General features: G+C 44.7%; 1 protein-coding gene and 1 non-coding gene across 2 annotated transcripts; both read right to left on the bottom strand.

Moving 5' to 3' along the window:
* Window positions 1-28,721: 28,721 nt before the first annotated feature.
* On the bottom strand, window positions 28,722-103,038 carry BARX2 (BARX homeobox 2). Its single transcript, XM_044258198.1, has 4 exons — window positions 102,772-103,038; window positions 43,367-43,667; window positions 38,702-38,786; window positions 28,722-29,464 (listed from the first exon to the last, which is right to left on the bottom strand). Exons 1-4 carry the CDS (start codon window positions 102,956-102,958, stop codon window positions 29,198-29,200), a joined length of 840 nt encoding a protein of 279 aa, XP_044114133.1. The 5' UTR covers window positions 102,959-103,038; the 3' UTR covers window positions 28,722-29,197.
* Window positions 33,359-33,465, bottom strand: LOC122914763. Its single transcript, XR_006385844.1, has one exon. It is a non-coding gene; the product is annotated as a U6 spliceosomal RNA (small nuclear RNA).
* Window positions 103,039-144,179: the final 41,141 nt, after the last annotated feature.

The raw sequence follows: 144,179 nt of genomic DNA, 5'->3' as shown, positions 1-144,179 counted from the left end.
CCTGAGACTTAGGGAATTGTGATGATTCAAACTTCCCCATACCAACTCTTCCTGCCTTACTCTTCCCCAGTCAGTGTTCTGACTTCCACGTAAGAATCTTCTTAAAGCAATGAATTCAACCTATTTTAGACATTGGTGTTCCACTATGAATTTTATTTTCAGTTACTTCAGCCCTGTGACTTTAAGAGATAGCATAGAAGCTACTTGATTACAAGATAGTCTCATGTGCTACAAATTCTAACTTTTGACTTAACATTTTCTTTCTTTAAAAATTTCTTTCTTTAGGGGCCCCTGGGTGGCTCAGTGGGTTAAAGCCTCTGCCTTCAGCTCAGGTCATGATCCCAGGGTCTTGGGATTGAGCCCCGCATCGGGCTCTCTGCTCAACAGGGAGCCTGCTTCCCTCCTCTTTCTGCCTGTCTCTCTGCCTACTTCTGATCTCTGTCTGTCGAATAAATAACTAAAATCTTTAAAAAAAATTTTTTTTCTTTCTTTAACTTTCAGCAAAGTTAAAAGCACCAAGCTCAGCCCATAGTACTTGCATTCCTCAGGCCCTCCAACCTGAAAGCCACCAAAGCCTTGGGTTGTAGGTAGGTCATAGGTTGTATGGTAATTTGTGTAACTGTTTCCTCACTGTCCCTGAGGGGCTACCTGTTTGAGGAAACACCAGCTAAACAATCATTCCTTGCCATCAAATCCAACCACTTCAGACAACCAACCATTAGGTTCCCATTTCCTTGAACATTTATCCCTGGTAACCATTCCAACTACCGATCAGTGCATCTGGCAGGGTCTTTATTCTTTATTCTGGCACTTTAAGCTAAAAAAAATTTTTTTAAGACTGTTAGAGAACTCATCAAATCTCCTGGAGGCCAAGAGACTGAGACTCTGAAGGTAAGCAGTCAAAACCATGTCCATCCATGCAGTCCACAGCAGTTCACAACCAGAAAGTCCACCACTCCCAAAGCTCTGGAGACTTCTGCTACTATGCCTGCTTGAGGATTGATCACTCATGTGTGGCTCTCTCCTCATATTTCTGACTTCTGAATCCAAGCCTCAAGAGGGTGTGTCTGATTTCCAGAACCTAGATCATAGTGATGAAGTCCCAGAACCTAGGTCGGGTTCGGTGGGGGGAGGTTCGGAGCCGATGGCTAAAGAAAGAATTCTTAAGACGTCTCTGGTGCAAAAAGGTGGTTTATTAGAGCACGGGGACAGGACCCATGGGCAGCAGAGATGCGGCTGCCCCTGGTTGTGAGGGATGGCAGGTTCTGTACCCTGCAGTTGGGGGAAGGTGAGGGGAAGGGAGGTTTCAACGGAGTTTTGCTAAAGAGGGCCTGCAAGGTGCCAAGATGTCGGAGGCCTACTTTTTTGTGGCTTAATCGATGTTGTCTTTAGACCAGTCATTAAGATTAAGATAGTTGGGAGACTTTTTGGTGGGATGTCACAATCCTGCTATCAATCGCCTTTGTTAGTGAGATTTAGGACATTTGTAAGCCAAGGGAGACTCCTGTCTAGCAGGATTGTGAGCTCTGCAAGTTAACTATTTGCTTATTGTTCATGGCAGTCAGGGCTGCCTGAGGGATGCTACACATATGACAGAGGGGGAGCGGATGGAGAGGGGGGTGCAAGGCCCCAGCTTTTGTTTTGTCTTCAGCCAGCCCCGTGCTCCCTCATCAATATGACTGCACCATAGTTGGGTGAGGTCTGTAGTTGTGAATTTTCTGGCTTCTACCTTGGGAAGAAGGGCTTCATAATATGGTAACTTACCAAAACACAAGACAGAATTGAGAGCTGCAGGATGGCCACAAGCAATTAATGTCCTTTTTATAATATTTTAATTTATAATCATTGGTGCCCATAGTGAACAATTATGAGTTAATATACACAGATATGCAATTTTAGTTGCCCAAAGATCTCTGAGATTTAGGGATCAGTCAAAGCCTCAATCTAGATTGTGTATCCATGAACTACATTCCTCCACTAAAATGGAAGTGTGGGTGATACAGAAAGCAGCCAAATCAGCCCACAGTGCAGTCTTGCTTAAGACAAGCAGTCTAACTCCTGGAAATCCCATCCCTCTATCACCATGCAATATGCTTCAGTGACCCTTGCTGCAATCTTGCACATGAGTTCCTCTATTTATAAAGCAGGATTTCTGGGTAGAAGAGCCTTGGCGAACATCAGGTTGCCTCTGTGCCAAGATGGGATTAGGGTTCTCTGCATCTTGGTCACACCAATGGCTCCCAGAAGACACATAGGCAGGCTGTAGCTAAAATTAAGTGTGCAGCCCCACCTGACCCCCAGTAGCCAGCCCATCATGCCCACTTTTGGAACAGCTAATGATCCCTGTCTCTTCTGGGGATCAGGTGGCTGGGGGACGGCGGCCAGGGCTCTTCTGTATGGTGATGCGGACTCCAAGGTTTCCCACCGAGGCAGTATCACCTGGGATTAAAGGATTGCTGCCTCTTTAAATCTGATCTCTCTCAGGATTATTTGTAGGCTGCTCTTTAGACCTATTTCTCTAACAGCATTCATTTGGGACAATAATTGGATCCAGAGAAAGAGATCTCTGGGTTCAGGGGGATCTTTTCAAGCCAGACGGCTGTGTGGGAAGATCACCATTAAGTAGACACATTCATCAAAAACCTGATTTCCAGCTGCTCTCTTGGACTCTGCAGAAAAAGAAGAGGAACATCCCCTGCTTCGGGGGGCATGAAACTCAGCACAGATATGGGGGCTCAGACAGCTCTGTAAAGGACACATGACAAAAAAGAGCAGGGAGCCTCTGACTCATAGCCAGACCACAAACTATGGGGCTGACGTCAGAACCACGGCTGTTCACCTCCGTGCAGCTCCTCAGGACCTCAGCCCGGAGCTCTGTGAGCAGCCTCCTCACTGGCTCCTCTCGGTCCAACAGCTCCCTTCCTCCACCCACTCTGAGCTCCAGGAAGTCTTCTCAGAAGCCTCCGGGGGTGCCCCCTGCTCCCACAAGCCCTTCTCAATCATTTTGCCAAAGAAATTTACAGCTTTCCTCATCCTGGAAGTTGTACCATACGATCTGCTGAAAATAGCCCAAAGCCACTTCCCATTCGGGAAGTCTTTCATATTAAGTTATAGTTTATCAGCCCAAACAACATCTCACTTGCTTCTCCACGTCTTCACCTTTGCTCATGCTTTTCTTGTTCTGAAGGCTGTTTCCTACCCCTCTCCCTCCACCATCATCTGCTCAAACTGTCTCAATTGTGTGAGGCATGATTTGAATGCCACCCACTATGAGAATCATCTGCATGTCTTTTTTTTAAAAACATGGATTCCCCAAGGCCCTCGTTTTCTATTTCCTTACTTCTGGGACAAAGCCCAGGGTTCTATTTTTTATTTCTCCAAATGATTTTTACATCCCCCACATTTAGGAACCACCTACTAGGGCCATGGATCCTAAACTTTTGGATTTCACAGAACAACAAGATTTACACATGCATGTGCACACGCATGCACAAATGCAATCGAAGGACTCAAGGTAGGCTGCCAACTTTGTATTTTGTTCAATAAGGATATTACAAAACATCAGGAGAAAAGCCCATTGTTTTTTATGTCTCCTGAATAAAACCATCAGCTCAGAAGCATTAGTTGGTGGGACCTGAGCATGGGCTCAGCCCTAGTCCCAGGTACTGGAGGGTTGGGGACACTGGAGGATGGTCCCTGCCTGAGGGGCCTACAACCTGGGAGGTGTGGTGGGCACAGAATAAGAATAATCAACTGAAGAACGATTCTGGTCCATCTCAATCAGTACTAGAGAAGGTGGGAGGGGGAGCTGACTCCCTGGGGCCAGGACCATCGGAGAGGTCCTGTGGGGGAGGGAGGGTAGAATGCAGCCAAAGTCCCATGAATGGGAACCCAAGGAAGGGGAGAGGTGGATTGCGATGGTGAGGGGGCAGACTTCGTGAGAATTACCATCTGAAAAGAACTTTGTTTCCTCAAGACAGGACTTCAGGAGCCCTGTCCCAAAAAAGAACTTAACCCAATGAGGAGGGAAATAGAGGCAAATATCACTGTTATCAGCTGAGCTTTAAAATCGGGCTCTACAACTCTGCTAGGTCTCTATAATTTAGCAACCTGTGTATGGATTGTAGAAGTGTAATGGAGCAGAAAGGGTAGGGAGCTTGGATTCAACTCCCAACTCGGCTTGGAAGACAAGTCATGTGACTACACCAAGCCTCAGCGTCTTCATCTGAATGGTGGAAATAACATATGCCTGCCTGGGATGTTGTCATTAAGTAAGAGGAGTGATGCGTCTCAACTATTATGCTTTCTGTGAAACTTCTCTCTTCTCAGCCTCCTGATCCCATAGTTGGAAACAATCACTTTGTGTTTTATGCCCTATTGTGCTTTATAGAGATTTCCAACACATCTTCCTCCATGCTTATATCCTTCTGCCAGACTAAGAGTTCCTGGAGAAAAGAACTATATCTTACTCAAGTTAAGTTCCAGTGCCTTATGCATTCTTAATACAACTAAAAACTCAATCAATATCCATTTGATGACAGACAAAAATGAATGTGTTTTATAACATAAACAGATATTTTTAAAAAGTGTATATATATATATATATATATATATATATATATATATATAGTGTAAAACACTATAAAAATGGTAGTAACTCCTTCCATTCCTTTTAGGAACTTCCTACATTTTCTTGTGCTTGTAATGGCCAAGTTTTCATATGACAAAGGTAGTTAGCTAAAAGAGAATTCAGCTTTAAGAACTGTAACAATAAGGACTTCCTGTAAAGAAAACAGCCCCCCTGAATTCTTGGAGTGGTGAATGATCATCTTTTTATGAGACCCCTGACATTTTGTCACTATGGGTCAAAGACTGCTATATTAAGGCAGCTCCCACTCATGGCGTGTTGTTAACATCATGGCTAAGGGTTCAACAGAGACTGATAATTAGTAATGTATTCACTGTGCTTTTGTGTATATTTCCATTCCCAGAGGCAATTGTTAAGTAAATATTTTGACCTGATTATAGATAAAAATAAACCAAAGGGCACTCACATTTCCTCAAGTATGTCTGAAATTCACAGGTCTATCCAGGATCACTAGACATTTGTTATCACCTCTAATCACATTAAGAACCTTATGTAAACAGCTAATTGGCCTTCAGAATAGAAGGGCAAATGGGACTGTGATTTTTGAAGATATTTTGAAGATATTAATTTATCTTTTTTGTTGTTGTTGCTATTAGTTGACTTTGAGTCTTCCTCTCTGATCATGAAGCTGGTAGACACCTCGAAGATCATCTGGTCCAACTTGCTCCAAACATATAATTGCCTCTCCTCTACTGCAAAGATGGTTATCTGCCCCAAGAACTTTTAGTGACAATGTGCTCTCATTTTTAGATATTTGTAATAATTATGAAAATTGTTCTTGATTTGGCAGATTCTGGCTAAATGCTCAGCAACCAATTTCCTCTTCTTCCTAGGAACACAGCAAGACTGTATCTCCTGGGTTTCCTTCAGTGAGATGTGGCATGTGACTGAGTTCCAGCTACTCTTGGCGGAAGCACATATCCCCACCTCTGGCCTGGGCCACTGAAACCTCTACTGTGTTGCCTGCCACTCACCCACCAGCTGGAGGCAGAGGATTCAGAGAGGCATTAAGAGAGGGAGGGCCCCAAGGGACAGGAGCAGACAGTTCTCCAAAGAAAACATCCAGAGGACCAAAAGACACAGGGAAAGGTGCTCAACATCATTCATCACCAGGGAAATGCAAATCAAACCTACAAGGAGATGTCGGCTCATACCTGTCAGAATGGCTAAAATCAACAATACAAGAAACAACAGGTGTTGGTGAGGATGTGGGGGGGGAAAGGAGCCCTCCTGTGCTGTTGGAGACAATGCAAACTGGAGCAGCCACTCTGGAAAACAGTGTGAAGATTTCTCAAGAAGTTAAAGATAGAATGCCTGGTGATGCAGTAATCACACTACTGGGTATTACCCCAAAATACATAAAAACACTAATTCAAAGGGATACAGGCACAGTTGCATCTGTTTATTGCAACATTATTTACAACAGCCAAGCTAGAGAAGCTGCCCAAGTGTCTGTCGACAGACGAAAGAATAAAGAAGATACGGTGTGTATATATATGAAGGAATATTACTCGGCCATCAAAAAGAATGAAATCTTGCCATTTGCAATGACATGCATGGAGCCAGAGAGTATAATGTTAAATGAAACGAGTTAGTCAGAGAAAGACAAACATCATATGATCTCACTCACGTGAAATTTAAGAAACAAAACAAAGAAGCAAATGGAGGCACCTGGGTGGCTCAGTCAGTTAGGTGTCTGTCTTCGGCTGAGGTCATGATCCCAGGGTCCTGGGATCGAGCCCTGCATCTGGCTCCTTGTTCAGCAGAAAGCAAGCTTCTCCCTCTCCCTTTGCTGCTCCCCATACTTATGCTCTCTCTCTCTCTCTCTGTCAAATAATTAAATAAATAAATAAATCTTCAAACGACAACAACAACAAAGGAGCAAAGGCAAAAAGACAAACCAAGGGGCGCCTGGGTGGCTCAGTGGGTTAAGCCGCTGCCTTCGGCTCGGGTCATGGTCTCAGGGTCCTGGGATCGAGTCCCGCATCGGGCTCTCTGCTCAGCAGGGAGCCTGCTTCCCCCTCTCTCTCTGCCTGCCTCTCTGCCTACTTGTGATCTCTCTCTGTCAAATAAATAAATAAAATCTTTAAAAAAAAAAAAAAAAGACAAACCAAGAAACAGACTATTACCTTAGAGAACAAACTGATGGCTACCAGAGTGGAGGTAGATGGGGGGATGGGTGAAATAGCTGATAGGGGTTAAAGAGTACACTTACTATGATGAAAAAAAAATTTTTTTTTTTTTTGATGAAAAAAAATTTTTTTAATCGACTCAAATAAGACAGTAAAACCATGGGAAAGATCAAAAGAGAGAGAGAGATGGTTGAGCCCCTAGAGTGAGGTCTTGATGCTCAGTTTGGAAGAACGCCATGCAGGAGGAGCATGGGACTGGGAATATACTCATTGGACCGAGGCAGGAACAAGTGAATTTCCTTGTGCTATGTGATAGAAACTGGGGACTGTCTTATAAAGCAATTAGCATACCTTGACTTTCACAACCTTTGTACCTTGAAATAGAGCCATTTCAGAACCCACAAAAGGGCTCCTGGGTGGCTGAGTCATTGGACGTCTGCCTTTGGCTCAGGTCATGATCCTGGGAGCCCCCCGGTCGGCCTTCCCTGCTCAGCGGGGAGCCTGCTTCTCCCACTTTTACTACCTCTTCTTGTGTTCCCTCTCTCTCTCCTTCTCTGTCAAATGAATAGATAAAATCTTAAAAAATAAAAAAATACCCCCCCCAAACCCCAAGATGATATGACATTGGCTTAGCAGCGTGATGACAAGAGAACTGGTAATGAGGACTGGGAAAGGTTTATATAATGGCAAACTCTTTGGTACTAATTTGCCTGCGCTAACTCAGAAGGCAGCCCCATGGGTACCAAGTGTACAGCTCCAGGGGTGATGGCTGGAAAGAACCCAAGCGTTAGCGTGTGTCGGTTACTATGGGCTGCCTTCAACAAATACTCCAAGAAAGAGATACGCTAAGAAAAGAAATTGACTTTTAGTAAAGATGAGATTAAGTGTTGTGGCCTCTTCACCTAAGCCAATGAACACAGCTAGCTTCAAAGGAACAAATAAAGTTGGTGAAGAAGCAAAGTAACTAATTAAGGTTGAGAATTATGCTCAGGGAAGAAATTTAGTATAGTTACTGGCACAGGGCGCTGACTAGAAGCACACAGAATGGAAACCCTGTGAACTTTTAAGGATATTATATTACCAAAGAAGCCACAAAACCATACTAAAAAATCCTTCACTGTTCCAACTCAAAACTATCCTTGGGTCTCAGAACTTTTACAGGCATGAATGCGGTACCAAGGCGGTATAGGGAGTGACGTCACAATTTCTTTGTCACTTGAGTAAAAGGAATTATTTGCCTTCCACTCATCTCCTTTGCTTATATACAAAATTTGTGTTCTGTAAAGTATCCCCCCCTTTCCTGTGGGGGATGTATTTCAAGACCTCCAGTGGATTCCTGAAACCACAGATGGAGCCAAATCATCTATATATATTGTGTTTTTTCTCAGACATTCATACCTACCTATGGTAAAATTCAATTTGTAAATTAGGCACTGTAAGAGATTAAACCACAATAAATAGGAAAAATAGTAATTATAACAATGCTATAATAAAATTATATAAATGCGGTTTCTTTCTTTCCCTCAAACTCTTATTACTTTGTTGTTATTTTTAAACCCCATCGACTCAAACACCGCCTGAGAGAGATAGCAAAATTAACCTCAGTAATGGGTCAGAATAATTATCTAATAGGAAATGGTAGTTTGCCACAAAGTGCTAGGATAGAGGCAATATATGAAATACAGAGCATGACAGGGTAGAAAGGGTGAAGAATACTTTCTGGGTTTCTGACCTGTCTAACCAGATGGGTGATGATGCCGTTCAAAGGGACACAGCATAATATACTTTTGCTGCCTTTGATTTTCAAGAAGGAAGGAAGACCAAGTTTGGAAGGATATCATGAGTTCAATTTTCATACGTTGAGTTTACATTTTTTTTAGCAGCTAAGTGTAGATGTTGAGTAGGCAACTAAATTATATTTGAAGTTGTGGATTGTTATGAGATGGACTGTAGCCAGGTGCAGGAGAGCCAGAATACCTGGTTCCGGGGTCCCAGACACAGCAGGTTCCGCCACTCCCTGCTGACAAAATCCACAGGCAGAGAAATGAGCAGTGGTGAAACAAGAAAGGGATTTATTTTGGTGAGTCCTACGCGGGGAAAGACTGCTGATTAGTATTTCAAAGACTGTCTCCAAAGTGCCCCCCAATACTTTCCGGTTTCCATAAGGAAAATGTGGGGCAAAGGTGGGTGGGTACACACAGGTGGGCAGGAAAGGTCAAGTCAACCATTGTCTTAGAGTCAGTCACACAGGGTATTGTGTCTTGCTGGCTCAGGTCTGTCCTTATCGCTTGAGGGGTATTATCGGTTCCCATCAAGGGATGCTTTTCCTGAAGGGTCATCTGCCAGAGCCAAGAGAACTGCTGGAAAGAAGAACCCATCTAAAAAGTTTAAGGTCCAAATGGAGATTGCCAAAGTCTTCTTTAAAGACAAGGGAGGTAATATAGATTATAGAGAAAATAGGGGCTCTCTGTAGAAACTAGAGAGATGCAAGGATTTATTGGCCTTAATAGATGAGGATAAGCCTACAAAAGAGATATCAAAAGACAGACAGTGAAAGAGCACGGTGTCATCAAATCCAGACTGAGAGGATCCAAGAATGAGGGATTGGTCAAACACGAGGACCTTCAGTGAGGGGAGAGCAGAAGCTAGATTGGAGTCAATGGAACAAAGACATGGAATATAGACAATTCTTCCAGAAAAAAGTGGCTGGAGGCAGAAAAAGGTCAGTACCTGAAGATTAAGATATATTTTTAAATGCTGGTTGTTTTTTAAAATGGGAGAGTTGATATTTAAATATGTATGAGATAGATTTCTGTTTCTGCCCAGGATGGAGTCTCAGTGACCAGATCCACCCTCTGCCTGAAACAACAGCAACCAGTTAAAGTATACAAAACAAATGATAGGAAATAAGGACAGTGCTTGCCCTGAGAGAAGGGGAAACAATGAAGCAACCCATAAGATTGCCTCAGTTTACTTCCTTGAGAGAGTTACCAGGCTGTGGTTCATGGATGGGAAATTCAGGCAACATCTGGTAGACCCCTATCTCCCTTTAAACAGGCAAAGCCAAGGGTTTGGGGATACCAAGGGAGCTAGAGCTGGCAGGCCAGAGTACCAAAAAAGGAGAACACGGCCCACAGGGAGAAACCTGGAAAGCTGAAGATTGTTCCCTTGAGTGTTTAGCAGAAAGCTGACTATTTACAAAAATATCAGATTATAAAATACTTAGGGATAAAATTCGATAACAATAGGACAGACTTGCACAACCAAAATGACAAAACCTTGCTGAAAGAAATGAAAGAAGTCCTAAACAAATGGACAGGTATGCCTTAGTCATGGGTGGGGAGATTAAATATTGTTAAACTGGCGATTCTACCCAAGTTAAATACATTTCCAATCAAAATCTCAGCAGGCTTTTCTGTAGAAATTAACAAGGTGATTCTAACAGTCATATGGAAATGCAAGGAACCTAAAACAGCAAAATGAATTTTTCTAAGGAAGAAAAAACTTGGAGGGTGAATGCTAGCTGATTTCCAGAGTTATTATAAAGCCGCTGTAGTTAATATAGTCTGGTATTGGTTTAAAGATAGAAAATAGATCAGTGAAACAGAATAGTGAGTTCAGACTTACATGAATGAGTCTAGATATGTATAGACAAATTTTTTTGAGAAAAAAATATAAAGCAGAAATCTACATCACTTATAATTTTCTCAATATAGCTATGAAAATATTGGCTGTCCATATGCAAAGTGAGAGAAAGAAAGATTAAAGTAATGACAAAGAACTTTGATCCATTCTTCACATTTTTCACAAAAAATGACCTAACATGGATCATAAACTTCAAGACAAAAATCTAAAATGAGGGGCACCTGGGTGGCTCAGTCAATTAAGCCTCTATCTGACTTTGGTACAGGTCATGATCCCGGAGTCCTGGGATCGAGTCCCACATTGGGCTCCTTGCTTAGCAGAGAGCCTGGTTCTCTCTCTGCCTCTTCTCTTTCTCTCTCTGACAAATAAATAAAATCTTAAAAAAAACAAAAACAAAAAACAAGTATGCTGAATGAATACCAGGCAAAAGCATGTGAGTTGATACCATCAGTATGAGTTGATACAAGATGATACCATCTATCTAAATCTTCAGAAGACACTTAGTAATGTTCAGCGACAGAAGGCATGTCAGTGTTTGCCTGGGGATGAGGGGCAGGAGCAGATTAGCAAGGGGCATGTGGCAATCTTCTTGGTGGTGGACATGGTTACTATCTTGATTGTGATAATGGTTTTACATGTATATTCAAACGTTAAACTTGTCAAATGACACACTTTATGTGAAGTGTATTGCATGCCAATTGTGCCTCAATAAAATTATTTAAAATTTTATTTATGTGATATAGAGATTGAAGAGTTGAGAAATGAGAAGGTATAACCGATGTGATAAAGTACCAAAAGTTGGAGGTGGTCATCCAATACACAGGTCAGAGATGTAATTGTGCATAAATGTAGGAACACTTCTTCAGTAGCAAGAGGCAGGAAAGAGAGATTGGGGACGGAACTATAGGTTTATGGCTTAGGTAGCAGGGTGTTGAGGGAGTTCCATCTACTAGCTGCTTTTTTTATTGGGAAGTTGGAGGCATCATTGCAGATACAACATAGCGTGTCTTGTAAAAAGAAGAATGGGGGACACCTGGCTGGAGTGCCTGTGTCATGATTTCAGCTCAGGTCATGAGTTCAGGGTCACGAGATTGATCCCTGCATCTGGCTCTGTGTTAAGCCAAGGAGCTGTTTCAGATTTTCTCCCCCAGGCCCTCCCAATCATGCTCTCTCTCTCTAAAATAATACATAAATACATCTGTAAGAAAGAAGGTTAGTCGGCATTTGAGAATAGTTGTAGGGGAAAAGGCTGAACTAGGAATGGGAAACATTGAAAGTCATGATCAGGAAGCAGAGAGTAAAACGTTTCAATTAGTCATTTTCCAGGTAGGTTAAGTGTGGGGTGGTGACAGGGTTCACAGTGTGACTGTTGAGGTAGGACATTGAGGGTGACCTGGTGAGGGACATTAAGAAAGCCCACTTGAATGCATTATTGGGGAAATCATCTGGATTTTGCTGATTGAATGTTTCACTAAAACATCGTTTAACATTTCCCCGTCCATTTTTTTTTTCCTATAAAATTGGGATCTTCAGGTAGGAACTCAATCAGGTTCAGATCCAACTTGTTTTTTCCTTTGCAGGATTCCCTCATAGGTAGTGGTGCGTACTTTAATCAGGATACAGAAAATGTCTGCTTGTGGCTCTTTCTGTAATACTAGCATGCATCAGTGATCTTCATCCAGATTCATTCTTTCCATGAGGTTCTGAATTGTGACATTCGAAATCAGTCATTCCTTGTTCACTTAACTGTTTTTTCTAAAGAGAAACTTCCCTCAATTATTTCACTACCTGGGGGCATAGTTCATGTAGGGTAAATGCTTGATGCTTTCCCTCTTATTCACCAGTTTTCAAAATCATAAATGGGTTTTCTAGAATCCCTTCAAAGGTAATGAATTCATTTTATTTTTTAAATTCTGGACACATGAATCTATACATATTTGATATACTTCAATCCACTGCAATTATTCTTACTGACATTCGCACTGGCCCCTCTTATAGTCTGGTAAAGCTTGTTCAAGTTATCCCCTATGGCCCTTCTATCCTTTTGACATGACCCAGCTATGTTTGATAGCTTCACTGCCTTCTAGAACAAGACATTCCAAACCAACCTAATGCTGTTTCTGCCCTAGACCTGGAATGAGTCATTTCCAAGGAGTCCCTGTTCCTTTTAGTGGAAAATAAGATTTTGAGATTATCATCTAGTTGACAGACATTTCCACTGCCACTGGGCTAACCGTGGTTTCTGGTCTTTTCCTAAGGTAGAACTAGAAAACACTTTAAAAAAAATAGAAAGTAAAGATACTATACTACAGGAGTTCATACTGATGGCAATATCTTTAAAATTCATGGAAACAATATGTCCAATTAGGCAATAAATTGGAGGTGAGGAAAAAAGAAAAGGGGAACCTATAGACAAGAAAAAAAAGAGACTTAGGGACCCACCAGCTCTTAAGCTCAGACTCCTGTTTATACCCTAAAAAGGTGAACTGGGCATTTCCCTTCCTAGTCCCATTCACCAAAAGAGAGTCAGATTCTTATAGCTACAAGATGACCCCAAAGACCTTTAAACTAGAACCTTCCTTCAGCATATGTAAAATATATAAAAATGGAAAAGATCCATTATGCACATGTACTTATAAATGTTGTAAGATGTGAAACTATGAGGTGAATTGAACACTGGAGACGCAGGTGAGCTAAAGTCACGAAAGTTCTTACAGTATTTCCATAAATACTTTTTTCTCAACTGTTAGGAATTAAAACTAGCTGCTTCAGGAGCACATTCTGTATCAACCAGTGTTTGAAATAGTTAGAACCTGACTAAAAAAATCAGTCTAAAACCAGTCTGATTCTGGAAAGTCTTGTACAGCTGCCTGTGTGCCTTTCTCCCCCAGGAATAAACACTCATTGAATTGTCATGCCCCCCCACATGTGTTCCAGGGTCCAAATAGGCACAATGGTCTTGATTATTTAATAAAAGCCAATGTTTGCCATCCTTAGAAAGCACCACAAAACAACCAGCTCCAACATATCCCCAGCTTTGGTATGTGTGAATGAACTCCGCTTCTTGCTTCATGTTTGCATGTTGAATATCTGCTTTGATTGTACATTGTATCTGGTTAACTATGCTGTGATTCAGAGGGACTTTCTCACATGGAAATTTCTTTGCATAGTGCACAAACTTCAACTAAAAAAAAACAAAAACAAAAACTGGCTGAAAGGGAAGCCAAGAAGGAGAGGGCAATGGCAAGGAACAGGAAAAGGAAGACTGGCTCTAGGGTCCCTGAGGGACAGAAGCATGAAGAGGTGGGTCCAGAGCCAGGGCTCTAAGGCTGGCTTTGACCTCAGAGGTCACTGCGAGAGCTCCTGGGAAAGAGCAGCATCTGCGATCCGAGCTAGAACAGAGGATGCAGCATTCTCAGACGCTTCTACCCAGCATTCTCAAGCTTCTATGGAGGCCGCTCCCCTTCTGGGATGGAAGGCAACATCCTCTAGCAGTGCTTGCCTTTCCGAAGTGAGGATGCTGTCCTCAGATTATGTTCCTTCCTGGGGCCAGCATTCCCTTCCAAAGTCACTACAAAGGACAACACCATACAAGGACTATTCCCAAGCCCTTGGATCCACAATAGTTGGGAGGGGCCTGGACTGCTTGCTGACTAGAGTGGGTAGAGGGAGGGGCAGACGGAGGACTAGGGTCTGCAGGCCAAACAGAAGGTGGTGCTGTGAAAGATGCCCTGGGCTACAACAGCATAAGAATGGGGGGCAGAGCCCCCTGCAGGGGAAGCTGAGGGACAAAGGGGTCTACCTACCTCCCTGCCTTGCCCTGAGATCTGCCTCAGTCTGAAAGACTAGCCCAGTTCGGGGAGGAGCAGGCCCCCTAGCTGTGTTGGGCAAATTTTGTGTGGTGACTTAGGTCATCACATGTTGTCTCAGCTTCCCTCTGTCTGAAGTGGGGCTGGTGACGGCGCCTACTTCACAGGGCTGCTGAGGAGGCAGTGTGATGATGTGATGAGCTCTTGCGACCAGGCCGCATGCACTGTCAGGGTGAGTGAAGACAGCACCCGAGTCTGGTAGCTTCCAGCAGAGGTGTGTAGGGGTGTGTGTGTGTGTGTGGTGAGGTGCATGGGAAGAAATGCCACCTGAGGAAGGGAACCCCTGGCAGAACCAGGAAGGCCCTCAGATCAAGGACGTTATCTACGGATCCCAGAACAGCAGGGATTCAGCCTGACATGCCTGCTGGTTCTTGGCAACCTTTTTGAGCAGGTGCACTGCTGCTTCTCAGCCCTGCCCCAAGCCGTGTCCTCTCAGGCAGCTGAGACAAAGGAATGAACTCTATACCCCAAAGTCCTGCGGGAGAGATGACACACGTCTTGACGGGCAGGGTGAAGTAAAGGCAACTTGGGGAGCCCGGGTGCGTTCTTCAGCTGCATGAGAGGCCGTGGTTTAGGTTTCGGTTGTTCTTGGCCTCCCCGCTGACCTGGGGCACTACTTCCTCCTCCTCTCCCCCATGCCTCCCCACCTGCTTTTTAAAAAATGTTTAAAGGGTTTTGTCAGTGAATGATCTTATTCATAAAGTAGGCGCGATGACAGTTTGCAGAGCTAAATGGGCACTTAACTGCGTGTCTAATAAATCTGTAACAAAAATAAACAGAAGGGAAGCGGCTTTGGGGAAGAAAGGAGGTCAGGTATGAAAGAAGCCTGTCACAGTGATTTACCACCCGCCCCCTCAGCAGACTGTGTCCGCCCTGTCCCTGCCTGGCCACTGTCGACCTGGAGATCCGAGAGGCTGACGATAGGCAGCCCCAGGTGGAGGCCTCTCCAGAGCACGGCGGGTGGACAGGGCCTGGGCATGGGGTGGGAGAGGACACAGACAAGGCCACTGCAGCTGCTGCCCATTGGTGGGCGAGCGCAGAACGCATGGAACCAAACGTGGGCTGGAGTCAAACCTCCCTCCTTCAGGCTTCCAAGCCCAGGTCACAGATGGTACGATCAGCATCTTTCTGCCTGCCCCAACCCACCCAGGAAATGGGTGACAATCTCTGGGATTAGAGGCATATATATTCAGGTGAAACTAGCAAACACCTGTTGTTCCAGTGTTAATTGCCCGGTGAACAAGGGGCCTTCTTAAAGCATTAACCCTTCCCTAGTGGGACTAGCCTGGTGAATGACAAGCACAGGGACGTATTGTCCATAAATCACCTTCCTGGCTCTAAAAGAACCATCTCGCAGGGGAAGGGCAGGTGTAAATACCTCACAGACTAGATGGAATCTGTGCCGCTCCTCCAAACTCACTCAAGTAGCAGTTTCTCCGATGAGATGCCATCAGAGGGTGGGGCTGTATTGCATTCACCCCTCCTCCCCCCAGCCTTTCCCACCCCCATGCTAGCACAGTGCTAGGCACAAGGGTTTGAACAGTGGCTAATGCTGCTTCTGGGGGTAGAAGCCCGGAGCACTCAGCTTCCTGAGGGCTGGCTGGGGGCCCTGTCTCCGTTTCCCCTCTCTGGGTGGAAAGGACGTCTCTGGCTCCTGCTCACCCCAAGGTTTTAGACTTGGCCCCATTCCTCAAAGCTGAGCCCTGGGGTCCACTGTGACCTTCGGGCCATAGTCTCCCAGCCATCCTTGAGGATGAGTTCACCTCCCTCCAGCCCTTTTATATCACCTTGTGAATCAGGCAAAACAAATTCACCAACCCACCACAAGCTACCGACCAGGGTTCGGGTATAGACAGGATGTTAATTTTCGTTTTAGACAGAGGTCTCAGGAGGCATCGTCTTCCTCCCAGCCTGCCCCTGGCAGCGCTGCCTGTGATCTCCTTGAGGAGAAATCATCTGAGGGCATCTTTTTCAGAGCCCTGTCAGCAGTTTTTCCAAAAGGAATTAGCAAAATGCAGGGGGTGGAATGGGGAAGATTGGTCCTTGGCCATGAGGGTCTTCAAGTCTGGCCTCCTCATCCTCCTTGGCCTTCTTTGGCCCTGGGGAAATGGGCCCAGCATTGCTTCCCTTGGGTGACGGGAATGTTTCCACAGACAACCAAGATCCTTTGCTCTGCCTTCCCTCTTATCTCTGAAAAGTGCTGGCAGCCCCAAGCCCTGTAGCCATTGAGTGTGGCTCTGACAATGGCCAATGCCCAGGAGAGTTGCTTCATGATTTGGGGCCTCAAGGCTTCTTGACAGTGGGCTGTACCCACCATACTGCTGAGAACTCAAAACCTCTGGGCCTCCAAGAAAGATGTCAGCAGGAGACCAGGAGCATCCAGGTCCTCTCATCGTTACCCACCCGTGGGCCTTAGAGCTCTGAGCACCGGAAAAGGACATCAGAACCCGTGAACTGAAAAACAGCCTCAAGGAATTTAGGCTCTATTTAATAGGGAAACAAAACGAATCCATCTCCTCTTCGGAAAGATGGCAGGCCCACGGTGCTAAGGACAAAAGGTGCATTAAGAGGAAGAGGTGGAGAGGAATTAACAGGTTAGACTGGAGAGGAGGTGCGGTGAATAAGGAACAGGAAGACGTGGCTGAGAAGGGTAAACGGGAGGGGAGCCAAGGCAGGTAGGAGAGTGGACGTGGTCTCTGCCGCACAGAGCAGGCTGGGGGGCAGCCCTTCGGAGCGTGATTGGAAGAGAGGATCTCTCGTGGAAAGCGTGATGCAAGGCAACACAGTGGAGAAGAGAGTAATGAAGGGGCTGAGGCGGTGCCTGTCCACACAAGGAGCCACGGCAGCTCCTCAGAGCTTTAGGCAAACATAAGCAACTCAGTGCACAGAAATCCTGAGAAACAAGTTTGCCTTTCTTTTTTTTTTTTCCTACAAGACTCATTTCAACCCTCTAACCCAATACTTCCTGCCCTTCAAAGATCTCTCAGACTTTCAGACACAGTCAAGGGCAAGATTGAGGCGGCAGCTACAGAAAATGGCCAGAGGATCAGGCAGTGACCTAGTGGCTGACCCAGGCTGGGGAGAGATGGGGAAGCACCCCTTGGGACTCGCTTTAATCTGGTCCTGCGGAGTCCCGGCTCCTTTTCTGGTGAGTGGACACCACGTGACCAGGGTGACAAAGCACAGCCTACTGAGGAAAGCGCTTCTTCTCCAGCAGCAGACCTGCAGCCCAGCGCAGCCCAGCGCAGCCCAGCGCAGCCCAGCGCAGCCCAGCGCAGCCCAGCCCAGCCCAGGGTGTGGGACGGGTGGCGTCAAGTTGAAAGGTCGCGAGGAGGACAGGGAACTCGAAGCACCTGGGGAAGGGAAGAGGGGCTCACAGAGGTCCCCACAACCCCTTCTCTAAGGCAGCATTACAACTGACTCACCTCTGAGAAAAACCTGGAAGCAGCCTAGTGAGGGTTGGGGTCTGATGGATCTGTTCAGACTGGTTTGAAGACTCCAGGCTCCCAGCAGGAGACCCATTTGGTTATTGTTTTGAGTCCAGCTTGGGCTGAGCGCTGGGTCTCAACCAGCCCTCATAGACTTTGGAGAAGCAAATCTGGGTACAGTGACCGAGAACACAGACCCGTTGTTAAGACACTTGGATGCTTACTGAGGGTCTAGAACTTGTTCCAGGAATCCTTGTGAACATAGAAGGTGCAGGGGGTGACCTGAGGGGGCCTGTGTTTGTCTTGGGGGCAGGGATGGGCGCCAGGGGGGCTCAGTTGGTTAAGTGGCTGCCTGCAGTTCAGGTCATGACCCTGGGGTCCTGGGATAGAGACCCGCATTGGGCTCTCTCCTCTGCGGGGAGCTTACTTCTCCCTCTCTTTGCCGCTCCCCCTGCTTGTGCTCTGTCAAATAAATAAATAAAATCTTAAAATAGATAGATGGATGGTAGATAGAAGATTCAAGGGGTGGGAACACAGGCGGTGCTACTGTAGCCTGGAAAGCCCCCATCCCCTCCTAATCCTGGCCTAGGACAGAGCACTCATGCTCTCGGGGCAGACCGTTGCTGAAAGCCCCCTATGTCCCCATCCCCCTGCAGCCTTGGGAGGGACAGCAGGCTAGCACTCACCTTGAAGGTCCCCACAGGGAACCTGCCCGGGGCTCGGTTCTCAGCATGGCTCCTGACCTGGGGAAAGCCTAATTAACCTCTCCCTGGTTAATAGGCTTCCTATAAAACTGGAAGAAATAGCCCATTTCAGAGCCTGACGGGGCAGCATCGGCTTCCTGTGTGGGCAGTTGGCTTTGGCTTGCTCCCTTCCTCTGGAAAACATCAGAAAGCATCAAGTGACCAGACCCGACAGTAAGACCCTGAACCCTCATGGGGTCACTATCCTGGATGTCAGACAAGGGAGGGAATGCTTTTGTTTAGTGAGGCTCACAAAGGTGGGTGAAGGCCCAGAGAGAGGCCTCCTAGAAAGCAGCTGAGAAAGCGAGCAGACTGGGCTTGGTGTAGGGGAAACCCTGGGGTCAGGGGTCCCTGAATGGGTCCGCTCCAGACTGCGCTGAACGCCACCTCCTAGTCACAGCTCAGAGACACCCTGTGGAGCTGGGTTTCTGGGTGCCATCACATGTCTCGGGAAGTAGAGGGCAAATGGGAAGACTGGAGGAAAAAGGGAAGGTGAAGGATGAGCAGAGCTTGGTGTGGAATCGATGTCCACTCACATGCCCGCAGCCTAGCCCTGACCCGTCTTGCAGTTTCAGAGCAAGGCTACACAGAGCTGAGGCCCCAGGTCAAGCCCAAGGCTCCCAAGCGTAGTTGACCTTGAGCTCGGGGCTTCCAGAATGGCAGGAAAGATCAGGGGAGATCGGAGACCAGGCACTGAAATACCTCCAATCCCTGGAAACACTATAGATGACAGGCCACGGACAGGGTCACAAGTCAGAAACAGTGCCCGGAAGTCTAGCTCAGGATTAATTGTGTGCAACAACAGTCAGTGTCAGACCCCTCAGAAGGGGACGTTGTTGAGAGCCCACGACAAGAAACCGAAAACCACCACAGGAAAACAGCACCCTAATGCAAAGTCTTTCCAGGTTGGGGCTGGACAGGACAGAGCAGTTCCTTAGGACTGAGCCCCGAATGACACAGACCCACCTGCTTAGTGTAGCCAGGGGTACACGCCAGGTCACTGGGTCGCCCCCTTGGCAAGCAGATCGTAAACCTGTCCTGGGGGGGAGTGGGCTCGAGGTGCGGGAGGCAGCGTCCCACGTGCACAGCCCCAGAAACCTCCAGAAACCTCACCTGTATCTGGGTGTGGTCTGCACAAACTGGTTCTCGGAGGCCAAATCCTCAACCTCTTTGTTCACAAGAGGCAGGCAAATGACTGGCTTTCTTTTTGCTGATCTCGAGAGCAAAGGGAAAGGAGGCGCTGCCTAGCCAAGTCATCACAGTCACTGTGATTGGCGGTGTTAACGGGGGGAAGTCTGCGGCCTGATGGTTGAAAACAAGCAGATCATCCCCATGTGACTTTCCAAAAAATGACAGGAGTTGTTTTACAGCAGCAGGTTCTGCTCCCTAGTTGCAGCCATTACGAAAGCGGGTAGATGTTTCCTGAGCCCACAACTGGGCAGTTACCACGTGATCAAGAATTGCTAGTTGGGGGGCTCCTGGGTGGCTCAGTGGGTTAAGCCTTTGCCTTCGGCTCGGGTCATGATCTCAGGGTTCTGGGATCGAGTCCTGCATCGGGTTCTGCTTGGCGGGGAGCCTGCTTCCTCCTCTCTCTCTCTCTCTGCCTGCTTGTGATCTCTGTGAAATGAATAAATAAAAATCTTAAAAAAAAAAAAAAAAGAATTGCTAGTCGGTGAGCTTGGCGCTCTGCCCCTCAGGCCATCTATGGGCTCAGCCCCCCCCCCACAACAATCACATAAGAAAGGGTCAGAGTTTTCCACCTTCAGCGAGTCTGGGGCCTCCCTCTTTCCTGGTCGTCCTGAAAGTGGGACATCGTTTTAAATTTAAAATCGCAGAGCACCTCTAGCCAAGAAGCTCTCAAATCTTCTTGAAGTCCCAGAACCTAGGTCGGGCTCGGTGGGGGGAGGTTCAGAGCTGACGGCTATAGAAAGAATTCTTAAGACGTCTCTGGTGCAAACAGGTGGTTTATTAGAGCACGGGGACAGGACCCACCCATGGGCAGGCAGAGAGGCAGGTTCTGTACCCTGCAGTTGGGGGAAGGTGAGGGGAAGGGAGGTTTCAACGAGGTTTTCATATGCTAAAGAGGGCCTACAGGGTACCAGGATGTCAGAGGCCTACCTTGCCCTTGCCCTATTGGCTTGATCACTGTTGTCTTTAGACCAGCTATTAACATTAAAATAGTTGGGAGACTTTTTGGTGGGATGTCATAATCCTGCTATCAATTGCCTTTGTTAGTGAGATTTAGGACATTTGTAAGCCAAGGAGACTCCAGTCTAGCAGGATTGTGATCTCTGCAATGTAACCATTTGTTCTTCTTTCAGGGCAGTCAGGGGTGCCTGAGGAATGTCACACATATTACTAAGGGGAGTGGGTGGAGAGGGGGTTCAAGGCGCCAGCGTCCTGCTCCCTCATCATTCCCCCCTGAACAATTTTGACCTTAAATCTTTAAGGTGGTTGAAGGTGGAAGGTCTCATCTTCAGTAACTTCTTCCTGCTGAATAGGGGCGTAGAGCTGTCCCTACCTACTCGGGTCAACGTTGATCAGTGGAGGAATGTATAGAGGAGTTACAAAAGGCGGAGGCAGCTGAATCCAGCGTTTACAGTGAAGAAGTATCTTTGCGCGTGGTAAGGATCATCTGCCGTGGTGAAGTCATTGCAGCAATGGAGTCTCGGCACCAAGTAGAGAAACACTGAACAAAGCAACATATTAAGGTTAATAAGGCGATAAGAATGAGAAGCCCAAAAAGTAGATTTGTCCATAGCCCTCTTTCAAACCAGGAACTTAACAATTCACTGAGAGAGAGAGAGAAGGATCTTGAAGAGCATCTTATCTTTTATTAGTCCTGTGACATTTTTGTGATAGTCTGGGATATACACACAACATTCTGCTTTGATAATTGCACATGTGCCACCCTGGGCTGCTGTCAGGACATCTAAGGCCATCCTATTTTGTAGGACTGCCTTGCGTATTTGTGAGACTTCGGTATTAAGGAGGGAGAGGCTATTTAGTGAATCACGGAGTGCCTTTGTAGTGTATTTACTAAGGGCTTCTACATGCCACATGACAACCTCTAGTCCCGCAGATGGAACAAAAATGGATGCTAAGTGATCATACCATTTAAAAACAGATCATGCCCATCTTTGCTTTAAATTGGGGAGATTAACTGGAGTGGTAATGGTTTTAGTAATGTGCCCATGAATCCAGGCAAATCCTCAAGTACAGTGACCTATCCACCCTGGAGGAAGCCAGGGCCACAGGTTGGTTCCACATATCCAGTGGTTTCTGTTTGGAGCTGACCATCTAATGCTAGGTCGCCTTGCCCAGTCAGTAGCAAACCAGTCAGTAGCCTGGAGTACTATTACTTGGGAACACATTTCTAGTGATAGCCATCCCAGATATCGTGTGTTATTTGCCCAAGTATCTTATGTAGGATTCTTTTGTTCCCAGCATAGGAAGGCAGTTTTGACGGAGCCGTCCAGTCGTGGGTGTAAGCCACAGATATGCATCCCAGTATAGTGATATATCTTCAGTATATCGATAAGGAGGGTTTGTAACTTAGGCCCATATTTTATTGGGGAGTTATGGCTTGATAGCAATCCCCTTTCCTTCCAAATAGCTCCATGGGCATGTTTAATAGCTCCAGGAAGGCATATTTAGAGTCAGTATAAGTGTTAATTCTTAGGCTCTGGCAATTGCAATGTGCTACTGAGCACTATGGCATACCTAGCTTTTCTTATTCTTTTTTTATGAAAACTACTGTCATCAGAAAACCAACTGTCATTCGTGTTTTTAACAGGGGCATCTTAAATCTGGCCATATAGAGTAAGCAAGATCAATAACCTCTGAACACTTTTGCTCTATAGAGAAAGAAGTACAGTGGTCAGGTTCAGGCATACAGGTAACTAGGCTTAAACTTTGACAAGTTTTAAGTATTATTTCTGGCATATCTGTAAGTATAGCCCAGTATTTAATAAGTCAGCCTCCAGGGCGCCTGGGTGGCTCAGTGGGTTAAGCCGCTGCCTTCGGCTCAGGTCATGATCTCAGGGTCCTGGGATCGAGTCCCGCATCGGGCTCTCTGCTCAGCAGGGAGCCTGCTTCCCTCTCTCTCTCTGCCTGCCTCTCCGTCTACTTGTGATTTCTCTGTCAAATAAATAAATAAAATCTTTAAAAAAAAATAAAACAAAATAAGTCTGCCTCCATCATCCATTGGTGGCCTTTGGCTTCTAAGACAAATCTGGGCCTGATGTTAAGTCATTACAGTCAGGGACCGTCCCACAGTGAGCTTTGACGCTATTTTAGGAGGGCTGTTCTAGGTTTCACTAAAGCATCTATTTGCAATTGTACCTCAACAGAGGTGGCCTCTAGGATAAATAGGACTAAGGGATGAAACCAGTAAGAATAACTTTGAGTGGTCCAGGCTTAGCAATATCCTGACTACAGAGGATCACTGGCAAGTGAGAAAACTTGTCAAGAGATAAGGGGAGCCCCCCATGCATCATTCAATCCACTCAAAGAGTGGGGTCATCCACTGCCTCCACAAGTCCATAGTTAATCCTATGGAGTGTGGTATGCTGGCTTTTAGGCAATTTCATTATCCCAGCCACACATAAGGGGTTAGTTAAGTTATACAATTGTAGGGGAATCAATCCCATTTTCCAGTTGTTTAATCATGGGCCGTGGGGTCTTGCTAATATCCCCACAAAATAAGATCGACTAAAGAAGCTATTGTGTACCTTCTCTGAAGTTTACCTCAAATTTGTTTAGCTTAGGTAAACATTTAAAGACCATCAAATCTAGAATTTAACATCCATAAAGGTGTGTTACTAAAACAGAATTTCTCTCTAAAATAACCCTCATTTCCAGAGATAGCCAAATCAGTACTAATTCACTTGTGAAACAAGTCCAGTTTTAACAAACTTGGCCTAATTATTTACATAAGCTCAGCAAGAACAGTGAGTGTGATCAATAGATCTTTTCGAGTCTGCTTTGCTGGAACTTTATATAAGGAATCTCTAGGTTGAACTTTTAGTAGCCTCTCCAGGCCAGAAGCCAAGCCCTGTACTTGCCATCAGGCGTGCTTGCAATACCTTTGGGCGAATTCCTCTTCCTGAGACCGCACCTACCGAGGAGTGACCTTCTTTACTCACCTGGTGAGCCTGCTGGAACTCTGTAAGCAAGGTAGGAGGCCAACAGTCCCAAGGGGCTTTATGGCTCCAGGTTTCATAAAGTCAACCTTAGCTCCTTTAAACTGTCTGATCATATCTGAGTCTTTTCAAATAGGACATCCCAGTCAAAGCCTTGGTAAAATAACCAGTGTTTTCAACGCCGTCCTGTTACAAGGAGAACAGATTCTTATTGAACTTATGCAAATGACTGATTTTCATGGAAGAAAGAATACTTACTGAGACCTTTTGGTTTCAGAGGGTTCAGATAGAAAAGTTGAATGCTTTGAGCATTTTTACATCTCTCTAAGTTACAGATAACTAAGAGGAAGGATCCCTAGTCTGGAAGAGCAAACATTAGAGAGAACCAGCAATGTTTAAAGTAGGACAAAACAGAGACCCAACACTATAATCTTTTAGTTCATTTAGTCCCATGTTACTAATTCTGGTGAATGCACCTTTAGTTAGTTTTGGAAATTCTTACCCATTTCAGTTTTACGATTTTCAAGTATATCAAATATCTGTATTTGTCCTGAAAGTCCTTTATAGGAATCTCCTTGAAGATAAAACTCATTTTACAAGAGAATTAAAACAATTATAAATGACAAAAACTCAGAGTGGATATGGTTAGAGCTAAAGAGACACGGGAGTTTACAATTTAGCTGCAAGGAAATCAGGTTACTTCTGTGACACATAACATTTCCATAATTACAATATCAAGTGATGATCTCTTACAACACCCCGTGCTTTAATAAACCACCATTTTGCACCAAAAAAAAAAAAACTTTAGGAAGTGCATAGAATCTCTAGAATAGTTATAGCATTTTCCCAAATGTAACCCAAGGTTTGTCACTGGTTCAGTAGTACTTCATGAGCAACTTCGCATATCGAGGAAAAGCCAGAGTTAAAGAGATTTACAACATTTGTTAAAATCTTATAAAGTTTTAAAGCACATGCCTAAATATAATTAGGGATGTTAAGCACCTAATAAAACAAAACACAGAAACTGAACTTTCTGGGCAGGCAAAGAGAAAACCATTTACATTTTCTTAACAGCAGATAAATTAATCTAAGAAAACTTTGTCCTTTTGAACAGAGACAGTTTCAGTCTTGTACCAATGTACCTTTAAAAGCCATTCATTTCAATCTTAGTCCATCTTGACCATAGCTAAAATTCCTTTTCTGAAAATTTCCCTTCACAAACCTTTCCTCTGCATTCAGGTTTTTTTTTCCCCAAGCCATTTCCTTCCAAACAACCATCTCATTTAGGACCCAATTACCTTTTATCTTTAATAAAATGCATTTCCCTTCTTTAAATCTTTCTTATATATCATCTACTTTCCTACAGAGTTTCCCTTATTTCCATCAGTCTTAGTTACACTAAGCAGAATTTGATACTCTTAGAAACCCCTTAATCTCTAGTGAAGACTAAGTATTAACCAATAACTGTTACAACAGAATTCTTCAGATGTCAAATTTATCAAACAGTTAAGTGCAAAACACGTTTACCAACAGATGTAAATACTCTTAGTTTCTTTGCAGTTAAGAAGTCAAAAGCACAAACCTACATCCAGTAATTAATGACTCAGCATTTTATCCTTTAAGACCTAGATGTCCACAATTTAATTCCATTGGTCACCCAAGCAAAACTTTAAAACTTTCAGGTTACAAAAGACTTGGAAAGCTACTTCAGCAATTACCCATTAAAACTTTGAGACAGACAATTAAACATCAGTTTAGTCATCTCTTTGCTAACAAATTTTAATAAATAACACAAGCTTATTTGACCTTCAATCAACTTTGGTAGAATAAAAGCTTCCCATTTACTGCTGTAACTTCAAAGACGCATCTTATCTTAATTAAACCAACAAACTTAACTTAGTTCCAATAGTGATTCATGTTCCACCTGGGCCCACTCCACTTTGAATGTTTACCTGAGACACAAGTGGGAAGATCTGGAGTGGGGTGCGTTAGGTCCAGGGGCTGCTCTTCTTGCTCCTTGACAGTGGAGAGAGAAGGAACCGTGGTGCATGATCTAGAGGCTAGTCATGCAAGCTGCACGCACATTGGTACAGAAACACGATAAGGGGAAACAGGAAACAAAGTGCTGCCAGGAGGCAGAGAAAAGATTCCCGGTTTTATTTTTTTTTTTTTTAAGATTTTATTTATTTATTTGACAGAGAGATCACAAGTAGGCAGAGAGACAGGCAGAGAGAGGGGAAGGGAAGAAGGCTCCCCGCTGAGCAGAGAGCCCGACGTGGGACTCGATCCCAGGACCCCGAGATCACGACCCGAGCCGAAGGCAGCGGCCTAACCCACTGAGCCACCCAGGCGCCCAGATTCCGGGTTTTAGAGCTCATAAATCCCAACAAAGGAGCAGATGCCAAGCTTGCCCACCAGCAAGGGGGAGGGGTTAAGCAGTCCAAGTCAGGCCAGAGAACACAGGGAAACTTCCCCGAAACAAAGAGTTTCGGCAGCTGCTTGGGAATATTCCTTATGGTCTCTGTCTCGAGTTAGACTAAACCCAGTTGGCAGCCATTAACACGGGAAGTGAAGGAGGGAGAAGCCCCCACATCTATTCGGAGAAACAGAGAGACAGTCAGAGTCCCCTTTTGCTAAGGATGCCCAACAACCTGGGTTTACTAACTGACTCATCTGGACAAACACATTTCCGCAAAAGCCCCTTAGTCTGGGGTCCTGGTGCAGAGCAATTAAGGCCTAGGTATGAGCGGTGAAGGTATCCTAGGTCCATTTGCCCTGTTTCCTGCAGAGGAGATCTAACGGATAGATCCCACGGAGGCCATGCAGTGTTACAGGAGCTCAGTCCTTTCCTAAATTTTGCAATCCAAATTATTTCCAGTGGGTTAAAAGGCACCCCAAAGCCTACTGAGGCCATGCTTCCAGAAAAGTAATGAAGGTCCATTACCAAATCCCCACGCAGGAAATGTCAGAGGTTCCCGTGTGTCAAAAGCGACCAGAGGTGTCCCTCAAGATATCGCTATTGATCACCATCCTGCCTTAAAAGGACCTGGAGGGGTGCCGGCGTCCCTCCACTTCCCCATCGCATCCTAGGCTACAGATGGGTGCCTAGTGAATGGACTAGGAAACTGTGCTGTGCCATGCCATTGTCTGTCCTGAAGACTGCATACTGTTTTGCCATATTAACCCATGGAAATAATAGAAAAGTTTGGCAAGGGGAAATTACCCAATTTCATAGCTATAAGTAGTCTGTAGAAGACATTGACAAGAAACAGTAAAGACTGAAATCCATCATGGTCTATGCGACATTCCAACACATGTGGTCCTTGCAGCCAACTTCCCTAGGAAACGGTCCCCGGTTGCGTTTTAATTCAATCGGGTACTGGTTTCGGCCGGCTCCCAGTGGAGGTCTCGCGGCCAGAAGGGACTAGACCAGGGATGTGGAGGGGATCACATTAGATCAATCAGGAGGAAACCTCACACGGGAGTCTTAAGATTGGCAGCCGTCCTGGTGACTTAGGTGGCTGTCCTATGCCCAAGAGAGACAACGCTCTATAAGAACAGGAATAAAGAGAGGCCATCAAGTTTCTGGGTCTTATTGCCATTCCGGCCAGGGTACTAACTTACAGCCAAAAGGCAGACGCTCTCCTCCCCGTAGAGTAGCCACGGGCTAGAGGATTACAGCCTGAGCAATTGACGTGCAAGTGTTCCAATTAGACCATACTCCTTGAAAAGCCCTGAAATGAGAATAAAGGAGAAGGAGAGAAAGTACTCACCAATTTTGCACCGAAGCTCAGAGTCCAAATGTAAAGACTCACAAATCTCCTGGCTGGCTCGCCAAAATGATGAAGTCCCAGAACCTAGGTCGGGTTCGGTGGGGGGAGGTTCGGAGCCGACGGCTAAAGAAAGAATTCTTAAGACGTCTCTGGTGCAAACAGGTGGTTTATTAGAGCACGGGCATGGGCAGGCAGAGACGCGGCTGCCCTGGCTAGTGAGGGATGGCAGGTTGTGTACCCTGTAGTTGGGGGAAGGTGAGGGGAAGGGAGGTTTCAACGGAGTTTTCATATGCTAAAGAGGGCCTACAGGGTACCAGGATGTCAGAGGCCTACCCGAGGCCTTGCCCTTGCCCTTGTGGCTTGATCACTGTTGTCTTTAGACCAGCTATTAACATTAAAATAGTTGGGAGACTTTTTGGTGGGATGTCACAATCCTGCTATCAATCGCCTTTGTTAGTGAGATTTAGGACATTTGTAAGCCAAAGGAGACTCCAGTCTAAGCAGGATTGTGATCTCTGCAATGTAACCATTTGTTCTTCTTTCAGGGCAGTCAGGGGTGCCTGAGGAATGTCACACATATTACTAAGGGGAGTGGGTGGAGAGGGGGTTCAAGGCGCCAGCCCCTGCTCCCTCCTCAGCCAGCTTCCTACTCCCTCATCATTCTTTTGCTAAAATCTGCCGAGCCCATCACCCAAATGGATACTTAATAAAGATAAACAAGAAACCCATAAAAATGGTTACCCGTGCAGGATGGGGGGGAAGGGGGTATGGGAGTTGGGGGCGGGGAGAAGCAAGACTTCTTTTTATTTGACTTTGGAAGCACGTACATTTATTATGTGTTCTTCAAAAAAGTGAAGCCGTTTTTAAAGCTGGAAGCCCACGGTGGAAAGTGGCTGACGGCAGAGCGGCTCTGGCAGAAGGCGGTGGGAGGGGTGATGGGCAGAGACCCATCTTCTATTTTATAGTGGGCAAAATGAAAGCCTGCAGAGCTGGGCTATCTCTCCGGGTCTTTCCACAAGCCGTATCCAGACAGGACTAAATATACTCCCCAGAAGACACAAAACACCCGATCCTTTTGAAAGATTTATTTTTAATTAAAAAATAGAAGTTATCTTAACAGAATCTGCTTGGCAGCTTCAGGGAGGGCAACTCAATAAAGCGAGAAAACCAGGGCTTCTCCGCTCTTGGGTCACCTGACTTAGAATGGGTACAAAGGCACACGGGTCTTCACACGAACTTTATTCAGAAACAATTCTAATAACTCAGAACTTGCTTCCCCCACCCTTTTTTGCCCACCCTCACCAGCCCGGCCCCACCCCCCTGCCCCCACCCCCAAAAAACAACCAAAAACATTAAATTCTCTTTTAAAACGACAGAAATAAGTGCTGAGTTAGGAAGGAGGCCAGGCTTGCGGCCTGGGCTCCACCATGATCTCTCTGCTTTGATGACGGGCTGTGCAGGGGCTGGAGGAAGAGAGCCCGGGGCAGCCCCCCGCCGTGTCAGCCCTGGGGTGGGTTCTGGTACCCAGCCCCGCAGCCCTCCCCCCAGCAGGGGCAGGCAGTTTCAAGGCACTGTCTCCCTTCATCAAGGGCATCCCGTGGCTAAAACAGCCTTTCAGGAAGAGAAAGGCCTAAGGCAAGCAGGTCTTCATCAAATGCTTTTGATGAAAACCACTGAGACCCGTGGGGGCTGGGAGACGTGGATCTCTTCTCGCCAAGTTTACCAGGCTTTGGGGAGCGTATCTCTCTCTATTCTCCCTGACTTCCCTCTTTCCATTCCTCCCAATCTTCCCATTCCCCCAGTTGAGTTTTTATTTTAGCTTGATGGTGGGGGTTCCGAAGAGGCTACTGGCAACTCCTGGGGCTGGCCAGGGGGCTCTGCCACCTCTACGGAGACGTCGCATGCTTCCGATTCCTGGGGGTCACAGAGCTCCTCCTGTCCCTGGGAGGGTGCAAGGCGCTCCTGGCTCTGGGCCTGGCTGTGCATTTTCTCTTCAGCTTCAATCTCTTCTGATGTGGGGATGGAGTTCTTCTTGGGACGACCTTTGGGTTTTGTAGGTGCTTCCTGTCCACCTTTAAGAACCTTTGTGGGAGAAAAAAAACAGTCATTAAATCTAATAAATAACTCCCTCCCTCCACTTTCCCACTCAAGAGGGTCTATAGGGTTCCTTCCCAGCAGCGATGGCCTGGCAAAGATATTTTCAACCCATCACCTGTAGAGTATAAAGACATCTTCATTCTTTTTATTATTGTCATTATTATTATTTTAGAGTGACATTTTAAAAAGGATTTTTTAAAAAAGATTTTATTTATTTATTTGACAGAGGGAGAAAGAGCACAAGTAGGCAGAGGGAAAAGGGGAAGCAGGCTCCCCATTGAGCAGGGAGCCTGATGCAGGACTCGGTCCCAGGACCCTGGGATCATGACCTAAGCTGAAGGCAGTCGCTTAACCAACTGAGCCACCCAGGCACCCCTTTTAAAAAGGATTTTATTTACTTATTTGAAAGAGAGAGAGAACACGTGCTAGCAGGAGTGGGTGGTTAGCAGAGGGACTCCCCCCTGATCAGTGAGCCCGACATGGGGCTTGACCCCAGGACCCCAAGATCATGACCAAAGGAATACACTTAACTGACTGAGCCACCCAGGCGCCCCAAGATATGTTCATTCTTTAAATGTTCAATGTACTTTCAGTGAGTATCGCATATTTTGGCTTTAAATAAAATGATCACAAACACATTAAATAATCCAACTTCAACAGTAAGGAAAGAAATAACAATTAAAATATTAAAGCAGTACCTATCAAGTTGACAAGGTAAAAAGCCAATATTTATAGCAAGCAGGAAAATAAATACTCCAGTGTGGAAGTGTCACTGGTACAACCTTCTCAAAAGGGAAACTGAGAATTCAAATCAAGTCTTAAGATGTGTATACTCGGACAAGAAATTTCACTTCTAAGTAAGTCATCAAAGACTGAGATGAAGACTGATCTGTAGAAACGTTCATCAAAAAGTTGGTTGTAACAGCAAAAATTGGGGGGGGAATACTCTAAAGTTTAGTTATATGATTGAGTAGATAATTATAGCATATCCCAGAGAGAGAATACATGATAAACATTACAATCATTTGTGTAGAATGTTTAATGACATGGGAAATATCATTAACGTACTTTTATGGAAAACAGGTTATAAACCAGCATAACCCAATCTGGAGGACGGATGACCTGTTTTCAGTGTCAGGATCATGAAGAATTTTTAATTTTTCTTTCTTTCTTTCTTTCTTTCTTTCTCTCTCTCTCTCTCTCCTTTTTTTTTTTTTTTTTTTTTTTTTTTGGTAGTCTCTATTTTTTTGGTACAATGATCTTGTGTAAGTGTTTCTGTAAGAAAAAATGTTACAGGAGGTATACAACTGAATGGCTCAAAGATGGAGTAGAGAATAATAGTAAGTTCCAGCCAGTTTCGAAAGTTGAATCACAACGGTAGTTGAATTCTTACTCTGCTCCTTAACAGCTGCGTCTTTGGGAGAGTTCCTGAAAGACTGAGCCTCAGCTTCCTAGTCTACAAAACCGAGATGATACCACCTCCTCTCACAGGGGGATGGCCAGGGTGACCAACCGATACAACGTATATACAAGTGAGCAAGAACTCTTCCTGCTCAGCAGAACCCAACTCCCCACTCTCCTCCCCTGAGGAACTCAGCTTGGAGGGTGCTCCTGTAGGGAGCCTTCTCTGACCTCCCAGGTCCACTCCAGAGGCCCTCCACCAGGGGCAAGATGAGCTCTTCCCCTTCCTCCGTTAGAGCACTTTTCACAAACCACTGTCCCTGCACATTTACTTGCCTGCTCCTCCCACTCTGTAGCTGCAGGGAGCAGGCGTTCAACAGCTGGAGGGGAAGAAAGATACAGAGCAAGAAATGTAACAGCGCGCCAAATAGCCTTGGCTGATCGCAATGGACTTGCACATTTATTGTCCCAATGTGTGATGTCGAGAATACCGTAACTTACAAAGGCAGAACTTTAAAAACACGTGTATGTTACTTAAGAATATCACAGACAGTCCCTGAGCTCTGACTTGGTGTCCTTGCAGCTTTCCTGGGCAGCTAGTGCCACGCGCTTCAGGAGGACCTGGATTAGCACGGATAATTAGGAGTGAAAAGTATTGTGCTACTTACATAACGCACTTAATCTTATCTTCTGTAGTTGAACAGAGGTTCCTTGAAGGTAAATCCTGCAACTTTCCCTTGCTTCCTGCTCCAGACAAATCACTTTCAACTAACTCTACACAGTTACTAAATACTTATCAATCAATTACACCTCTTTCTTTCAAGAGAAGCACAGGACCTCCGGGTGCTGAACTGTAGGAACGAAGGCAGTAACTCAATAAGCCAGAAATTGTTGTTTTAAACAGCTTTATTGAGAAAAATTCACATACCATACACTTCCTAGTGACAATTAAGTGATCTTTTGTACAGTCGGAATTGTACGACTATCACCAGAATCCAATTTTATTTTATTATTTTTTAAAGATTTTATTTATTTATTTATTTGACAGAGAGATCACAAGTAGGCAGAGAGGCAGGCAGAGAGAGAGGGAGGAGGAAGCAGGCTCCCTGCCAAGCAGAGAACCCAATGTGGGACTCGATCCCAGGACCCTAAGATCATGACCTGAGCCGAAGGCAAAGGCTTAACCCACTGAGCCACCCAGGCACCCCAGAATCCAATTTTAGAACATTCTTAGCACCCCACAAAAGAAACCCCATACCCATTAACAGTCACCTGTATTTTGTCCCCGGCCTTGCCCCGCCCCAACCCTAGGCAACCACTCATCTGCCTTTTGTCTCTACAGAGTTGCCTGTTCTTGCTATTTCATATGAATTGAGTTACACAATATGTCATCCTTTGCCACTGGCTTCTTTTCACTCAGCATGAGATGCTTTCAAGGGTCATCCATGCTATAGCCTAGATCAATACTTCAATTCCTTTTTATGGCCAACTAATAGCCATTGTGGGAACAAATCATATTCCACTTCCCATTCATCCCTGGAGAGACGCGCAGGTTGCTACTACTTTTTGGCTGTTGTGAACAGTGCTGCTGTGAAGAGGGTACAGAAACATCTGTTCACTTCTTTTGGGTGTATCCGTACAACTGGGATTGCTGCGTCATATGGTAACTCTGTTTTTTTGTTTTTTGTTTTTTGGACATTCCGGACTATTTGCCAAAGCAATTGCACCATGTTCCAAACAGCAGTCTATGAGGGATCCAATTCTCCATATCCTCACCAGTACGTGATGGTATGTCTTTCTGATTCCAGCCACACCAGAGGGAAGGCCGTGGTACCCCATACTTGTGAGTTACATTTCCCTGAGGACTGATGAAGAGGAGCATCTTTTCCTGTGCTTATGGGCCAGCCATATGTTTTCTTGAGACAGAGGTCTATCCAAATCCTTCACCCATGTGAAGTTTGGTCACCTTCTTATTATTATTGAGGTGTAAGGGTTCTTTTTTTTTTTTTTTTTAAGATTTTATTTATTTATTTGACAGAGATCACACGCATGTGGAGAGGCAGGCAGAGAGAAAGGAAGCAGGGCCCTTGCTGAGCAGAGATCCCGACTCGGGGCTCGATCCCAGGACTCTGGGATCATGAACAGAGCCAAAGGCAGAGGCTTTAACCCACTGAGCCACCCACGCGCCCCGAGGTGTAAGGGTTTTTTATACACTTTCAGGATACAAGTCCATCATCAGATACAAGATTTGCAAAGATGCTCTCCCGTTCTGTGTGTTGTCTCTTCCCTCTCTTGGCGATGTCCTTCACAGCATACAGGCTTTTAGTTCTGATGAGGTCTGATTTATTTTCTCTTTCGTTGCTTGGGCTTTGGTGTGCTCAGGCGATTTTGCCAAATCCAAGGCAGTGAATATTTACTCTTAAATTTTCTTTTTTCAACATTCCTCTGGCTATTCGAGGTCTTTTCTGGTTCCATAAAAAAAATATGGAGCGCTTCACAAATTAGCGCGTCATCCTTACGCAGGGGCCATGCTAATCTTCTCTGTATCGTTCCAATTTTACTATATGTGCAGCAGAAGCGAGCACTACTCTTAAATTTTCTTCTAAGAGTTTTACAGTTTTAGGTTTTACCTTTAGGTCTACAGTTCACTTTGAGTTGTTTTTGTATAAGGTGTGAGGAAACCCAGAGACTCTCAATGAACACCTCTTTTTAGCTGGGGATCTGCTCAGCCACTGCACTTTCCACGCGAACAGCAAACACACAAATAGGAAGGGGACCTCTAACAAGGTAGAGACGCTGACAGAATGCACCTCTGGGGAGAAGGCGTCCCTATACTCCTTTTCACATAAGTCAGCATCTGATTTTTATTTCAGTCTGAGTGCAGGCTGTTGAAAGTGCCCAGATGTGCCAAGATGGAATTTATGTGTTGAAAGCAGCTCCACTTGGTATGAAAGAGGTTATACAAAATTAAGTTGCCCCATATAGTAATCAAGTTATAAAAGGGCAGGTCTAAGGAAGCCACCTAATTGGCAAAAGAAAGTCCAGCCCAGCAATTAGAGAACACCACCCACACAGCTTGGATAGACCCCACCTGGCTGTTTTCCTACTGCACAGAGGAAAAAAAAAAAATCAAAACAATCAAGCCATTTTCTAAATGGGATAAAACATTCCAGCGCAAGCAATAATTAGGAGATAACTACCCTCTTGGCTGCTTCCCGCACTCGACCTCTGGCCCCTTGCCTCCCAGCACACCTGAGACAAGCAATTATCTCATAACCGGCCCATGCCAGGAGCTGTGCGTTCTCATGCACCCCGTGGCCCTCCTCCCCAGGGTCCCTTCTGCCCAATTATTCCTAAAGCCAGTTTCGTCCCCTTAGTCGGGGGAGTCCAGACAACACACCACACCCGAGGCCACATGCCTCTTTGAGAAGCGGCTAGACACCATCTACTTCCATCAGTCGTGTTTGCTGCTAGCCGCAGCTCCCCTCACCCCTCAAAACCCTTCAAGGAGATATTCAAATATGCTATGGCTGAAGATGTCAGGACAGGCCTGTTTCCTTTCCAAGGCACTTGGGTGGGAGACACGCAGTTAGATGGCAGAGCACGGACCGTGAGCGCAGGGAGGGGCCCTCTACCTCCCCCATTACTCAGACAGGAAACTGAGCAGGCACAGGTAATCTGCCTTGGGCCAAGAGCAAGCCAAGGGCAGGGCTGGGATTTGAACACACAGCCCTGCCCACTTGACTCTAACGCTCTTACCAATATCTCATTGTGCATAATGAGCGAGGGATGTGTCAAATGTGCCTCTGTGATTTCTGATTCTAACACCGCTCTGCAGTTCCCCAGTCTCCCGGCAGACCCTGGGTCGCAGGCGCCTTCCCCAGGAGTGCTTTCTGCACCTTTTTCTGTCTTCATCTGCAGCTCTCTCGAGCAGGGAGAGTCGGATCAACTGATGACTATTTCCATGAAGCTGAGAAGTTGGGATTCCCTAGCACAGATCTTTTTCCTGCACCCTGCTCAACAGCCTTTCCCTGCCGGAAGACGCCATGCTCCACATGCTAGAGCACTGAGCCGGAGCAGGCCCGGCGAGAAAGGACAGCCGGGATGGTTCTCATCCAGAAGACAGTTTTGGGGCCCCAGAAACCTGTAGAATTCAGTTTCTGCGTATATGTTCTCTGGCCTCCCAAACTGGATTCTCTGAAGATGTGAATTACATGGCTAAGTAAATAATAATAATAATAATAATAATAAAGGAAGAGGAGGATGGTGGTTAATACTTCTCAGCTGTGTTCTATGCAGGAAGCACTGCTCATTTAGCACCACAGCCCTATAAGGTATTTATGTATGAGGAATTTTATTAATGGGAAGACAGGACCCCAGAGGTTAAGTAACCTGCTCAAGATCACATAGAGAGCAGCCATTTCATGGAATTGTTGACTATCTGGAGATCTGCAGCATCCCAAGATGAGGACGGCGCCTGCTCTGTGGCCCACCCAATCCTGTGACCAGGGCAGGAGGCTGGTGTCCATTCGGATCCTCTCACTGAACTGGGTTTTAGAGCTGAGAGAGATCCCTGAATGATAAGGCACTTTCGACCCGTTGCAAAACTTCTGGGTCCTCCTGGAACTCAACCAAACAGAAATGGAAGAGAGGGTGAGCGTCCCATCTCGTGTGCAAGATGAAATTTACCCAACCCGCTAGAAGTTACCAATGCTGACCGGTAGGAACTAGTCGGAGATGCTATCTGGCCTCTGGCAGCGCTCTCCTTGGCCGCCCTGTGAGTAACTCTTGAGAACCAAGTGCTAATCTTTTTCCAGTTCCAATTAGGTGACTAGCCTTGAGACATCTTTATTACCCAATTAGCTTTTTCTTTTCCTCCCAGTACTTGAAGAGATAGCCTTGAAAGAGTTCTACCAGGAAAACATATGAGGCAATCTGGATCCCAACAATGCCTTGCTGTTGAGGGGGAGTCAGAATTCAGACCCGCAATGGAACTACCACCCTCCCATTTGTAGCTCTGGCCTTTCTGAAGTCGTTCAAAGAGGCCCGGGTGCTCTGGCTCCTTCCTTGTGACTGTGACACCCTCCCCACCTTTGCCTGGCCCTCTTCTATTTGTCTGCTGAAACCATTTTAGACACCTCTTCCCTGATGCCCTCCCTTTCTCTATCCTGATTCCAAACCCAGTAAAGTCCACTGTGGTCGTAATCCCTCTGAATAATTACTAGTTTCACAGGTCGGTCCCCTCCCACCTGACGGGGTACTCTTTTCTCATTTTATTTTGTAATGGACATGTTCGTGACTTATCTTGGCATCTCCGTTGCCCCGGTGCTCCATTCCTACGCTCAACATTCAACCGCTAGAGCGGACACAGCGCTTGGCACTCTCGCCTCTCCTGAAGGGACCTGGATTCGGCTGGCCCGTGGAATGCTCTCTGAGGTTAAATCTGCTGAGTGACTTTCATTTTGCTTTTGGTCACGGGGCTGACCCTCCCTAACCAGCTCGCACTTGTGCCGGCAGCCCAGTAGCTGGTGAACTACAGGTGACGTCAGAGGCAAAGGCACACGCTCGTCCCATGGGCAGCGGGAGGAGCTGGCGGGGATGGCAGGCTGTCAATCCCTTAACCGTCTGACTCAGGAAGAGATCGCTGATAACTGATTTCAACAATGCCTCTGCCACTCGGGAGACATTGATTTCGATGATGATGATTGACGAGGAAGGAGGTGGGTGGCGGACTTGCCCGAAATCAGCCGGGGAGGGACAGGCATGGGAACTCGGCCCAGAGTTTCTAACTCCCAGATCTGGTTCTTTCCGAGATCAGTTCCCCCGGAGGTTACCGTCATTATTTTCTTCTTTCTTTCTTTTTTATCCCCCTAGATTTTATTTATTTATTTGTCAGAGAGAGAGGGGGAGAGAGAGCAAGAGTGTACACGCGCGAGTGCGCACACAAGCAGGCAGAGAGGCAGGCAGAAGAGAAGCAGGCTCCCCGCTGAGAAAAGAGCCCCATGCAGGGCTCAACCCCAGGACCCCAAGATCACGACCTTAGTGGAAGGCAGACGCTTGACCCGCTGAGCCACCCAGGTGCCCCTCAGCCATCTTCTTCATGTACCGTAGCAATCTGGAGGTTTTGGAATGGCATATTTCACCAAATCCCATTTATCCTTCAACTTTTCCTTACACCCTTCTCAAATACCCAACCCCTGAACACTTCTGGTTCATATACCTACAAGAATTGTAATTCACCATCACACGCTCCCTGGCTGCTTTCTGGACATTGACTCTCCAATGGGGTCACAAATGCCATGAAGGCAGGCTTACATCTTATTTCATTACTTCCTATCGTGCCTAGGATAAGGCACAGTTCACAAGAGATGTGAAGTCCCACGAGTGGAGTTATTCAGGATATGTGTGTTTGTACTGACATCTTGGCCTCTCTTTGCAAGCTCTCTGGGGGCCGTGCCGCCTCCCCCTGAACATCCTTCCCTGGCAGGCTCAGGTCCCCCCAGAGGAAATGATGAGATTTGCCCAGGAATTCCCTTCGAGGAATATAATAAATGCTGCCTGGCTGGCTTTTTTTCCTGTTAAGAATTAATTTACAATGTATTTCTTTTTCTCAGATGACAGCAAGGACTAATGTTTTCAGAAAAATTATTAGACAAAAGCACAAAATTGAGAAAATGTCTCTGTATCTAGTAGCTATTAAAAATATCTATTGACTCACCTGTTTTCCTGAAAACTAGGGGCCAGAGAAGGACCTCAGTTTTAGTAACTGTAAAAAAACCCATCATATTCTAGCTCTTGAACACCAGGAAAGATGGCTTGTGGCCAGATGGGTTAGTAAATTAGAGTGTCGTCCAAGCAGGTCTGGACTACCTGGTTTGCACCAGAGGAGAAAGGGCCAGAAAATTTCAGTGAGGGTGTGAGGAAGACCCAGGTCACAGGCCATGGTTGTACCTGGTTTCGCCAGAAAACAGGCTGCTTCCCACCCTCTCGTCCCAGCTCACCTCTTGTCTCTGGGCTTTGACCTTTTCCTTGTGGTTTACAGAACTGGCAATGAAACATGCAACCACTTTGGAAAATCCAGATTTAACAGATTTTTCATAGTTGCTCTTTTTTAAGAAAAAGTGAACTATGATGAAGCTGAATCCTTCAAAATATGGAGATGTCTATTTGGTGTTTTCGCTTGTCTGTTTTTTAGCAAGGGGTGTTTATGCTAATAGGTCCATTTAGAAACCAAAGATGGACTGCGTGATTAGCAAGGTAATAAAACAACGTTAGGGAAACCACCAGGGGAACCTGGGAGCTTGCGATCATGTGAATCCCCAGCCCTGTCACAGACCTCTGCACTCAGGATGCGGGGAGAGCCTCGACTTCTGCATTTGTACCTGCAATCCAGGTTCCTCTGATCCCCACTGAAGTCTGACAATGCCTACATTCTAGCCCATGTAGCCCAGGAACAAATGTGCCCTATATGTCATCATAAACAGAGTCCTGACTTCTAATCTTAGCTCCTGGTGGGAGGGGGAAGGAAGTTCTTTGAAAAGGCCAGCAGGTGGGGTGAAAACTAGCAACTGAGAAGCTTGTGAGCTTTCTTTTATTTCTAAGGAAACTGTGGAAAAGAATATCCTTCTGGTCAGGAAATCCAGGTCCGGAGGAATGGCTTATCTGACCGTGCCAATGGCCTCCCTCCCAGCCAGCATCATAAATGCCTTCCACTCTCCGACACCCAAACCACCAGTGGTCCCTCCTGTCTTCTTCCCAGCCCTGTGGTAAGAATTTTCCCCATCATGGTGGGCACGCGGTGAGACTCCCTCTCTTCCTTACCATTTTCTTCCACTTCATTCTGCGGTTCTGATACCAAGTCTTCACCTGCAGTTGAGTGAGTCCCAGAGACTGGGCCAAGTCCAACCTGGAAGGCATGAGATGCAAAGGAAGGATGAGGAAGGAGGAAAGGGGCAGAAGGGATGGAGTCCCGCGGACTAGATCCAGGCACTGATATCAGAGTGCAGATGTCCCCCATTGAAGCAGTTCTTCCCCAAAGAGCTTTACTTTCCTTCCAAGTATCTCATGGATGAAACTCTGGGAACCTGAGAAATGGATGCCTACAACCCAAGGGCACCTGGGGCCATCATCCTGGAAACATCCACTGTCTGCTCTGGACCCGAAAAGGATTTCTCAGCCTTGATTATAAAGTTCTCTTTCTGACCTGACAGAGTCTTTACATGGATCCCATATAAAATGAGGACGCTGTCCCCAAATCCAGACTGGAAAGGAAAAGTAAAGACCTGTCATCCTTGTCAAAATCCTCATCAACCCAGATGCAGCACAAGCCCCCCTCCTGCAGGGGGGCCTTCCCACCCCCACGACACCTCCCACAGCTTTTGCCCTCTGGACCTTCCCACCAGTCAGCTATCACCTGGGGGGCTCCCCGTTGTCCAGGGTTCCCTGTTTCCCACAAGTACTTTCTGCCTCCCCGATTTAACAGCAAGGGCCTCTTTTCTGTCCACAGATGTGCCTATCAGGTTCTCAGTCCAGACCAAGGGCTCAAAAATACTTTCTGATAGACAGATTCATTCATCGTAACTGCCCTGAACTGTTAAAATTTCGGTTCCAGAAGAAACATTCAATCTGTAACCCCTCCTGCTTCCCATTCAACCGATAACCATGATTCTGCATTTCTCTGTAGCCTTCTGTGAAGCCCTGAATGTTAAAGCCATTCCTGGGAAGTGTGAAGTTGGGAGCTATTTCCAAAGATCCAGCAACCCTTTCCAGGGAACCGCGGTGGGATCCCAGCCTCTAGCTCAGACCCCAACAACCCATGCTGTCTTATTTATTCCTTTCTACGATGCTGTGAAGTAGGTATAATTATTCCCATTTTACGGATGAGAGATCTGAAATTTGGAAAGATTAGAATCTCTCGGTAACCACGGTCAAATCCTGTCTGCTGCCTGTTTTTGTAAATCAAGTTTTTATTGGCATATGGACACCCATTTGTCTGCCTACGTCCATGGCTGCTTTCCTGGTCCAGGCTTGGAGGCCAGTGGCTGTGACAGAGACTGAAATGACTTTCTTTCTGGTCCCATACAAGAAAAATTTTGCTGAGCCCTGGGCGATGATCCTAGAGTGAGAGGTGCAGCTAGGACATGAACCTACTTACGACTGGCTTGTCTGCCTCCTCCTGTATGGGGCTCCCCTCCACCCACCATATTTTTACACAAGTTCGATTTGTCCAAGGGAAGCTCCTGCTCAAAGCTTTTGAAGAGAAAATGCAAACAACACAACTGGAGTATATCAAATGCGAAAGAGAGCCAGGCTTCCAAACTCAATCCTCAAGACTACAACTATGGACCAATGTTGAAAAGAACCCCGGGTCTACTACCTGAGCACCAACAGGAAGGACCCCTCCTTGAGCCAACATGAGCGGTCTCCCTGGGACCTCTAGAGTGACAGCCTGGGCCAAGCACCCTTGCTATAGGGAGCGATGGTCACCACTTTCAAAGTCCAAGGTTTCTGAAGATTACGGTCTGTGGCTCTGAGGTTCCTCCTGTCACACAAACCTTCCCACCCACAAGCCTGAGCCACGGGGATGCCCGAGAACGTGTTCTCGGCCACACTTTCTCTCCCCAACGTCTGACCGTGAGCAAGACCAGCAGGTATTGGCAATGAAGGTTCCAGGTGCTACTTGCTGCACTGCAGCTGCCCAGCTCCCCTGCTTTGACCAGAGGGCACTATTGCAATCTCCAATAATAAAAACAGTCTTCCTTCCCCCAAAACCTCAGAAACTGTCTCACATCGGCAATTCACATATCTCCAGTTGTCCCAGGGAAAGACGACTGGAAGCTAACAGTTTTATTGAAAGTGATGAACAGACTGAAGCTAGTAAATTCCCCGCGCTGAGAGCACTCAGCCCTCCCCATTAATGAAGCATTGCTTCCCAAGCAGCCGTTCATTAGGAACCAAAACTCCAGGGGGCTGTCCCACAGGCTTCTGGTCTCCCAGACTCCCACCGAGCCTGGCAGCCCAGTTCACCTGAGGCCATCAGGTGCATGAGTCAATGGCAGGCTCAGTTCACGGCTCTGCATTAGCACGTGGTGTTAGCTCACTTGGGAAAAATGCACCCCTGACTCACTCTGGCTACAGAAAGGCGCTTCACTGTCATCGGCTTTCTCTCATTACCTGCCACCGTTACAAATTCTCACTTCCCTGCGTATTCGCTTAAATGGGGTCACCTAGGAAACTGGAGAAACAAACAAAAGGGAAGAGGGAGAAAGCTGTGGGAGGAGGGAGTGCTCATGGCCCTGGTCACGTAGGGAGGTGAGGAACACAGGAGAGGGCGGGTGAAGGCGGCAGCTCCCATGCCAGCCAGATGGTGTCCTTCTCCCCAGGCAAGTGAATCAGTCCTGCGTAGGTCACCTGAGAGGTGCCTGGGCAGGTATCAGGAAGTCCCAGGAGCTTGATGAGGAACGAACAGTTCTGTTAAAACATTCTCTTACTTCCAGAAAATAAGCCTAACATTTTACCCATGCTTGTTGAAGCCCTTCGGGTGTTACTACCATACAAGTCATAAACAATGGTGCCCACCTCCACTGGATGCCCAGCTCCCTGAGGCCCTCCTTTACCTTCTGGGGCCACCAAAACACCTGCTGATAACTGGGCATCCTTTCTGTCACTCCCCGATTCACAGCCGCGTCTCCACTGTCTGGCCAAAGCCTCCCTCAGAGGCTCATATCCCAACAGGACTCCCACTTTCCCCCACCAAACCCACTTTGTCCTCTGCCTTGCAACTTCGGTTGTGGTATCCCTGTCTATGCAGTGACCCAAACCAGGAGGCACAGGCTTCCCAGCTCTCTCTTCCTTTCCTCATGCCGGTGTCCAGCCTGTCCATGCCACCTTCAAAACTGTTCTTCAGTCTATTCCCCTTCCTCGGTGCCCACTGTCACCACCTTAATTCAGGTCTTCAGGGACTATCCCTGGGCTTCCTCCCACTCCCCTGCTCCATCGCTTCCATCTCAGATCAGACACTGAGGGTGCCACCAGGGCGAGGAGTCTAAAAGGTAAATGTAGCCACATCCCTCCCCACTCTTAGAGGCTGCCAATGAAAATGAAGTCCGCATTCTTTGGCCAGGCACATGAGTCTTCCCACCTCCGGCCTCCTCTCCTGCCGCACTCCCATTTGCACTGTCGGGAACCTGCAGTTCCCTCAGCGTGCCCAGTGAGCCGTACCTCAGTGCCCCTGTGGGCCATTCCCTCTGGGACATAAGAGTCAAAGCTCTTCTGAAATGTTGCCTCCTCTGAGATGCCTTCCTGAACCCCATCTCACACATATTCAACAATGTCTCTGGGCTCCTCCAGCCCTTGGTAACATACTGGCACCAGGACCCGTGTCTTGGGTTGTGGGTACTTGTTGTCCTGCCCTCCCCTAGCATCTCCTGCACGGCAGAACTCTTTTCTCCTACTTTCTAGATGCACAGGCTCGGACACCATGCCCGGCCCCCAGCAAACGCCCAGCACCTAGCTGATAAGGGCTGGATCAAGTGAAATCAGTAGCCAGATGCTCTTTAGTGAGGGATTTGTACACGCCTTTTTCACTTAAATTTGCGTCAAACAGCTACTAACTAGCTTAAGAGATGCATGAAAGTTTCCTTCCCTTTCTCTTCAATAGGACTAGGATCAAACCTAATACAGACAAGGAAATGAGCAAAAGAACAGAAAAAGGACCTGGAAAATCCTCCCAGTAAACAGGATCACATATTAGGTCAGCCCTCTCCAGAGCCCCAGAGTGAGTTTGAAAGAATAAGTTAAGACATACATTCTTGCCTATTCTGCAGTTAAGATACTAAAATTAAAGAAAGGAGGTGAGATATGAAGGTCTTTGAGTAAATCAGGGGTCACAGTCCCCTCAACCTGGATTTCAAAAGGGTTTAAAGAAAGAACCCACATCTGGGTCCTGCTCGTCTCTTAGCCAAGTGGTTCTGACTTAATATCCACCAAATCTACCCCAACATCTAGCAGCTCCTGAACCAAATCCATCCAGGCCTTCCCAGTCAAGGGCCAGGCCTGCAGCCTGAGTCAGCTGGGGAACTACAGAAGCCGGAGAAGGTCCCGGGTCCCCATCCCACAGCTAACCCGTCACTGCGGCTAAGCCTACGTGTAAGCGGCTTTAAAAACCAAACCTGTTTGCCAGCTCAGAGCCTGGGCAACCTATTCACTAAACTTGACTTTGATTCTCACACTGGAGTAGTTAAGTTAAATATGGGGATACAGCTGGGGCTTAAGGAAGATGAGCACCGGTGGGCTGGGTGCTGTCGAACAGGCTGCGACATGCACCAAGGGTGAGACTCCTGCCATCATGTAGAACCTCTCTCTAAAACGGTCCTTGCCCATCTCTCTAAATGAGTCCCTGTGGCTCTCCATCCCGGCGGGAGGGCAAAAGGTGTCACCCCTTCCCGAAGGCCTTCCCTGTGGACAGTCCCTTCCCCGGGTTCTCACCTGTCCGGGGTGGACAAGTACTTCTGCTTCTGGAACTTCTTCTCCAGGCCCATGAGCTGCAGCTCGGTGAAGATGGTACGGCTCCGGCGGGGCTTCTTCTGCCTCGGCGTGGGCTGCTCCGTCTCTGACTCGCTACTGCCAAGAGCCTCACCCCCTGGGGCCTCGCTGGACGAGGCTTCGGAGACCGGGTGGCAGGACAAGGCCTGGGCAGCTCCCGGGGGGGCGGGGACCAGGTGGGAGATGACCGCGGGCTGCCGGGTGATCACTGAGAGGAGAGGGTATGCCCGAAGGGAAGCGGGGCCTGGAAGACAAACAGGGCGCCAGGTCATGAAAGGAGCCGGAGTAGAAGAGAGCCAGGGCCCCTCAGAGGACCACTCGCCCACGTTCGTCTGACGGGTGGGGCCTCCTGAGCATAAGGAGGTAGAATGGAAGAAAGGGAAGAGGACCTAGAACCGCTTGGGGGGAGGCAGGTGAGCGTTGCTCAGTCTGGGGTGTGAGAACATTCAAGTTCCTCGCGGCTAAGAGGAGATTCCTGCAATTCACCTGGTTTTGAGCGGGCATGTCCCCGCCTCCTCTCCTTGAAAGCCCTAAATTCTGGTTTCAGAGATATGGGTCAATGGTCTGAGCAGATGAAATAAAAAAAGCTCAAAAAGTCATCAGAAAAAGATACAAACATGTAAGGAAGGATACAGAATAGCTTTGTAATATACAAACTGCCTTTATAAAAATACATAGTTGAAACCATGAATTCCTCCTGAGAGGTCTCTAGACATTGAATCATGACATTTTTCAGAGCTGGAAGGAAGCTTAAAGGTGATTTAATTCAACTTTTTCATTTCAGAGACAAGACTGAGTGAAAGGCTAAGTGACTTGCCCAAGATCACAGAGCCAGGAGCAAGAAAATCCAGCAGTCAAACCACGTTCTTCTGGCTTCCTGTCCAGAGGTCTTATCACATCAGGAATCACAGGGATACACCAATCACCAGAGGGGAGGTGCAAACAGAAACAGACTTTAACTCACATGAAAACTTAGATCCATTCTGACCTGCTGCCTCCAGCACTGTGTGAAGGGGGACTGTCGGGTTGGGTGAGGGCTTGGTTGAGGAAAGAGAGCTGGGGCTGACTGCCGACATCTGCTGTGGGCATTTGCGGGGGTGTATGGTGGCATGGAGGCCAGTTATGTGCCACTCCTGCCTTAGGAATTTCTAGGCAGAAGTACCATTCCACCAAGAATCTGGTACGTCTTTAAAGTTCAAGTAAAAGAGCTCTTCTTTTTCATTATTCGATAGGATCGTGCTTAAAACATGATGATCCTTACCCATCTAAGTCATTTTATCTTACTGGGCCTCAGTCTTGCCATCCAAATAGCGAGTAAAAGCAGGTAATTTTAAGGAATTCTTCAAGCCCTAATACACTGATGCCATAAAAGTGCCTCTCATCCCAAGCCCATCTTGACACCTGATAAAAGATAGAGAAGACTCAGGGGTTGCCATTTGGGACTCATCCCAGCCAGGCAGCTCACTACCAGGGCAAAGGCAAGCCTGGGAGCTAACCAACGATCCCACTAGCTCTGGATTAAAACCAACCCAAGTCACAGAAACACCCGGTGCTACTTGGGCTGTACTTCCCTCCCCTGGGTTGGCATCTGTCTTCATAGCCATGCCTGTGCTTCTGCTTCCGGCCCCAGTCATAGTTATTAAAATAGATAACTTCTCTTGTTCTTTGAGTCTTTCTCTTAAGGCCCAGAACAAACCACAGACTTGTTAAATAGTAAATCACCAGTGGCTATGTCTTCCATTAACTCTCCAGCCAATGCCAACATTTGAGGTTGTGTGTTGTGCATTCTTTCTCAGGGGGAAAAAAATCATCCAGGAATGAGTTACAGCAAGAAAATGAGGATCCCTGGGCCTGTGGTTTTGGATCTCCCAGGACACATTATGAAATATGTCTTCTCGTGTAAACAGTATCTGAAAGTTTCTTTACAGGTACAACATAGTTCTCATCTTGAATCACTTTATTCCTTTAATTCTGACATTTCTTTTTAAAAGGAACTATCTTTATGAAACAGGCTAACTTAGAATCCAGAAGTTTAGGAGCTTACCAGTGTAGGAAGTGGCTGGTTATCTACCGGCCTGTAAGATTTTCAATCACCAGAGTTTAGGCTTTCTCTTTTGTAAGAGTAAAACTTTTTCCCCCCAACATTAAAAAATATTTGGGATGTGGGGTAATACCTGGTGTTGGCCAGGATATGGGGAAATGGGCCCTCATATATTGTTGGCGAGATTGTAAACCAGTATAGTGTTTTAGAAGGACAAACGTAGCAATACCTCTCAAGTACTGATCCAGGCAGTTCTATAATTTGAGACCTATTTTCCCATATGCACAAAGATTTAAGGACAAGCATATTCACTGCAGCCTTGATTATAATAAGGAAACAGGGAAAACAACCCACATATCAACAGGAAAATGATTAAATAAATTATATATCTATAGTATGAACTACAATGTAAGCACTAAAAAGACCTATATAAATACATAGATTACATGAAAAAAATAAACTAAAATGGAAAAAATTCTAAAGTAAATTACTGAGTGAAAATAAAGGTATGGAACAGTTTGCATTTCATTAAAAAAAAAAAAAACCTGGATGTGTGTCTGCAGTCATAAATGCATTGTTTTTAAGCCCAGGAAGTTAGTCACCAAGCTATTAACAGTGATTAGCTCCAGAGAAGGCGTGGGAGTGAAGCAGGGCGAAAAGTAGTGCACATGTATGACTCTAATCCTGTATTTAATCCTGCCATAAATGTTTACTGAGCATCTACTATGGGCTGTACTCTGTTCTAGAAGTTGGGGATAGAGCTGTGACCCACAGCAAGTCCCACCTTCAGGAAGCTTACATTTCAGTCGGGAAGGTAGACAGCAAACAAACAAATATATGATGCCAGGTGGTGATAAATTCTCTGAAGAAAAACACAGCAGACTGTGAAGATGGGGGAGGGAGGGAGGGGGCAGGTATTTCCGAGAGGGGAGGCAAGGCAAGGAACAGATAACAGTTCTGGCAAATGGGTGACTCAGGGGAGAGGAGAACATTGGGAAGGGCACCCTGGGGGCAGAGAACCAGCTCAAGCAAAGCCCTAAAGTGGGAATGGGCTTGTGTTCAAAGAGTAGCAAAAAGGCAGAGTGAACCGTGTGGGGGCGGGGGAAGGGGGAAATAAAGGTTCCAGGAAATAAAAATTTGGAGAAATAGGCTGTAGCCAGATCACATACGGTCTTGAAGGCCAGGGCAAAGATTTTCTTCAGAATGTGATAAAAGCATTAGCGAGATCTGAGCTGGAGAAGGACATGATGTGCCTTCTGTCCTGAAGAGCCCCATGGCTGCTGTGTGGAGGCCTGACTGCAGCAGTGAGTGTGGAAGCAGAGAAGTAAGCTGCGAGGCAAGGCCACCTTCTAGGCCAGGCATCACTGTGGCGGGAGCCAGACAGGGAGCAGCTGCATCATGAGAGGGGGGTCCGCTCAGCGTGTGCTTTACAGTGAGGGGTGGAAGAGCCTACGGATGCTGAGTGTCCTGTCCAAGCTACTGAGAGCTGCCATCTCAGGTCTGGGTTTCTGGCCTTGGCATATACAGGAATGACGGTGCCATTTGCTAAGGAGGGAAAGACGGGGCAAAGAAGAGACCAAGATTTCTGTTTTATTTTTTAGTTTTTAAGGATTTTACTTATTTATTTGGAGAGAGAGTTCAAGAGAGCACAAGTAGAGGGAGGGGCAGAGGAAGAGGGAGAAGGAGGCTCCCCGCTGAGCAAGGAGCCCAACATGGGACTTGATTCCAGGACCCTGGGATCGTGACCTGAGCCAAAGGCAGATGCTTGACCAACTGAGACACCCAGGGGCCCCAAGATTTCTGTGTCAGACAAGCTGTTGTTACACACGGTAGATGTTCTGAAGAGGGAGCTATCCGTACTGGTCTGGAGTTTGGAGAACAGCTTAGGCTGGAGACACAGCCTTGACTCTTGGGAGCACATGTGGTGCGGAGAACCACAGGATTAAACGACATCACCTAGAGAGCTAGTAAAATAAAGAAATAAAGAGATCCAAAGATGGAGCCCTGGGGTACGCCAACATCTGAGGTCATAAAAAGGGAGAGAAGCCCATCAAAAGGACCAAGGAAAGGGAACCAAAAAGCAATAGGAAACCATTCTGCCATGTACCCCAATTTCTAGATGATTCTTCTGTCTTACAGCTGACCTTTGAGTAATGGGAGGTTAGGGCACTGACACAGCAGTTGAAAATCCATGTATAAATTCTGACTCTCCAAAAACGTAACTGCTAATAGCTTTCCAGTGATCAGGGGCCTTACCAATAAACAGTGAACACATATTTTTTATGATATTGTATTTCAGTATACTGTATTCTTACAGTGAAGTAAGCTAGAGAAAAGAAATATTATTAAGAAAACTGTAAGAAAAAGGAAATACATTTGCAGTATTATACTCTATTTATTGAAAAAAAATCTGTAGCTAAGTGGACCATGCAGTTGAAATTCATATTATTCAAGGGTCACCTGTATTTAGATTTTACGTTAAGCACGTATTATTTTTCTAATTCAAAAAAGGAAAAGTTAGACTAAACAAACTTCAGTTTTGTTCTCATTGTTAAGTTTTAGTATACATCCAATTTGTCAAAAAAAGAATTTTCGTGCTCATAAATGGTTAAAATTTCTTCTAAAATCTCGGCCAAACAAACAAAAACCCTCAACAACCTAGAAATCCCAGCAATGGAGTATAAATTATGTTTGGTTTTATGACACTGTTAGTAAAACAAATATTGTGTGTTCTGAGCAAAGGGGACTCTCTCTCAGCCACCCCTGAGCCAGTGGGTCTAAGGAATTTTCTCCTTTCATGATAGATGATGTTTGAGTTCTCATGCTAGACAGAATCACATTCTTTCTTTTAAAATAAAAACTGTATAATACCGAGAAATGATGGTCTTTAACAAGTGGTCCTGGAATGACTAGATATCCATATGCAAAAAAAAAAAGTAACCTAGAACTCATAACTTACTTTAAAAACTGAAAATGGGGGGCGCCTGGGTGGCTCAGTGGGTTAAGCCGCTGCCTTCGGCTCAGGTCATGATCTCAGGGTTCTGGGATCAAGTCCCACATCGGGCTCTCTGCTCAGCAGGGAGCCTGCTTCCCTCTCTCTCTCTCTGCCTGCCTCTCTGTCTACTTGTAATCTCTCTCTGTCAAATAAATAAATAAAATCTTTAAAAAAAAAAAAAACTGAAAATGGATCATAGATCCAAGTAAATATGAACTTATAAAACTTTTAGAAGAAAACATAGGAGAAAAATCTTTGTGACTTTGGGTTAGGCAGGGAGTTCTTAGCTGTATCACCCAAAGAATGTCACAGTAAGGAAAAAGGTCAAATGCTGGTCTCCATCAAAAATAACAATTTTTACTTGGCAGAAGATACTACCAAGAAAACAGAAATATAAGCTACAGACTGGGAGAAAATATTTGTAAATCATACACCTGACAAATGATTTGTATCCAGAATATACTAAAAAAAAAAAAAAAACTTCTCAAAGTTTAGCAATTTAAAAAATCACTCCATAAGAAAATGAACACTTTTTTTTTAAAAAAAGATTCTATTTATTTATTTATTTGTCAGAAAGAGAAAGGGAAAGCATAAGCAGGAGGAACAGCAGGCTCTCCACCAAGCAAGGAGCCCAGTGTGGGACTCAATCCCAGGATCTTGGGATCATGACCTGAGCCAAAGGCAGATGCTGAACTGACTGAGCCACCCAGGCTTCCCTGAACAAAGATTTTAAGCAGATACTTCACCAAAGTGGATACACAGACAGTATATAAGTACATGGAAAGCTGCTTAGCATGATTAGCCATTAAGGAAATGTATATTAAAGCTACGACAAAGGGCAACTGGGTGACTCAGTTGGTTAAGCGGCTGGCTCTTGATGTGAGCTCAGGTCATGAACTCGGAGTCCTGGGACCAAGCCCCGGCTGGGGCTCCACACTCAGTGTGGAGTCTGCTTGGGATTCTCTCTCTCTCCCTCTGCCCCTCCCCTCACATAAAAGCCCAGTTCCAAATGTTTATAGTGGCATTATTAGTCATTATCAGAAACAAAACAGTCCAACAGCCCACCACTGGGATGGAGGGACAAACTGTGGGACATCCATCCAATAGAATCATGGAATACTATTCAGGAATAATAAGGGAAGAAAGCGTTGATACACACAGCATCAAGGATGAATTTCAAATGCATTACGCTAAGTGAAGGAAGCCAAGACTCCAAAGCTATGGAAGTTCATTTACAAGACATTCTGGAGAAGGCAAAACTCGAGATGGAGAAGACACCTAGAAATCAGTGGCTTCCAGAGAATAAGGGCAGAGGAAGACTTTGACTATAAGGAGGCAATATAAGACAACTGGGAGTGACAAGCAATATCATTATTATTGAAGTGCAGTTAACATACAATGTGACATCAGTTTCAGGTGTACAACAGAGTGATTGGGCTACTTTTCACCTTACACTATGCTCACCACAAGTGTAGTTACCATCCGGTGACAAGGCTGGTTTGTATCTTGACTGTGGCTCTGGGTTAGACGATTTGATGCATTTGTCAGAACGTGTAACTGTATACTAAAATAGTGAACTTTGACTGAATATAGGGTAAAAAAATTTTTAACCCCCCAAAAGGTAAATACGCACTTTGATTGCTATTTTGTTTTGGGGTGCTTTTTAAAAATATTATTTATTTATTTGACAGACAGAGATCACAAGTAGGTGGAGAGGCAGGCAGAGAGAGGAAGGGAAGCAGGGTCCCTGCTGAGCAGAGAGCCCGATGCGGGGCTCGATCCCAGGACCCTGAGATCATGACCTGAGCCGAAGGCAGCGGCTTAACCCACTGAGCCACCCAGGCGCCCAGACACATTTTTTTTTTTAATTTGAGCATAGTTGAAACACTGTTACATGAGTTTCAGGCGTACAACATGGTGATTCAAAATACATTATGCTAGCTTGTAGTGTTGTCACCGTGCAATGCTATGACAGTTCCATGGACTGTATTCCCTATGCTGTGCCTTTTATTCCCATGACTTATTCCTTCCATAACTAAAAGCCTGTACCTCCCACACTCTCCCCTCTGGCAGCCAAAGGTTTGTTCTCTGTATTTATAGATCTGATTCTGCAATTTGTTTGTTTGCACATTTGCTTTAAGGTTTTTCTTTCTTTCTTTTTTTGGTTCAACATATAAGTGCAACTACATGGTATTTGTCTTTCTCATTCTGACTTATTTCACTTAGAGTAATACCCTCTAGGTCCATCTATGCTGTCTCGAATAGCAAGATCCCACTCTTTTTTTTTTTTTTAAAGATTTTTATTTATTTATTTGACAGACAGAGATCTCAAGTAGGCAGAGAGGGAGGCAGAGAGAGAGGGGAGGAAGCAGGCTCCCCACTGAGCAGAGAGCTCAATGCAGGGCTCAATCCCAGGATCCTGAGATCATGACCTGAGCTGAAGGCAGAGTTTTGGGTTTTTTTTTGTTTTTTTTTTGTTTTTTTAAGATTTTATTTATTTATTTGACAGAGAGAGATCACAAGCAGGCAGAGAGAGAGAAGGAAGCAGGCTCCCGGCCGAGCAGAGAGCACAATGCGGGGCTCGATCCCAGGACCCTGCAATCATGACCTGAGCCGAAGGCAGCGGCTCAACCCACTGAGCCACCCAGGCGCCCCTGAAGGCAGAGGTTTTAACGCACTGAGCCACCCAGGCGCCCCAATCCCACTCTTTTTTAAGGCTGAGTAATACTCCATTGCGTGTGTGTCTGTCTGTCTGCATCTGTGTATATATATATGCCACAACTTCTTTCAACAGGGAAATGCTAGAATCAAAAAGACAAGAAATAACAAATGGTGGCAATGATGTGGGAAAAGGGAACCCTTGTGCACTACTGCTGGAGGTGTCAACCCATACAGCCACTGTGGAAAACAGGATGGAGGGTCCCCCCCAAAATTAAAAATAGAACTACCCATGTATGACCCAATAATTCCATTACCGGGCATTTACCCAAAGAAAATGAAAATGCTCTTTCATTTTAATTATAAAAGTAACACAATCTGTTATAAAAGAAATTTAAAACAATTCGGAACTATATAAAGTCGAAGGCTCCTCTCACCACTGTCAACCCTGGGCCTTAGAGCTAAACTTTGTCACTATCCCCTTGTATTAGCAGAAACATACAGATGCTCCAAATCTAATCTCTTGAGACCTGTAGTTCCCAAGTGTTCATTTGGGGAAGTGTAAATGCGTCACTTTTTTTCTCTAAAGGAGCAGCCAACAATGTCAACACTACCTACTGACCAGTCTAGTGACTTCAATGCTACCTTTAAGATTCACTAAGTTCCCAAAGAAATGAGACTGGGAATTTTTGTTCATTCTGGGAATTCTTGGGAGTCTGCTAGGGACTTCTAGTCACTAGAGTTCTGAGACTCTCCTGCTCTCTCGAAAAGCAGCACTACCCTTCCCCCAAGGGCTGCCTTCTGGGGAGGTGATCGCCCACTGCTATATGAAGGTGGTGGGTGTGATGGGACGATGGGAGACGGGGAGACAAGGGTTAGGAAATCAGAGAAAGGGGTACATTTCTAGAGACTGCTGTGAGTCTGCAACTTTGGGGAGAGGAATGGCTATTAGAGAAGATCTCTGAAAACCATTTAGGGTGTATACTTTGTATAATCCATGAATATACCCTTTTAGAAGATCTAAAGAACGTCATGCTCCAGGCTTCGGTAGTCAGATTTTTATTGTCTTTGAATAGGATTCTGAATATACACTGGGTCATATGGGGCCCTAAAAATAATTAGGTTAGGTACTGGATTCTTCTAACCTACTGAACTAATATACAAGCTGACCACTCCACTTTAATTATCGTGGTTTTTAAAGGGAGTTTTGTTATCTGGGAGAACAAGTCCCCTTCTCTATTCTTTTTTACAGAATTTTCTTGGCTATTGTCACTACTTTATTTTTCTAGCTGAATTTTAGCACCAACTTGTTAGTCTCGAAAAAAACCAAATCCCACGAAAGTTTTGGTTCAAATGACCTAACCTTATAGATTGATTCACAGAAAAGTGTTTTTGAGGATCCTACCCTCTGGTAGGTTGGAATCAATTGCTGTTATTTAAAAATGGCTTTTGGAGGAACACTCATACACCACCGATGGGAATGCAAATTGGCACAGCCATTATAAAAGTAGTATGGAGGCTCCTCCAAAAATTAAAAATAGAAATACCATATGATCTAGTAATTCCACTATTAAGTACAAAATACCAATTCAAAAAGATACATACCACCCTATATTTACTGTAGCATTATTTAAAACAGCCAACATATGGAAGCAACCTAAGTGTCCATCAATAAATGAATGGATAAGGAAGATATGGGCTATATAAAAACATATCCATAATGGAATATTATGCAGCCATTAAAAAGGATGAGATCATGCTTTTTGAGACAATACAGATAAACCTAGAGAGGATTATGTTAAGTGAAATAAATCAGACTGAGGAAAAAAAAAACCCACATGACTACATTCACGAGTTAAAAAAATTAATAAAAAAATTATTTTTTATAATAAAAAAATTTTAATAAAAAGCAGAATCAGACCTAGAAATAGAACAAACCAAGGGTGGCCAAAGGGGTGGGAGATTGCGGAATGGACAGAATGGGTTCAGGAGAATGGGAGGTAGAGACTTCTAGTTATGGAATGAATAAGTCATGGGATCAAAGGCACAGCATAGGGAAGAGAGTCAATGATATTGTAATAGCTATGTATGGGGACAGAGGGTGGTTCTCCTTGTGGTGAACACAGTATAATGTGCAACCTTGTCAAATCACAATGTTGTACACCTGAAACTAACATAACATTGTGTGTTGACTACATTCAGACAACAGATAAATGGCTTTTGGACATTTACGCAATTTGGTTCTGATGCTTAGACCCAGCAAAAAACCTTCATCAAAAACAAAGGAAACAAGGGCACCTGGGGGGCTCAGTCAGTAGAGCACATGACTCTTGATCTCGCGGTCATGAATTCAAGCCCCATGTTGGGCGTGGAGCTTACCTAAAGAAGAAAAACACAAAGTTCTAAGGAATGACAGTGATGTAAGACACCGTCCTTTACAGAAACCTATAGTTGCAGGCATCCTGACCTGACCTCTGAGGCAAGTTCAAGGACAAAGCTGCACTCTACTCCCTGGCTGGGAGCACCGCATGATGTTGGAGGTGCACACAGGGCCGCTGGGATGAGCATACATGTTTGGGGGTTTCAGGAGGACCTCCCTTGTTAGTAAGTATAGGACCGCAGTGGAGCAATGTGTTGAGTTATGCGTCCTTGGAAGGAAGGAGCTTGGCTGCACCAGAAGTCAGGGTAGGAAATGTGCATGCTTTGGAGCACTGAGTCTCCCAAAAGGCAAACCCAAGGGGAGCAGAAAAGTGAGATAAAATACATTTCAGCCAGCTGTTTGCTGTCTTTTCTTTTATTAAATGCTGTCTTTTCTTTTTATTAAATGACCCGATTACCAACAAAACAACACCAACCCCGAGCTTTAGTGTCCTGAAGCACTGGCAACTCCCATTTCATATTCCCCCAAAAGTACTATGTGATTGTCCAGCCACATTTTAATATTTTGGCTAAAAACCCAATGTAGGTTTTAAAAATAGTAGGGAAAAGCTTGCAATTAACACATTCGTAGGGGGCACTGCAGTAGCTGAGAAGGGGGACGGTGTATAGTGCTGTGTATTAAGTAGGTCTTTCCCTTTCCCTGAGAATCATCACTATGTGAAAATGTTGACTGACGACAGCTGCCCTGCTCGGCTAGATCATTTACATACACTTGTGAAATTCAAGCACGGTATCTGCCACCGAGGAATGACTGCCCTAAACCAAGGACATTGTTTAAACAAACACATTTTTTAGTTGACAAACGGAGGGTAAACATAACCACAATGAATGCGTTTTCTAATCATTGTTTTCCTTCAAGCAGTCCCCCTCACCAATGCTTTGCTGCAGGACGGATATCACATTAACTGTGTGTATTGTGTACCTACGAGTGGTTCCCTGCCACTTGACTGGCTGTTTTGAGAATCGAGTTTTGGATTCGAAAATCTGAGCGCATCAGCAGTCGGTGTGCCCTGGGACAACCCAGGGTATATGGGATGATACAGAACATTCGGCAGGCTCAACAGAACGTTTTCCAGCTGTGCTGATTCTGGAAACTATAACCTCGTGCGTGTGACTGTGCCTGGGCCAAGGGGAGGCACAGTCCAGGCATATCTCCTCTGTATAAATCCTCCTTCGTGGCAGAAGCCTGTCCCTTCCAACTACAGCTTGACTTGAACTTCAGGGCAGAATCTCCAAAGAACAGTGTCTGTTCCTATGCATCTCCTGTGGGCTTCTCTTCCATTCTTCCAACATACCAGTCCCCAAATTGACTCTCCACACCCACATTTCCTGTGGACACGGGTGAGGGCCAAAGGTCTGAGTGGATAAGAATCTCTAAGCTGCTTGCTTGACTGATTTATGTTCCAGGAATGTGTGACCTATATATCTGCTGAGAGCTTCAAAGGGTCGAATGCAACACATACAAAGACATGGAGCAGAAGTACTCAGATAACCTGGCAGACTCCACGGGACAACTGGGTGGTTTTAGCTGAGTTTCCTGGGAAAAATCGTAAAAGCACCCATGCCCAGCGATTTCCATAGGCTCACATTCCTGCCACTTGGCTGGTAATCTGGGGTAGGGGAAAGAAGAGGCTCTCTACCATTGACTTGTGGAGTGATCTCGAACAGGTTCCCAACACTTTCCTCGTTTCAATTTCCTCTTCCATGAAGTGGGGTTAGTAAGAGTTCACCCCTGAAGATTTCTGTGAGGATGAAGTGCGTTACCATTTGTGGAATGCCCAGCGGGCTTTCATTGCTGTTTCCTCCCTTTCCTTTCCTGCCTTCACTGGAGTTGCCTGATGCTCTCTGAGTAAGCCAAAGGAAAGCAGGTAACATTTTCTTAGGGAGAAAGCAGAATGTACCGGCACGTACTCAGGAGCTAGGCACATGGGTCTCCTCATCCTCTGGGCCTTCATATGCAAAGCAAGACCATCCCATCAGAGTCCGCCAGTTTCTCCTCACCACATGGTGGGGGGAGGGAAGGTCTTCAAATGCCCTTACAGCTGTGTAGTGAGACTGACAGCAGCAAGGGGTCTAAAGGAAATTGGTGGAAAGGCTGACCTGGTGGGACATGTAACATCCCCTAAAATTATCAAGACTCTAGAAACCATGTGCAGGTTTTGCAGGCCTGTAAAAAAAGACTTCATAGAAACACTTAAGAGGCCCGAAGCTCAGCTCTTCCCAAGGGGAAGAAGGATGGAGGCAAAGATGGCTGCAGCTGGGACAGACCAGAGTCAATTTCTGACAACTGTGGAGAAAGGAGATGCGAGGGTTAGAACTCATTTGCCCTGTCTAATGCTGAAAGAGGGAGGAGGTGAGCCGAGGGTGAGTGGTCAGCAGACATGACGATTCGGTCACCGTGTGTCTAGATGGATAATCTGTAAGCATGAGACAGAAGGGGAAGAGGAGTGAATGCAATCATAAAGACGCTCCAAGGGGCCTTTTAACTTTGGCACACGCCAAGTTTCTAGAATGGTTTCGCACAACTAACGAAAAGAGAAAATGTTTAAAGAGGCCAACTCAAAAGCTGACAAAAATGCCTTAGCCAGGGGTGCCTGGGTGGCTCAGTGGGTTAAAGCCTCTGCCTTCAGCTCAGATCATGATCCCAGGGTCCTGGGACCTAGCCCCGCATCTGGCTCTCCTCTCTGCGGAGAACCTGTTTCCTCCTCCTCTCTCTCTCTCTCTGCCTGCCTCTCTGCCTACTTGTAATCTCTGTCTGTCAAATAAATAAATAAAATCTTTTTAAAAAATGCCTTAGCCATTAACTACTTCACTAAAAAGGGGGGGGGCATTTTGATGGGTTACGCGTAAATGAGTTAAAAACACACAGAATAAACCTATTCCAAAATCCACACAAGACTGTCCTACTGTCGACTCTGGAATAAGCATCAGCTAAATAAAAATTTAAGAAGGTTCACAAAGGTTGAAAAGTAAAGGAGGTAGGGAGAACACATTTGGGGGGAGTATTTAGAAAATCGTAGGAAGTTCAAAAAATAAGCAGAGGATACTGGAGCAAGGCTGGCGGGCTGACGGCATGGCGCCGTCTTTCCGGATTCTTGAGCTTTGCACAGAGACAAGCTCAGTGTTCTCACAGTCAGCCTGCAATGTCGTCAAAGCTGCAGCTGCCCACAGGAATACTAAGCTACACCAAGAGCTCGATGAAATCAATTAAGCCAGTTGGGACAGAAAGGTTTAGGACCTTCCCCTCCTGCCTAGAACGTTGAACTACCCAAAAGTGGTCACCATCCACCCTCCGCCTTTGCCACTCCCCGGCTCCTGCTGCCAAGGAACATACTGGAGATGGCACTGTCTCTCTCCTCCCCGCCATTCTGTTTTCTACAGACGCCCACACCTGCTTCCATCCACACCTCATAACCACTCACTGACGGAAAGCTTCCCAGAGCAGCTGTTGCTCAGCACAAAGACTGAATTAATCACTCCTACCTTCATGAGCCCACACCACTGTGTTTGTGTCCTTATTCACCCTTAACTTAATTCAGACCTTGGAGTTAATTTGTTTACTCCTCTACTTCTCACGAAAATGCAAACTTCTTTAGGACAGGAGCGGGAAGTACATCTTCCTGGCATTTAACTCAGTGTCCTTACTTGAGCTGATTTTTACCTGGAACCAGAAGATCAGGACTGGAGATGTGCTTCTGCCACCTTTGGGATCTATGGCCTCAGGTCAAACCAGATTCCCAAGTTTCTGTTTTCTCTCCTATAAAAAGGCAATACGGTATGTCTCCACAGCTTGCTGAAGGTTCACATGAGATAATGAGCAGGAAAAAAAAAATTCCAACAATGAAGAACAGTACCAAAGGAGGCACTGATTTTTTTTTCCCCCAATGCTCAAAAGGAACTCATGTTCCATATTTTGGAGTTGCCTCTATTCATTGGAAGTCACAACACCGCTCTCTTGGGCTAACTTAATCCCCCCTCTGCTTCATATCTTGTGCTTTGCCACTTCTAGTTAAGTCCTGGTGTCCCATGGGTGCAGTCTACACAAAGCTGACCAAGAGGAGTCCTCTGATTCACCGTCACTGTCATCAGTGAACTTGACCCACAGCGACACAGCTCTCTATGCCACCTGCTAGAGACAGGAAGACAAACCATTCCTCATCTCTGCCCTCAAGAAGCTAATTACTCATTGGGAAAATGAGACATTAAAATTTAAAAAACCAAACAAACAGGAAAACGAAGAAGAATGTGGCAATGCTGGGCACTATGAGAACCCTTGGAATTCAGGACAGATGGCTGGATTCTACAGAGTACAGGGCCTTGGCGCAAAAAGAGGAGCTGGGTTGTGGGGAGAAAGGAGGGAATGGATGCCAGAGCCACTGTCAAGGAAAAACCAATGGGACCTGGAAAACCACGAGGCTGGGGTAGGAGGTAGGTGCAGACACAGGCAAGGCACAGGGAGACTCAAAGACTCGAGTGGTCTGTGATGGAAATGTGGCACCCCTGCCAGGTGAGAATGTCCTGGTAGAAAAGAGAAGGCTTACAGAGACTTATTTGTTTGTGGTGACAATTAGATACCCAAGTGATGATACCTAACAGGCGGGGACAGGAACAGATGGTTCTGCCCAGAAACACTCGGAGATGGATATGGAGATTGTCCCGAGAACCAGAGTTGAAGGGCTGAAAGTCAAATCCATCTCCTAGAAAGAAATACTTAAAAACAACAGAGGATCAAGGACTGGGTCCTGGCGTACGACTTTGTTGATGGGCCTGGAAAAGGAAAAAGCAACAACGGGCAAGACACACTTGCCTAAGGAGGAAGTGGCACCGGGGGAACGAGTACAGGCTCAATGAAAATGGCCAGAGAATGACAAACTTCTAGTAAGTTTACTCACTCGGAAATCTTCTGCCTTAAGTTCTGAAACTTTCCCCCCTTCTCTGCTATGTCCAGACCAATCTTCATAGTATCTCTACCAGGCAAGCTGGGAAAATGGGCCTCATGCCTCATGCCAGGGCACTGGGCAAAGTTTCTAGAAAAAGCCACAGGAGGTTACTTTTCTGCAAATGGCCCCATGGGTCCACAGGCAAGCTCCTGATTAACCAGAAGGAAAATCATTTGCCAAACTTAGAACCTATCTCATGCCAAAATGTAATTTTCCAAATTCAAGTCCATTTCCTCCTTCTCCCTGTGCATTCTAATCCTGGTTTAAATGTATTCTCTCTAGCTTGCCTTTGGTTGCAAAGAATAGAAACAAAGTGGGATAAAAGAGAATAAAATTCAATTTAAGTTAACAAATTATGGAATACCTCGCGTAGACACCGTGCCAAGAACTGGGGATAAAACAGTACGCAAGACAGACCAGGTCCTTGCCCAGCTTATGTTCTGGCCAGATGGCAGACACTTAAGAAAGCAGTAATTCAGGGTGCTATAAAGAGCATTCAGTAAGAGGATTTAACCAAATATAGGTGGTCAGGAGGCCCCCACAAGAGTGTCATTTAAATGGAGACATGAAGGATGAGATTAGTGGAGATTCTAACCAGAGAGTAATAGGGAATAAAAAGAAACAGGTAAAAGTTTACAAAGTTGCCAAATACGGACTGTAAAAAAAAAATTTTTTTTTTTTTTTTTTTTTTTTTTTTTTTTTTTTTGGGAGAAAAACAAGAAACCCAGGATGGAATGGCACTTGGGCCTTATCAGAGAACACCTGAAGAGCTTCTAAGGTGGAAGCTGGGTCTGCTGAGGGGGGCCAGTGGGAAGAGTTCGCTGTTGGAACACGAAGGCAAGTTGCTAGACCGGACTGCTCTGCTCTCAAACAAACCAGGGTCTGGTACGGCCCCCCCAGGTATAGGCAGGGATTGGAAGATTTCCCTTTGCCATAACGACCGGCAACATACGGGCATTTTCTAAGAGCCGCCTCCATGTCAGGCACTCATACCGTTTCTGCGTAATCCCCTTGTTTTCTGATGAAAGTTCCTCCTTAAAGGTTATACAGCGAATGAGCTCAGGGAACACAGAACCACGTGGCAGAAAGGGCTCAAACTCTGGGGAGATGCACCCCTTGAAAGAGAGGAGGAAAGAGCAGCTCCATGCTGGGCAGAAGGCTCTTGTTGGATGGAATGGACGAGTTCCTCTCCTTTTCTCTTCTCCACAAGCCAGTAAGGTCAAGTGGGAGACAAAGAGCAGTCAGACAATTGTACAGCAGGAATATCAGTATGTACTCATGCTTGAGTCTTGCTCTTGTAGGTTGTAAAGGCAAGAGTAATGAAGCATCATAGTAGGAATAACGGTAATAAGATTCTGCAAAACAGTGAATGTGAATCATGGGGACCACAGTTACCCAACTGGCCAAGGGGCACCAAGGATAGTTGCTCCCTACAGCAAGAAGGCTTTCCCCTTCCCTGCGCGGAGCAGCAGCTCTCCCCTCAACAGTGCCATCATTAAGCTTATGGGGGTCGCCTTTAGTCCATGATGAGATCTTTGTCGGAAACTTCCTCATCTGTACACGGGGGAGTTAGAGGGTTTTAAGGTCCCTTTTGGTACCGAGATGCAATGATTTTATGAGCAATCATCACACTCAGAGCCAATGTGTCTCCCTTCCATTTCTCAACCCGACTGTACAGTCTTCCTTAGCTTTCTATTTCCCATGCTATACCTCCCGTGCTTTGCCAGGACACCCACCGAATACATTATTAGCTGGATGAAGCAAGCGTGCTGAGAATGAGAATGCTACAGCGTGCAGGTGAACTTCTCCAGCACGACTATGTTTCTGTTCACAAGGAAGTGATGAATTGTGTACTCATCCAATATCTCCACAAGGGATCCAGATCATAACTACTCAAGGCCAAAGACTATCTTTGCATCCAATCTAACCATGTACAATTAAGACTTTGAGGCTATGTGATTTATAGCTAATGACACAGTGAGTAACACGACACAGACATTACTTTTTCTAGCCCGGCCTTTGATGTATGAGGCAGATGGTATTTGACAGACACAGAAAGTCGATGTCTGAACTAGGACCAGAGCTCAAACCCCTAGAGGGAAGAACAAAGGTTCTGTTTATGTCACGTATTGCCTTTCTAGGTGGGAATGACCAAAATGCTGAGTAGTGGCTGGCCCCAGACATTTCTTTTCTTCCTTAGCGTGGTGTGTTGTGTTTTCTTTTTTTTTTTTTTAATCATTAACTGATTCTGCAACCCAGTGTTACAGACACTGTGATTTTAATAATGAGAGGCCATGGTAAATACCACTTTGGAAGTTTCTGGGCCTTTGCAATTTCCTTTCCAACACCGCCCCCCTGCCCCTAGCTATACTGAAGCATAATTGAGAAATAAAAATTATATATACATATAAAGTATACAACGTGATGATTTGATATAGATACACATTGTGAAATGATTATCACAATCAATTTAATTAAAATAGCTATCAGCTCACATAATTGCCTTTTTTGTGTGTGGCAAGAACACACTTGGCAAATTTCAAGGATACGATACATTATTATTAACTATGGTCACCGCCTGCTGTGCTTTAGGTCTCCAGAACATATCTGTCCCATAAATGGATGTTTGTCCTCTCTGACCAACAATTTCCCAATTTCTCCAACCACCAGCTCTCTGTAACTCTTTTCCTTTTTTTTTTTTTTTTAATGTATTTATTTGACAGAGAGAAATCACAAGTAGATGGAGAGGCAGGCAGAGAGAGAGAGGGAAGCAGGCTCCCTGCTGAGCAGAGAGCCTGATGTGGGACTCGATCCCAGGACCCTCAGACCATGACCTGAGCCGAAGGCAGTGGCCCAACCCACTGAGCCACCCAGGCGCCCCTCTGTAACTCTTTTCTTCTCTGTTTCTAGAAGTTTCTAGACTGCACACATGAGTGAGACCATGTAGTATTTCTCTATGTCTTATTTCACTCCACATAATGTCCTTCAGGTTCATCTATGTTGTCACAGATGGCACGATTTTTTTCAGGCTGAATAATACTCCATTATATGTATACGCTACATTTTCTTTTTCCATTCATCTGCCAATGGACACTTGGTTTTTTCCATGTCACAGCTAGTGTGAATAATGGTGCAATAAACATAATAATGCAGAAATATCTTTGCAAAAATGATTTTATTTCCTCTAGAAGTAAACCCAGAAGTGGGACTGCTGGATTCTAGGGCAGTCCTATTTTTCATTTCTTGAGGTACCCTCCGTACTGTTTTCTACAGTGGCTGTAATCCTGTGGCCCATTTTTAAGTTTCCTTAGCTTAAGTGTTTTGGAGATGAACAGCTAACAATCTGATATGTCACAAACCATTGAAAGACTTCTGATTAGAATTTTCTCCTAAATCAGGCAAATACACATTTAGGAAGAGTGGAGGAATGCAAGGGCAGAGCTCTGATTTATGTATTACAACTTGATGGCCTACAGCGTTGGCATTGGTTTGCTCACTTAAAAAAAAAAAAAAATGATAATAATAATTCACCCTGTGTTAAGGACAGTAGGAAGGGTCAATCTCTAAAAGAAGAGAGGCTCCCTCGACAAAACACCGCATTAGTCTCATGCCTCTTAAATTCTACCCATATCCGAAGGCAATGGGCAGACAGAGGTGACAAAAGAGGGAAAGCTTATCGAGCACGATCCTGGGCTAGATTCTGTGTGTATCTATCTCTAAGTCTGAGCAAAAATTACCAGTGATGTGGGCACATATCTGGAATCTGAACAGATATCTGTCTGATTCATGGCCATGCTCTTTTAATTATACCACACTACCTTCCAAAATTCTAAAATACAATTTACCAGAGAATTTCCCTTCTGATATTTCTAGTGTTTCCAGGTAATCAGTGTACGTGCATACATAGCTAAAGACTTCTGCTTCTTCCAGCGGTTGCTTATGAGTTATGCACTGGTGTTGGCTCATATTGCCTGTCCATCCTTATCTCAAGGCCTCCATAACTTTCATGACGCGGTGCCCAACTCCCAAAAGAAAAAAGCAGGCAAGGAGATATTTTGAATTCTTCTTAAATCACATTAATTCTTTCCCAGTAGAAGCAACATGTTTCAATGTATAAAATTTAAATCTACAGAAATATAGACACCAAAAAAAGTATATTCCCACATACAGAAAAACCAGTGAAGTTCACAGATTTCTGCAAGATAAAGGGGTTCCTATTTGGAGACGCTCTGCTTGGAAGAAAGATGGCACCACAGTTTTAGCCCAGGCCAGAAAAGAGAACAAACAGTCGTGTTTCCTGGGGAGCAGCCTGGGTTGAAACAACATATGACATTCTAAAATCCATCTAACACAGAAATAATGGCCCTATTACCAAGACGTAAGAAGTGAGCCAACCCATACACATGGGCAAAGAATTCAGATCTGTAGCCAGATGCCCAGGTACTTTCTCATTTTCCATGAGCCTTTTCCCCATTGACCCTGTGAGAGGTAGAGAGGCATTTTTTATAGAACTTGCAACCATTATTCACAGAGATATGTATCAACATTGCTTTGGGTTTCCCTTAATTACTCAAATACATTTCCCCTCCACTAATAACAAGTTAGCAAATGCTGGAGAAAAGTAAGGGGAAAAACAAATGCTCCCCTTCTTCATTAGATTCTGAGCTCAGAATTATAAGCTCGGGCACCTGGGTGGCTCAGTGGGTAAGCCTCTGCCTTCAGCTCAGGTCATGACCCCAGGGTACTGGGATCGAGCCCCATATCGGGCTCTCTGCTCAGCAGGGAGCCTGCTTCCTCCTCTCTCTCTGCCTGCCTCTCTGCCTACTTGTGATCTCTGTCTGCCAAATAAATAAATAAAATCTTTTTTTTAAAAAGGATTATAGGCTCAAAATGGTCATTCTGTCAACAGAAAAAAAATAAGGTCAATAAACTGCAGTGTAGAATTGTGCCAAGATTTACGTCAAAGGGATGGATTTTTAAAATAAGTACATGTTGTTAAATTTTAGGATGTCTTGGGTCAACTGAATAAGATGGATGTTAGGACAAGGTTTTGAAATGTAATCAGAAATGTTAATGCCGGGGCGCCTGGGTGGCTCAGTGGGTTAAGCCGCTGCCTTCTGCTCAGGTCATGATCTCAGGGTCCTGGGATCGAGTCCCGCATCGGGCTCTCTGCTCAGCAGGGAGCCTGCTTCCTCCTCTCTCTCTCTCTCTGCCTGCCTCTCCATCTGCTTGTGATTTCTCTCTGTCAAATAAATAAATAAAATCTTAAAAAAAAAAAAAAAAAAGAAATGTTAATGCCATGGTCAGCATATTTCACTTTCTAGGTACTATTCTCAGCCGAAAGGGGTAATACAAACGTGAGCTATACTTATCTTATGACAGGAACTTCTGGGCTAGCACAGTCTTTCCTAGAATATCTCCCTTCTTGTTGTCAACACTACAGAACCCACTTCCCACACCAAGTATAACCACTAATGCAGATATGACTTGGTTCTGCCACAGGCCCTGGTCCCCCTCACACCTGTGATGTATATTCCTCTCCGCTCTTCAGATGCAGCACAAAAAAGAGGATTTTTGACAAGAGCAACTCACAGGCCCCCAAATGTGCCCTACTGGCTTATGCTCCTTGAATTGGGCCATGACTGTCTTCCCTGACCCAACTCCACTGGCTTTCCGTCCAGCTGCCCATTCAGACCTTTTCGGGCCAGACCCTGCCTTCCCTCTGCCATCACACAGCTGACAGCATGAGATGAGAGCTACTCTGGGACCAGTGCCTTCCCTGCCCTGGGCGGTGGGGCAGAGAGTGAGTCGGAACACCAGGGTGTTCCTCTCTGATCCAGCTATATCCACATTACGACCCCACCACTCGGAGAAGGACTGGCAGAAGGCAGGAGTGCCACATACAAATAAAACCATTGGACAGACAGACTCCCAGGACACTCCAAAAGTCTCCAAAAGTAGCCTCAGGCAGCAACCAAATTATACCATACCAACATCTGAATAGAAATCAGCCATTCGCAGAGGAGAGGAAGAAACCATAGTTGATCTTTTACATTTTTAGGCCTATAATGAAGTTATGAGAGTCAGGTTCAAGTTATCGCTTTTTTAATGCAGTAATTAAATGCAAACTAGTGCTGACAACTTGTTAACCCACTCACCTACTGATGAAGACTTCCGGCTGGTCAGAGTTCAAGGGGGAAATGATTGGTCCCGATATACCAACTCCGAGTACAGCTGGTGGACTCTGCAGTTTCTGCTTGTTCTTAACTAGCAAGGCTCTGCATGACCCTTAGCTTCACGTCTTTGCACATTATTCGAAGACAATCAGTCAGAAACTCTGAGCCAACTCCCTTCCCCTAAGCAGTCTCTGAGAAAGTTTCTGTAGGAAAGAATGTCCTGCCGGACGTCTCTATTCCCTGGCATTGCTCCTCCTCCTTTTCAACACACTAACATTTGCTGGTCTTTCTTTTTCTTTTCTTTTTTTTTTTAAGATTTTATTTATTTATTTGACAGAAAGAGAGATCACAAGCAAGCAGAGAGGCAGGCAGAGAGAAAGGGGGAAGCAGGCTCCCTACCGAGCAGAGAGCCCGATGCGGGACTCAATCCCACGACCCTGAGATCATGACCCGAGCTGAAGGCAGAGGTTTAACCCACTGAGCCCCTCAGGTACCCCTTGCTAGTCTTTTTTAACCAACATGCCCTCCTCCATCTCTAGCCACACGCTGCTATCTCCACAGCAACCACTGAGCATCAGCCAGCGTCAAGGCTCGGGAAACAATCTAGGACCAAGACCCGGGTCTGATTCCCAAACACTGAGAAATGAAGCAGCAGAACTCACAGGGACACAGAGTGAGATTTAAAAATAAAAAGCGGGCGCCTGGGTGGCTCAGTGGGTTAAGCCGCTGCCTTCGGCTCAGGTCGTGATCTCAGGGTCCTGGGATCGAGTCCCGCATCGGGCTCTCTGCTCAGCAGGGAGCCTGCTTCCCTCTCTCTCTCTCTGCCTGCCTCTCTGCCTACTTGTGATTTCTCTATGTCAAATAAATAAATAAAATCTTTACAAAATAAAAAAAATAAAAATAAAAAGCACATTCAACCTCATCTTCTGTACCAGCCCCTGGCCCCGGATACACCTGCAGACCACGAGAAGGCCCACAGAGAGAAGAGCCAGCCCGTCTAATTCAATCTTACGAGAGGCAGATAAAGCGAAGGGCAGGAGAGTCTTAAGAAATCCACAGCTCTGAAACCGGATGGGTCTTTCTGGAGACAGATTCTGAAAAGGGAACTAAAAGCCCAGGTGACACCTGCCCCCCAAAAAAGAAGTCTCAAGAAACAGTATCATGGGAGATCCAGGGACATAGGGGGGATGTTTATGTTAGGCCATCTGTTCACTTCAAAAACATGTAGGGACACTACATTTTTTTTTTCCGGAGGAGGGGTAGAAGGGAAAGTTGGGGTAGGAAGAGAGGAGTTTGTTATACAAAATCTTGATAAATGTTTTAACACATCCTGTGCAATGGATTCTCTCATTCTTCAGCTTATGAGTCTTTGAGAGATTTAGTCCTAAGAAAGAGTCAAAAGGTCCCAGGTCAAAGAAAGTCAAGAGCTCAGCTGTCCAAACTTTGGGGCACCTGCGTACCTTCAGCTCAGGTCATGGTCTCAGGGTCCAGGGATCGAGTCCCGCATTGGACTCCCGATGCCTGCTTCTCTCTCCCTCTGCCCCTCCGCATCGCTTGTTTTTTCTCTCTCTCTTAATAAAAAAATAAAATCTTTAAAAAAGGAAAAAGAGGTTCCAAGATCGAATGCTCCATGATCTGGGAAATGATTTGTAAACATGTGGTCGTCTCTGAGCAAAACGGAAAGGTGCTGAAGGTGACGGCTGATGCGTTTAATATTACATATAATACATACATATTGTAATAAGTGGGTTCAGCAGGGCAACTGCTGTTGCTTAGCCAAAATCTCTGGACTGAAGTAGGAAGAAAAGCTTGCTGTGTGCAATAGTTATGTGAAAGCATTTCCCACGATATCCTGCAGGCTTTGTTTAAAAAAATTTAAAAATAAATAAATAAATAAATAAAATAATAGGTAATAATAATAATAATAATGAAGTGAAAGTCTTCTCCTGATGCTTCTGGACCTAAAAGGAGAAAGAAAAGGGCCATGAGGAAAACTGGCCGGCCTAGCCCCACATAATGATGTCATGGAAAACATCTCAGAGCCTTGCAGTAAAAGGCAACACCAGCACACTTAAAACTCATCATTGTCATGATTAATACCATCAAAACACTTATTAAGAGCCTAATTATGAGGCCTATTATAGGGAGTGAACTGAGATCACCAAAGCCACACTTGCTCATAGGTTTATAATGGGGTTGAGGTGAGGGGAATCATCTTATTTTTAAATTAAGATTGGATATTAAATCATAAATAAAAGTAAAATCAATTAACATTAAACTGGCCATTTTAAACAAAGGTATAAATGAATTGTACGACTTACCATGACTTGAAATGAAATACTTAATGCCCTGGAGCCAAGAAGAACAATGAGTCCATTCATTAATTGCTATCTCATTATTTGGGAGCTCTGCTGACAGCTCTATTGCTCACCCTAATTATTTTTGGCCTAAACTCTCTAGCCCTTACGATAATCATTAGTAAGGATGCATCTGAATTTCTCACACCTAGCTCAGGTAGTATTTTCACATACCTAGGATATGTGCAGCTGAGGCCCTGGGTCTTTCTTAAGCCAATGCATGACAAAGATCACAAGAGAGCTACAAACTGACTCCAATTCACTCCCGTCTTCCTAGCGCTGGCATTCCCACGGAGAGCTAACATAGGATTTGAGCATACAGGTATCAAGAGAGCATTATGGAGGCCTACGAGAAGGATCTCTGGAAGCTTCCCATCCACAGCTCTGGCTAGAGATCTCATTCAGTGGAGAAAGGTCTCTGGTCATTAAAGACCAACCAGTCCCTAGTAGCTGTAATTAATATTCAAGAGAAGACAGCAGGGGAATGAGAAAGGAGGTTGATGGGCGAGCTGAGAAATACTGCCAGAGCCCTCCATTAGAATCAAAGATGGTACTCCTTGTAATTCCCTTGTCTCAGAACCTCTTCGAGAAGCCAGATAAAGTAGCTTAGTCACGAGGCCTAAATTAAATAACAGCCAGAACTGGACTGGGTCAAAGGTCATACTATCCTCACAATCCTAGCACTCTCAGAGCTTAATTTCAGAAAAAAATCACTCCTTCCTTTCTCTTAATATTCACACCAAAAAGTACACTTTTTACTCCAAAATCTCTCTACCTTACTCATGTAAGGAAATTCAAACTAACACCACCCCGAAATTACCCCTGACGAAATTCTTGTCCTATCCCACATGCCCCGCCATCTCTGGACAGAAGGGCGGGCCATCCTTCTCCAAAGTGCCCCACACTGTTCCCACCCTTTCCCATCCCACTGACTGACTCTGTCTAGGCTTCCTGCAGTGAACACTGACACATCTTTTTAATTGGTGTTCCTGTCTTCAGGCTTGAAGCTTTTCCCGAAAACAACTTTTCATCACTACACCCCTTCCCCCAAAAACCTTCAAGGAGCCTCCAGCGTGCAGAAGATAAAGGTAAATTCCACGAAATGGCAGTCAAAACCCGTGACGAATGGAACTGGTCTCCAAGTTGCCTTGGCAATAATCACACAGTTACCCAACCTAACCCGCTACTTAGTCAATGCACAAAAAATCCACGTTGCTCACTCTGGCCTCCCTCCTCCGCTCACGCTGGTCCTACAGATGGTGGTCACAAGCTCAGCTCAGGAGCCAACACCACTTAATAACTTGTGTGACCTTGGACACATTTCTTTGGCCTCCATAAGCCTTGGCCTCCCCACCTGCAGCACAGAGAACGAAGGCCGGCAGCTCCGAAGCACTCTTCAAGAACTTGATCCGTGCACGGTGCTCCGTGGGGTGCATGTCATCATTGTCTGCTTTATAAATTATAAAATTAAATGAGTCCTTTGCAACTCTTGAAGGTGACGCCCAAAGTTCACCTGCAACAATAGAAACTTTTCCCAAATATATCCGAGGCTGCCTCTGGGAATTCTTAGTGTGCTTAAATTTCCAGGCATAACATAGCAGCAAACAACCCCGGTTTTCTTCGGGTTTGTTGGGGTTTTGTGCTCCTCTACCCAAAATAGAAGTTTCTTGTGTGTTTGTTTCCTGTGTGTCTCCAGCAGAACTTCCTTCAGGGCCCAGCGCAGAACCGGCACTTAGTCCCCCGGCTATCCCCTAAACAAAACTAATCTCCCTATTCCAAACTCACCTCCGCCCATTTTATCCATTACTTCTTTGGCACACCTTACATTATCACTTTAAGTTTTCAGCATTAAATTTCAAGCTCCAATCAAGCACCTGAAGGACAGGAGCCTGATTTTATACCTGATTATCTTCCGAAGAAACTCTTTCCTAGCAGTGTCAATTTCAACTGCAACTTAAAATGACCTTGGGAGCTTGAGGGGGTGGGGAGTAGTAATTCCCAGTCCCCATCCCCAGGTGTTCTGATCTAATTGGTCTTTGGCCAGGCCTGGGGATTCTACCGTGCAGCCATGGTTAAGAGTAACTCGCAACCAAATACAAACTACAAGTCAACAGATTGTTGCTGACTTACTGATCAGCAGGCCGCTGGACTCTAAGGAAGCCTCGCAGTCTTCCTGTCCTCCAAGTTAACCAACCCATTTTCTGTGTTCTTTGCACTACATGAGCCTCATCCCAGTTCCCGCTATTCTCCTGATTCCACCCAGCCTGTTAACCTAAAATTCAGTTACGGAATTTCCATCTGAGCCCAGTTCCCTGAAGATTTAAAGGGCTACTGACAGAGCATAACTTTGTTGTGTCCCTAATATTCTCATTAATATCCACTCTTTGCCTTACTTTATAGACTTTCAGCTTCAGTGGAGGGTTACCAGTGCACAACCAGAGAAACCATGAAATCCGCTGTATTACAGACCTATTTCAAGCCTGTCCAAGAATGTCTTGGAAGGAATCCTGTTACAGTGCAGGCTTGTCTAATACAGCCATTACTTTGGATTCTGGGTAGTGTATTAGACTCCCCTTTAATTAGCTAAGGGCAGCAAAGGTCACTGCCCGTCTCTTAGGGTTCGAGGTCAATCATACTCAAGTAGTATTCCCATAGAAACTTCTCTTTTAAGAGCGCCTAAATATTTCCTGAGCTCCCGCAGTAGACAAAATAGATAGGGTCTCCCTCCTTGGAGAGCTTACAGTTTAGAGAGAGAGTGGGCATAAATAATAATACAATACACAAGTAAACAAAGAGATAACCCTAACTCATGACAAGTGCTATGAAAGAGAGAAACAGGTTGAGTGACGTAGCATGGCTGGGTATGGCTTGGGGGACTGAGGAGATGGAGATCTTTTAGAAGATATCTCAAGGTTAAGAACCAGCTGCAGAAAATGTTCCAGGTAGTGGAACAGCATATGCAAGGGACCAGAAATAGAGAAGAGCTTAGTGTATTCCAGGAACAGTGTAGAAGATGTAGATGAAGCACAGCAGGGCCAGGCCGGGCAGGTTGATGTGGGCTTTGCTAGGCCTGTGGACTCTCTGCTGACCTGTCCTGTTCAGTGCTCACAGCTCCCTTCCAAGGCAGGTTGAGGTGCTCAGTCCTTCTTTTATTATCCCTTTTCGGTGCTTTTATCCAAAATTTGTCTGGAAGCAGACAAGGTGTGCTTATCAAATCCTCTCATGTCACAAAAAAGTAATATGTTGCATGAAATAACCAGGATTTTTAGTGCTTGGTATGGACTAAGTTCAACAGGAGTGAACCCATCCTTCAGTGGCTTTCAGGACAGAACCCAATCTCTTCGGCCAGCCGTGCGAAGCCCTGCCCACCCCTGCCGCCCTCATCAGGGAGCCCGTTGTTCAGCCAGTCCTGCAAGTACCCTCGGGCCTTTTCATGCCCCTTGGTCTTGCAAAGTTTACTCTGTCTGCCTGGTTCTCCTCCACCTCCTTAACTTCTATTTGTCTTCGAAGAGGTGACAGAGATACCAGATCCTCCCAGGAACCTTCTCTGGCCCTCTCCCCACACTCTTTCATTCCAACAGGGTTAGACAGCCCTCCTTTGTGACCGCCTAGCACCCTGCATACACTCCTATTGGAGCGCTTGGCCCATACTGGGAATTTCCACTTAATTATGTATCTTTCCTACAAAACTGAACTTGGTGCCAGTACTGCACGGTGGTTCGGAACTGCATCTGAGAAACAGTATCCAGTAGAGCCCCAAAAGGTACTCAAAGTTTACTGAATGAATGAGTAAATGAATGAAATACAGGCTGGAAAGCACCCGACTTAACAGTTGTTTGTGGAGTGCAGATGGGTGGAAGGTGGGATTCGAGTTGATCACAGTTCCAAGAGCCCAGCCAAGCCTTCACTAGTAGAAGTACAAAGCACAGACTGTGCGAAGGGCATTGGGTCCAATTGCTGAAACCGTCCTTTAAATGCAACTTTGCTTTCCAGAATAAGGTGATGCAAACAATACCATGTCTGGATTTCTAGATGAACCAGACAACGAGCTCCTAGAGGGGGGAAAAGCTTTGTCTTAGCATCTTTGTGTCCCTAGCAAGGAGCATTACACACAGAGTAAGGGCTCCATGTAATATACGCCCACTGCATATATCAAATGAAGGTGGAGGGAGTTTAGTCCAACATGACTTAGCAGGACTAGAAGAGCCTTTGGATATCTGAGGGTCCCGCACCCGGACAATTAGATTCCTACCGCGTGGCTCCAGAGTCTGAAATGAAGACTGTGAGTAGGTGGGTTTTACTTCATGAACACCCACAAAGGAATGGGCTGCCTAGCACAGCAGCGGGTGCCTCCTTCCCCACCGGACGTGCAGACAGAGGCTTGGACAACCTGGGGGTTCTGCGGAGGAAGTGCCCTCCGGCACGTGGGAGGAGAACCAGGTGGCCTCTCGGGTCCCGTCCAACGGGCTCTAAGACTTGGAGACTCCACACTTGAACATGAAAAAGGTGTGTCTGCTTCAAACATCCTTTTGGTAGGCCATGGTCAGCGTTTCTCATCAGATACCCACTCAGTCCTCCCTGGGTTCTCCTCCAGCGTGGATTTTTTAAAACAACAGAAAATCACAGTGGCTTTTTTTTTAAAACTGATTTTCAAAGGTTTTGGTTTTGATTTGTTTTACAAACGTGTGTTTTATTTTTTTATTGAAGTTTTCGGTGTACGACATACGGCTTCAACATTTGTATGTGAAGTGATATAGCCTGAGCCACCATTTGTCACCATACAAAGTTGTTACATATTAGTAACTGTATTCCCTGTGCTGTACATTGTATCCCCACATCTTCTTTATCTTATGACTGCAGATCTGTACTTTTTAATCCCTTTCTCCTATTTTTGCCCATTTACCTGCTCTCTAAAACAAATTCCTGTGGTCTCTCCAGTAGTCTCTCTCTTCATCTATTTTATGCGCTTTATTTATTTTTAAAATTTTATCCATTTTATAGGCTTAACTATTACTTCAGAAGCCATAAAAATCCAAAAACTTGAAGGTAAATTCACTGTTTACCAGAAAATGCATGCTGAGCTGAACGGAAACCCTAAGGAACAGAGAAACCCTTAAGCCTTGTTGAGTCTGGTTCGTCCAGCACAGAGAAAAACCGTATGTCCTTGCTCCTCACAGGGCCCTCAAAGACACAGTCCACTGCTTCTTGTGACATGCCCTGACCATTGTCCCTCTCACCCCGTCCCTACAGTGCCTGACCACAGGCGCCTCTCCTCTGGCAGCCTGCACCTTCGTCTCCCCACCAGCCTGCCAGCTCCTGGCCAGCAACTGTGCATTACATACCATGTCTTGACACAGGACATCTGAGGGACAACATGGCCCCGAAATGTAAATGCAAGTTTGGGGAGTCAGACCTTAATTTGAGTCCAGACAAATTGTGGGGGTCCTGACAGAATTATTCATCTCTCTGAGCTCCATTTTTCTAAACTGTGAAACGGGGACAAAAGTAATAATTATGCCATAGGATTATTGTGGGAATTAAATGACACTTTTATGAGTTTTATTAATGAGGAGTTCCTTAAACACTTGCTTCAAATACTCGACACAAAGGCAGAGAAAGACAAATACTGGCTGGTGTCTCATACATGGGGTCTAAAAGAAAGTCTGACTCATAGGAACAGAGTAAGAAAGTGGTTGCTAGGGGCTAGAAGATGGGGGGAAACAGGACAGGTTGGTAAAAGGGTACCAGATGAGTAAGTCCTGAAGATCTAATGGATAACACCATGTTGTACAATTAAAATTTGCTACAGGAGTAGAACTTAAAAATGCTCTCTCACACAAAGAGAAAGAAAGAAAGAAAGAAAAGAGGGAGGAAGGAAGGAAGGGGAACGGGAAAAGGAAAAGAAAAGGAAAGGAAAAAAATAAAGGAGGGAGGGAGGGAGGAAAAAGGAAAGTATGTGAGGTGATGGGTATGTTAATTAACTCCATGGAGAAAAATCCTTTCACAGTGGACACATATACAAAATTATCATATGTACTTGAAAAATCTTAAAATTGTATTTATCAATCATACCTCAATAAAGCTGGAAACAGAGAAAGGGCACTAGAGATATTAGGTGAATGTGTAGTTATCATGATTTAAGAAGGTCCATTTATGTTTTAAAGAATTTATTTAGGAGTTAACCTTATGCAATGGGCTACGCTTTGCTCTGTAGAAACAAATCCATGTAAGGAAAAAAAAGAAGCCATTTTTCCAGGAATTCATAATCTAGTACAGCAATAGATAAGTAATACACATAGATATTCATAAAGCAAGGCGTTCCATTACATACAGAATAAAAAATCGAAGGTCTGTAGAAATTAGGAAGAGGGAGTGAAAACTTCTGCCCACCACGTTCGGGGAAGGGAATGGCAGTGAGCTGCGCTCAGAGTAATGGGATTTTGATCAACAGAAGGAACAAAGACAAGCACTGTAGGCAGAGGAACATCATGACCAAGATAAAAAGACAAAAACATGCAAGACAGGCTAGGGAGAAAGAGTCACAGAAGAGAACCAGAAGACCAGCGCTCGGATGTGAAACAGAGTTTCTGTACTTTGAACCTCTCTTGTCCATTAAAGTCGCTGTTTCTTCCAAGTTCTCCTGGCAGCCAACGCGGTATGGCTCAGCTTCTCCTTCCACCATATGGATTACTAAAATGATTTTAATTTATCTTTAAATGTAAGGGCATGTTATCAGTGAGGAAGCTGTTACATTAGTCCAGGTAATAATGGCCTGAACTATGAGTATCAGTGATGAGAGAGGCATAAAAGAAAAACTCCACACTTTCTGGAGGAGGATCAGAGGTGGGGGTAACAGAGAAATCAGAACACTCATCCTTGAGCTTGCTGCCTGGGACCAGGCAAATGGTGATCCCATTAAATAACAGATGGATGTCAAAAGCAAGACCTCCTTGGAAGGAAGGGGCACAGGAAGAAAGATGAATTTATCAGACTTGCAGACTCTATTGTATGAGGGTAAATTGGTCACCTCCATGAGACAGTCCACTCGAATTACCTACCCTCTGGAGGGTGAGTGGCACAGAAAATTCCCTCAGTTTTATGATACTATTGTTGGAATGTCTCAGAACTGTCATGTCCAGAGGAAAGAAATGCTTCTGCCCAAATGCTCGGAGGCCTTCAACCCCTCAGAGCATTAAGGGGCTGGATTTCACTGCATCCGATGGAAATCTCTCTCAGATCATGCCATGGTCACAAGGAAGCAAAACACGGATCAAGAGGATATATGCATGAATGTATATATAACCCACATATTTTTTGCATACTTCCAAATTGCATTGTTTATGCAGCTGTTCACAAACTCAGCTTCTCTGTTTATTTTTGTCCTTAGAGGAAACAGAGCAGAGGGTTCTGCCTATTAGGCGAAGGGAGATCAAAGAGTCCCCTTCCCGGCCGGAGAGGGTATTCTGCTAAAGCCTTCCATCTGAGTGGAGATCAAAACAAGCCTGCTGCCCTCCGAATGGCTCCTCCGCCGGCAAGCTTACAATGGCACCTGTTCGAAGCCTCCTTTCACTGCTCCCACCAAAGGGACAGGCTTTGGGCTTTCCTGGGAATGAAATGTGAAATAACAGCCAGGCTCTCCAAAGAGAAAAGCACTTCCCACCAGGTTTATTCAGACAACATTCCTCTACCAGAGCAGGTAGCGTGGTGGTTGTCCCATGAACCAAGGAGGGACAAGAGCCCAGAAAGGTCAACCGGCAATGGAAAGGTATCCAGGCGTTAGTACATGGACTTGGGAAGCAGGCAGACACTTGCTTTCTCTCTTGGGCCAATGGCAGGGGTGTGTGTGTGTGTGTGTAATCAACGCCCTCTGTGTTTTCTCTTCCCGTCTCTACAATGTGTCACCCTCTTAATTGGTTCTAATCACCTGAAGCAAGACGACAGAGTGACATCTCTTCCCGGCACCATTTTGGTTGGCACATGAGACAGGCCTACCCTTGTAACCTGTGAATAGAGCATTGTTCACCATGTCAGCCTGTGGCCTCCCGTGAAGCCCTCTCCAATCTGACTGAGGTTTACTTCAGGATGTGCCAATTCCCGTCAGAACTGCAATGTGGCTAGCTGGGTGGCAGGGTGCGTGACTCTGGCCTCTGACGCTTCTCCTTCTGGGAACTTTCAGGGCAGAATGGCCACTAGACATACCATCTCTCTCGGAAACTTGGATAAGATGATTATTTAGGATGGGACGACTAGTTCCACACCCTAACCCCTGTTCTGGGGCTGCCCTTACCCCTACTGACCTTCCTGTGCCTTCAGAAAAACACAAGTTGCCATTTGATCCCAAATCAACTTGGGGTGGGAGCCATGAAGAACTAGCTCTGCAGAAAACGGGGTGGGGATTTCGGTTACTTCTTTCGTGTCTAGGTACCCACAATCCGCTATCAAGTCTGCAGCAAAAGGTGCAAGTGGGTCATACGGCTGACATAAAGTGGACAGCCATGCGCGATAGAGGGATATGCCTTGTGTAATCCCACTGGACCGGGGCCAAAGGCAGCAGGGCGTGCGGGGACGGAGGTTGCTATCAGAAGGCTGAAGGTGGAGATGCCAACAGGAGCCTCCTGGAGGAACTGGGAAGAACAACCACAGACAGATCTGGACTTCACTCTGCCTTTAAATAGGACTCCTTCCAAGAAGGAGTGCAAGGATCACCCAGTTTCCATGATAAAAATTACATCTGCAACACAGCTGGGCTATACCCACTTCTGGGCATGGAGTAATGGAAGGGAAGAAAAAATTTACAAGTACATGGCTGACAGCGATGACCATCCCAAACAGCTAACTGCTGACAGAAAACCCTTAAGGAGGCTGAGAAAACCAGTGGAGTTCAGAGCTCTAGAAAGCTGTGGAGCTGCCGGGCATGCCAATTCCACCCAAGGACTGCGACTTTTCATTGCAAGGACACCATCAACATTCCACCTCTTGCCTTGCTATGTGCCAGCGTCTCCAAATACTACACATGCGCGTAAAAGAAGTGATTTGCTACCGCCCTCTTCCTCCTTGAGGCAACTTCTTTGGATGTCCTGTTGGAGCGCCTCCCTTGGCCTGAACCACTTCCCTCCTTGACCGTCTTCTCCTTGGACAGACCTCATGCTCCTCCTGGTTTCTACTGCTGTTGTCTGTTTTGGATCGCCCTCAGGGTCCAGAACGTTCTCTCACATACTTGAGACATTCAATTTGCAGTTGTTGCCTGATTTGTTAACTGACTGATTTTTTCCACAAGACGATCTACTAGGAACCCGTCATAAGAGGAGTCAGCCAACCAGGTAATCGGACCGCTGAAGTCCCAGGATTTACAAACATAGTGAAATGCTTCCTTTAATTTCTGAAATGTTAACATATCATGAAAACATTTCATAAGTAGCTCGTTTGTCTCTTTGTACAACCCTGTACACAATGAAGGCGTTATTATTCGCCCTTCTTCACAGATAAGGAAATTGCAACATTCCTGTCTTAAGCAGCCTGCCTAGTCACGCACTGATTTCACATCAGTGCAGTGAACTCATTCAGTTGTCAAGAGCTGATCAGATCTATACCAGTAGGTGACACCTGACAGTTTACATACATACTTTCTCATTTAATCACCATAACAATCCTACATTATGGGTATCATTATGCCTTTTTTTTTTTTTAAAGATGAGGAAACATGCTCAGAGTGTCTAAATAATTTGCCCACAATTACACACCTGATGGGGACAGACGGAGAATTTAAACCAAAGTCTGTTCCTTAAAAAGCTGTAAGCTGTGATGCATACACAATGGTGCTTCTCAGGGAAACCTGGAAAAACAGAGCCAAGCCTCACCACTCCAGGGCACCAATCACCCCCACTGCGTCCCACACGACAATGGCTTACAGTTGTTCAGACACTTCTAGGTAAGGGTATGGATGTCTTCGACATATTTGTTTTTATGTTACCCACCTTCCTTATCATAAACCGCAATCTTTCTAGTTTCCTGTAAGCCAAACAGCAGGCACTTGAGTCTCTGCCATGCTAAAAATGTGGTTTCTTGACTTGTCCCCTTCTCTGACAATTTCTTCCTATCCTACTTTAGCCGAGTTCCTTCTCGTCATACAGTCACATCCAAATTCACCGCGATAGTGGTTCTGTCCCAACCATCTGAATGAAAATGATACGTCAAGGTCATCGGCAACCAGTGTGGATCATGACTCTGCATCTCCAGCCGGCTCCCAGACGCTGCCGGTGCCGCTGGCCCGGGGACCATACCCTGTGCGATGCTGCTCTCGACACTTCTCAGTCTGGAGCTCCTCAGACCCCTCAACTGCACTGAACACCCTGATCACTTACTCCTTTCAAAATTCTCTTCTGGACCCTCTTATCTGATTTTTCTTTCATCTCTCTGACAGGGGAGGGGGGCTGTTTTGCTCAGGCTCCTAGTTCTCTGCTGTTCATTAAATGCTGGGATTCCCCAGGGCTCTCTCCTCGGCCCATTCCCACCACTGCCCCAGTTCACCGTCTCTGCCTGGATAATGACAAGAGCCTCCTAACTGCTTCTCCTGCCCTCAGTCTTCTGCCTGTCAAAGCCATCCTCCAAAATGACTCTCCCCTCAAGCCAGACCCAAGTGTTAGTCCCTTGCTTAGAACCATGATGTGATTCCCCAGGGCCTCCAGAATAAAAGCCCTGCTAGCACGGGACCCTTCCTTCAGCGCCTTCAGACTGACCCGCCTGTAGGTCCCAGACACGTGCAATGCTGTCTCAAGCCACATCATCCTTGGTCCTATTCTCCCTCTTGGCTTCACCCCAAAGAGTCTCATTCCCCTGGCTAATTCCTATTCATCCTTTAAGTTTCAGCTTGGGCTTTCTCATCCATAAACCCTTCCCCAGCCTTTCTTTTCCTGCTGCCTCCTACACAGACTGAGCTAAATCCCTTCCTTTGTGCTCCCACGGTGCCGCCATGCTTACCTTTTCCAGAGCGCTCCACAGAGTACTTAATTGACTTATAATATGTTTGTATCCCTTTACCACTCACTGAGCTCTGAGGGGATAATTCATCTTTGTAGCTGCTCCCTCAACCTTTGAAAAGGAGTGGGCGTTCAATGAATGTTTTCTGAGCTGACTTAAATCTCTATTGCTCCTGTGCCAGATGGAGGTGCTCAGTTGGTGAGCCGCCACGTAAGGGTCTGTGGTTCTAATCACAGGACCGTCTTTCTAGATTCAAGAGAAGTGGCCACCGACTTCTGGCTGAATTTGTTCTCTTGTCCTCCCACTTTGCCCCCTCAGTCAATCTGAAAGTCTTCCTATGAGAACAGGAATCCAAATGGGAAGCTGTCTCCAGCAGGGCACCCCTGGAGAGACGACAATGCTGGTACTTGTGTACAAGTAATACTGATGGACTTGCCTAGTGGGTGGACCGGAGCTGGTCCAGTGGCCATCATATCGGTACACGGACCATCATACAGGGAGCCTGCCACGATGTTCCTTGAGCAGCTACTGATAAACATCCTCATGCTGTTTCTCTTTCTGAAAATATCCCTACAGTTGAGCTGCAATCCTCAAATGGTTAGCTTAAGTAGGTAACGTAGTCTGGCACGATTTTCTCTGAGCCGGTCATCACTAAGGAACAACACAGCCCCACCATTCTGAGAACAAGGAAACTCAGAGAAGGCCCCTTCTCTCCCAAACCCCATCACCGGCATCCCACTCTCTCAGGGTTGTATAAGCCATATATTTAGAACTGGATTCAAACATGGCTTTTGCCAGTAGTGCCCCACTGTGTTCTGAACAAGGTGAACGAACACATTTACTGGGCTCCCATGCTGATTCTGATAAACTCAGTCAACCAAATGATCAAGGAACCAGAATCAAAATACTCATATGTGAAGCTCGGAAATTCCAATGGGAACAGCAATAATACTCTTTTTTTTTTTTTCATTCACCTGTTGCAACTACGATTCTAATGCTTTGCAATGAACTGTGAATGATTAAACTCTCAGTTAAGTTTACTTCCGCAAACATTTATTGAGCATCTGCTTGAAACAGGGAAATGTGTACACCATGTAATTACATTGTGCATTTTCCTAAGTTTCCTAGTTGATGTTGAAGAAGCTCCAAGTATGCCACAAATGAACACGATATCTGTGTTCAGAAGAAAAGTCCAAAAGAAGTGAAATGACTTACTCTAGAAATGTAAGTCACTCTAGGAGCTCATTACAAAATTAAAAGTAAACTCAGTAAATAAATGAGCCTCCATTCCTGGTAAAACAAAGCCCTAATTTCGTCAAGAGACACAGATGCTATCCTGACCTCTTAAGACAGTAATGATGAAAAGGAGGGATTTTTGAGGCAACAGGGACTCATGATTCGAAAACACACAACTCACCCCTAATGGTTTGCATTGTCCTTCTGCTACACAAGTCTTAGGTTGAGTTTATGTGGGCTTATTTTTACTTTTATTTATTTATTTTTAAAGATCTTATTTACTTGTTTGAGAGACAGAGAGGGTAAGAGTGCGGGAGTAGAAGCAGAGGGAGAGGGAATAGCAGACTCTACATTAAGCACACAGGCTTGATCCCAGGATCCTGAGACAGTGACCGGAGTCCAAATTAAGAGTCAGTCACTTAACCAGCTAAGCCACCCAGGTGCCCTTATATGGGCTTATTTTTGAAGATTTCATTTTTATTTATTTGACAAACAGAGAGATAGTATGAGCTGGGAGAGGGGCAGAGGCAGAGGGAGAAGCAGACTCCTCTGCCGAGCTGGGAGCCCGATGTCGGGCTTGATCCCAGGACCCGAGATCATGACCTGATCCAAATGAAGGCAGACGCTTAACCAACTGAGCTACCCCAGCATCCCTGTGGGCTTATTTTTTCAAAAACACAACTTCCAAAGAGGCATTTCAGACAGTATTACCATTAATAGTCTACTAATATTTTACACAACTACACTTACAACAATACATATAGCCTGGTGATAAAAATAATTTCCCTAAGGTCACAAGATCATCAACCATCAAAATAACGTTCAATCCCATTTGCTAGAATATTCAAGAAAAGGAACTCATTTTAGCAATGTCTGCCTCTGCCTATTCATCCTGGAGGCCTCAGCTTAGAGGCTGCCTTCCCTGGACCTTCCCTCACTGTTGCCCCAAGTTCTTGTCTGGGTTAGGTGGCCCTTGGCACACTACCTTCCCCCCTCATGGAATCTGTCATTTGATATTGTACCAGCGACCTCGTATTTCTTCCTCTACCTCTCCCACAAGAATGAGGGCAGAAACTTTGATGCTCTGTCATCACACGTGGGAGATAGGTGCTTGAGAGTTTTTTCTTAATGAACGTTAGTTGAAAGAATAAGGGCTGTTTTCTAGGGTTTTGTTTTTTTTTTAATATCTATTTATTTACTTGAGAGAGAAAGAGAGCGAGAAGGCACGTACGTGAGCAGGGAGAGAGGCAAAGGGAAAGGGAGAGGGAGAGACAGACTCCTCCAGCAAGCTCCCTGCTGAGCATGGAACACAGGTTTGGTCCCAGGACCCTAAGGTCACAACTGGAACCAAAATCAAGAGTCAGCCGCTCAACTGACCGAGCCACCTAGGCACCCCGCCATTTCTTTGTTTTAGTCAGAAAATTCAGTGTGGATCACTCCATCATTTAAGAGTTAAATTGAATTCACTAAGTTTTTTAAAATTAATATAATGAATGTACAGTGTTATATTAGTTTCAGGGGTACAATATAGTGACTCAACAATTCTATACATTACTCAGTGCTCTTCGAAATAAATGTACTCTTAATTCCCTTCACCTATTTCATCCATGCCCCACACCCACCTGTCCTTTGGCAACTACCAATTTATTCTCTGTATTTAAGAGTCTATTTTTTTTTTGTTTTCTCTTTTTTCATTTGTTCACTTGTTTTGTTTCTTAAATTCCACATACAAGTGAAATCATGCATTACTTGTCCTTCTCTGGCAGACTTATTTCACTTGGCATCATACCCTCTAGATCCATCCATGTTTTTGCAAATGACAAGATTTCATTCTTTTTATGGCTGAGTCATATTCCATTTTAAACACACACACACACACACGTGCACAGGTGCACCCCACATCTTCTTTATCTGTTGATCTACTGATGGACACCTGGGCTGCTTCCATAATTTAACTGTTGTGACAAATGCTGCAATAAACATAGGGGTGTATGTATCCCTCTGAATTCATTCTTTTTATATTCTTTAGATAAATACCCAGTAGTGGAATTACTGGATCACATGGTAGTTCTATTTTTAATTTTTTGACGAGCCTCCATAACTGTTTTCCACAGGGGCTGCAGTAGTTGGCATTCCCACCAAAGGTGCACGAGGGTTCCTCTTTCTCCACATCCTCACCAACACTTGCTGTTTTTTGTGTTTTTGATTTTAGCCATTTTGACAGGTGTGAGGTAACATCTCATTGTTAACTCACTGAAGTTTCTAATGCAGACATTGTAAATTCTTTTTTTTTTTTAAAGATTTTATTTATTTATTAGACAGAGAGAGAAATCACAAGCAGGCAGAGAGGCAGGCAGAGAGAGAGAAGGGGGAAGCAGGCTCCCTGCTGAGCAGAGAGCCCGATGCGGGACTCGATCCCGGGACTCTGAGATCATGACCTGAGCTGAAGGCAGCGGCCCAACTCACTGAGCCACCCAGGCGCCCCCAGACATTGTAAATTCTTGATAAGCTTGTATAGAATCCGGGGCACCTGGGTGGCTCAGTCAGTTAAGCATATATGCCTTTAGCTCAGCAGGGTCCCAGGATCGAGCCCCACGTCGGGCTCCCCGCTCAGCAAGGAGTGTGTTTCTTCCTCACCTTGCCACCCCTGCTGCTTGTGCTCTCTCTCTCTCCCTGTCTGATGAATAAAATCTTTTTTTTAAAAAGCTTGTTTAGAATCTGATTTGTATAAAATCTGAAAAACATCATAGCCATCTGTACAATTTCCTGAGCACAAAAATAGGGTAGTGAGTTCATTAATAATTTTATTATTAATTTCATTAATATTAATAATTCTACATATTTGAATAATTATTTAATAATTTAATCTAATTTAAATGATTGATATTAATAATTTTATTTCCAAATGGGTTACACTCTGAAATGATGCTATGACCGATTGAGGGCATCTTCCAGTAACTGCTAGCAGGGGATGGATTCTTTCACGCAAAGATGTTTAATACCAGTTTTATATATCAGGTGACTTAATTCTTGCAATTTCTTCATGCTTTTCACACCTCAAAGTCCTAAGAGGTTCTGCAATTATTCTGATCACCAAATTTATGGGACATGAAGGTGGCAAGAACTCTGTCTCTATTTTACGGAGGTTTAACTAAGGAAGAAAGGAAAGGATGTTGTGTGACAACAGAGTGTAAAGCTCCCTGAGCTGCACTGGAACTGGCTGATGATTCCACCAGCCTTTCTTCTGGGGCGTCGTGGGGCTAAGGGTTCAGGGACTCTGGTCTGATGAGACGTAGTCATTGTCTACAACTGCAAGTTCCAATCCCGTGTTCTCTAGCATGCGGTGTCCTCATCAAATTCCAGCATATTCTATTACTCCCATTCCCTTTTCATGTTTAAGCCGTTGTGAGGAGTTGCTATGCACTGGTTAACAGCTGCCATCGAGCTCCTATCCCCTCCGCCCCAGTAGGTTACACTTGAGTCTTGTAGATTAACTTGAAATGAACCATCATCCCTCCTGGGGAAGGACAATCAGTATGAACTTAGAGAATTAAAACAACTGCAGACACTTTAATATAAATAATAAGGGCTTAATTTAAGGATTCGCACACAAGAGTGGACAATTCCACATAATAAAGGCTATTAGCCAAGTGTGACAAGCTGCATATTATAAATTCTTGGACCAAAAAAAAAAGGGGGGAGGTCTGAGGAGGAGCAGCAACATCTGACAACTGGAGGTGTGGGATCAAGATGGTCCCTTGATAGGAGAAAGATCGCCTGAGTGGAAAGCAGGGAGAAGGTGAGCAAGAGAAAAATATATTGCCTAGAGTAAGACGAGTGCTGAAAGGAAACACCGGACTAATCTCAGCGGGTTCAGTAAGTTATAGTAAGGTTCAAATCCACACTGTTGGGGCGCCTGGATGCCTCAGTGGGTTAAAGCCTCTGCCTTCGGCTCGGATCATCGTCCCAGGGTCCTGGGGTCGAGCCCCATATCGGGCTCTCTGCTCAGCAGGGAGCCTGCTTCCTCCTCTCTCTCTGCCTGCCTCTCTGCCCACTTGTGATCTCCGTCTGTCAAATAAATAAATAAAATCTTTAAAAACAAAACAAAACCACACTGTTTTCTCGACCTATTAAGCACCTAAAATATGCTAGGTGCCAGGGGCACAAGGATGAATAAGGCATATTTCTTGCCCGACAGAAGCTCACAGTCCCACAGGGGAGACAGGCAAATAAATATGAAATTTCAGGATAGTATACGGGCTAAGCCAGGTACTGCTGGAGCAGGGTGCAAGGGAAGGGGGGCAGCTGGTGTGTGACAGGCTATGCATCTAGCCATCTTGGTGACCTCGCTCTGCAGATGTATTCCCCAACTCTCTGATGCAGAAACCTAAGGACTTACAGGTATATACATACACACACACACTTCAGATTTATTTCAGAGGTGAATTCCTTTGTCCCATGAGATTCAGGAGATCTAGCTCAGTCAGTCTCTACAGCAAACCCAGGGGCACCCAGCGCTATGACACACCCATTTCCCAGCCCAGGAAGGAGAGGCTGAGAAAAAGCAGGGCAGCTGCACCCACTGCACCCACTGCATGCACACGCTCTGTCTCCAGGACCCATTGCGTTGCCGCACTGTTCTTAAAACAGACTGTAAACTTTCGGAGACTGTCATTCAGAGGAACCAAGTCAAAACCCAACCTATCCCCGCCACGGCCCCCATCGGCCCATCCCCCTGGTAAATGCAGAGTCACCAGCCCATCGAAATTAGAGGAGCACTGAATGTCTTCCGTGCTGAACCCTGGCTATTTCAGGATGGGGGCAGAGGGAGAGGGCTGGACGGGTGCTGGCAGGGTATGACGGGAGGGCCCAGGGAGATTCTAAGAACACGAAGAGCCTCATACCCACCCCTAAATGCGCGGACCTCCCTGGCCCTTAACCCAATCTAATCCAAAGGACCTCATTAAGATCTCTCTTGCAAAGTCTCCGTTTCCTTTCGAGGGAAAACTCCAGGACAACCTGCAGACAAGCTGAGGTCGAGGTGCCCCGTGCTGCTGCTGGGTGATGCAGCTACGGGATTCTTCAAGCTTAGTGCTTCTCCTCGAACATGGGTGGCGGCAGCCGAGTCACGAGACCGTGGAAATACTGTCAGGGACAGAAGCCCGGCTCTGGGAACAAAGTACAATCTCTCTTAGGTCAACACAGTCGACCGGGTGGGGAAAAGCAATCGACAAATCAAACCTTAGGCCGTCATTATAGATTTCATTGAACATTCCGTTTTTTAAATGATGCTGAGTAAGTTAAGATGCACTGAAGCAAAAAAATAGGACTATGACAAGACGCTGCTGGTTTCTAATTTACAAGTGGAACTATAGGTTCCTAGAGCTATTTTAGAGGAGCTGTATTTAAAGGCATAGTAAGACCTCACCGTGATCTTGGTCAAGTAACTTAGCCTGGGCTTTGGTTCTCTTTCTAGCAAAAAGCTAGTCTCCAAATAAACAGGGGTTGGGGCAAAGACCATCTTACCTAAGTAATTGTACTGTTTCCCGTTTGTTGCTCTGGATGACAAAAGCTTATTTAGTATCTCCCTTACAGAACAAAGTACTTCACATTCTAGTTAAAATTATTTAGTATTTTTAAACACCTATTTGATTAAAATATATATAAAACTACTGTGGTAAAATGTGACTTGTTTTCCAGTGATTTTTACAATAAATACTTCAATTTGTTTAGAAAATAATACTTACAAATCATTCTCAATTCTGGGAAAAAGTTAATCAAAAAATCAATTAAAAATAAATCTATTTAATATGCAGTCTGCATCCCCAAATAAAAATTACACCTATCTGTGCAAAAAATAAGTATTACCATTTTCACTAAACTGTAAGACTATCCTTTTCATCGGAAAACTATTTAAGGGAGTCCTCCTGATCACTGGTTTTAAGAAAAGGCATTTAACAGGGCGCCTGGGTGGCTCAGTGGGTTAAAGCCTCTGCCTTCAGCTGGGGTCATGATCTCAGGTCCTGGGATCGAGCCCCACATTGGGCTCTCTGCTCAGTGGGGAGCCTACTTTCCCCGCCTCTCTGCCTGCCTCTCTGCCTACTTGTGATCCCTGTCTGTCAAATAAATAAATAAAATCTTTCAAAAAAAAAGAAAGAAAGAAAGAAAGAAAAGGCATTTAACAAGAATGCTCAAAGCAACAATATCCCTGGGGTGCCTGGCTGGCTCGGTGGGTAGAGCATGTGACTCTTGATCTCAGTGTTGTGAGTTCCAGCCCCATGTTGGGTATAGGGATTACTTAAAAACAAGATCTTAAAAAAAAAAATAAAAGGCAAGACAACAGTATCTTTAATGAGGACTGGACACAACCTGAAAGTCCATGGACAGAATGGATAAATACATTGCATTATACCTCTACACTGGGGAGCACACAGTCATGAAAAACTGAACAAACAGCAGTAACATATACACGAAGCTTGGGAATGTAATGTTACATAAAGCACAAGTCATCAAAAATACACACGGGACGCCTGCATTTCTATAAAGTTCAAAAATGAAGAAAGCTAAGCTATCTCTGATTTAGGGATACAAACATATGGTGAAACTACAGAGAAGAGCAGGGCAGAGAACTGAGACACTTGTTGCCTCTAGTGAAGGAAAAGAAGAGGACAGGGTCAGGGAGGGGCACAGGGTAACCACAGGAGAAATGTCCTTCCCTTCAACTCAGTGGCAGGTACACAAGTGTTCAGTTTTATTGACTCACATTTAATTTTTTTCTGATATTAACAATAAAATAAAATAGAGTTAAATTATATCCATCCTGGAACAGTACCTAAGGCAGTAAAGCGTAATGAGTAAAACACGGAACTGCGTCCATCTTTAGGTTACTTTGCAAACATGGACACTAATAGGATCCCTTAGACTTCAGCCATGGAAGAACTTCACTGTTCTTTGGGGGAAAATACATCCTAATCATTCTAGGGACAGTTGTATAGCCTAGAAATAAAGGATTGGGTAAGGAAAGTCAAATGAGTCATAATAAAAAAAAAAATCAGAAACATTTTTTTAAAATATTGCTTAAGATCTATTTGGCACCCAGCACCGCTTTTAAAAATATGAAATTCAGGGCATCTGGCTAGCTCAGTTGAGAATGCGACTCCATTTTTAAAAATTTTTTTATTTATTTAAATAACCTCTAACCCAATGTGGGGCGCAAACTCGCAACACTGAGATCAAAAGTCGCTCACTCCTCTGACCGCAACAGCCAGGTGCCCCAAGTGTGTGACTCTTGATCTTGGGGTTGTGAGTTCCGGCCCCCATGCTGGGTGTAGCGATTAGTTAAAAATAAAATCTTTAAAAATTCTTTTGAAATAAAAAATAAATAAATAAAAAGCAAAGAAATTCTTCAGGAGTCTAAGCTCCCTATTAAGCAACAGAGCTCCCCATGTGTGATTTCTCTTCTCCTCCTCCAGCCATATTTTTTGAGTATCCCTGTTTGTCACACTCTGTGGTGAACACTGTAGAAATCAGAGATTATCCCCTCTGGTACTTGATCTGTAACCACGTAAACTGTGATTTCCTCTCTCCTGCCACCCTATGCCACCCAAGCAGAGGTCTGTCTCTTTACTTCTCTGTTTCCTCATTTTTAAGTGCAAGGAATACTAGTCTCTCACATGACTGTGGCAGGAATTAAATTCATTAATTCATGTAGGGCATTGAGAGCAGTGCCTGGCACACAGTAAGTGTTAAATACATGTTTGCTGTTACATTTATTTTTATATTTATATTTATTTTGTTTTTCATTGTTATTATTGTCCCTTTGTCAAGTTCACCCCCACTCAGAGAAAGAAATCACAGGCAGCATGTCCCATGCATGCTTCTCTTTGAGGTCGGATTTTACCCACCAACATCAGTGACTGCTTCTTCTTGAGTTAACCTACCTTCTGGGTCCACACCCTTCACCAAGGCCATTTTAGTGGTAAGGCCAGTACCTGAGGGATTCTCAGCTCGGTGGTTGGATAAACACAACGAGGAGGAAGTTATCACCAGTCAGCTTCATTTCACACCTCCTACTTCCCAATGGGCTTCCTCAGTCCAAAGGCTGCCTGGGACAGGGGAAGTCTCATCCCAACCCCAAGCACCTAAAACAAAATAAGAGTGCACTGAGCACCAGGGGAATCGTGCTTTGTCCTTCTTGAAAGGTCTGGGAGCTCCAAACCTGAATGGTTGAAAATTCCAAAGGCACATAAAGATGGGTGTGCATTTCTGCAGCAGAATGCGAGCTGCATTGCAGTCAAGTGCTTTACCCAGCTGTGCAAAGCCTCCTGGCTGGGGCTGTAGTGATGTAACTGCAGAACTTGTATTATTATTGCTATTATTTCCAGAGATGGGCAATAAATTAAAGTCAAATAAGAAGCCTGTAAAATGTCACCCTCAATGTCAACCTCAAACAGATAAATGTCAGTCATTTGGAGACTCCCAAGCTCTTGTAAGCTGTCATTCTCAGCTTTCCTCTGGGAAAATGAATTGAGAGTTGGGACAGCAAAGAAAATTTCCCAGAATTCAGCAGAATCTTGACCACTTTACTGTCAATATTTCTAACCTCTCTCTTGGTGCAGAAAAATCTTGTGTTATTTCTAGAAAGGTTTAGAAATTCACCCTTAGTTCCAAGAGCCTTGTCTCAATTTAAGAGAGTCCCCGCAAAATTCCCACTAAACTCCCATTTCCAAGGTCGTTCACATGTCACAGGAGGACAACAGAGCCTTGGTCTGTGGTGAATCAAAGGAGGGGTTTTGTGGCCTAGAATAACTAGGATGACATCATCTGTTGTGGATCAGAAGTAACTTTATTAGCCAACTGCAGAACCCTGCTTCCTGTAGTCTAGTTCAAGGGCCTGCAAACATCTCCTGTAAAGGGCCAGGCAGTAAAGAGTTTAGATTTTGGGGGCCACACCATCTCTGCCAAAACTGCCCCTCTCTGCTGTCACCCCATGAAACCCATCAAACACATATGCTGGCAGGTGTGGCTTTGCCCCCATCAAACTTCATAGTCACCGATATCTGGACTTCGCGTAATTTTCACGGGTCACAAAATGTTCTTCTTTTGATTTCTTTTTTTTCCATTTACAAATGTAAACACCAACAAATGTTAGCTCCTAGCAGTAGAAAAAACAGGTGGTGGGCCAAATGTGGCCCGCCTATGGTCCCGCTGTCTTAAAAAAACACAGTAATGCGTGTTAGTACCCTGAAACAGAGGCAGTGAAGGGCCCAAGACAGGTTTTCTGACAGGATTTGCACTGCGAACTCTGCTCCCACTCGCCCTGATTACAGCAGGGGACATGCGATTTCCTGCCTGGCACTGTATGCATACGGTTACTGTATTATCGTATAATAATGATCTTTTGTGACCCAGGATGATGAAACTCTTCAATGCATCATTAATGTATATGCTAATGAGGCAACGTGCCTGGCTGGGCAGGCTGCTGCCCAATCAGGGGTCATCAACTGCCCTCCGGGACCAGGAACGCCTCTGGTAATAAGCAGGTACTCACCGGGCAATTTCCATAATGAAATATTCCATTCCCATTTTTGAATCTGTTCTCCTGATGGGGACAGCACATACTGCACAGATGTCGAAGGACCCATGCTCCAAGCTTCAGTAGTATAACCTGTTTCCTGACCCCTAACTCTTCTTTCCTCGTTTGCCAACGTTCTCTCCCACACCCCACCTCCCACCTCTCACCCAGTTCTGCCTACTCCCCTCCTACTGGGTTACAAATGCAGGCACAGTACTTCTCTGAATTCATAGCTTTAACAGAATATTCTCAACAGGCTGCCCCAAATCCTTATCTCCCATTGAGTCCTATTTCAACAATGGCCCTGAGGAACTTAGGGAACAAGGTGAGTCCTCCCTACACAATTCAGCCCCACTCCATCGCAGCCATGATGACACACCAGTGGGTCCTACTCCACCGGCTTTCACCTGCCCCTCCCCCTACCACTGAGCCTGGACAATGTCACTAGACACTGCCTGTAGGAATCATCACTGTAAATGGTGGGACAGATGTCCCGCCCTGTTCACCGGGGCTTCCCTCACACCATTGAAAGGGAGAACTCCTCGAGAGAATTTTTCTCACCCTATGGAGGGGATTAATCAATTAAAGTATTTCATTAGCAGATACTGGACCTCCTAAGATACCACTGACTAGTCAAGAAACAATTCCAGGAGAAACCCATGTCCAACTCCAGTCCACGCAGCTCCTTCAACACAACAGCCAGCATTACCACTTGAAATGCAATCTTAAACTAGCCCCAGGAGCAATTTAAAAGCTGTAAACCAGGGCCTTTATTTGGAACTCCCTGTGAATCACAGACCCAATAATATACTGCGACAACAACTGTTTCCCAACCTGCTACCTTTTCCACATCGCCAATTAAAAAAGATCCCAACTGAATTTTTTTCTCTCAGTACGCTGAAATAAGAGAATATTTGGGCTCTCTTGCACAAGAAAGGACTATCCTGAACTGTACTCTTCAAAGAAGAAAAGAATGCAAACTGGCTGGGAAATCCTGCCACTTTTCTGGAACAGTTCTTGAGATACACAGCTGTATGATGAAATATTTCCTATGGGTAATTATTCCCAGGCAACTCTTGTAAAAGAATAAAGGAACAAAGCACATTTTGTGACGATGTCACATTGACCTGTTTGTGCCACTCGTTTAGGAATTTACAAAATTCTGAATTCATATTATGAAACAGGAAGGTGGGGAATCTAGCGTACCTATTCATGAAGACTTGACCTTGGCTCACAGACCACCTGGTTTGCAAGCAGCCTTAAGAGGCAGTTGGTACAGTGACATAACTCACAAGAATGCCCGGGAGTGAAGGGGTTGTTTTTAAAGATACTTAGTTTTTCTTGAGTTTAATTCATCAAGAATAGTGACTTTTCTCTAAAGGGCTGTGCTCCAGTCAACCAAGATGCTGTTATGATTATAAGACTATTATTTTCAAAAGAAGCTATCAGTTACTGAGCATTTACAAGCCGGGAACTATGCTAAGAGCTTTGTATGCATTATCTCATTTAACCTACATGACTAACACTATTAGGCAGCTAATATTATTTTCCTTTTGTAGATGAAGAAATTGAGTGTCAGGGAGGTTAAATGACTTGCTGAAGGTCAGGCAAACAATAAAATGCACACAAACCCAATACCCTCTGACTCAAAATCCATCCACTAGGATCACTCCACTAAACAGCTTCCTGTATTCGAGTTGTGGGGTACAAAGGACATCAATCTCACCATTAAGCTGATATCTATACTACAGTGGTTCCCAAACTTGACCTTTCATTATAAACTCTTAAAAACAGAGACTCCCAGGAGTGCCTGGGTGGCTCAGTGGGTTAAAGTCTCTGCCTTCGGCTCAGGTCATGATCTCAGGGTCCTGGGATCGAGCCCTGCATCAGGCTCTCTGCTCAGCAGGAAGCCTGCTTCCCTCTCTCTCTCTGCCTACCTCTCTGCCTACTTGTGATCTCTGTCTGTCAAATAAATAAACAAAATCTTAAAAAAAAAAAAAAAAAAAAAGAGACTCCCAGAACTCACCCCAAGCCCCACAACATATAATGTGAAACAAATTAGTCTCTTAACCTATGAAGTGATGCCAAATAAGAGATCAGATATTTTTTCCCCACTGAACTTAATAGTGAGTATTTCATGAAACAAATTCCAAGCTTTCACTCTCCGGACAACTGGTGGTCATCTAGTTGTTAAGCATATTCTGTGGTTCATAAGAATGAATGGATGATGGATGAAGGGAGGGAGGGATGGGAATTCCACCCTTGAGCCCCAGAGAAAAGCTTTCTTCAGAGGACTGCAGCTCATGGAAGTAATGTGACCAAAGAAGCCTCAGGCATGTCACACGGATCAGGACACCTGGAGCAAGGAGATGGGTTAAGAATCACAACGCCAGAAGGTCTACGATCTCGCTTCCTCCAAAGACAGTACCACTTTTTAGAATTCGTCTAGATGCATTTAGAGACCCAAATAATCACAGAAAAGGAAAGGCTGACTGGCACACAGTGATTGTAAATATGTGTAAAGGAGTTAGCTGGTGCAAAATAAATTGCTTCACAAAGTTCATCAGACCTTGCTTTATATACAGTATGGACCCGACCCGCCCCCATGGAAAGGAACAGGCTTGACTTCTAACTTGCGTACTTCCCTATAATTACACATAGCATGAACTTTATATGAAAGAAACAGACCTGAATTCCAATCTCAATGGTGCCACCTACTCACGTGACCTTGCTGCCCTTTCTTCATCTCCCCGAGTTTCCCTTTTCCCATCCGAAAAGCAGTGCTTACAACAGCAATGATTTCATTAATGTAAACACCCTCATGTAGGCAAACACCTTATACCTGCCACAGGGTTACCGTTTACACTTATTGTTATTGCTATTTTGCAGTTACTTAAAAAGTGAAATGCACTCCGTTGGCGCAGCAATTGTTCTAACTGCCAAGGCTCGAGGTCCCAGTCTAAAAAAACAAAACAAAACCCAAACCAGTACTCCCATAGAATGTTCCTTTATGCTGCGCTCAACACCGGGGATCGAAAACGTGCTTCCAAGTTACACAGCTGTCTAACGTGCTAAGAGCAATAATGAGTTGCCATGATATGCAGGGATAACAAAATTAACAACACCCTCCAAACAGTCTCCTCTGGGGCGACTGACCAATTATTTCAATAAAATGCTCAGTCATGAGAAGAAAAGGACTTGGGCTGGAACCTAAGTCAAATATATCCCTATCTGTCTCCCTGGGTGAAAACTTGCTAAAAAGCAACCGCAGCTATTCTAAGTCCTCGCCTGTTTTTTCCCAAGTAGTTGCAAACGGAAGATCCAAGGTGGCTCTCTCCAATTTGTTGCCAGTTAGGGAGCCCATTGGTTGCGAGAACAAGTCCTTCTGCAAGTTACTTACTTTGAGAGTCGCACGGCAGCTCTTTGGAACTTTTCTTCGTAATGTGTTCTCCATCGACAGTCTCCAGCCCAGCCAGTCCCTTTTATGAGGAATAAGATTCCACGGAAAAGATCCAGAAGGTTGACTGAGCAAGACGCAGCGAAAACTGCCGTCTGTCTGATTTCCTCCAGCCACAGCGTGCGTCCGCGCGGGTCAGATGAATTGCAGACTTGCTCCTGCAAACCATGAAAGTCCACTCACTGGCAACAAATCTGACAGATCCACCGTCCCCTCGGCCGTGTCCAATTTGGCCACAGTCCTCTAGATGTGCTCATTAATTCCTGCGGACTGTGCCACTGCCGAGCACTGGTAAAAGCTCGGTGACACCGGCGGCGGATGATCTGGGCGGGACGCAGGTTCTAAAGTGCTTGGATTGATCTGCTTCTCCGTATGCACAGTGGGCTCTTGGGCAATAAGGGGTTTGGGGCGCACTCAAAAAATCACCGTTGAGCTTCTGACTCCCTGCAAGACTGAACTACTAACAGCCTACTGCTGACCGGAAGCCTTACCGGCAACGTAAATGGCTAACCCGTGTTTTGTATTCTGCGAACATGTAAGCCGGAGGAAAGAAAATGTTACGAAGAAAATAGTAAGGAAGAAAAAAATGCTGTATGGAATTTATTTTTAAAAATTCATGCAAAATTGGACCTGTGCAGTTCAAACCCGTGTTGTGCAGGGGTCCACTGTATTTAGGCAGAAGGGGATGGTCAAGGAAGAGGAACACGTTGGCCAACTCTGACTGTACGAACTGTTTCACCTGCACTGAAGAGTTTTTTTTTCCCTCTGAAGGGACACAGAAGGATAAAGCTCCCAAAGGCTACTTTTGGGCCAAACTGTCTTAGAGCACTATTTCTAAACTGGAACTACATTGCAGAGAAAAGAGAAATGTCCCGGCTGTTAAGACAGACTGAACAGATGTCACTGTAGAGTAACATGGTCTCCGTTAACCTTCTCCAAACCATAGGATGGCCATTTATTATCCCTAACACACAGCTCTCTGTGGGATTTCCACGGTAACAGTTCTCATCCCTTCCTAACAAGGCCTGCTACCACACGTCAATGCTTCCACAGCAAATCATGGTTCCAAAACATAAGGAGAACTCACCCAGTTTACACACCAACACCAACATCATTGGTCCCTGCTTATAATCTACATTTTAACATTTTTAGATTCTTTGGTATTCCTAGCTATCCCTAGACATTTTTTTTTTTTAAGTTAAATTGTCCATAGCAATGGACCACAGGTCAAAAGCCAAGGGTTTTATACCAGCTCAGCAAATAGATACAAAAGCAAGACGCAATAAAACACAACTGATTGTGATTTTAAACATCAACAACATTAAGAAGGGAAAACAACCTAATGACTCTTGCTCGCATGATTATTGATGTGTATCTGAAATAAACAAACACTTCAAGGAGCAATTTCTTCCTAGTCCTAGTGAGGGGCTTAGAGATGGTTTACTCATATGCAAAAGTATCACTTGGGGGAATGGCAGCTATCTTGGTGATAAATAGTATCTCCATCTAGCCAGGGGAGGAAAGTGAGATCCAAAAACCAATTACAGCAGCTACAGTGGTTGTTTTAGTGAGACTTGTACACATGTGTCTAATTATAAAGTGTTCTTATTTCCCTACTGTGAGACTGCCTACAAGTTCTGCATTTAAAAGCTTCTGTGTCAGGACAGAAAAGCTATTAAGAAAACCACCAAGCGTTCCACAAGATCAAGGGCTTTGTGAATATGTGAGGTCTCCCACACTATCACTTTTCAATGTTTATATTATGAAAAATTTCAAACATAGAGAAAAGTACAAAGAGTAATGTAATGAACACCTGTATACCCATGACCAGGCTTTGCTAAATCTGAATGCTTAGCCATATTTACATTAGGCCTTTTCTTTCCCTTAATAAGTAATTACACAGGAAAATAAAGACCCGTGGGTAGCCCTCCTCATCCCATACCCTTGCCTCCCTCAATAATATAAACTATTAGTCTGCTTGTTTTCAAGCAGTATATAAATAGTATCAATCTACAACTTGTTTTATTCTCAACACTGTCTTTCTAAAACTCACCCACATTCAGACATGTAGAATATGGTTCTGGCTCATTCATTTTCATAACATAGAAATTCATTGCATGAATAGACATATTTTTTATCCTTTTTTCCTTCTGAAGAGTGGTTTGTTTTTGATTTGTCATTATCATAAGCAACACAGAAATGACCAGAAATTCTTAAGCATGTGTCCCTTTGCACACGTGTACAGTTTTCTCATGGCATCAACCCAGAGGTGGGGCTGCTGGGCTGTAGCTTTTCTGGGTGTTACCACACGGCTCTCCGAAGGAATTGTACCAAAATAATATTCCCACCATCAGTGTATGAGAATATCTATCACGCCACATCGCTGTCATCAGTCGAGAGTTTCAGATTCTTCAATTTTTCTCTGATTGTGTGAAATGGTACCTCATTTTAATTTGTGTTTTCCTGATTCCCAGGGAGGCAGAACATGCTTTCATCTTTATTGTCTAGATATTCATCTCTAAGAACTGCAAATCTTTCTAATTGCCTTTTTACTGCTTTGTAAGAGATCTTTATGTATCCATGTGACTTTGAGAAAGTTACTAATTTCTCAGCTTCCCATCCACGGCAGTAATAATACCTACCTCCTAGGGATGACCTCTAGCTGATCTTAAAGCTCTTAGCCCAACATCTATTATATGATAGGCACTCAAAAAGAAAAAAGTCACCCTTTCTAGTATGGTTACAAATGTGAAGAAGGGCATTCAGGGTATTTCTAGCATTTCTCCCAAGTTTGTAGCTGCCTTTGGGATAAATAAAATAGGACTCAAGAGGAGGAATCTCAGCAAATTTCTTTGCCCAGGCGGCTCCCCCACCACAGAAAACATAATATCAGGACTTGGTTGTTTGTAAACTACCACGAGGGAAATGTACAAAGTTGATTCTCCTAGCCATTGCTTAAACTAAACTTCCACGTTACACTTCCTTCAATATACAAGACCTTGTCTTTGAAATGACCATAATCCTGAATTTCAACAAGGGTTAAGTTACACAGTGCAAGGAACTCCGAGAAGAGGGAAGTGAGTGCTGGAGGTTGGCAGGTGAATCAGTATTAGGGACCTGCTGGGCATTCCTGGGGTGGAGATAAAGCTACGGCTTCCTAACATTCCACCAAGCCCTACACCATTCCATCTTCCCACATCATAAGCAATCCTTGAATTAGAAAAGCAAAAAGAAAATCACATTGCTTATCACACATATAAATTGTTGTTTTGTTGTTTTTTTTTTTAAATAATGATACTGACATCACCAAGGCAGCAGGTAATCCTACATGACTCACACTTTGAGAATGCTTATGTGTCCCCCATACCCAGAAGAATATGTTCCTCGGGACATGCTGGTAAGCTAAAAGGATGCAATAAAAAGGAGCCACGTAAGCTTGTCTGCTTGGACTCTTAACATATTTAGTTTCGTGCGGAGATCCTCCCAGATTGGCTTCTACTCAGCCGTATCTTGACCTTTCCTTGGAGAAAGGCCATGTTCATCTTTCCGAACTCTGCCAGTGGGAGTCAGGGAGCGTAGATCGCTGTCTTCCAGGCCTATCAAGTAGTCCTGACATCAGCTTCAACTGGTGACTGGCAGAGTCCCTTTTCAGATGTACTTGCACATCATCTAACGTTCAGAATTCTCTCCCTCCGTATTTAATTTCAACGGGCGCTGAAGAAACCAGAGACTTTGCTTTGCAGCTAAAGAAAGAGGCCCTCTATCCTCCTATCTTCTGCAGGGCAATCATGTGTCAGAGTCAACTCCAGCGCAAACATAATTAGACCATCTTCTGATACCTACCTAGCAGCACTGCTTTCTTCCTTCAACGTGTGCCAAGTTTCCACTTTCAAGAAGTTAAATTGCCATATAAAAATGCCCTAGTGATGATGAGTAATTAGACACTGTAATGGAAAATTAACTGTGTTTTTATTTAGAGCATTCATTTTAACAAGACTCTTTTTTTTTTTTCTAACTGTTCTTAAGCCACAATGAAAATACATTAAATCCTGAGGGGTTGGGGAGGTTTTCTGGTTAAAAACAAATAAACACACATACACACACACACAAACACACACGTAAACTTCTTCCTGGAACCACTTACTTTGCGAATATCCCCAAGTTTATCCAAGGTTCTGATCTGAACCACATTATTATTGCATTCTAAAGCCAGTTCTCACCCCGTCATTTGTGCTGTGGAGGAAGAAATAGCCATTCCAACCCCACAGGCCGCTAATGCAGAGGTAAGCACTGGAGAGGTGGCACACGGGGTCTTGTCACATGTGGGGAGCCTTCCCCTACTACCCTGCAGTCCCCTCTTCCCCTCTCTGTTCCCGTTGCTGCCAAGGGAAGCGGGTGGCTTGCAGCCGTGGCTCCGGATGGCTCCATGAGCAGCGGGGGGCTCTGGGCAGCCCTCCATGAGGAAGCTGTGAGACTGGGGTTCAGCTCTGGGGCCGCACTAAAAATGACCCCACGACACAGCACATGCGACGGCCTTCCCCAAGGAAGAAGGGTGAAAGAGGCTGAAATCTGGACATCTCATCCCAGTCCCCATGGCCCTCTAGTCCCACGTTCCAGTGACGAGTTCATCATGGTTCAGCCACAGGACCTGAGCGCACTTCGATCTGGAGCTGGAGGGGCCAGCGGGGCAGTGTCCGTCTGGCAGTGTCCCCACCCATACAAGTTCACGGGTATCATACCAATGAGCCTCAGACCATGTGGCCTACCTAAGCTTTCCAACTTTGTTCCTGTGGGACCTCAAAAATAAAGTGCAAATGACACCTAAAAATGCTTCTGGCCTGACATTTATTCAGCCCTCCACAGTGAACACCAAATGCTGGGCAGTGCCCAGGCCCTGGGTTTCTTGTTTCAAGGGGCTCCCTGTGTATCCAAGTAAAATCAATCTTCGCCATTGACTATCCAGGCACTGACAAGCATTTCGGAAGCCCCCTTAGGTTGGCCCGTGCAGTCCCACAGAAGGACACTGGGCTTCGGGCAAGGCTCCCTTGAGCAGTTACAGAAGTTTCAGGCAAACCTGCTCTTTTTCTTTTCCTCTATCCCTTCCTTTTGTGGTTTTTTAATTTTTTCCCAGTTTAATCTCTCCTTATAATTTAAACAACCTTTTGTAATCATTACTGCTTTCCCTATAGATCCCTGGAACTTATTCGACCTACAATCTTTTCACTTCGATTCCTCAGTTGGGTTACAACCAACAACTTTGTATAGTCCACGCTTATATCCAAATGTGGTTTCAATCTGGACACACAACCCACAAGAACACCGGCAGACTGGCTTCAGCAGAGAAGTACCACAAACACCGTTTCATTTTGGCTGTATTTAACGAGGTTAATATGACATGTTGGCTGGCAATGACACCCCTTAGGGGGAGTTCAAACAGAAAAAGCTATCTGGTGAGCAAAAATATTTGTCACAATGCTCCCCGGTCCCAATTCCAAACTGCCCAGTATGTTCTAGAGAACGACAAAGAAGGGTTTGGCAGTGGTTCTACGGATAGTTTAGAGGAATCTGTAAAGTATCCCAACTGTGAGTCAAGATTTAGAATAAACGGGAATGTAATGAACTCGTTAACAGTGCCATCATCAAGCAAGAATGAAGATGTGTTGAATGAAACTGCTGAATTCAATGATACTAGAGACTGTAGACATTCGGAGAGGCATTTTAACCTGTGGACTAAATTTCTAATCATTTTTCCCTTGGTTATTAGGGAAATCAGAACCAGAGAAGAAACCACTGAGAAGCTATATTCACCAGTTAAAACGGACTTCCTGGGGAGCCCCTCAGCCTCTCTGTTTCACAAAGGAGTTATAAAATTGAAGGAGTAAATGAGGCAACAACTGAGGAGGCCCAAAGAGCTCAGCTCCAGATCCACTCTGACCCTGGATGAGTCCTATAGCCTGTGCATCCCTCGATTTGTTTACCCTGAGAATGGGAACAGGAGGAGCAGTTACAAATAATCACTAATAAATGCCCATCTGGCTCTGGCAGAAATACACATGCCTGTTGATAATGGTCACTCTCCCAAACCGCAGTCTACCTTTTTCCATTCCAGTGGAATTACATTCCAATCCCCAACCCTGAGAATAAAACCCTGAGGGTTTTAGGACTGAAAGGACGAAAGACCACACTGAGATTTGGGGAGTCCCGGGAGCCAACCCCATGAAGCAATGGCTGGCCGCCCAACTCCCAAGAAGTCATTACACGTGTCCCCACCTCACTTCATTTTTCACTGGGATGACACCCAATCTTTGTGATAAAATGAACCCAAAGACACCACCCCAAAGAACTTGTTTCTCTTGGATCCACCGAAGCATAAAATGTTCTCAATGCCACCTCTTCAGATAAACACCCTTCCCCAAGTGCCCCTCTTAACTGGCTGGCTAACTGTCCGTTGGGTGCAAGTGCCCAGACTTATTCCGGGTATGTGACCAGGTTGGAAAAGTCCTCCTGATTTCTGAGTACCCTAACAAGGATGGCTGTGGAGAGCGTGGACTAAAATGGTGTCTAAGCACTGATGTGACCCTAGTGCTTCACAAAAAAAGGATACTGTGTTCCGGGAGATTGGTCTGTGATCTCTGTGACCCCTTCCAGCTCCGTACCTCCACAGTTGGTTCTACAAGGCCAGCCAGTGAAGGTTACTGGGAGACTCAACAGAACCATTCCCCCAGGGAAGGAGAAAGAAATTCATCTGTGGGTTTCAGTGGGTTAATGAAAAGCCATGTGCCGGTCCCAGGCAGCACAACGTCCAAATATCTATATTCACCTCCCCCTGCAAAACGCACATGGGCAAGTCTAGGGTCATTCTAGGTTCTAAGTTTAAATATCATAGAATTGTAAGTAATTAGCACAGCAGGCTGGCTTCTCAGTATCCTCAAGAAAACTTGTAGGATAAATTGTTATGTCTTTGTTTTCGTGAAGCAGCCCATTCATCTTTCCACCCTCCGCCTGTCTCTAAATATCAAACTGAAAGACAGAGCCTTCAAAAACGACCCGCCGGCATCTCTGCCCCATACTCCACCCCGAGAAGCCAGATTTCTTTGAGCAACTCTTCCACCAAGAAACAGTAATCACGACCAAAAAAAAGAAATTATGCACTCAAGAGTTCAGCAGTATTTATGACAGCCTAAACGGCACCTCATTTTTAGCTTTTACTCACTGTCAAAGTTCTAATGTTTCTGAGAGATTGTTAACCGATTTCTAAATGGCAATGTATTTCCATTCCAAATGGGGATGTCTGTTACCACATTTTAAAATAAAACCAATGTGTTATACACTAAATAAATCCCAAACATATTTCACACCTCATCAGGGGTCCGAGCAACAAACTTTTCTTTCAAAAGGAGGCTCTCTTTGGGCATGGTGTTGTAAATTTTATTTTAGATGTTCCTTCAGTTCGCCTTCAAAGGACAGGATCCCCTTTCTCACTGTCTAGTTCGTGATGTAGAACATCATGTAAACTTAAATAAATTTAGAGACAGCCTTCCAAGCCTAAAATTACTGTATTTGTAATAAGAAAGGGCCTGTTTAAACAAACAACTTTTTTTTTTTTTTTTGGAGGTGAGCATTCCATCAAGGTTAGCGTGTCTAATAATAAACTGCTGTCAGGTAATGATCTGCTTAATGAAAAATGTTTCCATTTCTCAATTTACTTGAATACATGCTCTTCTGCCTGAGGAGTTTCAGTACCATAAATTGGCATTTGGATTACTAAATCCAAACAATGTAGACTGCTTAATTATGTAGAGGCTTCTTAAATGCTGTAGCTTTTTTTTTTTCACCCCAATTTTATATGCTTATTGTGCAGGGTGATAATTTTTTTTAATCTTATTTCATTATTTTACCTGGCAAAGGTCACTTTTGGTAGTTATTTAAATCTTAAAAACAGCAAATCAATGGATGAGGACAAGTTCAGTAATTTCAACTCCATTGTATGCCTTTCACTGGATTTGAACTTTTTACATATCGGGTCTACCAAAAGTGCTAAATATTTATCTCTATCCAGAAAAAAAAAATACACACACATATATATATACACACATATATTCATATGTATTGTAGATACATACATATATAGTTGTATTGAATGTAGAAAGCCACTAACTTAATGTCATTTTTAATTAATAAAAAAGATTAAATTTATCCAGTCTAAGATTTTTGATCTTGAACATTTTGATCTTAACTGTTAAAAACAACAAAAATGCTTTGAAAGCATGGTATTTGCAAAACCCTTGAGAAGTCACTAATGGGATTCCCATGATCTAATACATGTAAGGCTTTAACTGTAATTGTAAACCCACTAAAGGCTTATGACCTGAAAGTATGGACTATTGTAGCCAGTTTTTATGGGTTTAATTCCACTGGCAAATCCCACTTTCTGTATTTTAAATTTCAATGAGCACAAAATCACAACGTTTTCGTAAGAACCATCTAAAGGAAGTAAACACTGGAATGACAGGGCAAGAAAACCATTAGCAACAACCACCCTTTCACATAAACCATCAATGAACTTAAAAGCACAAGACCAAGCAAAACTTTTAGTTCGTGATACATGTGCAATTCACCCTTAACATTCTCAAAACTACCTATGAATCATCTTATTTTCCTCTGACTTATTTCCATATGAGGCTCAATGAAACACAGAACTTAGCCCTTATTGATTACTGGATCACTGTTTTCTGAGACTATTTATTACTTTTTTTTTGTAAAGCATGTTTTTACTATGATCCCATTCCGTGACTGCTGAAAGCCAGGAAAATCTGCCTTCGGGTGAATGCAGAAGACAAAGTCATTAAAAACTGTGCCAGCCCTGAACTAACCTCAAATATTCAGAATTGTTCTGTTTCCTCCTTAGGTCCTGCAGAAATGCAATTCGTAGCAGGGTGTACTGAAGTTTGTGATTAAATCTTTTTTTTTTTTCCTCCCTCAAGGAGGTTTGACTTATTATAACAAGTGATGATTTATGCTCAACACAAGACTCAGCCTACCTCCCCTATCTAATATATAGGTAGACTACTCATTCAAGGGCATATATATGCATGGCAAGCACATAAATGCAAAAATATAAACATCAAGGATATCTACCTTATTTCCAAAGTTTCTTATTTGTTTCTTCTCTCATATACTTCTTGGTCCTTAAAATTTAATATTACAAGTCCTGTTATGGGCTATCAGGCCCAATTCTACCTTACAGATAAAATTTATTTTACAAAGGCATACCTTAATATTATAATCATTTCATAACCAAATACATGTGGAAACAACTTGGTTTTCAAAGAACTTTGCTGTAAGTATTTACATACATTATTAACTGATGGTCCTACAGGGACAACCTATTAAATCAAAAGAAAATACAGAATTCTAAGCATGTGCACTAGAAGCTTCTAGCCTGGATGTTTTTAAAAAAAAAAAAAATCTTTTAAAAACACTGCTAGCTCTTCCCTTCACTTTTTCAGTGGAAGTAACAATTTTTATTTTTATTTTTTTTCCTTTCAGGGCATCCATGCAACAAACAGAACCTCAAAGTTTCTTTTAGTTAGGAAATACTGAATTTTTACCTTTAGATGAAAGCACAGACAGTCACTATTTTTGATAAAAATTTGCTTGAACTTCTCTCTCTCTCTCTCTCTCTTTTTTTTTTTTCTATACCTGCTTTTCCATAGCCTAAATCCTTATAAAGCCAGGGCACTTTGAAACTTGGATCTTCTCTTAATGCACTCAAAGTTTTCAAAATACCTTTGGATTTACTTTCCACATAAACCTACGACTTTTTCAAAGTATTTATAAAATGTTCTTTATCTTTCCTAGCGGTCTTGGTTAAGCTCTTGTGGGTAGAGGAAACCAGACGTGAAGAATGTTTTTTAATAACTGTTGTTTTTTTCAGTCCCTTAAAACCAAAAAGGGGTGATCTCCCCAGCTTGCACTGCAGGCAGAACTACTGCCCCAGAGGGAGAGCCTTGTAAGTGAAGTTCAATTTAAGGGTTTGGTTAAGAACCTCAGGACACTGATTTACTTGTAAAAATCCCCGGTGGAGACAAGAGGAGGCTGGACAACTGAACTCAAGGCGAGCAGCAACACCACCACTTCCCGAAAAGAGTGATTTAGGTGCTGAACCGGGTCAAGGGTTTGAACTTTCTGACCGAAAACCACAGCTGCGCCGGGGAGGAGGAAGCTTTCTCCCCCCGAGCAGGATCGCCGGCGTGGCACGAGCGGCCGCCGCTCTGGGCCCGCCGCCTCCGCTCCACGGCCAGCCCTGCGATCCACACCTTGCCTGGCCCATCACAGGTCGCCAACGCCTCTGCGATGCCCGCCTCGGACGAGTCTAGTCTCTCCGGCACCGAATCCCCTCGCCCTCCGGTGGGAGGACAGAGGCAGGAAGGCGCCTGACGCCCGCGGGAGAGCCACCGCACCGACTAGTGTCCCCACCACCGGCGGGGCGTCTTACCGGTACAGGAATGCAGGGGCTTGGGTCGCACGACCAGCGACGGGCACACGGAGTAGAGGGAAAGTTTCTCAAAGTAATCGCAGGTCTCCTTGGAAAGGATCTCGTCGATCATGAAAGTCTTGTAGCGCCGCCTGGCTGCTTTGAGCTGGCCGGGAGAGCTCAGCCGCAGCTCCGCGTGGCAGTGCATGGTGAGCCGGGGAGAGCGCCTGCCGGCCGGGGCCACAAGAACTGGCGCGCCGGCGGGAGCCTGGGCCCCGCTCCTCGGCCGCCGGGGAGACAGCGGGCTCGGGAGGCGCGCAGAGGGGAGCGGGCACCGGGCGCGCCGGCAGCGCGTCTAGACCCACCCGCGAAGCAGCATCTTCGCGGAGCCTTTTTGGGACAGCACAGCTGTCAATCAGCGTGCGCTTCCTGCGGGGCCCGGTGCCGAGCCGCGCCGAGGGGCGTCGGCGCCCACCCCGCCCAGCCCGCCCGTGCAAGTCGGCCGCGGACCTGCACGCCTCGTGCCCGCCTCTCTCGCTCGCCTCCTCCCGCCTCGCGGTGTCTCGCGCTCCTCTGCCAGCTTCTCTATTTTAAGACACTCGCTTTGGCTTTCCTCCCCGCCCCCCTCCTGGGACGCGCTCCAGGTGTGTGTGCAGGGTGAGCGCGCTCGGGTGTGCGCGCGGTGCGCGGAGCGCGCGCCGCCCCCGCCTGCGGGCCGGGTCTGGGCCGCTCCTCTGCGACCCGACCCCGCGCACCTCTTGGACTGGGTCGGGTGCGCGCAACCCGCAACCGGGGGAGCAGGCGCGTCTAGGTCTCTTGCTAGAAAGAAGTCGAGTCCTTGCTGAGGTTCCCGAGGCTGCGGGCCACAGAGCCGACGCCCCAAGGACCCGTGGGTCGTTCTTCTCGGTTTCCCAAGGACCCGCGGCCTCCTCTGCAGTTCTACGCTCTCAGCCCGTGCTGAACCGCACACTTGACCGCCCCCACGAGATTCTAAATCATAAATGACACTTGCCTGACCGTTATCCCAATAACAAATTGTAAAAATGGGAGGGTAATCCTCCAAAAGCGTGCGTTCTTTCTTATGTTTTAACGTTTATGAACTGTTTTCGCCATTGCAAGGGCCAACGCAGCGCGATCCGGGTTGCTCGCGGGCCCTCCGGCGGTCAGCCCCACTCGAGGATTCTGGTCGCCCGATGCTCGGGCAGCGCAGCTTTCGTTCCCGGGTCGCTCACAGCGCTTAAGGTTCGGGGAGCCCCCGGAGACACGCGATTATTGGGTGGCCTTTGTCCCTCCCCCTGGGGTCCTAACCTCCGAGTCTGTTCCAATCAATATCTGTACGAACTTATGTGTTCGATTGGAATTGGTGGGCGAGGGGGACCCCCAACCAGTCTAGGCGCCCGGGACGACTCCCGCTGCCTGCGTCCTGCCACCCCGCCCGGCGGCCAGCCACAACCTCCCGGTGGCACCGCTTTCCCACGATTTTGTCTCCGAACTGGTGTGTGTCCGGCCGGAAGGAAAACGCACAAGAGGGAGACAGAATTATAGACGCATGGCCTTCTCCGAAACCGAGTTTGGGGCTGGTGACATCTCGCGGGAAACCTGGAAGCGGCCCGGAGTCGTAGCGGGCTCGCTGCAGAGCTGCTCACCCAGGAGCCCGAGTCGCCGCTGTAGAAAGCGGACGCACGCCCCTGGGTGGGTGGTTCAAGTCGGACGGAGGGGACTTGGAGGACTAATAAGTAGGCACTTAGAGAAAATAGCGATCAGCCGAATTAGAGCCTCGTATTAGACACGGATCGCAATGAGAATTTGAGGCTCTTCATTCTCGATGTGTTCACGTGTGCCGAAGCTCCCTACTCCTACCCTCCTCTCAGTTTAGAATTGTTTTTCGTTCATTCTCCTCCACGCGCGGGCGGCTCGGAGGCCAGCAAAGACTGCGGCTAAGTGTCCCGGCGGCGGAGGATGTCCCGCCGTGGGGAGGCGAGGTCGCCGCGATGAACCCGGGAGCGCCCCGGGCTCTGGTGACCAGCAGTCCCCGCCGTCTGTGCGCTATTCCCCAAGGGGTTTTCCAAGGCGCGGGCGCAGCGGGGACCAGCGGCGCCACGAGCTGGGGACGGTCCCAAGGGCGCGATGCTCACTCCGAGGACAATGGGGGCGGGTGGTTATATTTTGCCCCTGGCAAGCGTCGAGTTGTTGACAGGTGCCGAGAAACGGTGTTTGGTGGGGGCGACCCCACCGGCAGCGCGGACCTCGAAGTGTGCTTGGGGCGCAGCACCTGAGCGACAGCCTTTCCTTTACACCTGGCGATCCTGGCGAGGGACTGAGCGTTACCCGTGTGGACTGTTCGTCCGGTTCTGCCGGGCGCTTACGGGACTAGCTGACTCCGAGTTACTCTTCCGGGCCTCCCCCGCGCCACCCCGCAACCCCTTTTCTCCCTTTCCAGACTTATTCCATCTCCCCCCACCCCGCCCCGCCCCGTCTCACCCTCTCCGTTCCTTTAACTGCCTTGACTCCTTCCCCCTCTTCCTCCCATTCCTCCCTTTCCCCCACTCTTACCTGCACTTGGGCCTCCCCTCCCCTGTGGGACGTCCCCCTTCTCTTTTCTCTTCCGCCCTCCCTTTTCTTCACCCATCTTCCATCCTGGTTTCTCTTTTTCTTTCTGCCCTTCTCTTCTCTCCCTTGCCCCTTCTCCTCTTCCTCTCTTCCTTCCCTCTCTCCAAACGCGGATCTGCAGCCGCGCTCCTGGGTCCCCGCGTCGCGGCGCCGCCACAGGAGAGGCTGCCGGCAGCTCGAGGCGGCGGGGACAGCGCCGAGAGCCCCGGTCACAAGGCCGGGCGGGAATCGGCCTCGCCTCTGCTCCCGGCTCGGGCTCTTGCCCACAGACACAGAATGTGCTCACACTCTTCCTCAGACTGTTCTTTGATTTGAAATCTGCAGTGTTTCAAATAGCTTAAGAATTTCGATTCAAGTCCTTGGATTTTCCACCTTCTCGATTTTCTGCACCGAGGCAAGACCCCACGTCCCGGGTGTAGGGGAGAGAGAGATTCCGGCTCTCTGCCGCTTATAATCAAAGTTGAGCCTCAGTATTTTCATTTATAAGTGGAAGTCGTAATACCTACCTGCTTCACAAGGTGGGCCTTTCATAATCCATGCCTTTACACAAGCTGCTCCCCTTGTGGGAATGCCCTCCACAGCTCAGTCCCTCCCTCCTTCACTGCCTGAAGAGCTAGTTCAGGACCCATCTCATATGTCCCCTCTGCTGAGGAATCTTTCCCCACTCCCCAAGGCTGTTGATTCCTACCTGGACGTGTTTATTTCACGCCCTGGGCAAGGAACTCCTGGTGTGTTCTCCAGCTTAGCACCTGGCACAGAGTAGTTTTCAATAAGTGTGTCATAAATAAATGAACGTATGAAGGGAACCTGGGTGGCACAGTCCACTAAGCTTTGGGCTCTTGGTTTCCGCTCAGATCATGATCTCAGGGGTGACATCAAGCCCTGGGTGGGACACCACCCTCAGCAACCCGTCCACCTGAGACTCTCTCTCCAGCTCCCTCTGCTCCTCCCCCACCTCTAAAATCAATCAATCAATACATAAAATCTTTCAAAAAGAAATTAATGCGTGAAAGCTGGGATCATTACACAATGTGTGTGAAAGACCCAAGCCCATGATGGGACTTCAAATCTTAATTTGTTGTACTGAATTTGTCTTTCTCCTCACTCATGTCTCTGCCACTCTCTTTCCTCGATATTTTTGGGTTTTTAGCAATGGCATCTAGCCCAATTCCCATTTTGCTCCCATCTCTCTCTTTTCACTCCCTCTCTCTCCTTCCCTCAGACTGTGAAGGGCTTCTGTGGGAGGAAGCACACCCTGGCTGTCAATCACAAAGGGGGGCTTTGGTCAGGAATAGTCAGGGGTTTAGTTTCCAACATTAATGAAGTGGCTGGAACAGCAAACATCTGCCAAAGAGACTCAAACCTTTTCCAGCTGCTGGAGACCCACAGACACTTCCCAGCCTCCAGTGGCTCTGCCCTGGCAGGGTCTGCCCGTGCCCAGGGAGGGGAACGCACAGAGGAAAGGGCCTATCTGCACTGAGCCACACTTGGTCAGGCACAGAAGGGGCTAACAATTCACACCCTCCAAGAGGCTTCAGGAAATCAGCATCCTGTTCTATCTGGCACCAGATTCCTGGGGATAGAGCCCAGGCAGAAAGAAGGGGACGGTATATCTCTGCCAAGAGGCTCTGACAATCAGAAACCAAAAAATCGGTCTTTCCTACTTCAGCTCGTACCTGGTATCTCCGCTCAACTAGAACTCATAAAAGTGGTTTGTTTGTTTGTTTGTTTTTTAAAGATGTATTTATTTATTTTCGAGGGTTGGGGGAAGGGGCAGAGAGAGAAGGAGTGACAGACTCTGATGCAGACACTGCGCTGAGCATGGAGCCCCACCTGAGACGTGGAGCCCAACCCAGGTTGTGGAGCCCACTGTGGGGCTCTATCTCATGCCCCTGAGATCATTATCTGAGCTGAAACCAAGATCCTGAAGCTTAACTGACTGAACAACCCAGGTACCCAGGTGTCCCTAAAACAAAATGGTTTTTAAAAATCCTAGGGCAAGGTTTCCTGGGTGGCTAGTTAGTTTAGCATCTGTCTTCGGCTCCGTCATGATCCCAGAGTCGCAGGATCGAGCCCCACATTGGGCTCCCCGCTTGGTGGGGAGTCTGCTTCTCTCTCTGCCCCTCACTCCACTCATGTTCTCTCTCTCTCTCTTAAATAAATAAATAAAATCTTTTTTAAAATTAAAATAATAAAAATTTAAAAAAATAAAAATCTTAGGGCAGGCTTTAAGTTGCATGGAGACTCTAACTGTAGCTGAACTCAGCTTCATGTCTAGTTAATTCCTTTTGTGATCTAGGCTATGTGTCCATGAAGATATTCAGAAGATATTCAGAAAAGACATGCCCAGAGTCTTACAACCAGCTTTTCTCCAAAGAGGAGAAGGGGGACAAAAGAACTTTTTATATTCTAGTAAAGTGTATTTAATAACTTGTATTTCAGTCGCTAAGTTTTGAAATAGTTTCAGACATGTAAAAGCAAGAGAGCGATAGCCTTGTAAGTTAATATTCCCCTGGGCCCCAGGGCCAGGCCAAAACTGCTGTCTGTGGGGCCCAGCACGGCTGCCTTGCACAACAAGAAGCTAAAGGAGGTATACAAGGAGGCTAGCTTATTTGTAATGATGATATTAATTTACCAAAACTGCTCTCATACATTGTAAAGCATCTTTTTAAGAGAGGCACAAATGTAATCCACTTGACAAATGGGTTTGGGAAGGTCTGACTAAGTCCTTCTGTCCTTTCTCAAAACATCTTTCTGGAGGAAAAGTTTAAACTAAAAAAAAAAATTTTTTTTTTAAATCAAGTTAGTTAAGACAATAGCTGTATCTATAGCACAGAATACATAGCACAGAATATTTTCATGCAGAGTGGAAATACCATTGGTCCACCAAATGTTTCCAAAAGTCTTGGAAGTTTGGTATACAGATTAAAATAATTTCTTTTGCTGATCCTTTCTCTTCCCCCCACTTTTTTTTTTTCCCCTGGTGCTATCCCGGCTTCAAGCAGCCCTATTTCTGCCAATAGCCTATGTGCCTCAGTTATCCCAGCTGACTGACACAGCCCGGAAAGTAGAATGTAATCTCTCCTACCTTTCTCATAATGTGGTGAAAGTGAACATGGAAGTTGAAAGCATCCCTGGCTTTGACATTAATTTTTAGCCCTTCACTACAACCAGAGAGAAAAGGCACTTCTCAATATTCACTGGACTGGTGCCCTAGCTACCTGGGGTACGAGGAGAGGACTACTGAGCTGGCAAATCTGAGTGCCATCCCCACCCAATCACCCAGTAGCTTCCCTGACCTCTGGTCTCCAACAGGAACATGGGGGTGATACAGCCAACTGTCAGGTTTGCTGGAGGGTTTCGTGAAAGAGTGTGTGCCCAGCACTCAGTTACGCTAGGCCAGTCTTCCCTTCACCTTCACCTTGAGTCCAATGCAATAAGCCATTGGCTACCTTCACAGGGGCACCTGGGTGTCTCAGTCAGATAAGCATCTGCCTTTGGCTCAGGTCATGATCCCAGGGTCCTGGGATGGGGCCCAGGGCCCTGGGATCAATCCCTGCATGGGGCTCCTTGCTCAGCAGGGAGTCTGCTTCTCCCTCTGCCTGCTCTTCTCTCTCTCTGACAATAAATAAATTTTTTAAAAGATTTTTATTTATTTATTTGATGGAGAGAGAGAGAGCACAAATAGGCAGAGCGGCAGGTGGAGCGAGGGGGAGAAGCAGGCGCTCCACTGAGCAGGGAACCCTAGGTGGGGCTCTATCCCAGGACCTTGGGATCATGACCCGAGCTGAAGGCAGCCGCCTAATAGCCTGTCACCCATGCACCCTGTAAATAAAATCTTAAAAAAAAAAAAAATCACAAAATAAAACTGCATTTTCAAAAGCATCAGAGCCTTTGCTATTTCACATGCTTGGAGTTGGTGTTGACTCAATGTTCAAAAGTCAGGATCAACCACAAAATACAGAGTGGAAAGAGGAGGTGTCCGAGTTCGGGACTGCCGTTAACTATCAGGGAAATGGCCTGGCCACCAAGAGTCCCCGAGGTGCTGTTTAACATCTGGTACCTTGAGCCACAGACACCGCGCATCTGCAGGAGTCAATCATTCTAACCGGCACTTCACAAGGGACGGGCTCATTTATCGTTGTTATTGTTTTGTCTGCCACCAAAAAACAAAACAAAAGAAACCCAAAACCCAGGGGGGAAAAAAACCCAACATGATGTGCACCCACTGGGTGACATCCCATTGAAATTATCTCATAAAATATTTTTATGCTCTGTTTTGCCTCAAGTGGGCCTCAGCAAGGTTTCTCGTGAATTCTTGGTAATCTTCCCTAACACGGGGCCAGTCAGCAACCCAGCAAGGCAGGATTTCATAGAACAAGCAGTTACCAGTTGGACACTCACCATCACCTGTTACCCAGGACAAGAAGTTTCCTGTGTCCGCCAGCACAGGGAAAGCCTCATGGGGCCAGTCAGCCTTCTGAACACAGGAAGCCAAAACAACGTTCATGAGAGCTTTGGATGGATAAAGAAATCTGCTGACGTGATTATTATCAGTTAATACAGAACAGCATTTACTAAGAACACGGGGTGCCGCGTGGCCGTCAGAGAAGGTAATGTTCTTGGTGCTCCAGGTTCTTAAGAAAGGGAGACTGTAGAAACTCCGGGACATAGGCGCTAAGCGTCTACTTTGGTCTAAGCATGGAGGGCGTGCGTTTGCGCACACACCTGCCTGGGCCCAGAGTCTGTAAACTTTCTTTTTTAAAGAGGAATGAAGAGATGGAAAGAAAAGAGGAATTTTTTAAGCAAGGTTGAGGAGAGACATTTCAAAACCTTGTTGGTCAGGACACCTGGGTGGCTCAGTCAGTTAAACGTGTCTTCACATCTGATCATGACCCCAGAGTCCTGGGATCAAGTCCCACAAAGGGGGGGTGTCCTTGCTCAGCAGGGAGCCTGCCTCTCTCTTTGCCTGCTACTCCCCCGCTTGTGCTCGCACTCCCTAACTCTTTCTGATATATAAATAAATAAAATCTCAAAAAGAAACCCAACTTTTTTGGCTAAATAATTTCAGGAGAAAGCCTTAATTTCAGGAGAATAAGGAAAATGGAGCTGAGTTACCCATCCAGAGAGTCATATTTGTCGTGTCCTGTCCTGGGGTTCAGCAGAGGTCAGCAGGCTTTGGGGCAGGGAACAGAATATAGACAGTTTCCTTCTCTTTCTTTCTTTCTTAATCAAGGCACACTTTTTTTTTTTTTTAAAGATTTAGTTATTTATTTGAGGTGGGTGAGGGCAGAGGGCAAGGGAGAGAAATCTGTAAGCAGAGTGTCGCAGAGCACCCAGCTGGGTGGGAGGCTTGATCCCAGGACCCCGAGATCCTGACCCTAGTGGAAACCAAGAATCTGACCCTTAACTAACTGAGCAACCCAGCCGCCCCTAGACTGTTTCTTTCTCTAAGAAATAAACCCTAATTTGACATATTCCTTACGATGATTGGCTTTTAAGAGAAAATCGAGCTCTGTGAGCTATTTGTAGTGAATATTTTTATTATCAGTAGAGATTCCAATACAGCAAATGTGCTCAAGCGAAATGAAGCATCAAAAGATAATGTGGAAAGTTCTGGTATTAAACACTCTCATCTAAAACATCCAGAAACAAAGAAAAATGCAAACATATCATGTTTTAGATAATCTGAGTCAAATGAAATTTTGCTTCAATTTTTTCATCCAGAGACTTTTATGCAGAGAGGTATTTCATTTCACTATGAGCAGACAGCCGCAAGGACAATCTTTATAGATCTTTAATGCTCTTCCTTGCTTACTTTCAAAAGTTACAGGGATGCTCAGGTCTAAATAGGCTATAAATTACTCAAGTATATGAATGAGGGGGGACCAGTCTCTGTGCCTTTCAATTACGCAGGCAGCCTGCATTTTTAAAAGGGATTTGAAGTCATCACAGAACAGAGGATCCCTGATACTATTGCCAATCCACATCTCGATACGTTTACTTAAGTCAATTACTGAATCTCTTAGATTATGTCTACACAAGCTGCCAAAACATCTGGTCATTTCAATCAGTTCAATAAAAGGTTCTGCCAAGCCAGGGGAAAAAAATTAGTCAAGTTCGTCCTTTGTAAAGGCAGAACAATGGATTGTTTTCTCAGGGAAGACAGTAAGTGGAGACAGCTCAGAAGGTTTTGGTTTTCTCTTCTGAAACCAAAATGCAGTCCACAGTTCCTGAAGGAGGTTGTGATTTTTATCAAGTTAATGTTTGGGAGGTGTTCTGCCAGAATTTCAGTCCGAAATGTTATGGGTATGAAGATGACGTAGCCACGTTTCTGAGACAATTCTGGGCTCCTCCGAATTCTATGTTCTCAAGGTTGGGACCATGCCAGAATTAAGCCGGACTGATGTTTGCGAAATGTTGAAAAATAAAAGTAGCAAAACTAGAAATCATAGACTAGTATTTATTTTCCCTGGACCTTACTAACGTTCCTGTGTGCATGTGACCTCACTTTGAGGAAATGTGACGCATGATTTAAATTACCAAACACAGGTACATATAGCTTTCATCTAAACCATTGTTGCAAAAGTGTTTCTCTGTAAAATAGAAATAATGCACTTTTTTTTATTTCTTCGGATTTTTATGTGATATCTTCAGTGGATATTTGGAATTTCAAATCATTATCTTTATGGGGCACATAGAGACAGCTCCAAGAAGAAACAACTACTCAGAGGACAGTTTTCGGATCCCAGCCCAACTTTCTGCTCGTATTAACCCATTTTCCTTTCATATTAAGGTTCTCACTCAGAGACTAAAAAAATCCTCTGATCCGAAATGTTCTGTGGAATGATTTGGTTCAGAAATCCATATTAGAATGCAAGCTCCTGCTTGAATAAATGCACTTGGATGAACACATTTTCATATTCATTTTGGGCAACATTAAGTACAACTAATCTACCCATGTCCAATTTTATATGGCTTTTTTCTTGTGCACTTATTTGACGTTTCTTTAAAGCCATAGACAATTAGAAATAATTATTGTTATAACTGAATAATGTAAACTTTATATTGTCTGAGATGATTCACCCTCCCACTGAATATTCCAGAGTACATGACCGCTTAGGCTGATGTCTGCATATAAACTTGTTAAATGTCTATAGCTTAACTGTTAAGGGTTGTCAATGAATTAGTAAGAAGAAGGAGGAGGAGGAGGAGGGGGAGGAAAGAAAGTCCATCAATCTGTCTCCTTTGGGTGAGAAAGCAGCTCTTTACTTCAAGGACAAAAAAATTAAAAGAAATCCAGTCTCCAGGTAGGAGGAAGATAATTTTTGAAAACGAGAAAAAGAGTTGTATTTAGAACTTCAATCTGAGCAAAATCTTGCTTTATAAAATCTGGGGTCTAGTTAAGGAATAATGCTCATGTGGCCAAGGGGGAGGATTTTAGTTTTGACATGGGGAGGCTGGAGGTTAGTAGGGTCAAGACTTTTTGGAAAATTAGGCAGAAAGATTCTGAAACTAAGAACACGATAAAGGAGGAAGATTCAAGGAGTAGAGGATAGATTGTAGTTGACTTCTTGTAGATAGAACAGAATTTGTTTTCCATCTGTAAAGACTAATTATGCAGAATTTATGCCTTCATGTATCCAGCATAATTTTGGAAAAGTAGATTTTATTGCCCTGAAGACGATGGCTTGGAGATCAGACAAGGAGCAGGGCATAAGGGAGGGTGCGGAAGTGATGAGAGACACAGACCAGGTATCAGGAGCAGAATATGCAGATAGGGTCCCAAGAACCACAAAAGGATTAGCGAGTGCTTGAAGGAAAGTGCTCGACCTTGACTTCCAACTTTAGAATACTTACATGTGCATGCACACACACACACACACAAAGTAGCCTACAAATAGGTTACTGTCCTGATGACCAACTAAGAAGTAATTTACAAGGTAATATTGTAGAAAACAGAGAGACCCAAACAGAAGAGACCATATTAGTCAAACACTGTTTGTAGGACTGTAAACTGGTATGACATTTCTGGAAGGCAGTTTGGCATGGTGTCTCAAATTTAGAATCAATCCAGTAAGCCCAACCTAGGAATTTAAACCAAGGTTGTGGTTCTCAGACATGACTGTACACATAACAACCTAGTAGGAGAGCTTGTTTAAAAATTCCCGGCTCCTGGGTCTCCTTCCCCAGAGATCTGTAGGTGTGACAACTGATATTTTTAAACAAGCAGCCTTCTTAATTTTGCTACTGTCTAACAAACAGGTGCTAAAGAGATAATAATAAAAGTGGGAAAAGCTGTAAGCAGAAGCAAATATGTTAACTGTAAAATTCCATAAAATTTCAGGAATGGGAAATATCTCTTTCACATCTCTGAACCTCGGCTCCCTGTTTTTACAATAAAAATGCATACTCAATGCCATTGCTGTGAGATTAAGTAAGGATTCCACGTAAAAGCCTTAGACAATCCTTGACACGTTGTTAAAGATCAACGAATGCTAGCTACACTATACAATGGCAAGTGGGGAAAAGGCATTTAAGTAATAGAATGTATAATTTGATTTAATTTTTTTTAAGATTTTTATTTATTTATTTGACAGAGATCACAAATAGGTAGAGAGAGAGAGAGGAGGAAGCAGGCTCCCCGCTGAGCAGAGAGCCCGATGTGGGGCTCGATCCCAGCCCCCTGGGATCATGACCTGAGCTGAAGGCAGAGGCTACCTGAGCCTCTCAGGCCTCTCAGAGGCCTGAGCCACCCAGGTGCCCTCGATTTAATTTTTGAAAAATTCTTTACATACGTATGCATATAAAGATGCCTGAAGGCCTGTTCAGGTATTAGCGGTAATAAGTTCTTGATGGTGGAATTTCAAGGGACTTACTTTCCTTTCTGAAGTTTTGAGTGTCGTTTGAATTGTTTTACAATTAACATTTATCACCCCCCCCAAACAGTCTATTAAGTTCAAAGAAAGAAATTGTACTTCAGTAATGTTTTACATTTGTATAACACTTCCATTTACAGAAAATTTCCAGGTGTGTGCCTTCATGTGAGCCTTACACAGTCCTGTGAGTGAAAAATGACTTCTTGTTTCCAGTTTACAGATGAGGAAACGGAAAGGAGGTGGTTTATTTGACACTCACACAGCGTTAACATTGCAGATCCTAGGGTTTGAGAAGACACGGGTCTTTTGAGCCTAGCAGCACACCTTCTACTGGACATTGCTTCCTCATTGATCCCAGTTTAATATGTTTAAAAGGGGGGGAGGATAGGGATTGCAGTTTTACCGATGTGTATTTTTCTTACCCTCTGCATTTAAAAAAACAAAAACAAAAACAAAACACCGAAGCATTTGATAAACCTGAGATAAACTGAATACTAACAAGCGTGATTTTCATTTGATTTTATCAAAGTCAGGGGTTTGATGCCAACCTTCACCAATCACTTGCCAGGTAGCTTTGGGGGGCAAAAGCAGTCCTCCAAATACAGTCCCAGTCACCTGTTAAAAGTTAACAGAAGCTCCAGGTGCAAAGCAAAAGAGTTGCCCATGATGTAGAATGTGGCCCGTCAGCGGGGTTTCTTTGAGTTCTCACCTGTTTGTTCAGTTCCTAGCTGTCAGGCCCAGCGTCCAGAGCTTGACACCAAGCAAGTTCAGCTTTCCACCGAGCGTGGAACCGGGAGAGGATTCTAAGGGAGCAGTCGCGTCGGTGTGGCCGACACTGCCCTCTACCGGATGGAGAGGAAGTGCAGCGTCTGTGCTGTGGAATCCCGTCTCCCTCTACCGGTAGAAAAAATAACTACACGGAAGACTCGCTTTTAGTGATGGGGAGTCCGGGCTCATCATTATCTGTCCTCTCTACCTTGCTTCCGCACAGAGGGGCTCACGTGGGCTTCGGCATGTATCGTTCTGTGGGTGCTCGGGGCAGACATTTAAATAAGTCTGCGATAGCTAACAGGTTCTCCTCTTCTCCGCTCCGGGGACTCCTTAACCCCAGTTCTGTGGCGGAGGTATCAAGAGTCGCTATGCTTCCCCAACATAGTGAAGGACATCAAGGGACACTGTTTATCCTTGCTGGTCCTAAACTCTAATCTTAGTCCTGATACTCTCACTCTCAAAGATTTAAATTCTCCACCTAAAATGGTCCTATACAATTTAATTCTACTTCTGTTTAATAAAGGCATTTAACGGGGCGCCTGGGTGGCTCAGTGGGTTAAGCCGCTGCCTTCGGCTCAGGTCATGATCCCAGGGTCCTGGGATCGAGTCCCATGTCGGGCTCTCCGCTGGCGGAGAGCTTGCTTTCCTCTCTCCCTCTCTCTCTCTCTCTGCCTACTTCTCTGCCTACTAGTGATCTCTCTCTGTCAAATAAATAAAAAAAAAATCTTTAAAAAAAAATAAATAAAGGCATTTAACAAGGGAGGCTATGAGAAGAGCACATGATACAAGTGGAAAGTCTGTGGCACACAATTACAAGATCCGGGACTGCGCCCCATACAACCGATTAAGATAGAGTGTAGCTCTAGTCCCACGCAGGTTTGGGGGTCTCAACGGTAAGGAAAGTCTGGCTCTCCTAAATTAGTCTCAGATATCTAATTAGCGGATGTTGGTAGATCTCTCATGTATCCAGCAATATGTATATAATTTTAAATTTTAATTATGGATCAGGTGCACCAACAGTACTCTGAATTCATACATGACACCTGGTCTCCTTTCACTCAGGTTATAAACCCTTTTGAAAAACAGGTGAAGGTTGGACAAGGGAAAATGTAAGACGTAAAATATTAATAATGAGATGAATATGAAAGAAGAGAAACAGAGAGAACTCAATATTTCCTATAGAGAGAAAGCCCTGACTCTATAAATTGTAAATTCAAAGCTGCCAGTGACTTTGTTATTTTTCTTATAAAAACAAAAACAAACAAAAAAATACCCCTAGTTCCTTAGCCTCTCTCTTTTTGCAATGGATCATCCAGAGCAAATCCGTCTTGCCAGGTATAAAAAACAAGTTCGTACATAACTACAGCAATTCCCCACTCCCTCCACAAAGTTTTCAAAACAAAACTTCAATTCACGTGACTGCCTAACAGCACAGGGACTCCATGGGCAGTGATTAAGAAGCTGGCTGAGGTGCTACGTTCTGAACGACTGTTCAGCCAATGGGATGACATAGTTTGGGGACAGGATATTGTGATATTTCAATATATTTAATACCACGTTCTTCTTTGCATTGCATTGTATTGTCTTAATGGTGGCCATGCCTTGTGCTTTTGTTATATATCTAATGTATGCAAATTGAACAAAGAGATCATCTATCCTGTGAATATTCATTAAGCATCTACTTTGCCCCAGGCCCGGTTTTTGTTCAATTTTAGTATATGTGCTGCCGAAGCGAGCACCCGGTTTTTGTTCAAAGAAATACACACTGCCTGTCCTCAGAGTAATACACCATGTCTGTCCATAACAGACAAGATACTCAAGAGTTGGTACTGGGAACTATGGAAGCACAAAAGAGAGGTACCTAGTGTCAAGAGAGATCAGGGACGGATTTGGAGAGGAAGAGATATCCTAGCTGAGACCTGAAGGTATAGCAGGAGTTAGCAAGGGGTATAGGAGATGGGAACAGCATTCTAGGCAGACAGAAAAATTACCTAAGACCTAGAGCCAAGTGAAAGGGTCTTGTCCTGGCATCTGCAGTACTAAGTGTGGTTGAAGCGTAGGTTTAGAGGGTAAAGTGTTAAGAGGAATTGAGAGGAGAAAAGAAGGGCCGGATCATAAAGAATCTCTTAAGCTATTTTTGAAAAAGATTTTATTTATCTATTTGACAGAGACACAGCGAGAGAGGGAACACAAGTAGAGAGAGCAGGCTTCCCGCCGAGCAAGGAGCCCGATGCAGAGCTCCAACCCAGGACCCTAAGATCATGACCTGAGCCAAGGACAGACTGAGCCACCCAGGCACCCGTTAAGATATGTTTTTGGTTTACATTTTTATTCTGAAACAATGATAGCTGCCGAAGCACCAGTGATAGGTGTTGATGCAGGATGATGACATAACCTCAGTTGTGCTTCGGGAAGTTCCAGCCACAGCGTTTGCAGAGTGCAGACCAGAGCTAGAACATCCACCTGGAGGCAGGAAAACCAGTTCAGGAGTGACTGGATTAACCCACATGAGAACCAGTGGTCTTCAGAAGCAAAGGGGATGAGAAAAAAGGAGAGATTGAAGTGGTTTTCAGAAAATAGAACCTCAGACTCAAGAATGATTTGGATGTGGGAAAATAAGGAAGTCGAAGTAAAGAATGAGATCCATTTAACAGCCAGAAGAAAAAGAACTCCCACAATAAGAAGAACACTAATGACTCAATTAAAAAGTAGGCAAGGGGCATGAATAGATATTTCTCCAAAGAAGAGATGCAAGCAGCTAATAAAGCACATGAGAAAAGGTTTCGTGTCGTCAGTTGCTAGGCAAATGCAAATCAAAACCACCCTGAATTATCACACCACACCTACAAGGATGGCAATAACCAAAGAACACAGAAAATAACCAGTGTTGGCAGGGAGGTGGAGAAATCAGATTGTCCATCGTTGGTAGGAGTATACAACCGTACAGCTGCTTTGGAAAACAATGCCTCCCAAAGCTCAGTACAGTGTTCCCACATGGCCCAGTAGCTCCAATCCTAGGGACATACCATAAATAACTCAAAACGGGGTTTTAAACAGAGTCTATTCCCAAGAGAATTGAAAATATACGATCAGGAGTGCCTGGGTGGCTCTGACTCTTGGTTTCAGTTCAGATCATGATCTCAGGGTTGTGGGATTGAGCCCTGCATTGGGCTCCATGCTCAGTAGGGAGTCCACTTGAGAATCTCTCCCTCTGCCTCTTCCTCATTCACATTCTCTCTCTCTCAAAAATAAATAAATAAATAAATAAATAAATCTTTATTAAAAAAATCCTGGAGCTAGGGGTGCCTGGGTCGCTTAGTGGGTTAAACCTTTGCCTTCGGGTCAGGTCATGATGTTGGGGTCCTGGGATTGAGTCCTGCATCAGGCTTTCTGCTCAGCAGGGAGCATGCTTCCCCCTTTCTCTCTGCCTGCCTCTCTGCCTACTTGTGATCTCTGTCAAATAAATAAATAAAATCTTAAAAAAAAAAACGTCCTGGAGCTATAGACATAAGAGCTATGTCCTTTTATGTATTTTATCTCAATATTTAAAAATATTTTTAAATGCCCTTTAAAGTTAATGACTGGCTCACTTAGACAAATACAGAATGAGCACACTGTCATAGAAAGCTTCACCGTCAGCTTCAGTTTTGTCACCGTTGACCTTACTGATGCTCACTGTAATGTTGTCTCAGCTCAGGCTGCCATCACAACACAATACCGTAAACTGGGTAACTTAAACAATAGGAATTTATTTCTCAATGTTTTAGAGACTGGAAGTGCAACACCGTGGTACCAGCAGGGGCTGTGCAGGAAGTGAGAACATTGGCCTTTGGTTCCAGATGATGCCTGCACCCTATGTCCGCACATGGTCCTTCCTCCATGTGTGTCCCATGGAGAGATAGAGGAAGCGAGCTGTCTGTTGGTGCCTCTTATAAGGACACTAATTCATCACGAGGGCCCCACCCTTATGACTCCATCTAAAACTAATTTCCAATCTCCAAATATGAACACATTGGGTGTTAGGGCTCCAACAGATGAATCTGGAGGGAGTACAGTTTAGTTCTTGGCACTGGTGCTAGATTCCCAATTTAGAGAAATCTAAAAACAGCCTGAAGAAAAATGAAAAAACCAAATGATCCATTTCAGATAAATTCAGGGATATTGACGAGATGACATAAACAAGTAAAATAATGCTTCGTGGTTGTAAGAGACTTCAGAGACGTCCCCAAGTTCCCTGCCGCCTGGTATACATGATCTGTATAGTGCCTGGCACTGTGATGATGACAGTGTATCACTCCTGGGAGTATATGGCAAAAGGACTTTTGCAGGGGAGGAGATGATATGGGTGGGTCTGGCTTAATCACGTGAGACTTTAGATTGGAGCATAGACATCAGACACAGATCTAAAGCACAAAAAAGATTCAGGGCACCATGGCTGGCTTCAAGATCGAAAGGACCACGAGGTGAGGAATGGGGGCCGGCTTGGTAGTCAGAGAGGAGCCCCTGTCCGAGGCCCAGCCAGGAGTACGGAGCTCCAACTAAAGCTGTCAATTCTGGCAATGACAAGATTGGGCTTGGAAGCAAAACTTTCTCCAGTGCTTCCAGAGAAGGGTTCAGCTGCCACCTTTCATTTTAGCCTTGAGTAGGTCTATCCATCCTTGACACGCTGGAACTATGAGCTGACCCACAGAACCAGGAGCCGCTAACACATGAACGCTGTCTGCGGTGATTTGTTTCACAAGACAACTAATTAGCAGAGCTGTCATAGGTTTAGAAATTATAGACATAAAACGTCGTTACAGTGAAGGTTCTCCACCAGTCGTGGCTGTTATCACTGTGTAAACTCACAATTACATGATAATGACTGTAATGAAGATGTTTCTGCCAGGTGCACTGCGAGAAGGCAATCCTAAGTCTTTCTGAGGGATTCGAGCAAAGTTCCCCTGAGAAAGCAGACTCTGACTTAGAGATTGATGAATGAGTGAGTTTGTAAGCTACCTCAGCCTGGGCTGTCGATGAGAAACAGAACTGCTAGTACTTCATTCATGGAGCGTTAAGTGAAAAGTGGTGTCTGTGAAGAGAAAGGAGGAGATAAAGATGATCAGGCTTTCAGGGTCTAGTTCTTCCCTGCTTACAACCCTCTATATGGGGGGAGAGAGAGCTCCTGGCTGGCTCAGTCAGTAGGGCATACAACTCTTGATCTTGGGGTCAAAAGTTCCAGCCCCACGTTGGGTACAAAGATTACTTTAAAAAAAAAATTTTTTTAAATGAGGGTAAGCTACCAATGTTGGAGACAAGACAATGACAGTATGGGTCACCTGGAGACCCTAGCATCTCATTAGGACACTGTTAGTATTATGTATGGAAAGCCACCTCCTTTGTATTTTTGTGCTTGTTTAAATTTTCCAGATTCTCTGCAGTAAATATATTTATTACTATATAAAATTATATATTACAGGTTATATATGTAACACATTATTATTTATATAATTGGAAAAACCGTTATTTAGAAAGGGTAAAATAAAACACAAGAATCTAATTCTCATAAAAATTTTTAAGGTAACTGAGCATATTAAAAAATGTTTTTAAATCCTCTATATGGAATAAAATTCAAGTTTCTTAGGAACTACAAGAACTGGTTTGTACCTACATCTTCCACTTCACATTTGATCACTACTCTTCAAGTGCTGTTGTAAATTGCATTATTTACCCCAATTCTTCACCCTTCCCTGTAGCCATCCATTTGTCGTGCAACTTTTCAGCACCTTGTCAGCGCACTTGGCTATGTGACTCATTGGGCCAATGGAACGAAGCAGAGGTGATGTGTCTATTTGGGCTCAAGACCCTGTCCATTCCTACTTAAACTCTTTCACTTCTGAAATCACCATGAAAACAATATACCTGGCTAGGTCACTGTCCCCAGAAGGCTGAGGAGAGACATGTAAAGGCGAACCAAATTAACCTCACCAGGTTCAACTCCAGCCAGTCAGCCCTCAACCAACTTGCCAATCCAAGAGAATAAACCATTGCGGATTTGAGCTTCATAGCTTTGTTTGTTTGTTTGTTTGTTTAAGCTAACTGTGGCAATAGCTGATGATAAAAAAACAAAACAAAACATGGGAATCTGAGACACCTGTTCATATAATTTACTTGCTGGAATGGCTACAATTCTATGCTGTTTCTCTGCTCAGGAAGTAGAGTCTATTTCTTTTCTCCCATGAGTGTGACTTGGCCTTCTGACTGACTTTGACCAATAGAATGCAGCCGCAGCGACATCTTTCTGGGCCCGGTACTGAGGAGAACTGGCAGTCCCTCTTCTCTTTTGGGAGTCAGCTGGCATGTAAGAAGTCCAGCTACCCTGACAGACCACGGTGCTGTGCAGAAACCCAAACCAGCCATGTGGCAAGACAGTCACCATGGAGGGGAATCCCATAAAGCCGGGCATGTGAGTGAGAACCTTTTGAACTATCCAGCCCAACCAAGTTGGTGACCTCACATCATGGAACACAATAGGGGGAAGATGAGCTGCCCAGCCAAGTCCTTCCTGAATTTCTGACCCATAGAGTTATTAGAAATGATAAGTCATTGTTTTGACCCACTAAGTTATGGGGCGGTGCTTTGGACAGTGATATACAGTGAAAATTCTCATGCCTTCTAGACATCTTCAGGCCTGCAATGACATACTGCTCTGTGGCCAATGTTACCGTTTATTCAAGTAGTTAAGATTCAGTTCAAGGAGAGTGACTCAGGTGGCATAATTACTTGGTGTCCCAGAGTCAGACATTCTATCTCTGCTAGGGCAGAGTAGCGAGTAGGCAAATCAAGAATAGTTGTCCATAGAAGAGGGTATGGCCCTGCCCTGGGATCTCCTACTGGAGCTTGCCAGAAGTTTCATAGAGTCTCTGTCTGCCACAGACACTTACAATAATTTTAGGTCTGCTGGGTTTTATAGTGCAATTGGTGGGGCAGTTGGAAATAAAGCCTGGACCTCCACCAAGACTTCTTGTACTAAGCCCCACCCAAAATATACAACCTTATGGGTTACCCAATGCGTGAGTCAGACCAGCCCAGCCAAATGTCATATAGGATACTCTGAAATCCAGAGGCCCACAGACTGGGCCCTTCCTTTGTGGTGGGCAACGCAAGATACAGCAACTTGTATCATTTAGAAGCAAATATCCCAATGTGCCTCAGACTACAAGACCCTAGTAATTTCATTGATGTACCAAGCATGTTGGAACTCCCACCCTCTAGCATATAGGCATCATATCAAGGAACCTAGAGTGCTTTCTAATGCCTTCTTCCAGATGCAAACAGAAAAACAACACCAATGTCAAGAGCCAGCATGGTGTTCTGTGGGATAACAGAATGATCAAGCTCATTCTGATTATTTTTTTAGATTTTTAAAGATTTTATTTATTTATTTGACAGACAGAGATCACAAGTAGGCAGAGGCAGGCAGATAGAGAGCAAGGGAAGCAGGCTCCCTGCTGAGCAGAGAGCCCAATGCGGGGCTTGATCCCAGGACCCTGGGATATGACCTGAGCCGAAGTCAGAGGCTTTAACCCACTGAGCCACCCACGCGCCCCCCAACTAAATTACACTAGAGAGCAGGAGACAGAACATGGCTCTGAGATAAGAAAGTCAAGTTAATACTATTATTCTTGCCATGTGAAGGCAAGCTTCTTTTGATTATCTTCTCTGATAGGAGTAGCAGGCAGGGAAATGGCCAAGAGTTGCACACCAGGAGCCAAAGGCCATGTTGATATGCTCCCATAAAGATGCTGTCTCCAGAAATGCAGCCGTGATTAACATCACCACCTGATTAAGTTGACCCTCATCTATAATCTTTGCAACTATTCATCTGGCTCTTGCAGAAACTAAATAGGAAAATTTGAAAAGGATATAGAAATGTATAATGTACAAATTATACATTTTTTTGTACAAAATGTACAAATGTACAAAAAGAATGTATAATGATGGCATAATATTTTTACTCTTTCCAATAGAATAAACTAACTAACAGAAAACCCAAAAACCCATGTATAATATTTACAGGGAAAACTAAAGGACAAATTATCCCCATGAGCTGTAAAATGCAAGCAGTGAGGGCAACCCACCAATAGCACAAGAGCAGCAGGGCACTGTTACATGTGTGAGAGAATGCAGATGGAAGCAATGGGTTATCTGACAAGCCAACAGCAGGTGAACCCCAAAATAGCAACTGGTATTCCCTGGAAAGTGTGATGCTCTCACTTAAGAACAGCAGCTGAAACTGAGAAGTTTTGCCTAACCCAATGGTAGGAAAGCCCTAGGAGTCCAAGGTAAAGACAGAAAGGTTTGGAACTCTTTGTCTCCATTAACTCTCAAAACTGACCCTCCAAGAATCCCTTCTGGAATAGGACCCACACTGAGGAGAAGGTCCCAAGAGTGAAATCAAAATTTTATAGGACAAGGATAATAAAGAGAAAGGAAGGGGGAGCATGGGTGGCTCAGTGGCTTAAAGCCTCTGCCTTCAGCTCAGGTCATGATCCCAGGGTCCTGGGATCGAGCCCCGCATCGGGCTCTCTGCTCAGCTGGGAGCCTGCTTCCTCCTCTCTCTCTCTCTCTCTGCCTGCCTCTCTGCCTATTTATGATCTCCGTCCATCAAATAAATAAAAATAAATAAATAAATAAAATAAAGAGAAAGGAAGAAAAGGCCCAGATAAAGTAGGGGGAAAGGATGGGCGCCTGGGTGGCTCAGTGGGTTGAGCCGCTGCCTTCGGCTCTGGTCATGATCTCAGGGTCCTGGGATCGAGTACCGCATCGGGCTCTCTGCTCGACGGGGAGCCTGCTTCCTTCTCTCTCTCTCTCTGCCTGCCTCTCCGTCTACTTGTGATTTCTGTCAAATAAGTAAATAAAATCTTAAAAAAAAAATAAAGTAGGGGGAAAGGAAATCTAAGAAAGCAAGCCACTATATTTTTTTAACCCCACTCTGAATTATGCTTCTGTCTAAAATTTCAGGAAAACTAATTTCACATAAAAAACTAGCAGTAAGAAAACTTCAAGGTCAAATCCCATGGAAATTCTTATAAGAAAAGAAAAAATAGGGAGCAAAATAACATCTTTCCTGAGCCATAAACATGTCAAAATCTTATTCACAAAAGAGAACTGAACTTCTATTTCAAAATAAGTTAAGAGACATTTTTAAAATAATACAAGCTCTCTTGCTTCTGAATTAATTCAGTCAAAGAGCCATTAGTCAGATCCAGGCAAAGAGGGAGATTGAGCAGAAAGGTGGCCTGTCAGGAGGGTGTAGACAGAGGGAGAGGGGGCCAAGTGAGATCCATGGATGGAGTCAAAGGACTGGTTACATAAGGAGATTGAGTAAATACATAAAAATATTAAAGACAGGAGGGACCAGGTTTTTCACTGTCAGAGAAGGGAATCATACATTTTCACTGTCAGAGAAGGGAAAACTACAAGGAACTGTTGGTTGTTGGAAGGGAATTGGAGATGTTTTTTATGAACTTACAGTCTTTCACATAAAAAGAATAATTAAGGGGCGCCTGGGTGGCTCAGTGGGTTAAGCCACTGCCTTTGGCTCAGGTCATGATCTCAGGGTCCTGGGATCGAGTCCCGCATCCGGCTCTCTGCTCAGCGGGGAGCCTGCTTCCCTCTCTCTCTCTGCCTGCCTCTCCGTCTACTTGTGATTTCTCTCTGTCAAATAAATAAATAAAATCTTTAAAAAAAAAAAAAAAAGAATAATTAAATCTAGATGCGTATATGTGCGTGTGTACTAGTCTGTTCAAGCTTGTAACAAAATACCACAGACTAAGTCTCAATCAGAACACATTTATTTTTCATAGTTCTGGAACTGGGAAGTCCAAGATCAATGGTGGCCAATTCGTTTCCTGCCTGCCGAAAGCCCTCTTCCTGGCTTGCAAGGAAGTCTTCTTGGTGAAGAAAGAGATCCTCTTTCTCCTCCTCTTCTTATAAAACCATGAGTCTCATCATGAGGGCCCCACTCTCACGACTTATCTAACCCCAACTACCTCCTGAAGGCTCTATCTTCAGTTACTGACTTATTGAGGGGCAGAGCTCCAGCCTATGAATTTGGGAGGGACACGGGTCAGTCCATAGGAGTGTGTGTGTAGATGTGTATGTAATTCCTAGCTCTGACCACTGAATCTGCCTTGGAACAGCAATATCCTTGATAGCAATGAGCATACCTTGCATACTTAGACCTTGGTTTCCAAATACCATTCTTCACTAAAAGGAGAAATGGCTAATTCTAGGGCTGGGGCAGAAAAAATACAAGATGAGTCTGGAACATTTTATTGTGGCCAAAAGTTAGGGAGTTAAAAGAATGATGGGGTGGGGGGCGGGCGTGTGCCTCGGGGTGCAGTTGGTTAAGCACCCATTTCTTGGTTTCGGCTCAGGTTGTAATCTCATGGTTCATGAGATCAAGTGCTGTGTCCAGCTCTGCACTCAGCTCAGAGTCCACTTGAGTGTCTCTTGCCACCTCCCTCTGCTACTTCCCCCAGCTCTCTCCCTCTCTCTCTGAAATAAATAAAAGTAAATCTCAAAAAAAGAAAAAAAAGAAAAGAAAGAATGATGGGGACATGTCAAAAGTGCAAAGGAACCCATATGAAGGGGCCTCCATGAGATACAGCTGGGGCAAATTAAGAACCAAAATAATGATAATAAAAAATTACATTCCACTGAATAAAAGGATTCCATGAGCCAACACTGAAATAAGTATAAATGAAGAAATAAATCAGGAGAGAGAAAAATAAAGAAAGAAATACATCAGGAGAGAGAGAAATAATTTTTTTTCCTTATGGTAAAATGCTAAGTGGTAAATAAAGAAGAAATGATGAAATAAGAAAATCACTATTTAGGAACCATTGGAATAATAATTCAGGCAAGAAATATTAATATTCTTAAACTACTGGAATAAAGTTGGGTAGGTAATGAAATATTTACACAGTTTCAGAAGATCTCACCACAAAATAAACATGAATTATAAAGGGGGAAAGCATAATTTTACAATGGAGATATTTCTCCACTTAACTGACCAAAGTAACATCACCAGTGACAGAACAAATCGACAGCTGCTGGAATGCAGTGGATAGGGCCCAGTGCCATCATTTCCCTTATTAACTCTCTAGAATGTCTGGAATACTGGCGCCACCACTGGGGAAAACAGTATGGAGGTTCCCCAAAAAATAAAAATAAAATTACCATATGAGTATGGAATTACCCCATAATTTCACTACTGGATATTTACCCAAAGAAAACAAAAACATTAATTTGAAAAGAAAGATGCTGGGCACCTGGGTGGCTCAGTCGGTTGAGCCTCTGGCTCTTGATTTCAGCTCGGGTCATGAGCTCAGGAGCCTGGGCTCCACACTCAATGGGGAGCCCACTTGAGGATTCTCTGTCTCCCTCTACCCTTCCCCCCAGTTGCTTTCTCTCTCTAAAATCAATCAATCTTAAAAAAAAACAAAAAAACAAAAAACCAACTCTGTATATATTGCAGCATTATTTACAATAATGATTAAGATATGAATGAATAAAGATACGATTTATCTATATGATGTGATATTACTCAGCCATACAAGAGAACAAGCTCTTGCCATTGGCAACATGGATGGATCTAGAAAGTATTATGCTATGTGAAATAAGTCAGACAAGGAAAGACAAATACCGTATCATTACACTTATATGTGGAATCTAAAAAACAAAACAAACAAGTAGAAACAGACTCACAATTACAGAGAACAAACTGGTGATTGTCAGCAGGGTGGAGAGTGGGATACATCTAGAGGCTGACTGTGACCCTCTGGGGGATGTTGAGGTCAGGAAATGCCATCACTGAATTCTCCCTCTGCTCTGCTCCCGGATGCTGGGGCCTCCTGGGAGGAGGCTGTGCACACAGCTGGTGCCCCAGCTTCTGGGCTCCTGCCCAGAGTACACCCTCCTTTATCACCCAGCACTGGTGGTCAGCAGTGTTATGTCTGTGAGTTCCACAGGATCTTAGCCAATACAGAAACAGTTCTTTTTTTTTTTTCTTTTTTTAAGATTTTATTTATTTATTTGACAGAGAGAGACACAGAGAGAGAGTGAACACAAGCAGGGAGAGTGGGAGAGGGACAAGCAGACTCCCCACCTAGCAGGGGAGATGTCGGGCTTGATTACAGGACCCTGGGATCATGACCTGACCTGAAGGCGGAAGCTTAATGACTGAACCACCTAGATGAACCTAAAGAAACAGTTTACTGGGGACTCCCAGAAATGCCCATCTCTTAGTCTTTCCTTGAAAAAGGCCTATTTGCATACTTGAAAAGCTGTTGCCTAAAAGGTCTGGCTTCATTCAGCCTGCCTTTAGGTGATGACCGAGACCCTCCTCTTTGGGATGCTGACAGGTCTTGACACTCCCTCAACTCCTGGAAGCCCCTGAGAACCAAGAGGACAATCACAAAGGTTTAAGAGAAAACAAAGAGCACCACCCCTCTGCCCCAGGCCAAGCTAAACAAAGTTTATCTCCTACTCCCAACCATTTCATCAGATTGAGAGAAGTGGCTGTAGTAGCTCAAGTACAGAAACCAACACAGACAATCTATCTGCAGATATTTCTCATCAGAAATTTTGGAGGATTGAAGGGAGTATCGTGATATATTCTAAGTGCTGAAAGAGAAAAAATACCAACCAGAACTCTACCTGGTTGGAAGACTGTCCTTCAGAATTGGAAGAGAAATGAAGAGTTTTGTTTTGTTTTTGTTTTTAAAGATTTATTTATTTGAGATAAAGAGAGGGAAAGAGCAAGCATGTGCCTGTGTATGCAAGAGCCGGGAGAGTGATGGGGGAGAGAGAAAAGCAGACTCCCCACTGAGAGCACAGAGCATGGCAAGGGGCTTGATCCTAAAACCCTGAGATCATGACCCCAGCTGAAACCAAGAGTCAGAAGCCCAACCAACAGAACCATCCAGGCACCCTGAAAAGTTTTCTAGACAAGGAAACACCGAAGGAATTCAGCACTGGCGTTACAAGAAATGTTAAAGAGACTCTAAACTGAAATAAAAGGACACTGATTAGTAACAGGAAAACATCTGAACGTATAAATTTCGCTGGTCTAGTAAAACATAGAGTTAAATTCAGAATACTCTATCAGTGTAATGCATTGGGTAAATCATTTATAAATCAAGTATGAAGGTTAAAAGGCAAAAGTATTAAAAATAACTATAACTCAAAAAAAATAACTATAACTCTAATAACTTGTTAGTGAATGCAGTGTAAAAAGATATAAATCGTGACATCAAAACCATAAAATGTCAGAGGAGAGGGTAAAATATGTGGAGCTTTAGTGTGTAGTCAAAGTTGTTGTTAGCTCAAAATAAACTGTTATAAATATAAGATGTTTTATGTAAGCCTCATAATCATGAACCTAAACACTTGATAGATACACAAAAGATAAAGGAATCTAAGCATACCTCTGTGGAAAATCATCAACTCATAAAGCAAGCAACAGAGCAAAAGAAGAAGAAAAGAACAAAGGAATTCCCAAATTGCCAGAAAACAAGTAACAAAATGACAATAGTAAGTCCATACCTATCAATAACTACTTTAAATAAAAAGGGAGTAAATTCTCCAATCAAAAGACATAGAGTGGGGCGCCTGGGTGGCTCAGTGGGTTAAGCCGCTGCCTTCAGCTCAGGTCATGATCTCAGGGACCTGGGATCAAGTCCCACATCAGGCTCTCTGCTCAGCAGGGAGCCTGCTTCCCTCTCTCACTCTCTCTCTCTGCCTACTTGTGATCTCTGTCTGTCAAATAAATAAATAAAATCTTTAAAAAAAAAAAAAAGACAAAGAGTGGCTGAATGGATTAAAAAACAAAACCAAGGGTGCCTGGGTGGCTCAGTGGGTTAAAGCCTCTGCCTTCGGCTCAGGTCATGATCCCAGGGTCCTAGGATGGAGTCCCGCATTCAGCACCTTGCTCAAGGGGAGCCTTGCTTCTGCCTGCCACTGCCTGCCACTCTGCCAGCTTGTGCGCTCTCTCTCTGACAAATAAATAAATAAATAAATAAATAAAATGTAAAAAAAATTCTAATGGCATTTATCACAGAAGTAGAACAATCTTAAAATTATATAGAGCCACCAAAGACTCCAAATAGTTAAAGAACCATAAGAAAGAGGAATAAAGCTGGAGGCATCATGCTCCCTGATTTCAAAGTATATGACAAAACTATAACAATCAAAACAGCATGGTATTGGCATAAAAACAGACACACAGAGCAATGGAACAGAACAGAGAGGCCAGATATAAATCAATGCATATATGATCAGTTAATTTGTGATGAAGGAACCAAGAACATACAATGGGAAAAGGATATTCTTTTCAACAGATGGTGTTGGGAAAACTGAACAGACACCTCTACAAAAGAATGAAACTGACCTGGTATCTTACTACCGGGTATCCACAAAAAGCAACTCAAAATGGACTAAAAGCTTGAATGTAAGACCTGAAACCCTAAAATTCTTAGAAGAAAACACAGGTCAAAACCTTCTTGACCTAATTCTTGGCAATGGTTTTAGGGTTTGATACGAAAAGTAAAAATAAATAAACAGGACTACATCAAACAGAAAACCTTCTGCATGGCAAAGGAAACCATCAACAAAATGACAAGGCAACTCACAGGATGGTAGAAAATATATGCAAATCATTTATCTGATAAGGAGTTAATATGCAAAATATATAGAAACACAAATCAATAGCAAACAATCTGGTTTTAAAATGGGCAGAGGGGCGCCTGGGTGGCTCAGTGGGTTAAACCGCTGCCTTCGGCTCAGGTCATGATCTCAGGGTCCTGGGATTGAGTCCCGCATCGGACTCTCTGCTCAGCAGGGAGCCTGCTTCCCTCTCTCTCTCTCTGCCTGCCTCTCCATCTACTTGTGATTTCTGTCAAATAAATAAATAAAATCTTTAAAAAAAATAAATAAAATAAAATAAAATGGGCAGAGGATGGGGCACCTGGGTGATTCAGTGGGTTAAAGCCTTTGCTTTTGGCTCAGGTCATTATCCCAGGGTCCTGGGATCAAGCCCCACATCCATCTCCTTGCTCAGTGGGGAGCCTGCTTCCTCCTCTCTCTCTCTCTCTCTGCCTGCCTCTCTGCCTACTTGTGACCTCTGTCTGTCAAACAAATACATAAAATCTTTAAAAAAAAATGGGCAGAGGAACTAAATTGAAATTTTTCTGAAGATCTACAGATGGCCGACAGGTGTAAATCAGGTGGTCTACATCACTAGTATTCAGAGAAATGCAAATCAAAACCGTAATCGGATATCACCTCACACCTGTTAGTATGGCTATCATTAGAAAAATGAGATTAAATGTTGTTGAGGATGTGGAGAAAAGACTATCCCATTGGCAGAAGGTAAATTGGTGCAGCCACTGTAGAAAACAGTACGGTTTCCTCAACAAATGTGTAAAAACCTACCATGGTCCAGCAATCTTGCTTCTGGGTTGATATACAAAGGAAATGAAAATAAGATATCAAGGAGATATGTGCACTCCCCTGTTTGCTGTGGCATTATTCACAATAACCAAGATATGGAAATAATCTGAGTGTTCACCAGGGGATACATGGATAGAGATGTGGCATCTATTTTTTTTTAAAGATTTTATTTATTTATTTGACACAGAGAGATCACAAGTAGGCAGAGAGGCAGGCAGAGAGAGAGAGGAGGAAGCAGGCTCCCTGCTGAGCAGAGAGCCTGATGCGGGACTCGATCCCAGGACCCTGAGATCATGACCTGAGCCGAAGGCAGCGGCTTAACCCACTGAGCCACCCAGGCGCCCAAGATGTGGCATCTATGTACAAAGGAGTATTCACGCATGAGAAAGAGGGAAAACCTGCCATTTGTGACAATAGCGGTGGACCTTGAGGGCATTCTGGCAAGTGAAATAAGCCAGGCAGAAAAAGGCAAATACTGCATGGTATTAATTACATGTGGAATCTTTAAAAAAAAAAAAAAAGTCAAACTCATGGAAACAGATAGAAGGAACGTGGTTGCCAAGGGCTGAAGAGGAGGAAGTGGTAGAAAATAGAGATTGGCAAAAGGGTACAAACCCTCAGCTCTAAGATGAAAAAGTTGTGAGAATCTAATGTAAAACATGGTGACTCTAATTGCTAACACTGTATTGTGTAATTGAACTTCAATATTCTCACAGCAAAAAAGAATACATATCTGAGGTATGGATGTATTAATTAAATAGGGTGGGGGGTTCTTTTCACAATGTATGGGTGCATCAAACAACCATGATGTACACTTTAAATATCTTCCAACTTTGGGGTGCCGGAGGGGCTCAGTTGGTTAAGTGTCTGACTCTTGCTTTTGTCTCTGGTCATGAGATCGAGCCCTGCATCAGGCTCTGCGTTCAGCATGGAGTCTGCTTGAGATTCTCTCCCTCTCCCTTTGCCCTCCCACTGTTTGCACCGATGTACTCTCTCTCTCTCAAATAAATGGACTAAAACCTTCCAATTTTATATGTCAGTTACACCTCAACAAAACTGCAATAAAAATTAAAAATTAAAAAAAAAAAATAGGGAAAGGATCTGACCAGACATTTCTCTGAGGAAGTTACACAAATGACAAACAAGCACATGAAAAGACGTTCGGCAACATTAGTCATCAGGCAAATGGCAATTCAAATCACAGTGAGATACCGCTTCACACCCACCAGGAGGGCTCCCTGTCAGAAGCGCTTCTGGGAATTCTAACAGGGTCTCACAGGTGCTCCCCAATACACTGGTCACTTTAATTCTCTCCACAGAACTGGGCAGGCAAGAAATCCAAGTGACAGGCATTCTTTCAATCATTTTTTCCCTTCAGGAGAGTAAGTGGGACTCTCTTATGGGGTCAAGGGCATGTGGTTGTTTTCTTTTGCCTTAGGATGACTTCTTTTCCAGAACTCCTTATAAGTCCCCTGCATAGAAGTCCCTGGGAATAATGAATCTTGGTTGGGCCTTGCAACTGTTCACAAGCTTCTCTCAGCACGTGTGAACCCTAGCATTGGTCATAGCTCTGGTTCCCTCCCAGGCATTTCCTAAACCCACATACAATTAATTTCTGGCTTTCTAATTGTGTTCAATCAAACATATTTCAGTCTCATTTAGATACAAATTAAACCCCTCCCCTATTCATATTACTTGTGTTTGTGTAACTGACTAATTTTATTCCTGTCTTTTCTAGGGCTGCATTATGATTTTAGTGGTCTGAAATAATTTTGCCCTCTTGGACTTCTTCCTCCATAAAAATGCTAAAAATTATATTCTAAAAATAGTAAAATTGTATCTAAAACTTGCATTGGCATAAAGATGGATATATTAATATTACCTGATAACATATTTTCTTCCACCTAAAAGTTAATTTTTATTTCTGATTATAAATAAATTAAAACATTTTCCTGGGTCCCTAAAAATATTGCAGACTCCAAACCTGGGTCTTCTGTACCCATTGGACTTAGTTGGCCCTAGTCTTTCCATCTTTGTACTCCTAGTTCCCTGGCATGAGAACAACCAATATTCAATACATTTTTGTTGATTGTGGTTAATATTCTACACCAGCCCACTTCAAAAAGTTGAGAATCAAATGAAAGAATAGTTTCAGAAGCAATTTCTAGAGCACCTGGGTGGCTCGGTCGCTTAAGTGTCTGCCTTCAGCTCAGGTCATGATCCCGGAGTCCTGGGATCGAGTTCTGCGTTGGGCTCCCTGCTCAGTGGGGAGTCTGCTTCTCCCTCTGCCCCTCATCCCACTCTCAGGCGCTCTCTCTCTCAAATAAATAAATACAATCTTTAAAAAAAAAAAAAAAAAGAAGCAATTTCTATAGTGTGACTTCTATGCAAATAAAAGGGACTTGGGAGAGAAAGAGAGATGTCAGTTTGGTGAATGGAATTCAAGATCTCATCCAGAAGAGAGGGAATCCCAGGCTGCTCACATCATTGGAAGGCAAAACAGGAGAAAATCCTAGACATTTTTGCCTCCTGCAAAATTTTGTTAAGACCTGGGCCTGCATAGTTCTCACCCCTGAATTTGGACAGCTGTCAAAAAAACCAGCAGGAAATGGGGAAAAACATATGTCAAGACACAAGCAACATCAGACTGTGAAAGCCACACCACAGGCCCCATTCCACCAGATGGCAGTATGTCAACAGGGAGTCAGAAGGAGCATGTCTAAGAGGCCCCAATTAAACGGACTTGGGTTGATGCCAAAGCAGGGGCACTGTTTGTTTGAATTATTGCTGATAATTTTTCTTCTCATCTAATGAGGATTTTTTTCATCAACAGCAAAGAATACAAAATGAGGACATTATTAATCGTCATTGCCCACAGTAAGACTACAGTCAAGATAGTTAAGACATGCGAATAAATCACCACTATTTATTGGATGTCACCATATACAAATTAAATTATTATCACCATCATCATTGTTATCAATTACAAAATACCACTGGTATCAACTTTTCATTGAGTTCACAGTGAAAGACCTTTGAGTACTGTGGGTGGAAATCAATTCTTTGGGTAAGGTTGTATATTGTGTAGGCGCTGCCTGGGACAGTGTTCCTTCCAAGAGGAGGCAGAGGGCTGGAGCAGTGCTGTGGTGTCAGAGGCCTCCTCTCCCTGTGCCAGGCACAAGCCCCAACCTTCCATGAGCAGCTGAGAACTTGCAGAAAACTCCTGCTTGGCATCCGTGCCTCCTCTGACCAACTTGTGGAGGCAGGTACAAGAACATAGGTCTTGGGACGCCTGGGTGGCTCAGTGGTTTAAAGCCTCTGCCTTCAGCTCGGGTCATGATCCCAGGGTCCTGGGATTGAGCCCCATATCGGGCTCTCTGCTCAGCAGGGAGTCTGCTTCCTCCTCTCTCTGCCTGCCTCTCTGCCTACTTGTAATCTCTGTCTGTCAAATAAATAAAGTCTTTAAAAAAAAAAAAAAAAAAGAACATGGGTCTTGCGGTTAGGACATCTGTAGCAGTCTGCTAGGGCTACCTTAACAACCTGCCGCAGACTAGGTGACTTCAACAACACAAATGTTATTTTCTCACAATTGGGGAGACGAAAAGTCCAAGATCAAGATGTCAACAGGTTGGTTTCTTCTGAGATCTTTCACCTTGACCTATAGACGGCCATCTTCTCCATATATGTTCATGTGATCTTCCCTCCACAGCCGTCTGTGTCCAATCTCCCTTCTTCTAAGCCCATCCGTCAGATTGGATGAGCCCCCTACCCCCGGCCCCCAGTGACCTCATTTTAATTTTATTACCTCCTTAATGACTCTGTCACCAAATGTGGTCACATTCTGAGGTACTGGGGATCAGGACTTAAATATGTGAATTTGGGGGACACACAACTCAGCCTGTTACACACCCAAATTTCTTTTCTTTTCTTTCCTTTTTTAATCAGAGAGAAAGTGAGCACAAGCAGGAGGAGTGGCAGGCAGAGGGAGAAGCAGGCTCCCCACTGAGCAAGCAGCCCAGTGTGGTACTCGATCCCAGAACCTTAGGATTATGACCTGAGCTAAGGTCAGTTAACCAGCTGAGCCACCCAGGCATTCCCCAAATTCTTATCTTGGTTTTCCCACTAACTAGGTGATGTAGTAACACTAAGTAAGTCACTCTCTGAGCCTCAGGCTTATGGGTCATAAAATGAGGTTGTTAGATTATGTCATCTCTGTGGTCTAAAAGTCTGTGATCACTATAAAAACCAATACAAGGTTGCGTTTTGCAAGACCAGGAGCAGGATGATTTCCAAACCAGCCACAAAGGACAATTGGTCTGCACATGGAAATCAACATGTGCATGCACACAGGTGTGTCCATATACTCATGTGAGTAAGAAAACTGATTTCATTAACTGATGGAGGCCACCTTCCACACACGCACACGTTCTCGGTGCTTTCAGGATGTCTCAGAACAAAACACAATGAGAATATATTTTCTCCATGTTAGTTGGTAATTTTCCCTTTATTAAAGAACAGAAAAATGTATTTAAGGGCCCCACAAGTAATCAGTCTCCTGTGAGTTTTCCATTCATCCCATCCTCTTTTAAGTGTCCCTGTCCATACATGTGATGTTCTCCGTGTGTGGATTACACTCCCCTGCACCAATTCATATTCTATTTCTGCTGGGCAAACAACTATATCAAAGCTCAGCTCAGGGGAGCCTGGATGGCTCAGTCAGTTGGGCATCCAACTCTTGGTTTCAGTTCAGGTCATGGTCTCAGGTCATGGGATCAAGGTCCACACTGGGCTCTGTGCTTAGCATGGAATGTGCTTGAGATCCTCTTTCCCTCTTTTGCTGCCCCCATCCCCTGTTCTCAGTCTCTCTTTCAAATAAATAAAATCTTAAAAAAAAAAGAAGAAGCTCAACTCAAATGTCCCCTCCTTGTCTGGACCTTCCCAGAGAGAGTCATCTGCTCCTTCCTCTGTGCCATATAGCACATGGTGTAATTTTCTGTAATAATAATAATAAAAAGTAGTTGCCAACATGTACATAACACTTATTTTTGTGCCAGGTAGAAGCCTATGTGCTTTATGTATAACAGCTCATTCAATCTTCACACCTATACTATGAGGGAAAAAGATACTATTATTAGTCCCATTGAACAGATGAATAAACTGAGGCGCAAAGAGTTCAGTTAACATGTCCAAGTTTAGAAAGTTACAGAACAAGGCTGCAAAGCCACAGAGTCCTACTGCAGAGGTTTAGCCAACCATTACACAGTAGATTCTATACTATGTTGTTTTGTAATTAGTATTTGTTTACATTTCTGTATCTTACTAGATGGCAAACTTCTCGGTGACAAGGACCCTTTCTTTTTTTTTTTTTTTTAAAGATTTTATTCATTTATTTGACAGAAAGAGATCATAAGTAGGCAGAGAGGCAGGCAGAGAGAGAGAGGAGAAAGCAGGCTCCCCGCTGAGCAGAGAGCCCGATGCGGGGCTCGATCCCAGGACCCTGGGATCATGACCTGAGCCGAAGGCAGAGGCTTTAACCCACTGAGCCACCCAGGCGCCCCACAAGGACCCTTTCTTATCCACCTTGTTTCTTGTGACCTAACACAAGACCTGGTCCACAATAAATGTATTTGTCATTCAACCATTCTCTCATTATTCAAGCATATAATCCCTGGCACCTTCCCTTCTAGCAATGTCTCCCCCTTCCTGTTCCTCTCTTCACCATTATATCCACCATGGCATCCCTTCACCAGCCTGTAGTCCTCAAGCCCAAACCAACTACCAAGTGCATCTATCTATGGCTGGGGTTCCCTATGGGACTCTACAGGGGATAAGAGATTGGTCCAGATGACCTCTAACAATTAGAGTAACTAACATGCATATCTCAGCTTCAGGGTTAGAGGTGCCCCTTCTCCCATGTTCTCTTTGGTCCTCCATCCACTCAGTTTCAGGAACTAGAAGAGGGGAACAGATAGATAAATGGGACACTTATCCCAGGAATCATTCCAAACGAACCCCATACAAAGGGAAGTTCTTATCCTATAGTCCTAAAAACACACATTTGAAACATGTGGTTTTGTTAAGAATTGAATGTTCTAATCTATACACACAGAATAATAAGACATGGCTTTGATACTACATACTCTGTTTCTTTCACTATTAGTAAGTAGCTACCATTAACTCATGTCCAACCACTGTATTAAGGTCTTCACATGCAATATCTTCTTTAGTTTCACAAAAACTAATGAGGCAGGCCCCCTTTTTGTCTTCATTTGACCAATGAAAACCATAAACTGAGAGAATTTACATAGTTTGCTTAGGATTCCATAGGCAATTAATGTCAAAACCAGGATTTGAACCTCAGTCCAGAGCCAGAATACTTAGCCCTCCGCTCTATGGTTTCCTATATCACTCTCATTTTGCTCCTAATTTTTCTCCCTGTATCTCACCTAAAACAGAAAGCAGCAGAATAAGAGGAAAAGGAGAAACAGAATCAAAGAAAGAGTAGCAGATTTAGATGGAAGGAAAGAAGGGGACATGAGGAAAGGACAGGGCAGTGAAAGAGGAGACAGAAAGTGGGTAATGGAGCTGGCTATTGCTGTACCCCCATATTTGTAGTAAAGTTCAAGGTCAAATATAAAGCGAAATGGGCACATCTTTTCCCATTTGTCTTAAATAACAAAATTCTGGGGGTACCTGGCTGGCTCCATTGGAAGAGTGTACAACTCTTGATTTCAGGGTCATGAGTTCAAGCCCCACATTGGGTACAGAGCTTACTTAGATAAATATAATTTTTTCTAAAAAGAAATAAAAAAGATTCTGTAAATGCACCTGTAAGATTGTATCCCAGATGAGTCAGAGGTGTCCATCCAGACATGTCCTGTGGGCAGGTGAGAGACCTTGGACTCTTAGAGTACCAGATGGAGATACTAACCAGAAAAGTCGATTCAATCATTCCTCCTAGCTCTCCAGTATTCTTTCATGTGGCGGGACCCCGACAGCCACTAGGCTCTAGGATGTCTAGGCCAATATAATATATGCAATCAGGACCTGGCCTCAATAACAGAGAACTCGAAATTTTCACCCTGGGCTGCGTGCTTCCATTCTCTCCCAGAAGCTAGCCTTGTTTCACTTCAGAATGTGCCAAGGAGGTAACTTCGAAGGCAGGGAAATACTCCGAAACGCCCCCTCTCCAAAGAACACTGGTGGGTAGATGGAACCATACTACATTCCTTTTTTTTTTTTTTAAGATTTTATTTATTTATTTGACAAGCAAGGGGAGTGGGAGAAGGAGAAGCAGGCTTCCCACTGAGCAGGGAACCTGATTTGCGCTCGATCCCAGGAGTCTGGGATCATGACCTGAGTTGAAGGCAGATGCTTAACCCACTGAGCCACCCAGGTGCCCCCATATACATTCTTTATCAGTCATGCAGCAGTCAAATTAAAAACACAGTGGTCTCATCCACCTTCTCTCGGCTCTCCCCTATCCCTGCATGGACATCACATGCACCTAGTGAATAAGCAGACGCACAAAGCAGAGCCAGGAGCAAACCAGGCTATCCTCTACTCATCTGGTTTTTATCTCTTGAGTGTGCTCCACACCAGTATCCCTCACCTGACTTAGATGATGTGTTAGAAGTAGGCCGTAACGCTTACGCTTTGTGGAGTCTTCACTTTTCTCATGAAAAAGGCGGAGCGGCCCTTCGTTCAAAGTGTGGGCATTTGTTATAATTAGGTAAGGAATGCTGGAACTCTGGAGAGAAGGACTGAGTTCTGGACAAAAGGAAAAAAATTACAGAAGCTTCAACCCCGGAAGTCCGGAAAATGGTGGAACATTCTCGAAGAAACAGCCACAGTTGGCCAGCAACTAGATGTGTGACCGCAAGCAAATCAGGAACCTCTCTTGTTCTTTCACCAGCAACAAAATAAGAGTTGAATTCCATGATCTCCAAGATACACATCTAGTTTGGGAACTCAATTCTGCTAATTCATCCCAGGGAGGGTTTTCTGAAGAAAGAGAAATTTTCAAGGGAGAGGAGAGGAAAGAATGTTAGGTAGGGAATTACAGCCTAGCTACTTTCTCTTGATGAAAAGATCAAACTCACAGCAAATTATCCTACCAAGGGACTAAGAAAAGAAATATAGATGTGAAATGATTATGTATACTTCAGCTTTTTACTAGTGAAAATTCTTGTCTATTTTAATTAAATTGAAGACTGAATTTGCTTAACCACTGAATTTGTTTAATAGGCTGGCATTAGAATAAGAAATCTATCATGTAGCTCTATAATTTCTCATTTTTTATTCTGAATTTAATCATACATTTTGTATAAGTGCAAATGTAAAACATTTTGATGCAAAATTCATAGAACAGAAGCGTATTAAAATGAAATTTAAATGGAATAATTTCTCTTTGACAGCGACACTCAATAACTTCGGTCTTAGATTTAGTTCAGAAGCTGTCGTTCCAAGGAATTTGTGAAAACTGCATCATGACTCAACTGAAGAATTGTGAGCTAGAGGAAGGTTATCTTCAGCACCCTCTCCCATCCCTGTCACACTCCATGCCTTTCTTCTCAGTAACCTGGTGACTGAGATGCCTTTCCAGGCACTCCTGCTCTCTCCTTCTGTCCCTTGGCCCTTCAGGATCCCCTTCCTTTCCTCATTTCTCCACCTGCTCTAACCCCCAGCTTGACTTTGCCTTTCACCCAAGCCTCCAATTCCCCAGATATTTCTCCATCCCACTCTCATCAAAACTAGGCTGTTCTGTCTTCCATTTCCCCAGGCTACATTCCTGACAATCTGTAGTCTGCTGTGATGGCCTCCTAAAAATCCAAGTGCTCTGTGGCGTATCAAGAGAAAAAGAAGGCAGGTAGCAAAGGAGGAAATTGTCCTGGGCTTGGCTGTCTTAGGGAGATTGCTGTGAAAGCTTGGGGGGTGATTTCTGGAGTTCACCTTCAAAGGGTTATTATTAATAAACAGGAGTGGTTTCAGGACAGAGTATTCTGACATATACTCGTTAATATGAACAAATATTTAAGGAGAGTCACCGGGGCAATGAGCATTAAGAAAACTGTCATCTAAGGGAAAATTCAGGGAATTAGAAATGTTTATCGTGGAAAAAAAGAGACTTAAGAAACCAAATATCATACAGGAAAAAGTATTTGATGTGTAGCTTTGACCCCACAGAGTGAAGTAGGAAGAGTATTTGAATTACAGAAAGGGAGATTTCAACTTCATGTGACAGAAATCTTCCTAAAAGGTCAAACGTGTGTATTAGTGGGAAGGACTAGTCTGTGAGATCAGAAGCTTGGGTTTTGGTGAAGATAAGCAAGCAGAGGGGAACTAGTCCCACTGAGGAATTATTCTTGAAGAGAGAAATGTGATTAATGACCATCCGTTGAACACTTTGTGTTTTTTTGAGGTAAGCCCCATGCTCAGTGTGGAGCACAACATGGGGCTTGAACTTACCACCCTGAGATCAAAACTTGAGCTGAGATCTAGAGTCAGATACCCAGGGGAGCTGAATGGTATGGTTGGTTGAGCAAACAGCTCTTGGTTTGGGTTGGGGTTGTGATCTGGGGGTCATGGATTGAGCCCCAGGTCCAGCTCCGTGCTCAACGCAGAGTCTGCTTGGGATTCTCTCTTCCTCTACCCCTCCCCCCAACTCTCAAATAAATAAATAAATAAATAACTCTTTAGAGTGTCTGTCCAGTTATTTCTCAGGCTCCTAGGATAAAGCCTTCTTACCTGACCAAGAGGTAGCTTAAGGACAGAAAACCATGGCAGTCATTACAGAGCAGGCTAAAGAATTACAATCCCAGTGGGGACGGGAAAACTATTTTGGAATTTGTTTCAGGATTGGAGGCTACTGGGTGAAGCTAATCAGGAGACTCAGAGGCTGGGAACAGATTCAGATTTCAGTGGCTGAATAGATGCAGTTGCTAGCCTTAAAATAAAGCAGTCAGTTATTTTACCGAGAAAGTAGGCTTATTTGGGAACCGCAGAAGAATTGCAATCTGGAAAATGCAAGCCTGGCGAAATCATTGGCAAGTCAGGAGAACACGGGAGCGGAACATTATTTTATAAGGAAAAAGGAGGAAGCCAGGAGACCATGCCTTGTATGAAACTCTGCTGGGAGGAAATGAGAGTCTGGGATTGTGATGGTCCCTGCTGTCTGAGCTATGTCAGTTTCTCTTTGGTTGGGTCAATGGGACAAAATCTTCCTTCCTCCTGCTGAGATAGTAAGGTTAAGTGTTTTCTTTTTCTTCTTCTTTTTTTCTCTCTTTCTTCCTTCCTTTTTTTTTTTCTTTTTTGGTTAAGTGTTTTCTTATTGAAAAAATGCAAGCTATGTTCTTCTGCCAGGGTGTGTGGTTGACAAGTTGGTAGGGCCTTGAGGATTCTGCTTCTGGCCTCCTGACTCCCTATAAGTGAGGTTTCCTTCCATCAGCTTCACAGAGTTTTCACCTGGAACTGGGCACACTACCTACATCCCAACCCTAAAGGGTGTGGTTTGCCCAGAAAACTGGGCCAAGAATATTGGAATCATAGGACAGAAGTTTGGAAGTGGTAAGGGTACCTATACACAGTAAGCTGTGGACAGGAGGCGGTTTCCAAACCAAGGACTGTCATTGGTCTGTCTGTTCAATCCTCAGATTCCTCCTTTGTGTTCTTCTCAATAGCCACCTGAGGAGAAACTTGACCCCAGTCTGGTAAGGACGGTTGCAGAAGGAGAGGAAGGGAACAAAGCACGTCTGAAGTCCCAAGATAATGACCAAACTCTGAAAGCAACAGAACTAATCAGAGACCAGGGGAATCTGCTGTTTGAGGTGGCTCCTGGTGGCTCCGTCTGTGTTAACAGCCGAAGTGTCAGGAGAATCTTCTGGAGGCCTTTCTTGATGCATGAGAGAGACCTGAGGAGACTTCAAGAGGAGGGACCAACCTGTTCTACCCATTCCAAGTTCATGAAACTCAGTGGTCAACACAATCTCGTTATCCCGCCCCCCTCCATATGACTCTTAATGGCATTTACCCGCATTCATAGCTCAGACGAGAGCCACAAAGGTCAACATCACATTTTCTTTCCAGTCCCAGCATGTCTCTTGGGTCAAGACTCTGACCCAATACAGATGGGATTCCTTCAGCAGAAGTGACCCTGAGGCTCCTGAGTGATCCTGAGGCAGAATTTTATTTTACTGTTTACAATGCAAACAGGATGCTACATACTTCAAGCACAGCAGAATTAATAAACCTCCCGGAAATGCCACAAAGTCCTTGAGGGGGAAAAATAGCCTTGATTCCAGAGAAAAGGAAAAATTGTAATAATGATACTCCCCCAAAGAAACCACTTAAAGGAGTCAGATGATTTTCTAACACAGAGAAACTAAAGTAAAACACCACGAACTAGAGCGAATGCCAAAAGGAGGTCCCTTGAAATAGTCAATATTGTAACATTACTATCCAGATGGCTCTCTACGGCAGGCAAACTCTATCTGAAAAGGAAGTGGGTAGGAGGGAGGGTGAGAGAGGCAACATTCACTCCAGGCAAGGAAAAGGAAATGTGCATTTAATTTTAAACTGTCCTCCTGGGCACCCCATGGCTTGAGACCACCAGAGTACCAGGAAAGGAAAATAGGAACATTGTGCTCTGGGGGTGTGTGTGTTCTCCCTATGGCGTTGTTTACTCAGTTCCCACGTGTTACCTCAGGGCAGTGTTTTCCAAAGGGGTCCTACCCAATACTGGTTCTTGTTCCCCGAGAGGTTAATGTGTGTTGCTGCTGAGGGCTGTCTTGTGACCAGACTATTTCACAAATACCAGATATATCAACATTTCAAATGTTTGCTTACTGTAGAATTTCTAGACTGCTTTAATCTGCTGACGGACACTGTAACTTTCCCAGCAGGGAACTAGATGGCATTGCTCAAATTGAGATGAACCGATACTTCTCACGAAGAACCTTCTGGACCTAGATAATGCTGCCTGGCAGATATCTCTTACCCTTGTATCTTGTCTGCCATTCAGTCTTGAGATCTGTTTCAGATTTGTTTTTTCCTTCTATTCATATCCCCAGTGCCCTAATCTGAGCAGCAAGGTTCTGTGTTCTGAATTCTATTCTGCACACTACCCAGCCTTATCTTTACCAAACCTGCCCTAACTCCTCTGTTTGCCTTTGAGATCCCCAAATCTGCACTAATAATGTCTTACCTGTGTACTCTTACCCAAAGGAATGAACATTCTTTGAGGGCAAGATACTTGTACAGAACTCCTCTAAGCACTTAAATTATTAGCTCCTCTAGTATCTCTCCAGAACCTCATGAAGCAGGTACATTCTTTTGCAATTTGTGAAATGGGACAAGCAAGATACAGAGAAGTTCAGTAACTAGCCTGTGGTCTTGTGGCACATAGGCAGCAGAGCCACAGGATGAAGTTCCGATGTCTGATTGCAGAACCAAGGCTCGTGACCACCAGTCTGCACGCCTCTGTGTTCCACCTGCCCTACTTCTACCTTCTCACGGAGCTTGCCAGCCTGGAATGCCCTCTCTTGTCTTCCTTCTTCCACTGCACAAGAGCAACAACACTGTCAGAACTCTGAGCTCTAGAAAGCCCAATAAAGAAGTATGGACTTTGGGGCACCTGGGTGGCTCAGTTGGTTAAGCAACAGCCTTTGCCTTGGGTCATGATGCCAGGGTCCTGGGATCGAGTTCTGCATCAGGCTCCCTGCTTGGCCAGGAGCCTGCTTCTCCCTCTCGTCTGCACATCCCCCTCCTTGTACTCTCTCTCTCTCTCTCTCTCTCTCTCTCTCTCTCTCGTCAAATAAATAAATAAAATCTTAAAAAAAAAAAAAAAGTGTGGAGTTTGTCCTGAGGCAATAGAGAGCCATTAGAGGAGTTAAGGAAGGTGCATGCAGCGTTAGATTTGGGCTGTTGGTAGCTCTCGCCAAAGACAGAGCACAACACAGATTGGGTTAAATTTGACAAAATCAGAGAAGGGCAGAGAATAAGGGTAACACACAGGGCATGTAAATGAATAAATTATTTTAACCTTCCCAACCAGTGAGGTCAGTGAATTGTTCTCATCACCCCACCTTAGAAACGAAGAAACTCAGGTACCGAGAGAGCAAGGAACCTGCCCAATGCTACCTAGCTAGAAAGTGGTAGGACCAGGATTCAGGCAGAAATCGCTAATTTTCTTTAAGATTTTATTTTTAAATAATCTCTACATCCAACATGGGGCTCAAACTCACAACCCCAAGATCAGGAGTCACAACTCCATCCATGGAGCCAGCCAGGGGTCCCTGCCACTGTTTCTTTCTTCATTTTTTAAAAGATTGTTTATTTATTTGTTTGTTTGTTTGTTTGGCGGGGAGGGGCAGAAGAAGAGCAAGAGAGAGAATCCCAAGCAGACTCCACATGCTGAGCACAGAGTCTGACTCTGACTTGGGGCTCAATCCCATGATCCCGAGATCACCACCAGAGCTGAAATCAAGAGTTGGACACCCAACCAACTGAGCCATCCAGGTGCCCCTGAAACCGTTCTATTTCTAAAGTGACACTCTCTTAATACTTCAAAGGAAGCCCTCCTGCTTCTCCTGAGTGTATTTATACTATTTTTATACTATTTTCTCACCTTTTCTCTGTGCTCAAAATAGCCCATTCTTGTTTTAAAATGGACTG

This window comes from Neovison vison, chromosome 7 (assembly GCF_020171115.1).
Source record: "Neovison vison isolate M4711 chromosome 7, ASM_NN_V1, whole genome shotgun sequence".
NCBI classification, from domain to species: Eukaryota; Metazoa; Chordata; class Mammalia; order Carnivora; family Mustelidae; genus Neogale; species Neogale vison.
This window is presented reverse-complemented; position numbering and strand designations above follow the sequence as displayed.

What these genes read in the sequence shown, in the direction of transcription:
- BARX2 (XM_044258198.1), bottom strand. Translation starts at nt 102,958, where the DNA reads ATGCACTGCCACGCGGAGCTGCGGCTGAGCTCTCCCGGCCAGCTCAAA. An exon ending in GCCCCTGCATTCCTGTACCG is followed by an intron (nt 43,668 to 102,771) that starts GTAAGACGCCCC and finishes TTTGTCTTCCAG; the next exon opens with GCCCCGCTTCCCTTCGGGCA. An exon ending in GAATGAAGTGGAAGAAAATG is followed by an intron (nt 29,465 to 38,701) that starts GTAAGGAAGAGA and finishes TCTCCCACAAAG; the next exon opens with GTTCTTAAAGGTGGACAGGA.